The sequence below is a fragment of the Lepisma saccharinum genome, chromosome 18, assembly GCF_977018435.1.
Source record: "Lepisma saccharinum chromosome 18, izLepSacc3.1, whole genome shotgun sequence".
Taxonomy (NCBI): Eukaryota; Metazoa; Arthropoda; class Insecta; order Zygentoma; family Lepismatidae; genus Lepisma; species Lepisma saccharinum.
The window spans coordinates 2700313-2844491 of record NC_139246.1 but is presented as its reverse complement, the minus strand read 5'-3'; the positions used below and the strand labels follow the sequence as shown (position 1 = coordinate 2844491).

Below are 144179 nucleotides of genomic sequence, written 5' to 3'. Positions count from 1 at the left end.
GATAAATATATAGGGGGTTGAAGAATAATAAATATAGAGATTCGTTGGATTTGTCAATAATCTTTATTCAGGTGCAATCCAAAGCACTGTACTGCAATAGTGCAGAGGTAGTGTAATTACGTTGGATGTGGTACTAACATTCTTGCTTCTTAGAATTTGCTCTCATTCATTTTTATTTTCATCTTCATCTCCATACCAATCTATGTCTATGCATTTAGATCTGCAGTTATCGAAAATGTCACCATGATTCTCTGCGGAACACCAGCCTGGGTTCGTTAACTCGCAGCACTTTTCGCAGTTACCTTGGGTGATGTTCTGGCATGGAATTATAGCCTGAGGAAGAAGTATCAGATATCAAAGGAACCATAAGACTTGTAGCGCTACAGAGGCAACTGGCGCTACTTTGAGTTATTATCTTAAACATATGTTACAAGGTAGAACATAAAATGCACTCTTTCAATATATGACATTATTGTTATTTAGGGCTTGGAAGTTGAAGACCTATAAATTGCCAAAAAAAAAAGACTTATAAGAAGACCTAAAAATATAAAAAGAACCTAAAAACGGAAAAGAGGACGTATAAATGTGATCCAAATTTTATTAATAACTTCAGTTGTAATTACATATTTAATAAATAAAAAATTCAAAATTCTGGTGGTTTGGAACACACAGTGCGAGAAAACTATATGAATGAAATGCATCTTGTTTCAGACATTATATATTTTTTAGATTAACATAATTTGAAAAATCATGTATGAAGAATCATATTTGACCTGGGCAGTAAATGGGAATGGGCTGTAAAACGTAGTCGAAAGAAGGTGAAGTTGCAAAAAACATCCGTTAAGACCTAAAAAAAGAACATTACTTACTTACTTATTCCGATCCTCTTCTACCGATTGGTGTCGAGGTTTTGCAGAGAGCTCGCCATCTGTCAGGATCTTCTGCCAACTTCCTTCCTTCACTCCACAAGATGTTCCTCCTGCTCAGGATATCCTTCATTCATTAATTCCATGTCCTGCGTAGTCTTCCCTTCGGTCTCCTTGCATCCTATCCTCCCATTCTTGCTTCCCATACCTGTTTAGGAATTCGATGTTCAAGCATTCTGCTGAGGTGTCTAAACCATCTGAGTTGTGCTTGCTCAACATCCTGATATATTGGTTTTGTGTTTAATGTTATTCTGATTGTTTGATTTCTGATTCTGGTCTTTCCCACTGTTCTCCTCAAATATTACATTTCTACTGTTTGTAAGTTTTGTTTTTGTTTTTCATTAATTATATCAATGTTGGTACGTAAGTTGATTTGTACACAATCATTTTTTTTGTTTTTTGGCTTATTTCCTTTTTCCCTAAAAATCCTTTGTTTATGGCATAATAAGATCTGTTTGTATTCCTTATTCGAGTGTTTAATTCTTCATCTATTTTTCCATTACTATTGATTGTAACACCTATAGATACTTAAAATTTTGTACTTGTTTTAGCTCTGAATCTTAAAGGCTTATTATGCAGGGTTTTTCTATTCTCCCCATCCTTAACACAGTTGTTTTATCTTTGTTTATTTTCATATATTTCTTTGACATATTACCATTTATTATTTCTAAATTTCTTTGTAGGTTTGCTTGTGAATTTGCAAACAATACAATAATATCATCTGCATATAAAAGTTCAGATACAGTTACAGTTTTCAGTTTCCAATTTCCTACTTTGAATTTTCTCATCTTTGGTTTTATTTCTTTCAGAACATCATCCATCAGAATGATGAACAAGTACGGGGATAAAATATCATCTTGTCTTACTCCTGTTGTTGTTATGAATTCCTCTGATCTCTAATTGTCAGTTCTGACATAACATCCATTTGTTTTGTAGAAACTTTGTATTGCTTCTACTGATTTTTTGTTTACATTGTTTTTCTTTAGGGTTTTCCATAGTTCTTGCCATGGCACCCTATCGAAAGCCGAAAGAACCAAAAGCAAAAAAAAAACGCCGAAAAAGGCAAAAAAGGACAAATAAAACCCACCTTTTTCTGTCCTACAATGACCCAAACTGAACATATATTATGTTGGGCCTAGTCTTCGGACACTGGGGGAAAAAAGGATTTTTCCTCAACTTCCGAGCGCTAGTTATAAGGAAGTCCTTTTTTAACAAGAATATTACTTAACAACTAACCCTAAGTATCTATCTATCTGTTACTTGATCTTCTGGTACTGTAGCAGGAAGAATTCCCATTTAACTTGTACTTAGGGAATTGAGGGCTTACACTCTAAGACAGGAACATCGATGAACAGCAGGGCGGCCTCTCAGTGTCTCAGGATGCACTAGAACTAAAGACTCAAGAATTCTGTTCTCAGCAGTATTTATTCTAGCATTGACCTTGAGAGAGCTATTTTTATGAACTGTACATTCTGGGGGAGAAAAGTCTTTGCTGACCATGTCGAAAGTTTTGTAGTCAGTAGACCTCGATGCTTATCGCCAGGGTTTATCCCAGAATATTCAAGGCCAAGACTCAGAATTTGTTGACACTAAGCCACCACAACTTCCTGTAAGTTACTTTGGCTGTAACCTTGCCCTTGATAGCATAGGGGGAGGTAAGGGCCTTAACTGAATAACTCGTGCCAGGGATGAAACAAGTGTGTGACGTATGTTCCCACTTCCTGAGTCTTTTATATTCCTATTTGAGTATGTAAATTGCAGAAAGCTGAGCGGTACAGAATAATCGATTGTAGCAAGCATCTTAACAGAGAGTGTATTTAGAAAAGGTAAAAACAAGTTGACGATCTCCGGGTACAGACATAGAACCGAAATTTGTCAGGTGACACAAATATGTTGGCTTCAGTAACACGTTAACGATGAACTTTGTTTAAGAAACATTCCATTGTCACAATTGGGACACACCGACTGCATTTTTTTACATTAAAGTTACTATGATAGTTAAGCACAATGAATTACCAAAACAAAAAGCTGTTTATCACACATAACTATCCTTAAAATACTTTCGCAAATTAATAGCTATAAGTGAACAATTTTGTGTCAAGGATTTTACAGATCAAACACAACCTATTCTTAATAAGGAATTTACTATAATTTCTGTGACTTGTTAAATCATGAAAAATAAGTTAAGACAAGGAGAGAAGGTAATTGACCTTTGAATATTCTAGTTGAGTTGAGGGGGAAATGCAACAGTTACAGTTACCGGTTTAACAAAAGTCCGTGTTAACTGAAATAAATTAAAGGAACAGTAGAAATTGCATTAAAACTCCGTTTATAGCTTTGACTTGTTGTTTTTAAGTCCACTTTATGCACAGTAAGGCTAATCGGGACTGGACCTACAGTTTAAAGTGGGATCCGAACCACTTGTGTCTCCACCAGGTATCGAACCCGGGACGCCTTGCTTACAAGGCGAAGACGCTACCACTGCGCCATCGGGGAGGACCCCGTTTATAGCAACAAAACACGTTTATTATGGCGTATTCTAACAATTTTCCCCATATGCAATGCACAGAGGACATTTTCTTTGGGATGTGTTTTTTTACAAAGTTTTTGCTGAATGTTGTTCGACTTCAAAAATTTGTGTCTTGGCTTAAAGCAAGTGGAGTCCGTTACGGTGCAATATGACGAATGCAATTGTTGACTTCTACCCACATTTAAAACTTTACATTCTGCTTCGTTTTCTTTTCTTTTTTGCCTTTTACCTGTCCGGATTAAGCGAAGCCCGGTTTATAGGAGTACGGGTTAACGAGGTTTTACAGTATGTATAATTCTTGAATTTTTATTATAATCACAATAATAAATTCTTCACTCTCAAGATAGGATAAAGTTATATCATTGCAATTAATTTAAAAAATGAGATTCAGGGGAGAGGTACTTTGACATGGAATGCCTCTTAATCAAGATACACACTGAAATGCATCAGATGTTGTTCCCTGGAATGCGCGAAAATGCATCAATTAACACAATCACACACGACCATATGAAACAAACCAAGACTACACAATTAGCTGTGTCAGTGATGAACCAAAAGTACATAAACTTGAGTGTGATACATTCTGAATTCTGTATGTACGGAACGTCTAGAATTAATAAAGTGCGGCACCGTAGTTTTTGTATTTACTGAATAATTTATGGACACCCTGTTTTTACTGCTCAAATAAATTAGATCGAAGAAATTGGTCTTACCGAATTCATTTCCTTTCTGAAATCACACTTCTCATCGTCTTGACCCGTTGTCAACTGAAATGAAAAACAATTATTATTACTTGCAGCAAACATTGGTGATGTGTAATTTAATTTGTAACCCAACGTGTCAGGACAACAGTGTTTCTTCCTTATTATGATATGTCATTAACAAGCCAATTAATTAGATAATTACATGTATAAAAATTATGAATGTGCGGGTATGGATCGACTAATATTCAATACTTAGTTTAAATCAATTTATTATGAATTTTAAGGTTCATATGAGGCGTTGCGGATACGAAGGGCGAACTCAACAAACTTACATTGTGAGGGAAATGCGTTTCAAGTTCTCAGGCACTGTTCGAGCTCCACAAAAACTTATTAACAGTAGATTGGAATGCTTCATGCGTGATTTACAACGTTTTTGTGGAGTTCACACTGTATCTGACAACTTGAAACGCATTTCTCTCACAATGCACGTTTGTTGAGTTCGCCCTTCGTATCCGCAACGCCTCGTATATTCACTTTACACTCACAGGACAATTGGTAATGAACTAACTGAACGTCTTGATTGCAAGCCCTAGAACGTTCATGACTTTAGATGTTTCATATGAATACTTAGCAAAGGGCGCTGTGGAATTAGAACAAAATTGTACTGCGTATCAGTTAGTAATGTGTAAGAGGAACATTTCATACTCTTCCCTGTAAATTTCAACAATTTCTCATCTACGAAAAAAACTAACATAGGGAATGTTGTAGTGTTTTGTGGGGAAAAGACTACTTTTGCCTCACGACTGCCATCTGTTGTTCTTTTTGCATACTATTTATCTTCTTTCATGGTTGATGATTCGAAGAGAAGAAAAATTTTGTTGTAAATTGGATTCTTGTTAGCAACCAATATGGTTGAAAATGTTACTTTCCTTTCATGAAAGCCTTGAAAATTGTTTTTAGCCTAATGCACTTTAGATTGTTTGCGTAATTTATGTAAACTACAACACAATGTAATCTAAGCGTAGATTACGTGTAGACAACGCATGTAGACGTAAACTTATAGTGTACGGCACATCAGTGTCTAGGGGTAAAAGGTACAGTGGGATCCACTAGTATTGCTCGGCAAATTGTCCATGACTATTTCCATTAATTTTTATTTTATTTTTATATATGCTGGTGCAGAAGTTGTCAACAGTTTGTTTTGAGTTTTCTTTTAATTCTTGAACCTCTTGTTGGGTCAAATAAAGTGCACGAACATGGCGATGGACAATTCTCACGGTAATACTCATGGATCCCACTGCACTATGTAACATAGTTGATTGATTGATTTGCTTTATTTTACTTCGCTTCTTGTGCAACGTTTGGCTAATATACATCCTGCCCAGGCCAGGATTCGAACCCGGGTCCCTTGGCGTCGTAGCGCGATGTGCTAACCACTCTGCCATTGAAGACGGCGTAACATATAGAGACACTCTGTACATTATAGTTTGTGAAGAATTTAGTAAAAGAATTATCTTCTCACACAGAATGTCGTTAACACTGCACTTAATAGTAATTTTTAAATGCAGCTTTAATCTTAAAATAAGTCCACCAAATTTGTACTGTACAAGGGTGGAGGGGAAACAACCCACCTGTACCACAGTGAGTACCGCAAGGACACTCACTAGGACACTCTGGACAATCTTCATCTTCCTCTGAAACATTTTTTCAGTCTCTTTCCTTCTTCGAGCAACAGTCATCTGGAAAGTTGAAACATGCTATAGCAAAATGAAAGGAAACTTAGAACATATTCGTTTCTAAATTACCAATTCTTACCACGTACGTTCAACAAATGACCATATTTGATTTGATTTTTGTTATTTAGTGTCGCTTCTCTTCCACTTTGTGACGGTCCTGTGAATCCGCACAATATAATTATATGTTTATTGAAATTATTAATTTCATATTATAAAAAAACACTTTATATTAACGTTTAAAAAAAATGTATAATTATTACTTTGTACAACGTTAATTATGTTTTATGTTATTTATTGCACTATACGCTGTATAAACGAGATATTTGGAATTCTAACGTTCCTATAGCAACAAGAATCAATAGTCATTATGTGGTAGTGTGTCTGACAAAAATGGAAATATAGGTAATAGTGAACTGCATATTGCTTAGTTATTTCACTAATATATAGACCTATAGAAGTTGTATCTTCACCTTCGCGTTTTATTTCAAATATTTATGAACTAAATGTGATCGTGCAAATTATTGACTTGTGAACGTCACAGTATAATTGGTGGTCCAGTATTGTGGAACGTTATCAGCACGATCTTGAGTGATGTATTTTGCGTAAGTGTTAACTTACACCATTGTTCTCGTGAGTCTAGTTTGTACATAAATTTATATTATGTACGCATCAAGTAATCCTTATAATCTGAGATCCAAAACAAGTCTTACAGCTAGATCTATCAATTGTGGTGATGAAACTGATGAATCACAAAATAAGAATGGTGCCATGAATATGGTGAAGTGCTGCAAAGACCCCGATAAGGAAAGGTTGGTAGCTTGTGAAAATTGTGGCCATTGGTATCATTTACAATGTTTGGGTTTGTCCGATAAGCATTGGGAATTATACCAGTTAAATGAAAATTATTTCTGTACAGATTGTGATCCTTCTTATGATCCGTTCAGTATTGAAGCTTTCGTGGAATGGAAAAGAAGTCAAGAAAATGTTCAAGAAATTGACATTCGTCCTTCTGTGTTGGCAGAGACGTCAACGGGGCAAAGTAATGTTCCTTTTCAAATGTTTGATCTACTTGCAGAGTTAAGGAAAATCAGCGAGTCACAACAGGTGGAATTTACAAAAATTAGGGAAACTCAAGATTCTATGAGGCAAACTCAAGAGTCTCAACAGCTTGAGTTTACAAAAATGAGGGAAACTCAAGATTCTATGAGGCAAACTCAAGAGTCTCAACAGCTTGAGTTTACAAAAATGAGGCAAACTCAAGATTCTATGAGGCAAACTCAAGAGTCTCAACAGCTTGAGTTTACAAAAATGAGGCAAACTCAAGAGTCTCAACAGCTTGAGTTTACAAAAATCAGGGAATTTCAACAGGAAATTCAAACTTCACAGCAACTACTCAAGCTTGACTTCCACGAATTGAGTACATCATTACGAAAGGAATTAGCTGAAGTTGCCGAGTCCTGCAAATTAGCAACACGTTCATTACATCAGGAAATGGAAAGAGAAGTGCAAGGACTAACAGAGAAAATCGAGGAAGTCAACACTACTTGTACAGAGAATTCTGATAAACTTTCTGGATTGAATGATCAGATTACAGAATGCCAGAACAATGTTTCAGGGTTGTCTCGGCAAGTTCAAAGACTTGAAGCCGTTGTGAGCAAGGACGAAATAACTAAGCGCGTGGAAGCATGTGAGGAAAATATTTCTAAGTTAACATCTAATATGTCGACTAATGTTGAATCAAGTAATCCTGTACAAGTTTACAGTTCTCATGTGAATAGTAACTGTCAACCTGGGATTCCTGCACGGAACCTAACCTCTCCTAAATCATCTGATTCTTCAGCGTGTGATGTTTCTGATGATGAACACAATCGCATTGCTTCACAAAGACACAAACGTTCTAGAAATAATCGAATGAGAACTAGTAATACTAACAAGTTATGTCCATCAACCCGTTCTTTATATTCTGATGGTTCTGGTCAGGAAAGAAAGAGGCAAGTAAACCAAAAGTCAGCAAATCCGCAGAATCATCGACGTGACTATCCTGACAATTGTATGCGTTTGCTTACTCAAGAACCTCGACGGTTGGTAAGATTGAATGAACTTACTGTTCTTCCTAAATATTCTGGAGATCCTGAAAAATCAAGCCCACGTAAGTTTATTAAAACTTTAACGTCTTACTTAGACTTACTGCAAGTTCCTGACATGCAAAGACTTGAATGTATTACTAATTGTTTTCAAGGACCTGCAGAAGGTTGGTATAATACTCATGTCGATTCGTTTACATCATACAAACAGTTTGTTGACGAATTTCTGAATCACTACACGTCTTATTCGTTAACTCAGGCTCAATTATCTGAACTTAGAAGTCGTAAATATGATCCTAAATCGACAAGTAGTATGGAAGTTTTTGCTATTCGTACGCATTCAGCATATTATAATTTAGTTGATCGTCCGAATGATGCAGAAGTTATTGATATTTTAATCAATCAGTTGCCCACATCTATTGCACAAACAATATTAGCTGCTAGATTAGTTAAAATGGATGATGTAATTGCGTTACTAAAGAGGTTGGATTTAGTGAATTCAAGATCAAACAAGAGTTTTAATGTTCATGATAATGTACGTGAAAAAAATTTCCGACATGATGGGAATAATTCTAAAAGTTTTACCGACAATAATAGTGCAAGGACAAAACTGAGAGTTCAAAGTGTTGCTAAAAGTTCATCGTTTGTGAACGATGATGAACCTAATGGAAATCAAGGTTCAAGACGTAACGTAAGACCTAATGATACTGTTCATTTTGTTTCTTCTAGCGATGAAAATAAAAGAAATAAGATTCCACGTACAGATGTTCCGTTTGTTGCTGAAAACCAACAATCAAACTCCAGCCAGAAGACGATGATATTTAATAGAAATAATAATTTTGGGAAACCTAACCTAACTAACAGACCATATAATCGTTACAGACGTAATGGTGCAGGAACTCAAAATTTCCGGCAAAATAGAAGTCGACAAAGCTCACGATACTTCAACAATAATTGTAGATTTATGAGCAACAGTTTCAATGCCAGAAACGAGCAAGAACAACAGCAATTTACACTGCGTCCTAACTCTCAGTTCTCTAACAATAATTTCCACTCATTCCAACCATGCAGTGTATGTGCCAATTGCGGATATTCGTCTTCTCAGTTGTCAACGGGAAACAGTTGCAATGCAACTGCAGTGGCGAATACTCCATTAAATGAAAATGCTCCATCTTTCGATCCAAGAGAAACTTCTTGTAAACAGTTCATTTCTTCTGTCCCTGAAGCAACATTAAACGAACGTCGCGGGTGAACGTGGACCAGTTTGCTCGCACTAACATAATGGAGGGTCCGTCTAAATCATATCGTAGTGATAATATAGGCACAACTTGTCAGTATGCTGTATTAAGTAATTCCGTTTTATCTGAAGTTGATCATTGTTATCCACTTTCAATATTTTTTCAATTAGATTGGTACGAAGATGAACCTACTTGGATTTTAAATGATACTGGTATACCTACTCCTATTACTGATCAACCTCTGATCACAGGAACAGTTTGCGGTATTACCATACAGTGTGTCATCGACAGTGGAAGCCAGTGTAATTTAGTCAGTTATGAATTATGGTGCAGTATAAAATCAATTATTCCGAGTTCCAAACTGGATACAGTGGATCATCTTAAGTTATTGCCGTTTGCAGGACATCAGAAGTTTCGTGTTGCTGGTCGGAAGATTATAAGTATTTCAATTAACTCGGAAGTTTTTTCTTTGGAGATGTTTGTATTGAAGCAACTGCATGCTGAATTAATTCTCGGAATACCATTTTTAAGGCAATACAACGCTGTACTCGATTTTAGAAGAAATGAAATTAGTTTGATGGCGTCTACTGGTTCCGAATTGGTTCAACCATTAAATTCTAGCAAAAGTACAACTGATAGGGATTGCTGGCAGATGCAGGAAGTTACTATAGTGAAAGAAGTAGAAAATTTACTTGTCGTTTCTCTAGATCAGATCACAACGAAGGTGCAGTCGTGTGAATCACTCAACACGGAACAGCAGTCTCAGCTTGAGAATATAATAATAGAATATCATAGTTTGTTTTCTGATCGACCCCGATCTGCATTCGTAGAACCTTATCAAATTGAACTAGACACAAAGGAACCAATTAAGGCACCTATATACCCAGTACCGTTCGCCAAAAGAGCAGCGTTAGAAAAGGAACTAGAAAAATGGAAAGCCTGGGGAATAATTAGAGAGATGTCTTCGCCTTATTTAAACCCAGTACTTATCGTCCCAAAATCTAATGGTGAGTGGCGTCCAGTGGTGGATTTTCGTCGCCTAAACCAACATGTAATTTCACCACTTACCCATGTTGAACCGATAAACGAGCTACTTCAACATTTTAAGGGTGCAAGATATTTTTCTTCGATTGATCTCTCCTGTGGATATTTTCAAATACCACTTACGCCCGACTCATATAAGTACACAGCTTTTTCGTATCGAGGACGACAGCACGTGTTTTGTTACTTGCCATTTGGTATCAAATCAGCTGTTTCTGTTTTTGTTGAAAGAATGAATAAGGTGTTTGGACCAGAGACTCATTCATTTCTGATGATATATGTGGATGACATTTTAATATTTAGCCCAACAATAGAGAAACATTTTGAACATCTTGATTATGTTCTACAGACATTGCAGAAGACGAACATGTCCATAAAATTTGCCAAATGCAAATTTTTCCAAACGGAAATTAAGTTTTTGGGTCATGTGGTGTCTGGTTCCGAGATTAAGGTCGATCATGATAAGGACTCAGCTATTCTACAGTTTCCTGTTCCTCAAAACAAAAGGTCACTTCGCAAATTTTTAGGACTGGCAAATTGGAGGAATCGTTTTATACAGGGATTTTCAGATATCGCTAGTCCGTTATATCATCTTTTACGCAAGAATGTGCCATTTTATTGGACACCTCAGTGTCAAGAAGCTTTCTTGTTATTAAAGAATGCTCTAATTTCAGCACCAGCATTGAGTCAACCCGACTTTGAGTTGAGGTTTTGTGTTTCTGTTGATGCAAGCCAGAAAGGATTGGGTTGTGTACTTTGGCAAGTTGATAATGATGAAATTCGTGTCATACAATATGGCAGTCGTGCTCTTAGAGGAGCAGAGATTACATATAGTACACACGAATTGGAATGTTTAGCTATATTATTTGCTCTGGAGAAATTTGCTATATATCTTAAAGGAACAGATTTCAACTTATATTCAGATCATAAGTCGTTGTCTTGGCTTAAAACTGCACAATCACTTAATTCTCGTCTTACGAGATGGGCTCTCAAATTGCAGTGTTTTGATTTCACGTTATATCATGTCCCAGGAGTTTCGAATAATATTGCTGATACGTTGAGCAGATTTCCGCCTTGTACTACTTATTCTGCACTTGATGATAAATTATATATCAATCAAGTAATTGTGGAAGATTCACAAGATGATACTTCGTCTATTTGGTTAAAAGCTCAACGAGCAGATGAAAAATGCAATAATGTAATTTCTCACCTGGAAGATAGTACAACTGATAAAAACTTTTCAAAGTATCTTCTTCACAACAAAATGCTTTTTTATAAACCCAATTCAGATGAAATTTGTAAACTTGTAGTGCCACGTGAGCTTATACCTTTGGTATTGCACAAAATGCATGATTTAAATGGACATTTTGGTTATCAGAAGGTTTTAGCAGCTTGTAGAAGGGCATATTTTTGGCCGTACATGAGAAAATCAATTAGAAATTACCTGAAAGATTGCTTAGAATGTGCACGAACAAAGATTGTAGGTCGGCCGTTGCGTAGAGATGAATATCACGTCGTTTCTCACCAACCTCACGATTTCCTCTCTATTGATTTAATCGGAAAATTACCAAGATCACGTACATATGAATATCTCCTCACAATTGTAGACGTTATGTCAAAGTTTGTTATGATTTACCCGTTAAGAAAAGCGACTGCCAGGGAAATTATCAATCGTTTTGAAGAACAATATTTTAAACATTACCCTGTATGTAATGTATTATTATCAGATTGTGGAAGCCAATTTACATCAAATGAGTGGAAAGCCTACATGGATTCAAGGAAAATTAAGCATATTACTACCACTACATACAATCCGAAATCTAATCCTATTGAGAGGTACAATAAGGAGATTGTTAGATTACTGCGATTATTCTGCAATGATAATCACACCAGTTGGTATCCAAGAATAAATTCTATTATTCAGTTATTAAATCATTCATGCTCTGCAGTTACCGGATTATCTCCTAGTGAACTTTTCTTACATGAAGATATGAAGGACTCAATATTTGAAGAAATCAGCTGGCCAGAACAAATTAAATCTTTGCCATGGAAACGCAAATTGTTTTTAGCAGAAATCAGGACTAGACAATCTAGAAGAAGTAGGAAGATTAAGAATGCATTGAACTCGATCAAACTTCAAACAGGAGATTTGGTTATGATAAAAAATAGGCAAGTTAGTTCCAAAATTAACAGCCAGATTCATAAATTGTTCAACTTGTATATTGGGCCATTTCTTGTCAAGGAAATTAAGGACAATAATGCAATTCTTTACACAATGAACCAGCAATATTATGACAAGGTGAACTTTTCAAATCTTCGCGTGTTTAACTGTTCGGAAGAAAAGAGGAATCAACTCTTGTCTGAGAATTAAATTTATGAGAGTAGATACTTGAAAAATGAAACCATTCTGTTCATTATTTTGTACAATTGAATGTTGTATTATGTTTTGATTTGTTATTACCAGTTAGGCACAAATCTGTTTATGTGCACGTTGTTGTCGAATGTCAGATAATATTGTCCATTTGTAACTTTGTTGTAGTTATGTTGATACACATCTGACTGATTTATAAATGAAAACTCCTCCTCCTTGTTTCGTAGTTTTCATTTTCCCGGAGGAGGGGAATGTTGTGACGGTCCTGTGAATCCGCACAATATAATTATATGTTTATTGAAATTATTAATTTCATATTATAAAAAAACACTTTATATTAACGTTTAAAAAAAATGTATAATTATTACTTTGTACAACGTTAATTATGTTTTATGTTATTTATTGCACTATACGCTGTATAAACGAGATATTTGGAATTCTAACGTTCCTATAGCAACAAGAATCAATAGTCATTATGTGGTAGTGTGTCTGACAAAAATGGAAATATAGGTAATAGTGAACTGCATATTGCTTAGTTATTTCACTAATATATAGACCTATAGAAGTTGTATCTTCACCTTCGCGTTTTATTTCAAATATTTATGAACTAAATGTGATCGTGCAAATTATTGACTTGTGAACGTCACAACTTTTGGCTAAATGCAAAGATGAGTGATGATATGAGACGTTGCCGATACGAAGGTCGAACTCAACAAAAGTACATTTAGTGGAAAATGTGTTTCAAGTTGTGAGGAACGGGGCAAACTCAAAAAAAAAAAAAAAAAAAATGGACATCACGCAGGAAACTTTCCGATCTACCCTTACCACGTTTTTGTGGAGTTCGCACTGTGCCCGACAACTTGAAACGCATTTCCCTCACAATGTACGTTTGTTAAGTTCGCCTTTCGTATCCGCAACGCCTCATATGATGATATTGATGAAAGGACAGTCATCCATGTCAAGGTTGGGATTCGAACCAGGACACCTCTCGTCCTAGCTCGCTGTGATAACCACTTTGGCAATTTCCCGGATCCTTTGGATGCAGATGTAAGGGATAATACTAATATTTTCCAAGGCAATGTTGATCTTCTACCAACAGTTTCGTTTCTGAAAAGACTTTTCCAGGTTGAAATGAAGCTTATATTAATTATAAACATTGAAATACTTCAATCACAACAGTAAAAGAAATAATAATAATAAAAATTACTACGGTTAAAATTATTGTTATACACTAATAACATATACCTAATTAAATAAATGTTATTCGAATTTTATTATTATTTTTCTTGTTCATTATTATTATGCTATTCGGTCCACAAGCCGAGTGAATATCCAGCACAACTATTTTCCATTAATAATTTACATTTTTACATTTCATAGTTAATATACTGAAATGCACAGTTTCTTGTATTTTGTTATTAAGTTTTGTAAGTGTCGTTAGACAAAGGACTTTAGAAGTTAGAAAAAATAGTCACAAAGTTTATATTGTGTGACCTTATCTAAAATTTTAATTTGTCGAATTCTGAAAACTGTGGAACAATTTATTATTTGAATTAAATTGTAGAATATGAAAAAAAAATCCTGGTTCCTGTATTTTTCACCCATTTTTTAAATCTAATGCATATTTTGCATTGATTACTCTGTTCGAATACTAAAAAAGTGAACTTTATTTCTGTTATTAACAGTAAAAATAACAAACTCTCTGCTTTTTTACAACTTGAAATGAAGGATGCCAAATTCCAGAAGGGGGGAGGAGGGGCGACTGACCTACCAACGCCCATAGACGCACAATTTGTAAAGAGATGGATTGGCAGCAGAGGACCCACATCTTGGCGCACAAGGTCTGCAGACCTTATGCATTGCAATGACTGGCTGTGGGAACATGTCTAGACCCAGGTGTATGCACACAAACCGACAGATCTTGACGACTTGAGGTTCAAGATACATGATGTGGTTCACAACATTCCGGACAAGCACCGTCAGAACAAAATTCTCGGATTCAAACTTAGATTGCAGGAGTTTTTGGACGTGAATCGTGACCAGCTGAAGGTCTAGCGATCAAGCAAACCACTTCAAACATTAATTTTGAAGTTTCCTCTGTGTAACAAACAATATTTCATTGTAGTAAAGCTATTACTTAAAAAGTTACAGGCTTTTAGAATCCTGAAGACTTTAAAAACCCAGTGTTTTATTGACGCATAATCCAAAGTTGATGGAGAGATGGTATCCCCTTAAATTTTGGTACTGCGGTACTGTATATAATCTTCTCTATCGGCTTCTCTTGTTATGCAATGAAAGAATAGTTATTTCTTGCTCAAGACTCAAATTCAAGACATTAAAAAAGTTGTGGAATCTTACCTCAGAGAACAATTCAGGAATGCAACAAACTGAACTTTCAGCGTGTTTTATATTATCTACGTTGCATGCAGAAGCCAGCTTAAAAATAACACGAAGGACAATTTCTTCAAAGATAGTGGATCGAAATTGGATCAAGGCTAAAAAATATAACTTGATGCACGTTTATGTGGATCGCATGAAACAAAGAAGAGATAGCAATGGCTTCACCTGATTCGTTAATATGGTTTTTAACGTGCGTGCATAAAATTGGCCTTCATTATCTGACTTGCGATAGAAAATAAATATAAAGCTATTCAGGTGTAACTATATCGGTGCTATCATCCTACGTGGCCGTGCGGTCTAAGGCACTGTGCTTTAGACTACGACTGCGGGACGGCATGGGTTCGAGTCCGCCTGGGTTCAGTCTATGGGTTTTCGACCTGTGTATTGGACCTGTGGCAACCCACCATCGTGAGAAAATTGGGGAGCTACAAGTGAGTAGCGTAAACTGGTCTCGGAAATCTCCTAACACGGCTGAGGGTTCGACGTGCTGACCCTATTACCGGTTGAAGATCTCCACACCTCTAGGACGGATTCTGGCAGTCGGGAGAAGGGCCAAGGCCCTTCGAGGGCTGTGAGCCAAACGTTATTAGTATTATTATATCGGTGTTAGCATGCATTGTGAAATTAATGAGCTATACCCTTCATGGTTCATTCCCAGGTGTTTTATGGTACCAGGCAAAAGGACATTAAAGCGCCATTGTTACGACATATTGGATGGGTTATATATTTTAAATATTTAAATTTTCACTACTGCTAGAGGCAGTGGTGGTGTTTAGGAGTGAGTGGGGGGAGTTGCTACCCACTTTTTGGTAGCCAATAGCTGCTACTTGTAAAGGCGAAGAGGGACAATTACGCACCAGTTGTGCATTTATTTTAATATCGTCGGATTGGGCACTGCTATTTAAAGAAGGGATTAGTATGCAAGAGAGTATGAATTTCTCTCCATGTTGCAAGTAGAAACTGTTTTTCAACTTGATCAGTAAGCTAGACACGATGTTTGAAAAATATGATTAATAAGTATTTACAGAATCCCATGTATTCCTTATGGGAAATCAACTTCAACTTCAAGTTACGGCTAATCAAATGGAAGTTTCCACTTTTCCTACTAGTATGACATAGTTCAACGTGTCCTTTTTCCGTCCATGTACTTTTCTACGTCATTGGATATTTGATATTCCCGAGAGAACGAATAAAATGATGGTTCCATGAACGTAATGCATTTCTCCTTGCCTCCTACTGCCATTCTGGCAGTGTTGCCAAACCTGATGTGCATGAAAAAGCTAAATTTCACCTTAGATAGAGCTAAAGATGACTTTCGAGGAGCTAGATTAATGAAGGCTGGATAAAATGCCTCCTAGGGTAATTTTAAGTGTCAGAGAGGTGGGGGCACTGCAATCACAGTTAAGTTTAAAGTGATAACAAGTTTTCTTAATTTTCACCGCCTAGATCAGGCGGCATCTCCCATCTCAATAATCCACTGATCCTCATATGAAAACGAAAATAAAGGATAACAATAGTGTCATCTTCACCTCAGCCACGGCGCTATATAAAAGTAGCTCAGGAGGTAAGAGGGGGTGGGTGACGCAGCCAATATAACAATATCACGTCACATGCAAAATGTACACTCATGGCAAAAGTTGGTCTTGTTGGGCCGGAGCCAGTGGTGACATCATAGTGGGACAGGGGGTGGGTGCCACAGTTGACAGCCAAACGAGTGCACGAAAGAGCCAGATCTGGACCCAAAATAGCTAAGTTTGCAACAGTGCTCCCAGCTGCCTCAGAGAGAAGGACCTAGGGGAAATTGTCCCTCTCCCCCTTGTGGTAAGCAGGGTTGTTAAAGATCCAGGAACACATACATTCTAATCAGTGGCGGCGATTAGGAGGGGCGAAGAGGGGCAGTTGCCCCGCACACTTTTCACCACTCATGCCCCTACACTATGCTAAATGTTACTGTCTTTGCCCACCGGTTTTGGAACCCAATCGCCGCCACTGATTCTAATGGGTTCCGAAACAGAACCGTAACCTTTTTCTTCCACAATTTAAATTCGCACCAAGTTGTGTATTGTTTCATTTCAATACGGAACTTCGACATGATTTAAATTGATCCGGAATAAAGGTTCCTGAATCTTAATTAAATTCATCATGAGAAAAGGTTCCTGACCGTATTTACACTGTAAATTGACCCGGAAAATAGGTTCCTGAAACGTATTTAAATTGATCCCGAAAAATATATATAATATTTAGCAGTACTCTTACCGTCCAGTTCATACTATGTACTACAAGGAACAATTTCCGAGTGGTGGTGTGTTTTTGTACAAAACACACACATTTACAATAATAACCTTGCAAGCAAATACATACCTAATAGCATGGGCGTATATATAGTTCACGTAACCCCTCTGAAATGTGCGCGTATCTTTACCTCCGAATAATTGATTTGCATTAATTTTACTTCGCTTTCTTATGCCACTTTTGGCTAATTTGCAAAGATGGGGATGAGTGATGATATGTCACCCAAAAATAGGTACGATGGAGGAATGCCTCCATGTTTGTAATCTATGAGAGTCTAACTCTCCGCTGATACTGGTTGCATGTGGATATATTTTGCTCTTACCCTTGCATTTATTATTCAGAACACAGCTTTTTCTTTTCATTTATGGAAAATAATTTCAAACATCTATTGCATTATGCCACACACCACAAACGTCCTATTCAATGATTAAACTGCAGTTAATATATTGTTAAGAAACACAGTTTGCAAAAATTCGAAATATTACATTAGGAAGACGATAAAAATTACCTCATGGTTTCAACCAGTAGCGGCGATTAGGGAGAGCGAGTGGGGCTTATGCCCCCGCACTATTCTAAATCTTATCTACAAAGTGAAATATAGTGTCTTTGCCCCCCCCCCCCCCAGAGTTTTATCACCTTGCCCTCCACCAGTTTTGGAACCCAATCTCCGCCACTGGTTTCAAAGTTCTCTCTTTCAGATGTCTGTCACTACATCTGACATCATTCCGACATGACACCTTTCAGGCTGACTCATTGACATTATTTGTAATAGTAATTAATTTAAAATTAAGTAGAAATGTACATGGAATAGTGACATTCTTAAAATGTCAATAAATATACATACACGATACATATATACGAGATTCGAAGATGAGGTTTTGCACAGTTCTTTTCGCGAACTTTTGTGCCACTGTGGTATGAGAACTATTATAACTAACGTTCAATAGAACATGAATACTTACTCTGCGAACTTTTACCCGATGCCCCTCTTACCCCCACTCTCCATTCGGAGCCTCCGAAATACTTATACTTATTACACCAGCTTCCGTGACGTCACAGGATAAGACAAGTATGGTCCATTTACATTTCACAAAGTGCATTGTAAGAGTATAATATTTAGTTTTCTGAGTGAATAGCGTTCTGTTATTCGTTCAGAACGTTGCTTTCACCTGAAGAACGTTTCAAATGTTATATGAAATTGGAAAATACGTAAATAATATTGATAAAAGTAAAATCCAATCTTTACCGTTCTGCATAAAGTACCTTTATTTTTCAAATTACCAATGGAAAAGGGCGATATAGATAAAATTTCATCCAACATTTGGAACTTACTGTAAGTTCGTAAAGAATTATCGTCGTTACTATATAATTGCTATTAAATTGCTGTGGAATGAGAACTTACTGTAGAAGTTATTTGTGCAAGATAATTTTGTAAAAGACGTTGTACAGATGGTTGAGGAAAGAGCTTGTAAGATTAAAATTTTAATATTAGAATTTCGTATTTAATAAGCTTTCCAACATTCGAAACTCAATTATCGTGTCTAATTTGATAAATGTTTAATTTTCCAGAAATCTGGTAAATATTTGGATGCACAAGTTTGGATTGGTTGTAAGTTACATTTTTTAAAAAATCATTGTTCGCATCGAAATCTTACGTGCAAGCAAAGAGAGAAAGTGTACAAATACTAATGCAACAAACGTACTAGCCTGACCTAGATGCTAAGAACACGAATCTTAAATGACCTAACAGTAATTCAAGCTTATGAAAAGGGATTTGCGATCACACGGAAAATGAAACTCGTTGAGAATATTATTGCAACTTGCAAACAACTTAATTTAATTAAGAAGTCCAAAGCAAAAAACAACAGGACACAATAAACCTCATGCTCTATCAGGAGATTATTGTTAAAAGAATATCGTATTCTAAAGGCCTTTTAATTATATCCCTTTTCGGTAAACAAGCTAGATAATGGTAAAAATCAAGTGACAAGTTATTTTTCAGGATAAGGCGTAAGGTTTCCCTAACAACGACAATTTACTTCTAACTGTACCTGAACATGAACTGAAATCGTGTCATGCAATATTCGCTGGCATGTAAGTTGATAATTATATTTTCAATTTGTACTTGTGATATTTAGAACAGGTTGAGATAATATCTCGCTCTCCTACTTTTCCACAGAGCATAAATGTAAATAAAGCAAATGTGTTACGTGAAATCATGACTGACTATGCAAATGTACTAATCGTTATTCTTTAGGATAGTAAATTTTCACTTTAGCAACTTCTCTACATTTCCAAAAACCTTAAATGTTGGTGACACAAGTGCACCTTTTTATATAGTTCGCTAACTACATCGCAATAATCAAAACGATCTTCCCGTTTTTGGCAGAAATAATCGACAAAGGGAAAATATAACATCGATTGCTGAGTGAAAAGGTTCAAAATTATCCACGTTGTATTTGTGAAATACTCTAATAAAATTGAAGTAATCGTAAAATTCTATTCATGTATTTATATATTATATTTCTTTCACCTCATGTATATCGTGAAGCACATAATTCTTGTAAATTGGAACATAGCATTAAGAAGTAAGTGAATATCTTCTATTGTGACTAGAAAGTAAAATCTGTTAAAGACGTGACTCTTGCACTTTGAACTGCACAATTTCAGACAACTTATGAGCAATAATACGGACATATAAATAACAATCAACATTTTTTCGTGTTAAATAAAGGAATATTATAGTTACAAGGTCGGCATACATGTAAATAATATTACCATTCAGCTATGTTCACACATTCTTAAATGTCGTATACTTCGCACTGATTGAACACAGACTTTTTTTTTGATAACATCTAATTAAATGTTGTACTACATACAAACGCATAAATTTACTTGTAACTGATCAGGAGACAATTATGTTTAGTTTGCGATAACAATTATTGATCTTAGTCTGAAATGGATAGATTTACAGGAACTCTTTATCGTACAAATCGCTTTTTCAAATACATGTATTTCGCCAAAAGACTAATCTTTTCACGACATCAGTCCTTTGATGTCATCAGGCTGCGGCCCGTATACGAAGTATACACGAAGTATACGCATCTCGGAGGCCCGGCTCCACTCTGTATCGAAACGTATCACATGTGCACTGGTGCATCTGTGGAGAATCTCGAAACTATTTTCACCTAGAGCCCAGTAGGCTTCGTATTGATTACTCTTTTCAAAATGCGTCTAAGGACTGTTATAATCAATGACATTGCACATGGGATACGGAGATGTGTTTCCTTTCTTTAGTGAGAGAATTTTCTTTCATCAGGAGGCGATGTCTTTGTTGGGTGAGCTTGTCGAAGGAAAATACAGCATACCCTTGGGAAAATGTCACATACATACAAAACTGTCATATGTCCACAACTTGCTCTACATGTAGTCACTTCGAGAGAGAGAGAGAGAGAGAAGCAACTCCCCCTTTCCAGTCCCCCTCCCGGGTAATTAGGGGGCTCTTTTTTTCCTTTTCGAGGGGAGGAATTCCCGAGAGAGAAGGAGAGAACGAAAGAGAAACGGAAGGAGATAAGAAATCTCACTTTCTCTCTCTCTCTCTCTCTCTCCCTCTCTCTCTCCCTCTCTCCCTCCCTCTCTCTCTCTCTGTCTGTCTGTCTGTCTGTCTCTCTCTCTCTGTCTGTCTGTCTCTCGCTCTCTCTCTCTCTCTCTGTTTCTCTCTCTCTCTCTCTCTCTCTCTCTCTGTCTCCCTCTCTCTCTGACAACAGGATTCTTTACGTATTGCTTGAACCACGTACTATTGCATTACTCCATATCTATTGCACGGACTAATGCACTACAGAATGCCAATGCTTTGAATTTGAGTAAACAACGACAGTAAGAGATAAGAAAAGTGGAGACGACTTTTCCCCAAACCCTACCAGAACTCAGGGAGGAAATTCGACGTGTCATCGGCAAAATGGCGTAACAAGTCTGCGTAAAGGTTGTCAGTAATTGCATAAAAGCACTATTTGCCCCGTTTTATGAAAGTATAGAAGTTACCTCGAAAACCAAGTCTAAATGTCAGAACCAATTCATGCCTCTCTACACTACAAACACATTCATTTATGCAAAATTGAAATTGAAATTGAAAAATCGTCGATGTTATTTTTGTGGCTTTTTATAGGTTCACATTTAAATATTTCATGGTTCGAGGGGGGAGGGGCATGGCCCTTCTCCTGGGTATGGGCCGCCTGCAACAACTACAAGACAATGGCGCAATTAAAATCCGGCGTTCTTGTTGGGACACCCTATATACGCTCTTCCTTTGTGGAGACGCTTGTTAGTTATGTTATGTGGTTTCTTTAGTTAATTAATTTATTTCCTTGTATTTTACTTATTCCTCAGGTTGCAAATTATTGTTGCGAGAATAATAGCAGCGTCTATATGTGCAAGAGATGCTGCGAGTACAGGAATCCTGATTGGTGCCTCACAGATAATCACGGACCAATCAGAGAAGTTTGCGACACTAAATGTACCGCAGAAATGTTTTATGAAGACGATAAATGAATTTAAAGAAGAAGCAACGACAATCCCGTTGTCACTTCTGACAATAGGACACTTTAGGTTTTGCGTCACCCACACACTATTGCATTACTACATATCTATTGCACGCACTATTCCACTACAGAATGCCAATGCTTTGAATAAGAATAAACTTTCCTCGCAAGATTAAATGAATGTGTACGTAATTATTTCTTAACCCATTTATCTTGATTGTAAGTCTCATGGACGTTCCGAATACAGGATAAAGGGGGTCATGTCCCCCTGGAAAATGAATTTCAACCTAAAATATATACTTCAAACATATAATTACATTTTATTAACGGTAATTTATGGCAGTTATTGTATCGGTGTTGGGTCTAAGGTGTAAGGACTCGCTGGTATCAGTCTCCTGGGGGAAGCGTAACCGGTGGCCACTCACAATCGTGAGGAAATTGGGGAGCTACGAACGAGTAGCGTAAAACCCGGCCATGGGAACCTACAACAAAGACTGGGGGTTCGTCGTTCTGACCACACGTCACTCCGTAACTGGTTAGTAGTGTATATTAAGCGTTTCAAAACCACCATTTGTACGAATCTCACCATAAGTACGAAGGGCCCTCAGAGTAATCTTCTATGATGTATTTTTTTATTTTTCACGAAGGGCCCTCGGCGTAGCCTTTCACGGGTTAATCTAACCTAAACATAATTGTGCAAACACAATTCCACGGGGTTATGATAAAGGAAAACAACGTGTGTTAATCTTTTTTTATTTTTTTTTAAGAAAATCCCTGGTCCCCAAAGAAAAGGGATGCGTGGTTCCCCACACAGTTCTATTGGCCGCGACCATATAAGCCACGCCTCTGTACGGCTTCACGGGTTCTTTATTCTCTTTTGTTAAACCCCCATGACTCTCTACAGAGGACCTCCGTGTGTTTCTTGCATGCAACGTGTGTGTATGTAGCTATTTACTCTGTGTGATTGATGTTGTTGTTTTTGTTACAGGTAATGACAATATGGGAAAAATAGAACCTATCGAAAAGAAGCATGTTCTTGGTTAAGTAACGTGGATGAATGGAATGTGTAATAACTAAAGTTACATGTTTATTTTCTTAGTGTGATAGGAGGGGAAACATAAGTTGATTTCGGTACCAGAAAAAAGAAAGAAAGAAAATGATATATATATTCACAATCAGTATTGGTGCGAATGACATTTTGTTTTGGTGGTGCTAAAAAATTATGTGAATAATTGCTACTTTTTTAAAAAAAATTGTCAATTTGTGCAAATATGGTGCAATAAATGATATGGAGAGATTGCACCTATTTGTTGTCACCAGTTTTCTGTGTTGATACTTTTAGGTGTCATCTATCACTCACCGTTACGGCACTTCTAAGCCTACTTGACATTTCTCCCACTCCTCTTATACCTATTTTCTAACTCGTGATAATGAAGATTTTACATTTTACAACAGTTATGAAACGAAATTATGATGCGTATCGTACATCAATGTAAAGATGAGATTTCGGAGAATACGTCTATATATAACATATACCTTACAGATGAGAATGTAAAGAATAAATGGAGTAGGAAATCGAGTGAAGCGAATGCTCCAAAAGAAATCTCAGCCAAGTGGCGCCGTCCGTTCAATCGCCTGAGGCTACTGGTTTCCCATCATCCATAGCGGCAGCGTGGTCGACTTGAGATCGGGTGAGTTCGGGTCGGCTTCGGCTGTACTCGGAACTGGAATGTTATGAAAATGCATGATTTTCTTACTCCGGTTATTCTTTACCTTATTCTCTGTAAGGTATGTGTGATATATAGTGGTATTCTACGAAATCTCATCTTTTCATTGATGTACGATACGCAACATAATTTTGTTTCATAACTGCTGTCGCAATAATTAAAGCTACCCCTTCCGAAGGAAAATAACATTGAATTGAATAGGAAGAAACCACGTTCTCTCGTTTTGAAGACTTAGGCTGTGTCCAAAAGGTACAAAGTACATACTTGAAGTACAGTCTTGACGGAAGTGACGTCACCTAGTGCAGTTCGAAAGCGCCAAGCAAACGAGTGTACAAGACCAGAGCACGCAGCACGCGAGCAGTGCACACTTGTGATCTGTTCTTCCTTTTCTTTTGTTAGAAAAATGGACGTCGGAAGTCAATCAGCTGGTAGTTGTAGTTCTTCCATTGTGTGGAAATGTAAGTAAACAAATTTTTAAAATACTATGTAATTTTATTTATTGGTTTTATTCATATATGCGTGGTTTCTTTCTTCTATAGTGAGAAGTGTTTAAAAGTGAGAAAACAATTTTTTTTTCCGCGATCGTAAACCATGTTGCGGAATGTGTGAAAATTAATTTGAAAGAGCAAATTTCTTTCATATTTCTATAATTAATAACGTGCTGTGTTATATAAACAGCACGCCGAGTCATGTGTGTGTTGTGGCACATACAGTCAATGTTTGATAATTTTAGTTTCAAAGCAACTTTTGTTGCAATCCTCACTTGTGCTGGCGCTGCAGTCGAAGTGCAGTTCGAAAGCTTTCCGCTTCCAGGCTTCAAGACCGCACTGCGGGTATGCTCTCGAAGTATGCTCGCTTCAAGTATGGTCTTGCAGCTTTCGGACACAGCCTCAGTTCAACTCGTCGTCTGCTTGTGACGTCACCGCTAATGGACTCCATTCGGACAACGGAGGGAGGCTGAGTCCCCGGATGGAACGGTGCTCTAGGTGACATCTGCTGCCGATTCGGACGCGGCCCAACATACAAGTGTATCAACATACGCTGTATAAAACGCAACTTAATTCTAACTTCGTTGACCCTGTACACAAAATAAAAATTGGAAAAGTTCACGCTTGACCAAAACGTTGGATGGAAAGAAAGCAACAGATTAGCGATTAGCCGTAACAGAGAATATTTTACTTCCAAAGGAAGAAGTAGGATTACAATGTACTATAATACATACAGCACGAAAGACACATCGAGTTACACCATCTATGGTGAGTGCACGGTGTTTACAATTGAAAAAAAACTAAAATATTCTTCCATACTCGTACAGTAAACGCTATGAAGTATGTATTTAAGCAGAGCCATTCTTTTCTACCTAAAACCATTTAATACGAAACGTTGAGTAGTTATCGTCTTTCAAAAATGAGAAGCGATACATTGTTTACATCTCACGCGGCCGCGATTACCAGTGGCGTAGCATGGACATTTCGGGTGGGAACGCCAAGTCCGAAGGAAGGGTCGGCCCTTTCTTGCTTAATAACTTACTTATGGTATTAGTCGCCACAGGTATTGTTTATTTGCCTGAAGTCAGCTGGGTTTTCAATAAAAGATCATCCATGCATGTTTTAGCTAGACAATTAGATGCCTCACTATGCCACAAATGTTTTGAACTCTGGTGTTTTATACCTTTCTGCATGACGCAAGTCATTAGAAAACCTACCTGAATCACAAGCGCCTTTGAACAACAGCAGACGTCATTGTTGTGGTTGATCCATCTACTCATTGATTTGGTTTATTTTACTTCGCTTTTCTACCACTTTTGGTTAATCGCGAATATGAATATGAGTGATGATATTGATGAAGGGACACTGACAAAGAACACCCGTGCTCACGCTGGGATTTGAACCAGGGACCTCTGTCGTCTTGGCGCACTGTGCAAAGCAGAGTGGATGATCCAAATATCGTACACTCTACTGACGTAACAGTGCCGATTAGTAATTCAGACCACTGTTTATTACATCTTGAGAATGCTGATAAACATTTTAAAATAATTTTGTCCAGAGACCATTCGATGTTAAGAGTTTTCAAATGAATGCTAAACATTTCCATTGACACAATATTAAGCAGTTAGATAATAACGAAAAAATACAATAAAAAAAATTAATAGTTTTGCGGGTTAAGTGGTAGAGCAGCAACACGCTGAATTTCTACCACGAGGACTTCACCAACTTACTTCACAAAAACTGTGTTGATCTTTTAGTTTCTAATGCACATCGCTGTTCGTGCGATAAACCATACAATGCAGTGACCATTAAGAAGCAGTATATTTGAGATTGGTAAAGTTATGTCAGTCAATATTGCATATTGTAGCATCACATAGCACGAGTTGCATGAGAGCGAAGAACCGGGTAGGAATTCTACCGCTGTCGTCTGCTTCAGAAGGCAGGATGGGTCACATGAACCAATCACGGTAGACCTCTCGTACGCCAGCGTAAGAGAGCCCATTTACGCGCGTGCTGTAGAAATGGAAGCTTTCCCTCCATAAAGGCAGCAAGGAATATAGGAGTCCTGTACGCCGAACCTGCTCGGCGTCCGGCCGGGAAAGGCATTGAAAAGATATGCTAGAACGAGTGTTGAGAGTAGAGCGTTGCAAGCGGATCGCGAAAAATAGCTATTATAATGCCATGAAGGTCAAACATATTTGAAATTAGTCACGTTTTACTTTATAATCACGGCATTTTTGAAATTTTAAATCTGGGAACGCCGGGCGTACGGGCGTACTATAACGCTACGCCACTGGCCATTACACCTGCATTCGTGACCTATAGGTCGCGCTCCGATAGGGACCATGATTTTTGCCCCCGTGAAAGTAATGACTGTTTCTAATGTGTTTTATAGTGTAGTAAGCGAAACTAATCCTCAATATTCTCCTACACGTAAAAATTTTTCATAATGTCAATTTTTAATAAAATAAAATTTAAGGTATAAGGTATACGAACATTGGAAAATAAGGCTAGATGTTTAGCTGGAAAAGAAAAGGAAAGAATTACTTCATTCGAAAAGTTATGTAAATTTATATATAAGAGCATGAAACTTTATTGTTGTATTTCCAATGTTTACTAACAAAGATATTTCATATCATTTTTCAATGACAAAATTGTTGTTTTCTTATAGGTCTAAGCGTTCAATGTACTGTTGAAGGTTCGCTCTCTTGCGTGCTAATGTTTTCCGATAATGGCAACACTGGTGCTTATCAGCTATTGTCATTGTTGCTTCGCGCTGTGTATGTAGTGCTTGGTGTGACAGAAAATGGAGAAGCAAAGACGTAGGAAGTGTCTCAATGATCCAGATAGTTTTTGTTACATTTGTGGGCAGTTTACTCCACATTCTCAACGGAAGAAGATCACGAATATTACAAAAACAGCGTACAGGACATATTTCGGGTGTGCTATTGGAGATGCAGACAAAGGTGGGGCATCTCATTTCTGTTTCATAACCTGTGTGTCAAACTTAAGACAGTGGTGAGTTACATGGGAAACGCAAATCAATTAATTTTGCTGTTCCGATTGTATGACAGGAGCGATCAAACCATTACAATGATTGCTACTTTTGTATGACGAAAACAGTTGGTGTGTCAAGGAAACTGAAGAATCGTGTAATGTATCCAAATGTGGCTTCAGCAATTAGACCGGTACACCACAGCGAGGAACTACCAGTTCCAAAACCCCCACGCACATGGGTTGTGCAAGCACCAGATGAAGATACCGCAGACGAGCCGTCAACATCAATCACCGTAGAATACCATTGTGACGAACAAGATGATGGTGTGCACCTCATTATGCATGATGAGCTAGGTGATCTTATACGCTATTTAAATTTGGGAAGAAAAGAAGCAGAGATTCTTGGTTCAAGGTTTCAGCAGTGGAAACTCCTTGCCAAAGACACAAAAATTTCCATTTATCGAAACCGTCACGAACAGTTTTCCAAGTATTTCACAATGAAAGAAAATATGTGCTTCTGTGTAGATATCGTTTCCTTAATGAATGAGTTCGGTGTTCGACATTCAGTACCCGATTGGAGACTGTTCATCGACTCCTCAAAATTAAGTATGAAAGCTGTATTGCTGCATAATGGCAATGTTTTACCATCAATTCCTTTATTCCATGCTGTAAATATGAAGGATACATACGAAACAATGTCTGCTTTGTTAACAGCTGTAAATTATAATAAATATGAGTGGGAAATCTGTGCTGATCTCAAGGTTATTGCCTTGCTCACAGGATTACAGGGAGGTTTTACGAAACATTGCTGCTTTTTGTGCCTGTGAGACAGTTGCGACACAAGTCGTCATTTTGTAGTTAAAGATTGGGGAATGAGGGATGAATACCAAATTGGAGAAAAAACTGTGAAATATGTGCCGCTTGTTGATCCAAGGAAGATTCATCTCCCACCACTACATATTAAATTAGGATTGATGAAGAACTTCGTGAAAGCCTTGAATAAAGATGGCAGTGGATTTCGTTACCTCCAAGACCTTTTCTCGAACCTGACAACAGCAAAATTGAAAGAAGGTATTTTTGTGGGACCACAAATTACAAAACTCCTGAAAGACAAAATTTTTGAATCAAAGCTCCAAGACGTCGAACTGGCAGCGTGGCGTTCCTTCAAAGCTGTGGTGAATTGATTCCTGGGAAACAAAAAAGAAGAGAACTATGAATTTCTAGTTTCAGAGGTACTGAGGTGTTACAAAGAAATGGGTTGCCGAATGTCTTTAAAAATTCATCTTTTACATTCTCGTCGTGAATATCTTGAATATTTTCCACAGAATTTAGGTGATGTAAGTGATGAACAGGGGGAAGGTTCCATCAGAACATTTCTGACATGGAACGTCGTTACCAGGAACGATGGGACCAGCCACGTTAGGGGATTACTGTTGGAATATGAATCGAGAAAGTAGCACTGAATATAAGAGACGTTCATTGAAAGGTAGACATTTGTTTACCTATTCTCAAGTAAACGTATGCTTTTGTATTGTTCAAATTTCCTTATCTGTAGCAAGCTAATTACTTTTGACTAGTGGTTGATTACTAATTTCCTCATAAAATGATACTTTATATTATTTACATGTACTTACATGATGTGCAATTCATGGCTCTGTACAATTGTACGCATATTTCCATGTATACTGAAATCTACCTGTAAAAATAAAATCTTGCGTGTTAGAGCATTTTTTTTTGTTATTTTTGAATTCAGCACACTTGTTTCCATAAGAGGCAACTTATTTTGCTCTGGAGGCAAAAGAAATATATTTGATTTGTTCCCTAGTGAATCGATTTCAATAGCATGTGCTCTGATTGGTTGACAGTCAGGCTTGGATCGCGTTAATTAGAACCATTTCTAAATATACATTCTTTGACCGAACCTTGGATCCAATGAGAAAAATGGCCTTGCTGACGTTATTTCCTTTTCAGTGTTCAATTTAAGGGTTTGTTAATGATTCATTTGACCGTGAGAGCAAAAGGTAAAGAAGAACTGGAATAAGAAAATCCTGTATTTTTAAAGAAAATCCAGCCATTCTTCTTCCGAACACAGCCGAAGTTCAACCGAACTCAACTCGCAGTCAACGAGTGTGCTGACGCTGCCGACAGGGATGATGGGAGTTCAGGAGCCTCACGTGACTGCAGCGTCGCCACCTATTGGCTGTGGTTCCGAATCGGACGCCTGCTAGGAGCATATGCTTTATTCGATTTCTTACTCCTTCTTTATCTCATCCTCTGTATGTAATATGTATGTATATATGTATATGTAATATAGACGTATTCTCCGATGTATCATCTTTGCATTGATGTACGATACACATCACGATGCTGTTTTCTAACAGAACTATTGTCACAATCCTTAAAGCTACCTCTTCTTGTTCAATGCTATCGACTACGGAAAAGCCACGTGGCAACTTTGTTTGGACTAAACCTTGCTCAGTGACATCATACTAAGATGGTCCATAGCAAGTTCTGGTTTCACCGTGGAGTTAGACAACCCGCATTACCCATACCTTGTACGGCACTGAGAGCAATTTTCAAATTCAAATAACAATGATCATGTGTTTGAAATTAAGAAGGAGATACCATACTGCATTTGTCATTCCTTGCAAATCGGGATGATGAGGATGACTGGTGATAAGGTGAAATGGATGACGGGACAATCTCACACATAGGCTATATGGACGACATGACACAATATCCACTGATGATTATTTGGGTCCAGGCACCAGAGCCTCGTTGGCCTGCCACAATGCAGTTGTCAGGGTGTACTATTGTGTACTTTAGCGAAGGTTATTCCTTAAAAAATTAACTAACTCCCTAGCCTTCTTAAACCCGAAGGTTCATGGCTGCAGCAACACAGGCCTTCCATCTGTCCCTATCTTGAGCAAGATCTATATACTCTTTTCCATCCCTACCGATTTCCTTTAGGTCCATCTCAACACTATCCCTCCATCTTCGTCTTGGCCTTCCTACAGGTCTCTTACCATCAGGTTTCCCAACAAGAATCCTGTAAACTCCTCTTTCCTCTCCCATTCGTGCCACATGGCCTGCCCACCTAAGTCTTCTTGATAATAATATCTGGACATGAATACAAATTATGTAGTTCTAAATTATGTAACCTTCTCCACTCACCTGTCTCCTCATCCCTTTTAGGTCCAAAGATTTTCCTAAGGATCTTATTTTCAAATACTCTCAATTTATGTTCCTCTTTCAATTTAAGGGACCAAGTTTCACATCCATATAATACTACAGGCAAAATTACTGTTTTGTATATTTTAACTTTTAGTTTCTTAGATATTAAACGAGAAGACAAAAGTTTATGAAGAGAGAAGTAACATGCATTTCCTGAATTAAGACTACTTTTTATTTCCTCTTTAATATAATTTTCATTTGTTAATATTACTCCTAAGTATTTGAATTTGGAAACTGGTTCAAACGAGTTGTTATCAATAATTAGATTTTGATTATTACCTAACACTTGGTTTCGGCCTGTAAGCATATATTTAGTTTTCTCTTTGTTAACTTCCAAACCTATCTCTTTAGCAGTTTTGAAAAATATTTTAGCATTATTCTTAATTGTATTCACATCATCCCCCAGTAAGTCTACATCATCTGCATATGCTAACAACTGAGTCACACCATTTAATTTTAGTCCTTCTTTAGTTTATTTTACCTTCCTAACAGCAATTTGATCTGTAGTTGATCTGTTACGTTTAAATCCACATTGATAATCACCTATAATTTCATTAGCATATGGGGTTAGTCTTGTTAAAAGAATGTTAGATAATATGTTATATGTTGTTGAGAGTAGAGAAATTCCACGGTAAATATTGCAGTTCATTTTATCACCTTTTTTAAACACAGGAACAATTATGGATTCTTTCCACTGTTGAGGGATTTCTTCTTTATTCCATATTTAAAAAATAATTTATTTTTTATAAAATTTTTATAAAATATTATACATATTAATGAATTTCCACCATATTTAATTAACTCAGCTGGTATTAAATCAATGCCAGGTGCTTTGTTATTCTTTAGCCTCTTAATAGCATCTTTAACTTCAGTCAAGTTAGGTTCTGGAACTAAAGGTTCTGCTGTGTGTACTTCATTCACTTCTGATTTATCTCCTATATGGACATTTAAAAGGTCATTAAAGTAGTTCTTCCATCTATTTAGAATATCGCTTGGGTCAGCTAGAAAATCACCGTCTTTATCTTTTATTTTGCCACCCCTTTCTAAACTCATAACATTAAAAGGTTATTCCTTATACGCTAGAATGTTTTGTGAATATGGATAAATATATAGGGGGTTGAAGAATAATTAATATATAGAGATTCGTTGTATTTGTCAATAATCTTTATTCAGGTGCAATCCAAAGTAGTGTACTGCAATAGTGGAGAGGTAGTGTAATTGGAAGACCGCACTTACGTCGGGTGTGGTGCTAAAATTCTTGCTTCTTAGAATTTCCTCTTATTCATCATCATCTTTATATTCACCATCATCTTCATCATGAACTTCTTCATCTGGAAGTTGACGTTCATAATCATCCCAATCTTTACTATCGCATTCAAGAGAGCAGTAACGCATAACGTAACCATTATCCTCTGCGGAACACCAGGGTGGGGTCGTTAACTCGCAGCACCTGACGCACGTATTTTGGTTGACCTTGTGGCATAAAACTTTAACCTGAGGAAGAAGTAACATATAATTAATGAAATCAAAGGAACCATAACAATTGTAGCGCTACAGGGGCAACTGGCGCTGCTTTGGGTTCTTACCTTAAACAATATGTTAGAAGGTAGAACATAAAATGCACTCTTTCAATATATGACATGATTGTTATAACTAAGTTTATTTAACAAGAATACACTTAGAACCTAACCCTAACTATCTATCTATCTATCTCTTACCTGATCTTCTGGTACTCTAAGAGGAAAAATTCCCATTTAACTTGTACTTAGGGAATTGAGGGCTTACCCTCTAAGACAGGAACATCGATGAACAGCAGGGCGGCCTCTCAGTGTCTCAGGATGCACCAGAACTAAAGACTCCAGAATCCTGTTCTCAACAGTATTTATTCTAGCATTGACCTTGAGAGAGCTTCCAACATTGTGGCTATTTTCCTGAACTGTCCATTCTGGGGGAGAAATGGCTTTGCTGACCATGGCGAAAGTTTTGTGGTCATTAGACCTCGATGCTTATCGCCAGGGTTTATACCAGAATATTCAAGGCCAAGACTCAGACCTTGTTGACACTAAGCCACCACAACTTCCTGTAAGTTACTTTGGCTGTAACCTTGCCCTTGATAGCATAGGGGGAGGTAAGGGCCTTGACTGAATCACTAGTGCCTGAGATGAAACAAGTGTGTGTGTGTGTGTGTGTGTGTGTGTGTGTGTGTGTGTGTGTGTGTGTGTGTGTGTGTGTGTGTGTGTGTGAGGTATGTTCCCACTTCCTGAGTATTTTATCTTTTTTTTTAGTTTGTAACTTGTAGAGAACTGATCGTTACACAATAATCGATTGCAGCAAACATCTTAACAAACAGTGTATTTAGAAAAAGGCAAATGGAAGTTGACGATATCCGGGTACACACGTAGAACCAAAATTTGTCACCTGACACAAATATGCTGGCTCCAGTAAGACGTTAACGTGCATAAACTGATAACAATGAACTTTTATTAAGTGGGATTCCATTGTCACAATTGCTACACACCGACTACATTTTTTACATTAAAGTTATTATGATAGTTAAGCAACATTTTTCTTACATTTTCTGTGCAATGAATTACGAAAGTAAACGCTGCTTATCAAACATATCTACCCTTAAATACTTTCCCAGATTAATAGCTATAAGTGAACAATTTTGTGTCAAGAGTTATACAGATAAAACACTACCTATTCTTAATAAGGAATTTACTTTAATTTCTGTGAATTGTCAAATCATGAAAAATAAGTTAAGACAAGGAGAGAAGGTATTGAAGACTCCGGTGAAAGAACCAGACAGCTCCAAATTATAAAAGTTTTCAGGAGGCACGAAAAACAACAAAAAAATGAAATGCCGAAGAAGTAAGGGGTATTCACGTGCAATACCTAGAAGCAACAGTAACATACATATTGAAGTGTGCGGTCTCGATAGCAACTGCTGCACGCCGCCGAGTGGCCGAACACTGAATTATAGCCACTTCAAGAATCAGACTGCTTCAGGAGCTGTCTGCGATGATGCGCCGGCAGAAACACGCCAGACAACTCCTTTTCCATTCCTACTATACAACAAATCTGTGGAGCTGTCTGATTCTTGCACCAGCAGACACCAGCAGATGGAGCATTTGTTTCCTGATAGATTACAGCAAATAAACAACTTTCACCAAAAAGGTGGACCTGTCTGGTACTTGCACCGGTATCTCCAATTGACCTTTGATTATTCTAGTTGAGTTGAGGGGGAAATGTAACAATTAAAGGTGAAATTAATTGTCTTTTGGTGTCATGGTTTGGACACAATACAAAACGCAACAAAATCAAAAAGTTAAAATAAACCTACAATATGTAAAATACCTTCTACTTTCGAACTTAGTTATGTATAATTCTTGAATTTTTATCCTAATCACAATTTTGAATTGTTCACTCAAAAGATAGGATAAAGTTACATCATTGCATTTATTTAAACAATTTAGATTCAGGAGAGGGGTACTTTGATATAGAATGCCTCTTAATCAAGATACACGCTGAAATGCATCAGAGAATACTTGTATCAGATGCTGTTCCCTGTGATGCGCGAAAATGCATCAATTGAAGGGCTCGGTAAGGGACATTTTGATCAATTCAGAGTTCATTAAGAAAAACGTTATTACATGCTATAATGTAGATAAATTGTTTTCGTGTTGTGTTTACCAATTTCAGAAGACTTCACTGAGTCCAATGCAAATTGTATGACATGGCAATTTCACTCGAAAATTGAAGGATGACACATTTTACTTTGAACTTAAAAACACCAAAATACCACTTACCATGTTTTACACCAGAGCCCTTCAATTCACACAATCACACACGACCATATGAAACAAACCAAGACTACATATGAGGCGTTGCGGATACGAAGGGCGAACTCAACAAACATACATTGTGAGGGAAATGCTCAAAAAAAGTTTTGCATATTCAGGGTTTGTGATCATTTTATTGTACTAGATACATGGAATCATATTCAAGAGTACAGGGGAGACATACAAACAGAAAGAAAACAGTGCAGACATTCAGTTGAAACAAAATCATACCAGAATCACACCACAAGAACAAGATTGAAAATGTGGGATGCGAAACACAAAGAAAGGCAGTGCAATACCGTGTACCTACGGCTCGCAGGCATGCTTGGGATCAACAGATGGGAGTTCAGTACCGTGTATAGCCACTTCGAGCAAGACCATCTTGAGGTTCAGGCCACAGCGCTCAGTCAAGACGTCATCATCTGGAGGCGATCGTCTTAATCCTGTAAACTCCTTGACGTAATTTTACCGTAGATAATTAAGGTATATTTATTTCTCTTATGAAGTTAAATTTTGACATTTACCCTCCCGACGAATATTGTTAGAAGAAAAATGTATAATATTGAATATTTACACCAAAATTTTCATTCAGGAAGTCACTATGGCCACCACAAAAGTTCCTACCATAGCACAAAGAAAGAGTTGAAAATCGTTAGAAACTTCCTGTCGGAAATATTTAAACATTGTATATCTTTGAAAAATATTATCGGGAATATTGGTCAGCTACAGTAAAACTCGTAACCGCTTTTGTATGAACTTTTGTATGTAAAATCAATTGATTAAATAAAAACATGTTAGGTTGATCGTAAACTTTCCAAGTTACCTAATCAATTAAATTGTCTTTAAGTTTACCCAAAATTAATCAACCAGATAATGCAGATATTCTGTGTAGCTATACAATCTCAATACAAAACCTTAATTTCTATATTCTTGCAGCAAAAGCGAAAGAAATTGGTACAAGGGCAATGTTACATTTTTGTGTATAAAGACTAAACGTAAATAATTTGTCACATTGTAATTTCGATCCTATTGACTTTATTGAACGAAAGATAATAAACAAATTGAATCTTTTCATTGTCGTTAGTAAGATTTGTGACAATAACTTAAGAGTTTCATTGAGAAAAAAAGCAGATTAATATTTCCATTTTAACGTTCACTTGGGAAATAAACAATTGGAATATTTCCTTACACTGTTTTTTACATTCCGTTAGAAAAATCGTGAAAAATGTTAATAAATTATGAAACAATAAACATTATCACTGATTTAATAATCAAAGTTACGAACATTGAAGCTTCACAAAGACAAAAAATAAAAAGCAGTTTATATGAAACAGTTTTAAAAATTTAATATTGTACATGTGTAGTTCATATTAACATAGCTAGGTAACAAAATGCTTTCTGTGTGAATTTGTATTCGAAACATAAGTAATATATATATTCTTGGATAGTTTTACACACGAATATTTCATCGACGTTCTTGTTACACATCGCACCTTTGTATTTAAATGTACAACATATCTTCCATTAGCCTCCGATTAGCATAAAGAAGCATAAAGCGGGATAAAATAAGAATAAATGTATACATGCATCAACTTTGCCCCGTTGTATAGCTTTCTTTCATTAAGCACATTTTGAAACTGAAAATTAGTGTAAATAATATGAATAATTTATCGAATGCTTGCATAAAATTTACACTAACAAATTGCTTTGGTAGACGTAATATTAACCAACGTTTGTAATTCAGGGTAAATTATTTGATAATTCTAAAAAAAATGTTGACATGTTGTCCACATTTACGAGTATATTTGATGCCTATTTCTGACACATGAAATGTTTACATCATGAACTATTACTATTATTTATTTTTTAGTATAATACATTTGTTACTTGTATATTTCCGTAGTGACTGAATCACATGGAATTGCCCTAAAAATTTCTCATTTTTAACAACATCTTGAAGAAATGTGAATGTTACTCTTACCTTTTTCATTGTAATTGCCTCTGCAATTGAGTACACAAGACTTATACACCATACCTCTTCCACATTTAAGCATATTTACACGTCATGTAAACTCGATTACAGTTCTTAAATTTGCATTACAATTCCATATTCACTAAAAAGGTCCAACATTGATTCCGAAGAAGCAAATCAAACATGGCAGCTATCTCGCCTCCAGTTGATGACGTTTAGTCACGTGACCGGAGCAAGCCATCAGGCTTTCAGATTGAGAAGGTAATGCTTCGAGCCCGTAGGCATTCTTGAACACGACGGGGCATGCTAAGGATAAGAGCATTCAACTTCTCCTGAGGAAGACTGTCCCACTCTTGAATGGCAACCTCCATGTTCACAGGAGGATTTTCGCGGCTGACAATTGCTGGCTTCAGGTGTCCCCATGCATGTTCCACACAGTTCATGTCTGGTGAATGCGCCGGCCACACCATGTGTCGAATGCCATGCACATCAAGGAACTCTTGAACCACTCTGGCTCGATGTGGTCGAGCGTTATCATCCACCAGCGTGAAGCCATCCCCCACAGTTGTAGAGAAACCTGCTACCACGGGTTCGAGAATAGCGTTTCTGTACATCAGACCGGTCAGGTGACCCTGGAGAGGAATTTGGGGCGTACGTCGACCAAACATGATTCCACCCCCAAAACATGATGGAGCCCCCCTGCTGTTGGTGACGTACCTGGATGAAGGGCTCGTTCAATCTCTCATCTGATCGTCTCCAAACCCTTATGCTTTTGCTTAACGGGTGGAAACTGATAGTGACCTCGTCTGTAAAGAGCGTGTGCTCCCACTGTTCCTGACTCCATTCACTGTGCATTGTTGCCTACCTTACACAGTCTTTCTTATGGTGTGGATTAAGAGGAACCTTGGGTATGGGTCTTCTTGACGTCAATCCTTGCTCATGAAGTCGATTCCGCACTCTCTGATTGGAAACATTCGCTCCTGAGGCTATCCGCTAGCAGTTGCAATGGGCCGAAATCACCACGTACCGATCTTCCCTGCGTGTTGTTTTGCGTGGCCGCCCTGTCCTTGGTCAATTAGCAACTGATTGTGTCTCCCTGAACTTCTTCCACACTCGAGAGACATCACCTTGGCTCACCCCAACATGGGCATCAACGTCTACTTGGCCATATCCCTCTTGCAGCAGCGTTACAATTCGAATCCGGTCAGTAGCAGAAACGGTTGTTCGAGGCATGTTGCCCTTCGTTTTCCACTTGCTCTCTCTGCAGTTTCCAACTCACAAGTGCGGATAAGACACGGACAATGCCTTCCATCGGGCTGCTTTCAAATCTGCTCAGGGATCATGTGGCAAATACTGCCCTCTATCTGCTGAATATCGAACTCACTTGGGGCATTATGTCGGTTTCTGTCTCGGGCATTGCTCACATAATGAACATTGTATACCTTTTGGGAATATCGCGACTCAAACCGCGTGCAATCATAATATGCAAAACTTTTTTTGAGCACTGTATGTACACCCTGTCCTTACTTCTCAAATAAATTAGATCGAAGAAATTGGTCTTACCAAAGTCAAACCATTTTTGGGATCACACTTCTTATTGTCTTGACCCGTTGTCAACTGAAATGAAAAACAATTATTATTACCTGCAGCAAACACTGGTGATGTGTAACTGAATTTATAACACAACGTGTCAGGACAACAGTGTTTTCCTTATTATAATATTTTATTAACATGCTAATTAATTAGATAATTATGTATATGTAAAAATATGAATGTGTGGTTACGGCCGGATTAATATTCATTACTTAGTGTAAATCAATTTATTATGAATTTTAAGATTCATATATTCTCCAGGGCACAGGAGGTGTCAAATTAGGAGGAAGAAGAATAAACTGCATAAGATTTGCTGATGACATGGCATTATTCGCTGAGGATGAAATAACCATAAATAGTATGTTAGAAGAGTTAAACAGCAGCTGTGAGCAGTATGGGATGAAGATTAATGTAAAGAAGACAAAGGCAATGGTTATAGGACGGAAACCAAGGAATATTAATGTGAGAGCAAACAGTGAAAGAATCCAGCAAGTGGATAGCTTCAAGTACCTCGGATGCACTATAAGCAGTGACATGAGCTGCAACCAAGAAGTGAAAATGAGAATCGCAATAGCAAAAAAAGCTTTCAATAGAAGAAAAAATGTTTTTTGTGGACCCATGGACATAGGTCTAAGGAAGAGATTAGTGAAATGTTTTGTGTGGAGTGTAGCACTATATGGTGCAGAAACCTGGACGTTGATAAGAAATGAAGAGAAACGACTCGAAGCTTTTGAAATGTGGACATGGCGAAAAATGGAGCGTGTAAAATGGACGGACAAGGTAAGAAACGAAGCCGTACTGAAAAGAGTTGGTGAAAAAAGATCTATACTGGAGACCATCAAGAAGAGGAAAAGAAACTGGTTAGGACACTGTCTAAGAAGAAACTGCCTGCTAAGAGATGCCTTGGAGGGAATGGTTGAAGGAAGAAAAGTCCGTGGAAGAAAGAGATATCAGCTTATGGATGATATTAAATTAACTGGGTCGTATGCTATTACGAAGCGTAAGGCAGAGAACAGGGAAAGCTGGAGATTGCAGTGAAAAACCTGCCAATTAGGCAGAAAACAATGAATGAATGAATGAATATTCTCTCTGTGTAGAAACTTTATATTCGCTTTACACTCACAGGACAATTGGTAGTGAACTAATTCAACCTCTTGATTACAACGTTCATGACTTTAGATGTTTAATATGCTCTACTAGAAAGTTTCAGTATGCAGACACACCATATTTAATTTTTTAATTTTCTATATTGTTGTTTTCATGGTAACTTTTTATTGTTGATTTTGTTCGCTCCCAAGTATGTTATAATGTAAATATATATGTTATAGTTAATATATATATGTATATATGTCTTATTTTTATTGATACATATCGTAGTTATCTAGGGGCAGTGATGTTCGTCTACGCGTAAACAACGATAGTCTACATTCTACACGTAGACTATTTTATACACGTAGGCGACGTAATATATGTAAACAACATGGCGAAAGGTGATAACGTAGCAAAGGGCGCTGTGGTAATAAAACAAAATAGTACTTCGTATCAGTTAGTAATGTGTGAGAGGAACATTTCATACTCTTCCTTGCAAATTCGAACAATTTCTCACCTAGAAAAAGACCTAACATAGGAAATATTGTAGTGTTTTGTGGGAAAAAACTACTTTTGCCTCACGACTGCCATCTGTTGTTTCTTGCATACTATTTATCTTATTTTATGGTTAATGATCGAAGAGAAGAGAAATTTCGTTGTAAATAGGATTCTCGTTAGAAACTAATATGGTTGAAAATGTCACTTTCCCTTCATGAAACCCTTGAAAATTAATTTTAATACACCTTAGATTGTCTACGTAGTCTATGTAAACTACAACCCGATGTAATCTACGCGTAGACAACGCATGTACGTAGACGTAAACTTATAGTTTCATTTTATGTTTGCTGGTGCAGAAGTTGTCAACAGTTTGTTATGAGTTTTCTTTTAATTCTTGAAGCTCTAATTGGGTCAAATAAAGTGAACACGGCAATACTCATGGATCCCACTGTACTATGTAAGATATGAAGACTTGATTGATTGATTGATTTGCTTTATTTTACTTCGCTTCTTGTGCATCTTTTGGCTAATATACATCCATGCCCGGGCCAGAATTCGAACCCGGGTCCCTTGGCCTCGTAGGTCGATGTGCTAACCATTCTGCCACTGAGGCCGGCGTAACATATGGAGACTTATATTATAGTTTGTGAACAATTTAATAAATTAATTATCTTCTCACACAGAACGTCGTTAACACAGCACTGACTAGTAATTTTTAAATGGATCATTAATCTTAAAATAAGTCTACCAAATTTGTACTGTACAAGGGTGGAGAGGAAACAACCCACCTGTACCACAGTGAGTACCGCAAGGACACTCACTAGGACACCCTGGACACTCTTCATCTGCCTCTGAAACATTTCAGTCTCTTTCCTTCTTGCAGATATAGTCATCTGGAAAGTTGAAACATTTTATAGCAAAATGAAAGGAAACTTAGGACATATTCGTATCTAATTTACCAATTCTTACAAGGTACGTTCAACATATCACCATATTTGATTTGATTTTTGTTATTTAGTTTCGCGTCTCTTCCACTTTTGGCTAGTTCCAAAGATGAGTGATGATTTGATGAAAGAACACTCATCCATGCAAAAGCTGAGATTCGACCCAGGACACCTTTCGTCGTAGCACGCTGTGATAACCACTCTGGCACAAAGGACGGCAATATGCAACCAGGCTATTGATAAAAGTTGTACACTAGAAATAGACTATTATCATAATTATATTAAATTATTATTATGGTGCTTTAAACTTAAAATAAGTCCACCGAACTTGCACTGTAAGCATTGGCGGCGATTGGGTTCCAAAACCGGGGGGAGGCAAACACAATTTACTTCCCTTTGTAGATAGGTTATAGCATAGCATAGTACAGTCAACGGCAAAGTTAATGGTAGGCAAATTGTCCACCGCTATTTTCATTACTTTTTTGTTCTACATCCTGTGTTGTTTTAAGGAAAGAAACTATGTTGGTTCGAAACAGGCATTGTTCTTTGCTTATTGAAGTCATTATTTCAATTCGTTGTTATCATATTGTGTAATTCAGACCGAACGAAAATGTTGGTGGACAATTCGCCTACCGTTTCTTTCGCCTTTGGATGTACGGGGGCAAAAGTGACGAGAAGTGGGGGCAACTGGCCCCTCGCCTCCTCCCCTAATCACCGTCACTGACTGTAAGTGTAGTAAGTAAGTGTAAATTACTTGTATACTCACCTCACTTGGTACTCCGGCAGTTTGTTTCTTTATACAGCATATTTGCAGATGATATAATTCAACCTACGAGTATATCAATATACGCTGTATAAAACACACTTCGTTGACCCTGTACCCACCCATAAATAATATGTTGGTACTCGGGATTCGATTCCCCTGGTGGGTGATTTAAGGTCGTAATTTTTCCGGCCTTGTCCCTGCAAAAAGCGGTTCTGCACCTCACCCATCCTCAAATCAATGGGTACCTGAGGGCAATCTGGGGGTAAAGGCAGCAGAAGCGTGGTGCTGATCACATCACCTCGAAAATTGACGAGATCGAGAAGATGTGGGGCCCTACCCTCACATTTCCTAAATGTGCTTTCATGGCACGATGAACTTTGATTTTTACCTTAAAGTATACAAACTGAATATCGCAAACGCAATATCAACTGTACCGTAGCTTATAAAATACTATTATAGTAACCTTTTATGTTTAAATACAATCATCAAAATAAGGCTTTCATATTAAAATATGCCTCGTCTATTGTAATATGCCTCATTTATGCCAATTCTGGGCATATCATCATCAATATCCTAACATCCATGACCTTCTTTTGTGCAGAAGTTACAATGATTTCGCCCATGTTTGTTTAAAAAGTCCTGATGGATTCTAAAAAGCTATAAGTTAGAGTAATAGGTATATTACAACGAAATATTGTTGTTTTTTTTTACACAAAGGAAAATTTTAAATTGTGTTCTGCCCACACTGCTGAATGACGTGTGTGCAGATGATCACGTGATCCCAAGATGGCGTCGATTCAGGAAGAAGCTCAGTCCGTGTTATGGCTTGCCGAATTAAAATCTTGTGTTCTGGTCCGGAGAAGGTTCCAAAGAACGTTGGAAAAAACACCTCCTGCGGAGGCAAGTACTCCAGAGATGGTATAGAAAGTTTAAGACTGCGGAAAGCGGGATGATTTGCCACGGAGTGGGAGGCCAAGAACGAGTGACGGTGTGGTGGATGCAGTGCAGGAGAGCATGCAACGGAGTCCAATGAAATCTCTTAAACGAAGATCCTTGGAACTGGGAGTGGCGAGGTCTACGTTACACAGTATCTTACGCAAGAAAGTGAAAGTCGGCCCCTACAAGTTGAGATTTGTGAGGAGATGGTCTCTCTTAACAACTTAAAAAGAGATGGATTGGCAGCAGAGGAACCACATCTTGGCCCACAAGGTCTCCAGACCTTATGCATTGCAATGACAGGCTAGGGGAACATGTCAAGACCCAGGTGTATGCACACAAACCGAAAGATCTTGACGACCTGAAGTTCAAGATAAATGGATACATGATGTGATTCACAATATCAGAACGCAATTCTCGGATTCAAACGAAGATTTCAAAAGTGTTTGGACGTAAATGCTGCCAAGCTGGAGATCTGGCGATCGAGCAAGCCACTTCAAACATTAATTTTAATGTTTCTTCAGTGTAACAAACAATATTTCGTTGTAAAAAAGCTATTACTTAAAAAGTTATAGGTTTTTGGAATTCTGCAGGACTTTTAAAACACACTGTGTTTAAGTGATGAATAATCCAAAATTGATGGAAACATGGCCTCCCCTTAAATTTTGGTACTGCAGTACTGTATATAATCTTCTTTATCGGCTTCTCTTGTTATGCAATGAAACGATAGTTATTTCTTGCTCAAGACTCAAATTCAAGAAATTAAAAAAGTTGTGGAATCTTACCTCACAGAACAATTCAGGATGCAACAAACTGAACTTGCAGCGTTTTATATTGTCTACGTTGCATGCAGAAGGAAGCCTAAAAAGAACACGAAGGACAATTTCTTCAAAGATAATGGTTCGATATTTTCAAGGCTAAGAAATTTAACGTAATGCAAGTTTATGTGGATAGCATGCAACAAAGAAGAGATACCAATGGCTTCACCTGATTCGTTAATATGGATTTTAACGTTTCTATGGGTCCATAAAATTGGCCTTCATTATCTGACTATCGATAGAAAATAAATATAAAGCTATTCAGGTGTAACTATATCGGTGCTATCATCCTACGTGGCCGTGCGGTCTAAGGCGCTGTGCTTTAGACTACGACTGCGGGACGGCATGGATTCGAGTCCGCCTGAGTTCAGTCACTGTATTCTCGGCCTGTGTATAGGAGAAGATTGGGGAGCCACGAGTGAGTACTGTAAAACGGTCTTGGCTGAGGGTTCGACGTGCTGACGTTCGACGGATTCTGAGAGGGAAACTGGAACGTAACTTCTGACTTACCAAATTTAGTCTTTTTAAGCTTAACGGTCATCCCAGCTTCTCTCAGACGCTCTAATATGAAGCATGCATGGCCCACACGTTCATCAAAATTTGAATCAGATGTCAAAATATCATCTACGTACACTATATAGAAATCGGACACATCTCCTAGCACGTGATTCATTTCGGTGGTGAATGCTGACACTCCAGTGGTGATCCCAAACGGTAACTTGCGAAATTTATACATCTTCCCATCAAATATAAATGCTGTACAGTTCATACTATGAACAGTGAGAGGTATTTGAAAATACCCTGCACAGAGATCCAAGTATTTCTTGCCATGGAAGCTTGCCAATATCTCATCTTGTTTCTTCACACGGTTGTGCTCTAACCTAATCTTCATGTTAGTCGCTCGAAAATCTACTACAATTCTCTTTTCGTCTGATCTTGGCTTAGGTACCACTAGGAGAGGATTAAGGTAAGTGGAATGTCCTAATTCCACAACACCATCTTCTTCCCACCGCATTATCTGTCTCCTTGCTTCGTCTCTTAATGCGAAAGGAACAGGGTAATAAATACTTAGGGTAGGTACATTATCTATCAAATTTATTTGATAAGTAAACTTGTTGCAAGTTCCGGGTTTATCTGAGAACACTGAGCCAAAAGGTGTTAATCTTCTTAACAATTCCTTCTTTTGAACAACGGTTAAAGTACTGGACAACTCCACTCTCTCTTTCACATCTTCGAAAGTGGCTTCTCCATTATCCTTTGCATCTGTTTTCATAATTAAGGCTAACTTATCATTTTCTTTTTCTCCACAATGGATTCGAGGTAAGAGTTCAACTATCACGTGACCTACAGTAAATTCAAAAGCAACTTTTTCCACTGAAATTTAGGGTAGCTTCTATTGTAAACAAGAAATCACTTCCCAAAATAGCTGGTACAGTCAAATCTTTCACCACTATAAACTCTCACAACACACTGGCTCCTTCCAGGAAAGTTAAAATTACCGCTTTCCCGAGCACTCTATTTTTAGCTTTACCGCTATAGTCAATCAATATAATATTGTCTACTCTCTCTAAAGATGGTCTCGTTACATATGCAGTGATCTATTTCCAAGTGCGTTCTGATAAAATTGACACAGTGCTCCCCGAATCCAATAAACACTTGATTGGCTTACTATTCATTTTTATCTCTATACAAGCTGAGTGCTTAATCATTCTTCTACTTGTCTGGTTATTAAAACTGTTTTCATGAAATATTTCTTCCTCTTCTGCAAACTCATCGTACCTTCTAACATCTATCTCGCAAATGTACGAAGGTTGCACTTCCAATAAATCCAAATTTTCACTCACGGTTTCAGAATTCCAGTGTATAAGGTCGTTTTTCTTATTAGCATAAAAGTCTTGCCGCCTTGATTCTTCCAGTCGTGCGTTATTCACACTTTTACTTTCTTCACACTTTGGTTCGACGTCTGTGTTCTCTTCATGGATGTGTTTGAGAAGTTTTAAAATTTCCTTTTTCATTTCTTCTAAATATCCAGAAGAATGTACATCTAAATTCTTGAAATGTTCTAAATTATTCATTCTTGAGTTATAAATCTTGTCGAGTTGAGCAGTTTTTAACACTTTCATTGCCATCTTCGTCATTTGTTCTATTCATCCGCTCACTATCTAGTGGCGGAGAGCTAACTCGTTTTTTGGATCAGTACCGTGATGAACTTCTGCTAGGGTAATTTCATTATGTCCATTTCGTCCAACGGGAGATTTATTTTGCTCGTAACTTGGATGCTGTGGTTCTCTAATAGCAGACTGCTGGTGAATGTCAGTGGTCCGGGCTTCACTTCTTGACTTCCACTAAATTCTCGAATTTCTTCCATAATTTCGTTCTCTTCCATACTGAATTTGGTTTCTATTTGATCTCCGGCCCCTATCTCCGTTGCCAATTCCATTTCTGTTTCCACTCTGTTCAATTGTAAAATCATCTCTACGATGAGAATTTCAACCGCTACATTTACATTTCTAACGTTGTAGCTCTGTTCTTCCCTCCCTCTGTTGCTTCTTTCATAATTCTTCCTACTCCGATAGGAAGACTGATTCTTCTGCTCCAAACAGAGCAATTCATGTCTGCGTACCAAGTCAGCAGCAGGAGATAAAGATTTGCATCTAACTGTTAAGAGTATTTCTCTCAATCTGAATGGGAGTTGGTTAGCAATCAAGCTTATACATTTATCCTCGGATAAAGATGGTTGTAGCAGTCTGAGCTGTCTGGCATTGTCCCAGAAAAATTCCGCTAAGCTGTTTCCTTTACCTGGCACAAATGTTTGTACAAGAATTTGCGTCAGTCTAGAAGATTTAACATCTTCGGATTCAAAGGTCTTTATAAATTTTCTCTTGAAAGTACCATAGTTGTTCAATTTGTGTTTATTTTCCATAAACCACAGTTTAGCTGTCTTCACAAGAATAAAGAGGATTACATTCAAATACCGTTGTTCACTCAAGGCCATTAAAGTTAAACTTTCCTCTAGGTCCTGCAGAAATTCTGATGGAAGTTGCTCATTCATTTCTCCAGTAATTTCACTATACTTAATGCCGACCTCTTGTCTACTGCTTGTGTCCTGGAGATATTTCAAGTATTTTTCTCTTTCACAAATTTTCTTCTCGCTGCCTGCAGAACTTTCAGAATCTAAATTTGCCTAAATACTTTCGGTACAGATTCTTTTTCTTAAGACCCTTCAGTGAAAACTCTCTTTCGGAACTGCTTGATGAAGTTTCAGTTTCCTTGTCTCCGCCTATCAATTTTGTCTTCCTTTCCTCTTTTTCTTTCAATTTCTTATTTTGTAGTCTTGTGCTTTCCCTTTCGTTACTCAAACAATTATCATTAAAATGCAATTTGAAGATGAGTTCGTCCCTAACATTAAGTATTGCCTCTTCTAATTCATTTTTCATTCTAGCCTGATTATCTGTCATCTTTCTTTCTAGCGCAACTTATTTGTTTACAAACTTTTCAGCATTTTTTTGATTTTCACAAGAACTCGATTTTGTTTGAGTTTATTCGTCATTGACAACGACCACATTACGCCGCGGACTGACAGACCGTCACAAAGCACTGCCTTTCTGCTGATCATTCTCTTGTGTCCTAACGTCTAATTTCACTACTTTTTCTCCTAATCGGTCGCTTATTTCCGGAAAAGTGCGTTTAATCTGCTATATATTCTGATATAGGAAATCAAATCTTCTATCCTGTTCTAACTTGTTTTGCTCTATAATTTTAAGTAGTTCCTGTTTATCTCTACTCCGCTCTAGCTTATCTTCTTCCCTAAATCTAAGCTTATCCTTTCTCATGCTTAACAAAATAGATTTCAATTCACAGATCTCATCAAGAACTTCATCTTCCTTTTCTTTAAATTTGTTCACTTTTTTCGAGGCACCCTGTAAAATTTCAGTGTCTTTTCCCTCTCTAAACGTTTCATTCTCCAGCTGATCTCGACAACGCTTACAAGAAAAAAAGTCCTCTGGCTTATCTTGAAATTTTTTAAACTCCTCTTCACTCATATCTTCGCATTTTCTGTGCGACCAATTCTTACACGACGTAACTTACATTCAACAGCAGCAATCTAACACGGTATCCCTTGATACATCCTGATCCTTCTCATAAGGTGACACTGATATACAATTCATGTTGTCGTTTCTGCTGACCTACTTCTCCCCTTTCCGATAACACAAAACAAAAATGTGTAAGTTTTCCTTTAAGCCTAACAGCTGACGCACTATCATTTTTCCCCGTGGTCGTTGTTTGAGAGTGAAGCATCAGTCACATTTGATAGTCGATTATTTTCTGTATTTAATCTGGGCTTCGGCGATAGCCTAGAATATACGCGCCTGCCTTTTTGTGTTTCGCGGTGACGAAGTCTAAAAAATGTCAACAACTCGAACGACTGCAAACTTTTCGCGTTTTTTCACCAACGGGCACGCGGACATCAACCGCAAAGACGAGACGCTGGAACACTCTTTCGCCGACTGCGCTACTGCGTGCCAAAAACTAAACCAGTCTACTTTTTAGAGGGGGACTGAAGTCTTTCTCATCCTCATTCGTTTCGGAGAGAATCATACGTCCTACAACAATCGGTTATAGTCTGCGATTCCTCTTTATTCTCTGCCTCTTTCTACCCTTACGGAAATTCTCTATCTTTCTATCACCCCCCTCACTTTCCTTAATCATTCTCTTTCTCTCTGTTTTCAATTTGTTCAAATCTTTCTTTCTCTCTGCTTGTTTGATTATTTATTTATTTATTTCTCCCTCTCTCTCTCTTCCCTGCTTCTTTCTATCTTTCTCTCTCCATGCTTGTTTATTTTTCTCTCTCCCTCCCTGCTTCTTTATTTATTTATTTACTTCATCCTGTATGCTTCTTTTTCGTTTTCTTGCGACTATTTTCTCTCCCTCGTTTATCTATTTCTTCTCCCTCTCTCTCTCTCTCTTTCTCATCGGCGTCTTGTATTGTTCTACCGCCAATCTTATTTATCTGCGGCTCTCTCACTGTGTTGTGTGCATTTGTCTTGCATATTAATTTTTCCTTCGTTATCTCTCACTTTTATTTATTTTCATTCCTTTTCTCTCAATGTCTAGATCTTTCTCTCCCTTTCTCTCTCATTTTTTCTATCTTTCTTATGACGTCATGGCGTATTTTACTTCCGATTCTGCGTCCCTTTGAAATGCTTCCTTCGAATCGGAGAAAAGTCTTTCTTCTGCTTTCAGAAAGGGTCGTCCGAGGGCAGCACTGAACAGTCCATAGAATGGTCTTCCCTCGCATGGCCGATTTTCATACTTCGTGGCAACGGCGATGTGTACTATATGGTCTAAATTGATTTGTTGTTGATTTAGTTTATTTTACTTCGCATTTTGTGCCTCTTGGCTAATTTGCGAAGATGGGGATGAGTGATGAAATGATGAAATGGATGAAAATGGACAATCACAAACAACCATACCCGACCGGGATTCGAACCCGGGACCCTTGGCGTCGCAGCGCGATGTGCTAACCACTCGGCCACAGGGTCGGGCAATGTCTAAATTGAGAACCAGGCGAACAAAACTTTTGTATATTTTTGGGGGTGACATCGTCGCAAGTAAGTCAGTTTACCCCAACCTGAAGAATCGGCAATCATAAAACTATTTTTATTATTTTAGGCATGGATCACATAAATGATACATTGTAAACAACAAATGAAATTTGATCTCCCGTGACGGCGCCAGGGAAAAATGAATTGGGGGCGGGGGCGGAAGGGGAGAGAGAAAATATTGTAAGGGGTCAGTTATATTTCTCGAACGCAATGTACACGCACGCCTGTACGATCTCTCTTCGAGCTAATAGAGCCTGCACACAAGCACGTATCTAGAAATATGTTTTCCGAACCAATTGTCTCAAAATAATAATAATAATAACGTTTAAACTAAAGTATTTATAATTATATTAAATTAATTACATTGTATTAATTAATATTATATTTTTATTACATTAATAGCTAAAAGGACGGTATAAGAATTGTGATGTAACAGCACGTATTCATTATGTAGCTAACGTGTAGTTAAAAATAAAAAAAGCCCTAGCAAGGAAATTTATGAAAAATATATGATATAACACCTGAAGACACAAACAAGCCAATATTTATTCATTTACGTCCCATGTGTTTTTCCATACGTGGTTATCAACAGACGATTCATTTAAATAAAGACATTAGCTATTTTCATTCGTGAGAACTGGCGTAAGTTACAAGGGCGTGCTGAAAAGTAATGCCCCCTATTATTTTGTGACGGTGTAAAGACATTTTGGATTTTGAGCAACCATGCATTGTACTCTTCAGAATTTCCCCCTTCTACATTACAAGTTTCAAACTTCTATCACCAGGGGTTGCTGAACTAGAGCGAGGAAAATGGCAGCATGTAACCATACTATGTCGGTGCATCTGAAACTGCGTGTGGTGACAGAGTTTCTAACTGCAGAACATGTGTCCCCAATTGACATTCATCAGAGAATGAAGGCTTTTTATGGCAATGAATGTGTAACGGCAGTACTGTATGATGTTGGACTGTTCATGCTCACAATGAAAACCCCTGCCGAGGAACTCTCAACGTGTCTGACAAAGAAATTCTTGAAAGTCATATATTTACATCAATTCTCCTATTTATCCACACAAAATAATATAAAATATTAACATTATTTTAGCTCTTGTACATTGCTTAGTGTGAAAAAATAAATTGCACCAGAAGGTCAACTTCACAAGTTAATTACTCTTCGGTTAGATGTTTCAGATTTGAAATAAATTTTTCATGAGAATCATATGGAAGGCGGAGGAAGCGATTACCCCCCCCCCCCCACACACACACACACACACACACCATCAATTGAGATGTTAAAGAAGGAGATCATGCCCAAAATCACCCTCTCGAAGTAAAATTAAATGACCCGTGAACATAAGAATAAATGTCTATACTTCTAAAACTAAGCGATCAGTCAGTCACGTTTAGACACGAAGTTCAAGACTAACAGTAAAGCATAAACGAACGTAGCAGGCGAGAAATAAAAAAAAAAGTTCATCCGCTCTTCCCTTTCCACATCACAAGTGCTTGATATGTTGTCTTATGTATAAAAAACAACAACTGAATGACAAGATTTTTTTCATATCCGAATTTTCTAGGGTTGGGATATTCACTTTCTCATTGCTGTATGTTTCAAAATAGACTAACCCCTTCCCTCTGAAGCTAGCTGAAGAGGCGTCGTGAGCGTCTCCCGCCGAGAGCCTAATTTTATCTTTCTCATATTTTGAAATATATTTTGCACAATTGGAATGAAATGCCAACTTCCCGGAGCCGCGGTGGTCTAGTCTGACTACCACGTAGGAGACCCGACTTCGATTCCTAGGGTGGGAATTTTTCCGGACTTGTTTCCGCATTAAGAGGCTCTGGGGCTCGCCCAACCTCAAATCAACGGGTACCTAGGGACAACCGTGGGGGTGGGGTAAAACCGTCCGGAACGTGGTGCTGATCACATCAGCTCCAAAATGTAAGATCACCTAGACACAATAACCGAGAACGAAACACTACTCCTGTTCCAGCATGTCACTTCTCCCACGCTTGCGATCGCTCGACAGTTTCTGTGCCAATCAGAAACGAGGAAAATGTTGTCTGCTGGGAAGCGAGGTGCGAATAGGAAGCAGAGAAGCGGTGCTTACGCATGTCGTGTTGCCACTTGTAACTTATTCCTCATTTTAGTGTTCTGTATGGACATTTGTACATTCCCGTGTAGCTTATTTCTAGCGTAACTCCTCCCAACAGTGTGGATGACAATACACGGCGTCAACGTTGCGTGGTTTCTGTTTTGGATAGGTAAACGTTCGGCGAGCACGGGTACAGTGACAACTTATGGCAAACACAGTTTAGAGTAGCGAGCACAGCATACGTAACGTATGTACATAGCATGCGTAGCGCTCTGTTTTGTCCATTGACTAGTCTATGTTTTGTCGCAGCTTTAGTGCTTTGCAATACCATATTGTACGTACAGTACCCTATATCCACAGATTACTATATCCTTGGCAAATGCGTTGTATAAAGTAACAAACAAATGCAGTAATAGGTGCGAGTGCGAGGAGTGTACTTCTGACGTCACATTCAATCAATTGTTTACATTCAGCGCATACAAAAACAAATAAAACTATAATATCCTAACTGCATCAATAGTTGCCTCTTAAATTGCTCACGTATATAAAAAAAATAGTTACTGTAACTATGAAGGCTTAATTTTTCATAAAAAAGTCTTTCTAGCGTCACTTCCGTTTTCTTCTTCTTCCTGTTCCTTGATCAGTCGTCAGTCCGCAGAATGTAATGATGGAGGAAGCTGGAACAAATGGTATGTATGCATGTTTAAATTATTGATAATTGTGTTAATTTTTGCGATTTCAGGAAACATGAGCTTGTTAATATAGGAAACTTACGTTCAGTAAATAAAAATTAACCGCAGAAGTTTCCAAATGTAAGAAATTTGTAACATTATTGTGGGCGTCTTCGCATCTCAAGTCTTTCCGACGCTGTCATTGATCTTACAACAACTAGCAGAAAGCTCCGTGAATAACTTCGAAAGCACTTAATTTTTGACATGAACATTACATTAGAAGAAGTAGTTGTTAATCTATTCACAACCAAATGTTCGTCATTTTATTATAACAGAGTTCGGGTGTTACTTTGTTTACTCTTGGCAGGGCTTGTTACCAGACACCTCGAATGGCCGCCGATACCTTTGTACTATAATTTATAAGATAATTTATTTTTTGAATTCACACAAAGTTATCGACAAATAGAATCGTATTGCATGCACATGAGTTTTACTTCCTGAAATATGTCTTTATTGGATTGATCATGTCTAAATGACGTCTTTCAACTTCAGATTGTTCGTAACGAGTGGGAAAATGAGATGTTAAGACGCAAAAGTATTTTCTTGATTTTGTTTGAGTTTTAGGCTATGATTTTGTATGCAGACACCTTTAATTTATGTACAATATAAGAACCGAAGTTTAGTATACCGTTCTTTTTATTTTGACCGATGTAATGCAGTTTGGCAGCAGAATGTGTGAATTGTCAAATCCCTTTCCCCAGCTCATAATTTACGGAAAGAGAGAGAAAGGAAGAAAAGTATGAAGTGGACATGGAAATGATTGAAATCGAAGTAAATATCGGTAATACGAGAGAAACGAAGTGAGAAAATAAATCCCAAGGTTAGCACTTTACAATATAAAGTAAGAACCATTTCTGAAATATCTCATGATAAGAATAATGAGCAGTTTCATGTACGTTCATCATGTTGTTTATCAGTTGTAATGCAAGCTATTACTCCACAAATATACATTAATGATTTTGCTAGAATCACATGAAATGAAAGATAAAATGTACAGAAGATGTAAAATGTGTAACAGTTCCGTTTCTTTTATGATTTATTTCATGTTTTATGATTTATTTCAAATTCTCCTAGCAAAAATACTAATTATTGAAGAATTTTGGATATCATTGTCACACGAAATTTGAACCTTCCTTAAAGTAATGAGCACTGTTTGGATTCAAAAAAAAAGTTATTGAAAAAGGAAACTTAAAAATTACCTTACGCAAGCATGCACGCTTCCCATGGACAAGGTATTCTCGGTTGACAAGCGACAGTAAGTATTGTAGACTAGTGGGAATGAATGTAGAAGTAAATTGGAACCTTAGTAGAATGCATTTAGGGACTTTATTTTAATGCTAAAAGAACCAAACTTGACCTGCCTAACCTAACCACGAAAGCATATATTGAACAAAATCTTAAGTAATCGCTAAAACTCTGCAGTATGTGTTAACAGACGTAAATTGAACCATATAAAAATTGCATTTGTAGCATGATGAAATCGCAATAAAACAAAAGGAACTTGGGCCAAACTTTTTGTGTGCTTTATGAAAATTATGTTGTTTAAAATAAAGGTGTAATTTAACAATACAGGGAATTTATCAAATTTGTTTGAAATTTGGGATACTTACTAATTTGGGCCTCATAATCACGAATCTGCACTTAAAATTTGGTGCTTATTCGGGGGCAGGTGAATCTGGCCAATTTCTAACATGCCTTTAACAGGGATTCTATAGAGGGAGCCGGAGCGGAGTAGAGCCGGGGCCACGTTAGCAGTTGGGGAGCGGTAGGTCAATTACCCCAGGGGCAGAGCTCGGAATCGGTGGGAAATTTGGAAATTCAGGGTGTAGAAATGAGAACTTAATTTAGATTATTTTACTATTTCCACGTGTGAGCACCAAATTTTAACTGCAGATTCGTGATTAGGGGGCCAAAATTAGTGAGTATGCCGAATTTCAAACAAAATGGAGAAATTCCCGGTATTGTAAAATCGCTCCAAAATACATATACACTTCAGTGAGCTAGAGACAACAGGTGACATTCATCCGTACGTTGTAAGGTTAGGTGTGCTAAGTTTGGTGGGGTTATAATTAGAGCTGAGCCGATGCCGATACTTGTATAATTTCAGTACAAAATAGCAAAGGCTAGCTACCGAGTCATACTAACTCGTCACATCACTAGGCACGTACTTAGAAATATATAATTTGGGGAGCCAGTATGAGCCAAGTGTCGCAGATATATAATAATAAAATTGTTTCTATTTAATATATTAATATAATTATTTGTAACAATATGACAATTAATTAATTTTAAAAAAAGGTAAAGTGCTCCCCTGTGCATAGCACCACACCATGAAGGCATATAGGGGGTGTGGGGGTAACGCCCCACACTTTCTTGATCCGGTCGTGAGTGGGGGTGATGTGATCAGCATCACGCCCCTGACCGCCTTTACCCCCCAGGTACCCATGTTATTTGATGCTGGGTGGGCGCCGGGGTCGCTTCAAACGTTAGAAAAGTTCCCGGATTTGAACCAGCCGAGGATCGAACCCTGGACCTTTAATTAATTAATTAATTAGTGCTTAATTTCTCCGATGTGTATGGAATATTGTCGTATGTAACCACAGACTAAGAAACGGAGGAAAGACAACGTTAATACTTATTTTGTTCTTTCTATCTTGACTAAAAAATATTATTAGATAAATAGTAAAAGACGTTATAAAATCAGAGATAAAGCAGCAAGTATTTATCATCTAGCTTACTTGTAGTTAAGACTGCTAAAAGCAACAGCCTTGGCAAGGAAATTTGTCAAAGAAATTAAAAAATTGAATATTTCTTGAATAACAAAGAGAATGATGGTACGTCCATTTGATGAAAAGTAAAGTTCCTGATAAATATTTTATGTACATTATTGTAAGTAGTGGTGTACATAAATCTTTAGAGGGGCCTCTCCGATGGTGTCACCTTGTAATCTATAGATCACGGGTTCGATACTCAGTGGAGGCACGTAGTGGTTCGGGCCATGCTTTAATAGGTCCAGTCCCTATTAGCTTATCTTTCTTAGTACTGTCATTCAAAGCCATATGTTCTGAATCTAATCTCTGTGGAAATTATAGATAGATTGATTGATTGATTTGCTTTACTTTACTTCACTTTTTGTGCCACTTTTGGCTAATTTGCGAAGATGGGGATGAGTGATGATGTGGTGAAATTGATGAATGGACACTCACAAACATCCATGCCCAGACCAGTTCGAACCCTGGTGTCGTAGCACGATGTGCTAACCACTCTGCCATGGGGGCTGGCTTTTAGCGGAAATAAATAGCCATCATTGGCCGATACCGGCAGTCACAGTGCTTGAACGTAGATGAAACAAAGCTAATTTCACAGCGACCTTCATCCCTCTTTTCCAAGAACTCCGCAACTACCTGACCCGGCATTAGTGCGGCCGGTGGTTAAAAACATTCACCTATCTTGCCACCACGAGCTTCAAGCAAGAATTGGCAATGAATGGTTTATTCCCCACAACGTTAACTAAGCAGTTACATGCCTTCACAGTCACGTTTCGGTTCAGCTTTCACTTACTCATGCCTTTGATCTTGCCATCTGTTTACCAGGAGGGTGGGTTTTTCCAGTTTTTCTAGGAAAATGCAAGGAACTTCCTGTGCTGGTCTGACAATCTGTCACAAGAAAGGGTGAACAAGATTTTAGAAAGGTCAAATGTTGAGACGAGCTGTTGCCTTTCCCTGCTCTCTAGCTACTGAAAATCTTTGGTATCGGTAAAAGAAAATCAACTGATACTCACCTATGCCTATACTGCCGGTATCGGCTCAGCCCTGGCTATAAGTTACACATGTTATTTTTTCTTTATGTGATTGTACATATGAACGGTGAATAGGCTAGATAGGAGTTTTTTGTACTTATGTGGGCCATGCTTTGGGATGAAATATCTTTGTTGTTTGTGGTTTCTATGTCTTGAAACACAATTTATATTACATAAAGCATCAAATTCTATCAATGAATAAGATTCAGCATAATTCTCAAGGGAATACAGTCAGAAAGGACCCCGGTTTTTTATAAAAATAAATTATGAGACCAGATATGTAAGCTATAAGTTTATCGTCTATATAAAAATGGATGTGTGTATATATGTTTGTTCCAGCATAACTCTCGAATGCCTGGAGTAATTTCAACCAAACTTTGTACACGTATCACTTGCAATCTGGAAATAATAGTTTTGGGGGTAAGACACCCCTGGCACCCCTAGGGGTGGGGTGGGAAGGAGTGATACGTAAAAATAATATAGATCGACCGATATTAAATTAAATTCCACACAAACAGACATCCGTGACTCTATGCAATCTGCACAACGATAGTGTTTCTCGGGATGTCTAACATTCAGGCTGTGTTGCGAATGGAATCCATAGTTTTCGTGACACTCCCAATGTGGTTCAACTCCAAGTTCATTCATTACCTGTCGGCATGGGAGGGGTGAGGGCGGGTGGAAAATAAAATGTCACAAATGACCTAGATTAGAGTCGAATCCATAGTTTTTAGTGTCTCGAAGCTAATTGGTGATATCTCACGATGAAATCAAATTAGTTACATTTTACACTATAGTTAGAATTCATTATTTTCCTGTCTAATAGAAGATTGGGATAAATAAATGCTCGGGCAATGCCGGGTAATCAGCTCGAATTGAATAAAGCTAACCAAATGGTAGACTTTTGCACTAAATTGTAAGTACTTTTACTGACACACCATGATGACTGATATCGAGCGGTGTTGATAGAGCAACGATTAATCTGTGTCAACCATGATTTTTAGTACTGCTGCTGTGTTGAATATATATGTATTTATTATTGTTTTTCTTTATTTCAGAAGAATCAAGTGAGACATCGGACACAGCAGTCTGCGCTGGGTGTCTCAACCTTATTGATGAAGAGTTCTTTCAAGCTTTGAACCAATTTTGGCATGTGGAGTGTTTCAGGTAAAAATTCTACTTCTTAAATAAAAAAAAAGGTTTAATCATGATTTTGGTAATGGTTCCGATTATTTTATGATTTTTTTTCAAATTCTCCTAGCAGGAAGACTAATTATCGTAGAATTTTGGCAATCATTGTTACATGAAATTTGAACCTTTGTTTGGATTTTTAAAAAAAAGTTAAAAATTACCTTACGCAAGCATGCGAGCTTCCCATGGACAATGCATTTTCCATTAACAACCGACTGTAAGTATCGTAGACTAGTGGGAATGAATGTAGAAGTAAATAGAAACATTAGTAGAATTCATTTAGGGACTTTATTTTAATGCTGAGAGACCCAAACCTGGCTGCCTAACCTAACTATGATTACTTATGTAATCGCTAAAACTCTGCAGTATGTGCTAACGGAAGTAAATTGAAATGAAACATGTTAAGATTGCAATAAAACAAAAGGAACTTGGGGCCCTGATTGTCCAAAAGCTATTGTTTGTCTGAGGGGATTTATTTGTTAATAGATGTAGGCTACGCAGATGGTTAAGTGTAAGTAAAGGCATTAATATAAGATTTACCTTCACCATGTAATCAAGTTCACTTGTGGAAATTTCCATTATTACAGTATATGTTTGTGTGTTGTCTGTGTATTTTAATCTGAATAATAAACATGCCATTATAAATTTTTTCGCTGTTGCTATCCAAATTTTAGAACTTTGAATGAAATGGTAGAGTCAATCATACATTGGAATGTACGAGAGCAAATCGAAAAGTCTTTGCACCTAATTTTTTTCTAGCTTGTTATAAGTGTTATTACAAAAGCGAGGTATACAGGCAATGCAGTAGGCTGTTCTTGAAATGGCTCTATTGTAACTCCAGATTTCTTCCACGGCATGGTGCTGTTATCAGTTGGCAAAGATGGCTGAAGTGCTCAGGAAGTCCACGCCATATGAGCAGGGAAGTGTTATTCGTTTTTTATTGTGCAAATGACAAACAGCCAAAGATATCCACAGGGAAATTGGGTCAAGTGTACAGAAGTTATTAACCGACAACCATTGACCATAGGAATACCAAGTTCAGTGGTAGTGTCCTTCAGATGAACACGTCGATCAGCTTTCACCATTTCATCAACACGGGTAATGTTGTCTGGTGTCAGCGAGGAACGAGGTTGGCCCGATCACTCACTGTCTTCCACATTTCCCCGTCCCATTTTCAAATTCCTTGCACCACCAGTGCACACTTCGCATTGATAAACACTGGCTCCATTTTCCTGTGGATATCTGTGGCTGTTTGTCCTTTTCACCATAAAATTAGAATAACGCTTCGTTGCTCATATGGCGTGGACTTCCTGAGCACTCCGGCCATCTTTGCCAACTGATAACAGCATCGTGCCATTGGAAGTTACAATAGGACCGTTCCAAGAAATGCCTACTGCATCGCTCGTATATCTCACTTTTGTAATAACACTTATAACAAGGTAGAAAAAAATTAGGTGCAAAGACTTTTTGATTTGCCCTTGTAATACATAGGTATTAATCCTATCTTCTATAATTTAACAAATTAAATTTTTTAAGGTCACATTGGAAAATGTATAGCTTTATCTTAGTTGGATTCGTGGTTTTCTTAGACCATATCCCCCCCTCCCCCCAAAAAAAAGAAATTCTGGTGCCTTAATTATTTTTAGTTTAGTCTACCCTTGTCTGTGCTTACTGTTGCATCCCGGATTTAACTTTATTTAGATACATCGGGAACTTTTCTAACGATGGAAGCAGCCCCGGCACCCACCCAGCGTCGAATAACATGGGTACCTGGGGGATACCCTGGGGGGTAAAGGCGGTCAGGGGCGTGATGCTGATCACATCACCCCCACTCACGACCGAATCAAGAAAGTGTGGGGCGTTACCCCCACACCCCGTATATGCCTTCATGGCGTTGTGCTAAGCACAGGGGAGCACTTTACCTTTTTAGATACACACACATGCAAATGTATCTTGGATATCACCTTGTGCATCGTAGACTGTGAATAAATACATGGCAGACTTTAGTAATATTAGTATACTGTAGTAAAGTTAAACCTGTTCACTGCCATGGAGCTCTGGTAGCAATGTATTAATTTCATTTTACTTTCCTCGTGTAGATGTTCAGCTTGTGATATTCCGTTATCAAGTTGGTACTTTGAGAAAGATGGGATGCTGTTTTGCAAGGATGACTACTGCGCCAAGTTTGGAGAGGCCTGCCAGGATTGCGGACAGGTATGGGCAAATTGTGGAATGTAGATACGTAGATACATATAGTAGTTTACGGGTATTCCAAGCATAAAAACACACTTTTTCGTTGTGACGTTTCAGGAGAACACACACTCCCTGCATCAGACTTTTATCTTTAATTTCATTAACAATGGTTTAAAAATTTTAACAAAAAAGAATCAGTTATACAATGAATGTTGTCAATGTTACATTGTTGTAATGTAGCAACTTAAGTGTGGAATAAGCAGTTTCATTATTATTTCAGATAAAAAATTGGGATCCTTTTTTTTAAAAAATAAAAGTTATGCATCTGAAATATCATTGCTTTCACAGTTTCTTGATGTTTTCTGTTACATTAAATTTTAAAGATGGTGGCTTACTCCACTTGTGAAAAAGAAAGCCCCAAAGTGGTTCCATGTTACCATTTTTAATATTTATTTTTTAGATATTTAGATATACATACATTTATTTATGGATAAAAGCAAGGAGGGCCAAAAGGGCTAAGTAAAAATCAAAGAAGGTAAAAGGAAACACTCACCGGACAGTAGAAAGATTCAAAATTTTCGCTAATTTATAGCATCATCGGTGTGAGGAGAAATAGACGGAACCGGAAGTTGGGGCACTGCAGAGTTGCCAGGTCCCCATCGAAGAAGAAGCGGTGCGTAGAACGAAAAAAACACTGTTTCGTCACCAGGCTCGTCGTAAACTGTGAGTGTGTAGGAAGAGTTGGGAGGGCAGGAGGGATGGGATGGTTTGAGGGGGGAAGGTGGGTGAGGGATGGGTATTACTGGGTGGCCTTGTTCAGGCCAGGTGGAGTGGTTGCACTCATGGCTGATATATAGGCCCTTTCCCATCTTTTGCGAACAGAGGTGTTGGCTGGTTTGGGTAGGAGATGGATGATCGCTACCCGGAAGCAGTCGTTGAAACTGATGTTGTGGTGGTTGGTGTGGACGGCGACAGTGAAGTCCAGGTTGTGGGTGGAGGAGCGGTGGTTATTGATGCGGAGGTTGAGGGCCGTTGATGTTTCCCCCAGGTAAAAATCACCACAGATGTTGCAGGTGAGGATGTAGATAAGGTTTGAGGCATGGCAGGTCCCTTTGGGATGAAGGGTAAATTTGCCAGTGGCCGTGTACACCTGGAGGGTGTGAGAAGTGATGAGGATGGGGCAGGTCTTGCACCTGGGGCGGTTGCATTTATGGGCAGGGGGGTGTTGGATGTGTGGTGAAGGAGTGTTGTGGACCAGGATGTTTTGGAGGTTGGGGGGGCGTTTGAAAACCACCCTGGGTTTGTCGGGAAATATGCTTTTGGTTTCAGGATCACTGTGGAGAATTGGGAGAAGAGAGTGCAGTGTGTGCCTGATTTTGTTGAGGTGGGGATGGTATTGGGTGATGAGTGCAGGTGGGTTGGTGGCAGCAGGTTTCTTGGTGGTAGTGGTGTGTGAGGCAGCTCGGGATATTTGCTTGGTGACAAGGATGGAGGGATATCCACGGTTAACCAGGGCCTGGTGTAGGCGGAGGTTATAATTCTGGCGGGAGGTGGGTGAAGTGTTCAGGCGCTGTCCCCTGAGGGCCAGAGAGAATGGAATGGCTTTTTTGGTGTGGAACGGGTGGGAGCTGGAGAAGTGTAGGTACTGCATGTGAATGGAGGTAGTCAGGTGTCCTCCCTCGATGTGCACGTCCACATGTAGGAAGGTTTTCTGGTTGGGGGAGTGCATCCAGTTGAATTTTAGGGAACGGAAGTGGTTAAGTTCGTCCAGGAAAGCTGACAAGGATGGTTCTCCATGTGTCCAGAACATGAAGATGTTGTCGATGAAGCGGAGCCATAGGAGGGGTTGGAGGGGTTGGGTAGCCAAAAACTCTTGCTCAAGTTGGCCCATGAAGAGGTTTGCATAGGATGGGGCCATTCTGGTACCCATGGCTGTACCTCGGATCTGTAGGAAATTTCGGTTTTCAAAGGTGAAGTTGTTACAAGTGAGGACAAGGTGGGCTAGGTGGGTCAGGAAGTTGGTGCTGGGGTTGTGAGGTTTGGGTCTGCTATTGAGATAGAATTCTATGGAGCGGAGGCCATGGGAGTGAGGTATGTTGGTGTAGAGGGAAGTAACATCGATGGTGGCAAGGATGGTATCTGGGGGCAATGGTGGAAGGGTGCTGATTTTCTGGAGGAAGTGGTTGGTGTCACGGAGGTAAGAGGGCAGAGCTTTCACAAGAGGCTGGAGATGGGAGTCAAAGGGACCTGCCATGCCTCAAACCTTATCTACATCCTCACCTGCAACATCTGTGGTGATTTTTACCTGGGGGAAACATCAACGGCCCTCAACCTCCGCATCAATAACCACCGCTCCTCCACCCACAACCTGGACTTCACTGTCGCCGTCCACACCAACCACCACAACATCAGTTTCAACGACTGCTTCCGGGTAGCGATCATCCATCTCCTACCCAAACCAGCCAACACCTCTGTTCGCAAAAGATGGGAAAGGGCCTATATATCAGCCATGAGTGCAACCACTCCACCTGGCCTGAACAAGGCCACCCAGTAATACCCATCCCTCACCCACCTTCCCCCCCAAACCATCCCGTCCCTCCCGCCCTCCCAACTCTTCCTGCACACTCACAGTTTACGACGAGCCTGGTGACGAAACAGTGTTTTTTTCGTTCTACGCACCGCTTCTTCTTCGATGGGGACCTGGCAACTCTGCAGTGCCCCAACTTCCGGTTCCGTCTATTTCTCCTCACACCGATGATGCTATAAATTAGCGAAAATTTTGAATCTTTCTACTGTCCGGTGAGTGTTTCCTTTTACCTTCTTTGATTCATACATGTATTTAGATGTATATGTATATCTAAACACAGTAAAAATATGTAATCTCATATTATATGTTTGTTAGATACAAAATATGCTTGTACTTAATAATTTACCTAATATGTTAATCTTGTATACAGGGTGTTGAAAATTTTGGAAACTTTTTTAAATTCTTGAAAAGCACAAAACGGATCTATAAATATATAAATCTAAATCACTAACTTTCAAAAAAAATTATTAGACTAGTAATAACATCAAAAATAAATGAAAGAAATTCAATAAGTGCTCAAAGTTGCTTCCTTTTGCATCAATACATGTGTGAAGTCATCTCGGAAAATTATTTAGTGCACAAGTGTGCATCTCAAATTATGTATAAATATTAAACTGATACGTACGGAGATTTTTTAAAAAGTATAACTCTTCATATGTTTAACATTGATGATAAATGTGTACATTTATTTCCAGATAATCACTGGACCTGTGATGGTTGCTGGTGACCACAAATTCCATCCAGAATGTTTCTGCTGCAGTTCCTGTGGTGGGTTTATTGGAGATGGGGAAGCATACGCCCTGGTGGAGCGATCAAAGCTCTATTGGTGAGTTTTGGAAAGTTATTTTACTTAAGGGCATGCTCTTTCCAAGCTCTTTCGTGCACTTGTTCGGCTGTGAACTGGGATGCCCATCCTCATGCCCCCCTATGATGCCACCACTGGTTCCGGCCCACATAGACCAACTTTTGCCATGATTATACATTTTGCATGTGACATGATATTGTTATATTTGCTGCATTGCCCCACCCCCTCTTATATCCCTAGCTACTTTTTTATAGCACTGTGTTGACGTGAATTGACATATTGTTATCAGGGAATCCTTTATTTTCAATTTCAACAACCATCGGTGGATTATTGAGATGGGTGGTGCCGTCGGATGTAGATGGTGAAAACTAAGAAGAAATTGTCATCAATTTAGAGTTAATGGTAATAGCAGCACCCCACCCCTTTCACAACTAACACTTTATCATGACTTTGTAAATCTAGCTCCTTGAAAGTCAGTTTGAAATCCATTTAAGGTGAAATTTAGCTCTTTTATGCCCATCAAGTTTGGCAACACTGCCAGGATGGCCGTAGGAGGCAAAGAGAACTGAATTGGGCTTATGGGAGTATGATTTGATTTGTTCTCTTGGGAATATCAAACTTCCTATGGAATAGAAAAATATATCAACGCAAAGAAGACAGTTTGAAGATGCATTTCACCAGCGGAAAAGCGAAACTTCAATTTGATTAGCCCGTAACTTGATGTTGAAGTTGATTCCCCATAAGGAATACATGAGATTTCGAAAATTCTTATTCATCATATTTTTCAAACGTTTCCAGCTTAATAATCAACATAAAAAAAAACACTTCCACTTGTAACATGTTGAGAAATTCATACTCTTGGATACACCCAGGTTTTTTTTAGTAGTGGTGCCCATTCGGGCGATATTGAAATAAATGCACAATTGCATTTTATTGCAAGGCATAACTGTAACTCCTCCCCTTAATAGTGTCTTATTTGATGACAATATGTGCTATACTTGACCTTTAGAGGTCATCTAAGCACAGCCGATGTACCAAACAGGTATTTGCATGGCTAGGTCCGGAGTTAAACATATGTAGAATCCCAGGATGAACATTATCATGAGTAGAGCTCGGAAGTTGATGGCCTAAAAAATGTCTTAAAATTATTAAAACATAAGCTTTTTTTTAATTGACATAAAAATTATGTTCAGTTCTTAGTCATAGCTAGTAGCATGCATATTTAGTTTTCGACGGACACACAAAATGTGAAATAACATGCTGTAATGTTCATTCTCCAAGTTTCTGAAACACGTGAGGTGCATTTCCATACCATGTTTTGTCATGAAATGATATGAAATGCATTGCAAAATGTGCCCTTCCAGATGGTGTAGTGGTAACATCCTCACCATGTAATCAAGGTAGTATATTGCACAGTGGTTCAGATCCCATTTGAAATTAGGCCTAGTCCCGATTAGATAAGGCATAACTTGCACCCCATGCCATCAGTCAATTAAGTAAATGGAGACCAGCTTTGGCATGCACTTACTTCATTCTCAAGCTTCCACCACATCATGTGACTTCCTCGGGAGATAGGACAAGTATAGTAAAGATTTAAGACATGGGAAGGTAAGTTGAAAGTTAAAAAGATAAAAAGACGATAAAACTCCAACTCTGGCTGGTAACTAGTTCCGATTAGGCTACCTGTGCATAAAAGTGGACTTTAAGCAATGTTTCAAGAACTGATAATGCGAAATAAACTCTTAAAAACACAATTTATTGCTTATTTACCAACTTGGCCCTTTCTAAAGTCTGATTTACCCTGCAAGTTATGCAAATCATGGAAAATTGAATAATTCTGCTGTAAATATTTGAGAAGCTAAAATTGACTTCCTTACACAGGATTAAATTTAATAAATTTAAAACGGATATATTTATTTTATGTACTGCTTTCGATTCTGATATGTGCCCAGTTTTTGTACACTTCGCAACATCTTATTTGACCGCCCTGAAAAATTTCAAAGTCCGGAATTCGTAAATTTGGCAGCATAGCGCTTCAGAGCCAACTAAGAGTAGCCAACTTTGCAACATTTCTTCTTCCTGAATGAAAACGCTCGTGATTTTTTTTTTTCATTCTTTCACATTCCATTAGGTAAAGATGCCCTAAAGCAGTAATAAAGTATATGAGTAGACCAAAAAATGTTAAGTAGAAATACATATGTTGAAAATATTTCAAGATTCTTCGTTCTGGATTTGAAAATAGGAAAATGTATGTGCATTGTGTAACACTGAACAGGTTCTCATCAACCTGTTTAGCATAGTGGTGGGTCATCTGCCCCTCCACACTCCATATTCGTCGCCACTGTGCATGCCTCAAGTAATGCTTCTACTAATGTTTTTAATCTTTCAGTGATTGGCAGGATTTTAGGAAATACTTTTCCTTTCATTCAGCTGTTATAAGTTAACACATATTAAGAACTTACATCTCAACTTTCTGCATCCGGAAATGCTGGACATAAATCGCATAAATATCAACGGAAATATCCAAGAAACGTAGATAAGCATTCTCATCCAAAGCCGTTTACTTCCCGAAAAAGATTTTGCAGAGAAGTAGGTTTGAACCCATGACCTTCCATTCCATAAGCAAACCATCCCCCTACACCACACGGTTCACGTTATTTTATGCACTCGGTTCGGATCCCACTTTAAACTGTAGGTTCAGTCCCGATTAGCCTTACTATGCATAAAGTTGACTTAAAACACCAAATCAACCAATTCATCTTCTTTTAGAGTGGGCCTTCTATGATACTGTAGTCGGCCAGCATCCGAAAATACAGTTCTGCTTCGCGTATACCAGAATGTAATTGCATTTAATATTGTGACTAATTTTACTTTAAAACTACAGATTAGAGCGATAATAGTGTCCAGAAAAAGAACCTCAAAGTAGATCTTCACACGAAGTATTTTAATCCATTGCCAAACATTTCAGTTAAGAATAATATTATGCTTTTCCATTGACCGTATTTTCGAATCATGGTGAATTTGCTAAATGGACCATGTCAAGAAATCTAAATATGTAAGTTTTACTAGTAAATGCATTTAGAATGCACGAAACAACAGGGGAGGAGAAAAATAAACCTCAAATATAAGTAAAAATGCAACAAAAACTGTTAAAAATACTGACAAATAAACTAAAAGCCAAAAAAAAGCCGAAAAATGGAAAAAAATGTAAAATAGAAAGTGTTTTCCGGCTCTAACTGAAGGGAAACAGACATGATATCAGGTTTAGCATTGTTTTTAAGGGTCAGAAAAAAAGTTGATTTTTCATCAACTTCCGAACCCTAATCAGTAATTATGACCATTGAAAAAGTTGGAGGTAGCTTACTTAAAATTTTCTTGCTGAGGGATTGTATCGTCCCATATCTCCACTTCATAATAAACAAAAACATCAAGTTCATATTTCGAAAATGACTAAGTCTGTAATGGTGGTTTTGAATATTGCAAAGTTAGTGCGGAAAGTTTGTCATATCTGATACTCGTACTTTCTGTTCAAAGAAGACAAACATTTTAGATACAAAGCGGTGAGGAATTAACGATCATTATGAGGTTTTGAATTTTTTGTTTGGCACTCACTATATATACTTATTAGTAGTTTCGAATTGGCCTTCGTCACAATAACAATTTATTTATGTTAATTAGCGATTTACTATTAGTTTTAGACGCATGGCAAGATTGTGGTGAGTGGATTGACAACAGTCATTAGATTACGAAGGAACTAACATAAAATTACCAATCTTAGCAATTCGAACTCATTAAACGCTCTCCTTCGTTACAGTATTGCACTACATCACTACTTAACTGTATATCTTTTTTTAATATATCGAAATCAAATAATCAATATTTTAGGTGTCAGTGAATAACAAACAATACATAACTTAAATAACATTACATTTTGCATCCTGAATACATATATGTGATTTGTGAATTAATCATGATGTGTGTGTTAACACAACATATGAACAATATCTAAAAAGAAAAGTTTTGACTTTAAATCCTGGAAATCTCCAACTTCTAAGGGGAAATATGCGCAGAAGGGACGTCCCTCAAGTGTGCATCAGATTCATTTTTTAATTATTCTAATATCAACGGTATCTGTTCAGCAAACAAAAAAAAGAAAAAAAGAGGAGAGGGTGGGATTTGAACCCGCGACCTTTCACGCTTGACGAAAAATAAGGATAGCAGCACCTAAGCAACTGCTCTACGTTAACTTAATGACATTATATCCTTAAAAACATGTTGATGTTTATGAAGACTCCCACCTTCCTGTGTTTCAAGCACATTTTCTCGACAAGTCGTGTAAAATATATGTTTTTGAGAACTGTTCGATATTATGCAAGGTATTGTAAATAAAATGTCGCATAAACTCCTCACAAGTTTGCTTCTTTCTGCACAAACTTAATGGCAATTTCCTCCAGGTGAACAAAAACTCTATTCAGTGTTTCAAACCCCCCAAATTTCAAGTCGGGCAAGCAGAATCGTAAATATTCTTCAAGGTTCTTTTTCCAATTTATTATTTCTGTTTGATTGCATATTATAATACCGGTTTATAGTTTCTAAGTTCATGGAAAGTGTTAAATTGAAAACCAATCACCGCAGCGTTTTTCGTCTAGTGGAAGGACCTACTCAAAGTTGGCTACTCTCACCTGGAGCTGAAGTGCAATGTTGCTAAGTTAACGATTTCGGGACTTAAAATTCTTTCGGGGCGGTCAAATAAGATGTTGCGAAGTGTACCAAATCTCTATTATTCACCATAAATACGTGGCTCTGTTTATAGCTGATATTTTTTTTATGTTGTGACTAATTTTACTTTAAAACTACAGATTTAAGTTATAAGAGTGGCCAGCAAGGGAACCTCGAAATAACTTTCACCCAAAGAATTTTAAGTTTCCTGGAGGAAAAATAAATTTACCACGATTATTTATCCTATTGCCAAAGATTTCAGTTGAAAATAATCTTGTGCTTTTGTATTGACCAGGTTTTTGATTAATGGTGTACGGTGCCTTCTGCCTTTATAGCTTTAGGTTAGTCTGTATGCAACCCTTTATTGGACTTGAAGGGCGTCAGAGGGTTAGTAGGACCAAGACCTGTGTGGTCTGTGGTGTAGGATTTGGAGAGGCTTGACTTCTATGCCGACCCAGCCAGAGGCAGGAAACTGCGAAGGATGATGACTTAGAAATTTATTCAGGCTTCTGAGCCACGGTGGCTCAAGTCGGTAACACGACTGACTATCATGCTAAAGGTTCCAGGTTTGATCCCCGGCCTATTCAAATTGGGAACTTTTCTAATGTTGGAAGCGGCTCTGCCGCCCACCCAGCGTCGACTGACATGGGTACCTGGGAAACTCTGGGGGGGGATAAAGGTAGTCAGGGGCATGATGCTGATCACGTCACTCCCAATCACGACCGGATCAAGAAAGTGTGGGGCATTACCCCCACACCCCCTATACACCTTCATTGCATGGTGCTAAGCACAGGGGAGCACTTTACTTTTTTTTATGACGATATATATGAACTTTTTAAACAGACAATTCACCCCATATGACTTGTAGGCTAAAATCTATTACAGTTATACCTCAGTTTAAAACCCTGGTCTTTTGGTGATGCAGAAGAACCACTTTTCAGTGTTGGGTTTAGAAATATCCATCTTGGAATACAAGTACCCCAAAGCCGCCCCTAAGAGTGCGGCAAGATATTTCCCCAACTGTCCCTGAATGACCAGCCTTTCAGCAACCAGGAGTGTGTCCCACAGGCTTACAGAGCTATCACCCTTTTATACACAAAATTTGTTTACATTTTCCCAAGACAACACTATAGTTGTTTATACATTCATAGTTACAGAACGTTTTACAATTTTCTTGTATTTTAACAAAATACCAAAATCTTTAAAATTATTTTTCAGTAAGAATTCAGTTTAAAAACCCTTTACATATGTGATATTAACAATAAAGTATTTTTATAGAAAGAAATATATAACATCTTTTAAAGAAAACAGTTGAACACAGATTAATCTTGCACAGATGCAACGGTTAGCACTTGAAAAAGCTTCAGTCGACTGGGGCGACACAACTGGTTAGGAAATTTAAATTTGTAAGTTATGCTAGCAAATGCATTTAAAATTCACGAAACAGCATGGTAGGAGCAGAAGAGACCTTAAAAATGTCCATTGGGAACAAGTTCTCTATGAATGATATACATGGAGTCAAAGAACGTGATCAGTATCGTCTTGATATCTATGGGACTTCTGCAGGAGAACTTTCTTGGCTTATGGGGACCCTTGACTCTTCCACACCAAACTCTGGAGCTTTGGAAACGCCACGTTTCGTCACCAGTTTTCAGGAAATTCGAATCCCTATCTGCAGCCCTAATCATGTCTCGGCAATCTTGAACCTTTTGGTTTTTCTGGTCATTTTTGACATGACGACTAGACCTCGCATTTTAGGTTTTTAATCTATTTGTTCCTTTACAGGTATGTAAGAAATAATAAGTTATGTCAGCGTTTCATTAAAAAATGCAAAAAAAAAAACTATTTTGCTTGTTAGAACCTACTTTAGGTTTATGCGCCTAAATGAAGCATGGTTTCAAAGGTTTTACAGGATTTTTAAGTCACACAGAGGCATTTGCTTTGTTTGGTCACAAAAAATCCAATAACGAACTTGTTTGAAACGTGCTCTCTGTCGATTTCCCTTCCTCCAAGTCCATGGTGATTTTTCAAAGTTCTAAATAAAGCAATATGTCTGGTGCCATTGTTACCTGTACAACCCCAAGTGGTCTGATCTGTGTTGTCTTACTCGCATCACTTGCACACATGTCTTACAAACTAACATTTCAGCGTTGAAGTTTGCACCACTGACTATGTTTTTGTTGAAAGATTATTTTTATAGCCTGACAAGTTAAGTCCCGATATGCGCAGATCGCTGCGGAGCACTTCCTATTACGTCATCCTCCGCACCACTCTTCTACGTACTGGTCTGGTCTTGAGACTACGAGTGGTGCCAACTCAGCAAAATTAAGCTAAAACAAATATGACAAACTATTTTTACTCTGTAGATTGTCGGTGCCGGCTCATATCAGTTTATCAGTGGTTCATTTGATTTGATCCGGGCGGTGCGCGGATCGTAAACTGTAGTATTACGCATGCACGTTAACAACGAAGAGAAACTACTGGGCGAATGACTTCATTTTCTGAATGCGACATCGAGCAGTGGCCTGGTTCTTTTTAAAAGCCGAGTGGGGTGGGGGTTCTTTTGTTTATCGTACAACAATCACTACAAGAAGGCAAGCTGATAATACGCTTGCCTGTGTTCTTTTTTAAAGCATTGAAATGTTCTTGCTCTTTACTCTTGGCTGCATATTTTTGAAATGCAAAAATCAAATCATGCCGGGTCCAACGAAATCCACAATCTTCTCTGGAAAGCCCCTTAGAGGACAGGCTAGAGAAATTGTTTACAATGTTGCAACGTACAATATTAGCGAAATCAGGAGGAGTTACATAAACTTAAGTATAATGTTGTAGAGTCCACAAGCTCCGCCACAGCAGTATCTAAATGGATGGTTTCTCAAGTTTTAAAAGAATTGGATTCGATTGATTTGTTGTTGTAAGTACACTTAATGCACAGTAAGGCTAATCGGGACTGGACCTACAGTTTAAAGTGGGATCCGAACCACTATGTGCCTCCACCGGGAATCGAACCCGGGATCCCTTGATTACAAGGCAACGACGCAACCACTGCACCATCGGGAAGTTCTAGTTTCAAAAGAAGGAAAAGAGTCATTGGCGAAAGGTGAGCTGAAGTTCTGTACTCCGACAGGTAGACAGATAAAAGCGAATACAAATTTCATTGAAAATCATCAGAACATTCTGCTCCCTCCAGGTTGCAGCACTGCGAACCAACGTCGCTACAGAGAATGGAGTGGGGAAATATGGTGTGAGCTGCGCAACAGCTATTTGCAGCATCTTGTTTTTAAACTTGTCAAGTTATAGCATATATGATGATCCCCACAGACAGAATTGCGGAGTTTGCCTGTGGATAACATGAAAAAAGATTGTTGCCTAACTATACGGTGAAGAGTGGATTTTAATAGAAAATTTCCAATGGTATGTTCTGCCATCGCCATAGGGGTAGGCAACACACACAACGTTATGCAAGATATAGGTGTCCCATTTTCATTGCTGGTGACTATACCTAATCAGCATTTTTCAGGAATTTTTAACTATTTTAAGTTTTTTTGAACGTACTTCAGAATTTTCGATTGAGGACCTATTTTAGGATTTTTAGACCCTATTTTAGGAACCTTAAGGCACACTTTTTAGAATCGAAATATCCGAGGTCTAATGATGATATAGGGTGCTTTCGTTTGTGTTACTGTAACTTTTAAGAGGATTCTTCCCAAAATGTTCAAATTTTCCAGCAAGAGAGAGAGAGAGAAGATATCAGTGTAATTCGGGAAGGGATGTTTTTCCAAATCATGCTGTATGTAAATGCATTACATCAGTCCAGAAAATCATGGGGGTCATTGTGCATTTAGTATTCATTTTATATGATAAAGAGTGAAAACTCTAGTTATCGATTCAATGAGACCAATAAGCTGACATAGTTAAGTCCGAATGAGTAGAATGTCCATATTTGTCTTGAATATCAAATCTGTAATCTTTATACCCCAAGGAATCAAGAAGTTGCTGTTTTCCCCCAAGCATAGAATCAATTTTCTCTTCTCATCGAACATTGAAAGTTGTCTTGCAAATTTGTCAGTTGTTAGTTTGTACATCTAAGGAATCTCTTTCTTTTGTCAAGCCATGGGAGAATTAGGAACTACGATATGAGTACAAATACTAATTAAGTTTGTCACAGTTAATTAAAGTATGGACGTTGGCATCTTTTTGTTCTTTGCTTTCTTTTAAGACTAAATATGCAATCAAATCAACATCCTTCAAAATTCATTGAAGGTTATGTCAGTAACAATTATGGATAAGGTATTGATAACTTCATGTTAACAATCATTGTCAATAATACAGGATGATCCATAAGTATGGAAACATCCATTTCAAACAATTCTTGATGGTGAAACACAAATATAACATACCAATACATGATATGTGGGAGGGGGAAACCCAGATAGGGTATGTCATCAACGTGGTGTTGGTTTCAATTTCATTTTTTTTTTTTAAATGGAGATGTGGTCATGTAACATGTGAAAATGATCAAGAATTTCATGAGAAACGTGATGGTATGCTTCACTTTTGTCTAACGTTAATCCTTAAGGTGGTGTTTACAAGATGAAGTTTACAATGTTCATTCAACACGTGCATTCAATGTGCCATTCATCTACTTCCCGTGCTAGAACAAAGTGGTACTCCCAGTCCCTCTGAAGCTTACTTAAATGGGAGAACAATTGCCGATCAAAAGCGTGGGGACGCAACAGTGCTGCTGCCACCTACAATAGTTTGCTTTGACCAGGCCCATTCACCTAGAAAAGCATTCAAACTCAAAAACTGTTGATCCAGTCATATCTCAAAATCAAATTTCAATTTTAATGAGGCATAAGTCGTACATTAACTTAATTTTAGGGCTGACCATTGGTATGATCCGATTCCAATATTGCTATTGGAAAGTGGCAGTTGGAATTTATTTACTGGCCAAAACTTTTCCAGCATTTTCATCATATGTGAGAGGTTCACAACAATGCCATGTTACACTTTGGCGGAGTTTAATTATTCTGCAAATTATGCACATATCGAAGTTTCTATTTATTTTACATTTATTATTGTCTGAAATACTGGTGTTTGTGGTTACATAATAAGTGTTTTAATATTCTGATGTACTGCTTGAATATTTTAAACAAAGCTATGGTGTGGAATATTGATGCATGGAATTGTATTGGAATACACACTAATATTAATCAATATTTTGAACAAATTAAAGGTATCAATGGAAATCAGCAAAAGTATCGGCATCTATTCAAAGAGATACCAGCTCAGCTGTACTTAATATGCCAGTGAATTCTAATGTTGAATTTGAATGATAATGTCATCAAAAACTTACTTGAAGGCATTGACTATGACTGAACATTCTTCTTCTCTTTTCGCCGGCCCCCGTGGTGGAGTGGTTAGCACATCGCACTACGATGCCAGGGGTCCCCGGTTCGAATCCTGGCCTGGGCATGGATGTTTGTGAGTGTCCATTCCTCAATTTCATCACATCATCACTCATCCCCATCTTCGCAAATTAGCCAGAAAGTGGCACAAAAGGCGAAGTAAAATAAAACCAATCAATCAATCAATCTTATTCTCTTTTCCAGTGGAGTATGCTACAAACGCCAAATGCAACCGTTAAGCAAGACGTCCCCATTCATTCGCAAACCTCACTCCATTCGTCTTGTGGAGCTTCCTCCAACTCCTGACAGTCAAAGAGGCATCAAGCTCAGCATGGAGAATGCGAGAGGGATGCCCATCACTGACTCCTACGGGTGCCGTGGATTAAGGATCTCAGAGTAAGTTTTGCTTGTAAATTATTTATACATAAATCAGTAACTTATTAATAGAATGTGTTTACCTTAGTCGCTTGTGATTCAATGTGCTTTTACCCAATAAGTAAAATTGGAATTAATGCTGTGTAACTTTTTCCCAAGTAACATTATGAGTGGTAAGTGCTTTCCGTACACATTACTTTCCAGAAACTAGTTCCAAAATTCAGATTTTTAATTATTTTTTTCTTGGTACTGTAAGCTACTCTCGTTGTGAATAATATTCATGCAAAATAATTGTCATAATGTATGCACACAATTTGATGATACATAAACGCACGTGTTTTTATGAGAATGATCTATTAAAAGTTAGATATGCAGCGATACAGTCAGTAGGACATCCGACTTCCATGCAGAAGACGTAGGTTTGTTTTGTGGGACGAGTTATTTCAGATAGGAATTTTTGCAGCAATGTTTGTGCATGGGGTGCCTCTGGGGTTCACCCAATCTCTATCAAATGTGTTTGCGTGGGTACACTGTGGTGCTCATCACATTGCCTCCACAAATAGCCATGGTTGTGCTTTGTGGAACCATGCTTCCATAACCTCCCTCCCCCCCACCCCCCCTCACATGCCTTCATAGGATGTTGCAGTGTGTAATATATCCATAAAAAAAATATTCCCAGTTCAGTATTGTCCGCCTTCTTTTAATTATTTTTTTTTGTTGTTGTTGAACTAAATGTCCAATGTATATTTTCTTCCCATAATCTGGGCGTCGGTGTTCTTTGTGAGTCTCCCCTCATCAATTTCATCACTCATTCTCATCTTCGCGATTAGCCAAAAGTGGTGTAACTGTGATGTAAAATTAACTAAATCAGTTGGTTGAATCGTGAGAAGTAATCTAACACAACAATCGGAACCAGTCTCAGGGCTGGAAAGCAACTAACAGACTAGCCACCTTCGCTTTCAAGCTTCCCCACTACATGTACATAATTTTCTTTCCTGTTAATAAAAACATGAGATCATCAAAGAACTGGAAACATCTAAAGTCAAAACTAAGTGCAAAGAAAGTAGCAAGTAAAATAAATGCAAATAGCAAATTTGTTTCTAACAGTTCGACAGTTGCCTAGAGTACCGCCACCATAACTGCCAGTGAGGGGACCGCCTTTATAACAGTCACCTGCAATTGCTGCATTTACCTACAAAGGAACTTGGAGTCAAACAGCCAATTAGGCCTACCGCTGCCCCCTGTTTGGGCAACAAGCAGCAACTATAGAATCCCTCCTCACCGAAGAAGCCAGCAGGGAAACAGGATTTTGTCAAAATAGCTGTTCTTCACTGTGAATGTAGACCGATTCTTACAGTGACTGAGGAATAGTTAAGGAAACTAGCTGAGAGGCAACATTCCAGAAATTTGTCTACCCCTTCGAGTCAGTTGATGAATATCATTTTTATTTGGCTTTGTCTATGCAACATCTTAGACATTTAGGAAGGACCATTATGAAATTAACCCATAATCTAAAAATTATATCCATGTTCCATATGTAGTCCAGTTCATGTTATTTCATTGGCTTTAATAATTGTATTTAATTTCTCAGTGTGCAGAGATGTCAAACGTGAATAAGTCTATATATTTAACACCATGCATTAATATAGTAAAATGGTTATAAAAAATATATGCAAGTACTTCATGAAGTTTGATATCCAGTAATTTCACCAAGTTCACTTTCCCATATCAGGAAAAATTTTAAGGAACAGGCATATTTACATGTTGATAAAATGTTTGGAATATAAAAATGAGATCTTGAAGTTTTTTATTGCTCCTTGTTTTTTACATTATTCTGCATCAGTTTTAACCTTCCTGTGGATACTTATTTTTATATCTTTAACGTGAACCAGCAGTGAAAGAAAGTGAAGAAAAAGTAAAGAAATTAACAAGTAGGTCAAGAAGTCAATAAAATGTCAAGAAATTATACTAATGTTCAAGAATTTTTGTTATCACAATAACTAATTGATTGAAGTTTATTTTGCTTCACTTTTCTGCCCCTTTTGGCTAAGGATGAAGATGTGTATGAATGGTGGTAATCTAATTTGGATGGAAGGACAACCACAAATATATAGGGACGACAACACACTCCACATAAGATTATCGAGGTTGTGAGTCCAGATGCCGCCGCTAGTCTGCCAAGTGCAGACCAGAATGTTTTACCAGGTGTGCCGGTTAATAATTCTTAATTGGTCCGAAAGAAAACAAGTGTGTCTGGGGAGAAAGGTAACAAATGCTTTACTCAAAGTATGCACCTTCGCTAGCTATACATTTTGCCCATCCATCCAAATTGTGGATGCCCTACCAGAAAAGTCGTTCACATTTTTAGGTGATCCAGTCAGCAAGCCATTGTTCGACATCTTCGTAATTAATGAAGTGTTGCTGGGAAAGCGAGTGAGACATCGATGAAAACAAGTGGTAGTCCGAAGGGGCTAGTCTGTTTGTGACGAGGCGTTGTCGTGCTGCAAAATCACTTTTCCGTGTCTTGTCACCCAATCTGGATCTTTCCCATGGCATGAATACGATCAGATATGGTTTGGCGACCAACATTTAACTTCTCTGCCAGTTGTTGTTGCGTTTGTGTATCGTCTTCATCCAACAGTGCTTGCAATTCGGCATCTTGGAATTTTTTCGGCTGGCCCGGAAATCTTTGTCTTTCAAGTCGAAATCACCACTTTTGAATCGTCGAAACCAACGCACGCACGCGTCTTGTGTTAGGACATTGTCACCATACATTTCCACAAGGTTACAATGGCTTTCACTCGTGTTTTTCTTTTGATTGAACAAGAAAAGCAGGACGTGCCGCACATGCTCCTTATTTGCTTTGAAGGTCGACATGTTTACCACACAAACCCAATATCACAATCACTCACACTAGGTTGCTCATCCACGGCATTTTGACAGGTACTGTCCTGGCAACACACTGACGTAACAGTTGAGACTGTGCACCAACCCTTGCTTCCAGCGCCATCCAGCAACGAAGTTAAGAATTATTAACCGGCACACCTGGTAATAGATATAGCAAGTCTAATTCTCATGTTAAATACCGGTTCAGTTTTATCTTCACTGTTGGTAGGTTTTTTCATTAATTAAAAATTAATTTCCTTAATTGCTAATTTCTTAAGTATAAATAAAGGTCAGGAGAAAGTAGAATTTTGGATTTATTTTGGTAGACACCCTGGTGAAGACAAATGAACTTGGTGAAATACTAAACAAACTTATATGTCCAGAAAAATTTTTACCTTTCACTATACAAATCTATAGATGTTGTTTAACCATGTTAAAAACCGTTGGAAAAAATATGCATATCTGAGAGAACACACAATTTCTTCCACAAAATGAACATTATGTGAAGGTGACTTAATTTTTCAGTGTTGTCATTTTTCTTGCTTTCTGATATTAGTGTGTCCAAAATCCACATCTTCAAACAAGCTGCACTCAACATTAAAATATTAACGAGTTTTCAAGTCATATTTATTGTCATCCTCTTGTACTCAGGACACAAGCAAGTGACAGAAGTCTCAAATAAAATCAACATATAATTACTTGGGACTACAAAGAGCCACATTAACCACAAAATTAGATCATCAAAAGAACTTTTGTTCTAAATCCTGATTACATTACATAACATTCAACAAGAAGTAGGTGACATTTTATACACTCGTATGATTACTGACTGGAAAGGGACAGTTATATGACTGGAAAGTTGAAAATGAAATTTACTCTGTTTTTCTTGTCAGTTATTTGAATTAACTTTCATATGTAAGATGATCTTGAACAAGTTTAGACTTTTTCAGGTACATTAAACAACTTGTGCAAGAGAAACCCAAAATAGCAATTTCAAAACAGTGCTAACGTAGCAAAATTTGGCAAATGTAAACTGACACCAAATAACAAGACTTGAAGAATGTACAGCTGCAAATTCCTGATTTGTGTGGTATTTTTGGTACATGTGCGTTTAAAAGGTGGTAACGTTTGCAAGAAACACTGAAAATCACACGAAAGACCTTATCTTATAACATTTTATTATCATTGCAAAAAACTTTAGGTCCCTGTGTTTTAATCAAATTATGGTGTTGTAATGAGGACATTTGGAATGAATTTCACCAGTGAGATAACACCGGCGTGCATGAGTTTGGATGTCTCTCGCAGATGACTGTTGTCTCTTAATAATTTCAGTGCTGATTCCAAAAAAAAAGGAAATCCATTTTTACCCATCACGTCTAGCTTTTTCATAAAACAGCAATATGTTAACTGCCTTAATTTGACAATAGAATTTGTAGTTCCATCATTTTCCCCATAGGTAGCTCTGTTTAGATGGTCAGGGTGGCGACAGACCTGGAAAACCGGGAAAAGTCAGGGAATTTGAGGTGTCAAAAAAAGTCAGGGAAATGTCAGGGAATTTCGTTTATTATTTTTTCTTTTTAATATCGTTATGGAACTCTGCATGGGAACAGGAAATCTCGTTCGTAAGTTTCAGCCTCAACTTTTAGGCCCCTTTTATGCACACCACGGCGCCAGAAACCAGTGATGGCAGGAGGATAGAGTAGAGAGAGAGAGAGAGAGAGAGAGAGAGAGAGAGAGATTTCTCTCGCCCGGGCATCTCGGCGGGAATTTTAAATTCGAACACTCTTTGGAGGGAAATTGTTATAACTCGGGCACTATGGGACCAATCTACTTCGGATAACTTTTGTTTTGCAGCTAAAACATCAGCGCATGCAACCGTGTACAATTCAGAACGCCGAACCGAGGAAGGGGGTTTGGGGGGCCCGACCCCCGAATTTCAATGGAAAAAAAAACATAAATGTCTAGAGTTTCCCCCTCTTCTCCCACTATTTTGGGGAGAAGGGGCCAACTTTAGTATTCTTTTCAAAGAATGGAAATTTATCAAGAGAGTGAAACATATTTCATGTTCTTGGGTGCCATACAAGTTGAATAATAAGCCAAAATGCGATTTATTTATTTTTTTTACGAAAAATAGGTAATTTGCATTTTTGGAGGAAAATTGTTATGGAAGCAATCTACTTCGGATAAGTTTTGTTTTGCATCTAAGACATCATAGCATGCAACGGTGTACAATTCAGAACGCCGGACCGAGGAAGCGGGTTTGGGGGCACGACCCCCGAATTTCAATGGCTAAAACATAAAAATTTGGAGTTTGCCCCTTCTTCCTTCGCTATTTTGGGGAGAGGGCGCGAACTTTAGTATTCTTTTCAAAGAATGGACAATTATCAAGAGAACGTAACATGTTTCATGTTCTTGGGTGCCATACAAGTTGAATAATAAGCCAAAATATGATTTTTTTAAACGAGAAATAGGTAATTTGCATTCTTGGAGGTAAATTGTTAAAAATCGGGCACTATGGGAGCAATCTACTTCGGATAAGTTTTGTTTTTCAGCTAAAACATCAGAGCATGCAACAGTGTACAATTCAGAACGCCGAACCGAGGAAGGGGGTTTGGGGGCGCGACCCCCGAATTTCAATGAAAAAACTATAAAAATCTGGAGTTTGCCCCTTCTTCTCCCGCTATTTGGGGGAGAAGGCGCAAACCTTAGTATTCCCTTCAAAGAATGGACGTTTCCAAAAAGATTGAAACATTTCATGTTCCTGGGTGCCATAAAAGTTGAATAATGAGCCAAAATGTGAAACTCTGTTCGGAAATGTGGCATGGATATGTTGCTGGGAGAGAGGGAAGGTTGGTCATCAGTATGAATTTCCCAGGCTTGCTCCAGACCTGTGTCAGAGTTTCCACCCAAACATAAGAGTATTAAGTTCCGAAAAGCATATTTATTTCGTAATCAGCACCATGATACCATATGGTATCATCGGGCCAGTACGACCTTATTCTGATGATACCATATGGTTTCGTCGGGGGAGTAAAGGTTAAGCCTCTAAATATTACATGGAAAATGCATTGAATTATCATTTTTTTCTTGTCCGTATAGGAGTAGTAAGGGAACTTGTCTACAGATGGAGGGGTAAGAGCCGGTGGCGCCGTCCGATAGTTGTCGGACGTCGTAGTAAGGCATTTTCTTGGGCAAACTGAAGGAACATGGAAACAAATAGGTTCCATTGATACATACGATTTTTGTCGAATATCGCCACCCGACAAAGTATGTCACTACAACATGCGACAGAAATTGCATGGACTGCAACATCCAACAAAAATCGCATGCATAAACAAGAAGAGCTTTAGACTGCAAATATGCTGCTGGAATTTATTACTCTTCTGGCTCACTTCACCTTCTTTAATGTAGCAGTGCTTACGAAGGTCTTCTTTCATCATCCTGACGTATTACTGGTTTCGCAAGAGTTAACATACGTTTACAATGACATTGCACTATTCTTAGATATCAAGAAGGATCCAACCAAACGGGATATATATTGAATACTATCACGAAAAAGTGAAACGTAAATCTGCATTGGTGAACATTATAAAAATTGGCAAGTGCATGCTCCCAACCTCAAATTTACTGCAACACAAGTATTGCAATGAAATTAACGCCACTCTCTGTCCTGTCTGTTAGTAGGGACATTGATTTCTCGCAAACGCCAAAACCGTGAAAAATGGTAATTGCTGTGAAGTTATGTTTAGGAATATGCAGTGATGTCTGGACACATTTTTCGCCCGTTAGAAATATCGAAATAATGCGTATTTGGCATAAAATGCGAATTGTTGGGGTTTTTAGCGATTTTTTTTTAAAGAAATGTCCTAAAACGATGAAAAATTCCATGAAATCCAACATGCTTGTCTTTTCTAGGCCATGTTTGTGTACATAGAACATGCAAGTTTTCCAACATTTTATTCAAGAGTAAACTATAGAGTTATACGTACATGGAATAATTCCGACAGCCACATTAAATCATGTAAAATTGGCAGGGTTCTAACAGAAGATCGAGTGCGTATCTACCGTCACACGGGAGAAGCATCTTCAGTATTTGTCGCACGAGATATGTTTTGAATTACCAAGCTAAGTGTGCACCATCGGCATTTGTCGAGCGAGTAATAATGGAGCTCAGTCGTTAGGGCGTCTGACTACTATGCGAGAGACCCGGGGTCGATGCCCTGCGGGTGAGAACCGGGATGTTTTCCACCTGTTCAAACTTCTCCGGCACCACCCAGCATCATATGAAGCTGGTACCTTGAGGAAACTTTGAGGGATAAAGGTAGTCAGGAGCGTGGTGCTGATCACATCACCCCCACCTTCAGCCGTGATCAAGAAAGTGTGGGGCCCTAACTCCAAACCCCTATACACCTTCATGGAAAAGTGCAGGGGAGCTATTTACTTTTACTTCCTCAAAAATCTGTTCCAACATACCAAACTGTCTCGAAAATACGTAGACCATGTGACCTACAATTTAAAATAATAGTTTAAAAGCACAATGGAGTATTATGTTTCAGTATATTTGGCAGATAAATGTTCTAAAACAAAAACGCAAATTTTGGGAAACGTAACGCTAACAAGTCAAAAAAATACAATGCCAATTTTTGGTGCCGTAATATATCGATATTGGTCACATGAGATTCATTGATTTTATTTTTTTGGTGCGTCGCCACTTATGGTCATTATGCACCCTTCAGTATATACAGGGAAATTTCCATTATCTAAAATCCATACCTTAAAATTAAAAAAAGGGGTATGGAAAATAACTTTCCCAAAATAACTTACAAGATATCAAAGTCTCACGAAGAGGCGTAAGCCATGTGACTTACAATTTGAAACAGTAGTTTTAAAACACCATGAAGGTACAATTTGAGATATTTGCCAGAAAATGCGCTAAAATGAAAATGTGAATTTTGGGAAAAACAACACGTTATAGTAAAAAAAAAAAAAAAATACACCAATTTGAAAAAAGTAACAAAATATCAAGGTCTCTACCGATGGTTCTTGCAAGCAGAGGGTTCCCAACCCCACTGGAAATATCAACATATAATCCCGAGAATGTATAAGGAGACTGATAAATTACAAATTGTATTTCTTAATCAATCAGTCTTCACTCTTATCTCATTTAGTCGTAACTTTAAAAATAATCAAGTATTTTATTTTAAACTTACTGCGTATGACAACATTCCGTAATCCTTCCCTAGCTTGTGAATTGTAATAATTTTCCAAATTCACTATTTTGCTGTTTGAATTCAAATCATAGAGAATAGAGAAATTAAGTCAATTTCATAGAAGATAATATTGGCACTTAACAAAACCATACGTGGATCTGTATGAATTTATTATTTCCATTTGCAAAAACATTGATTTAGTTTAGTTTGTAATTGTCAGGGAAAAATGTAAATTTTGTCCTGGAAAACCTGGAAAAGTCAGGGTATTTCATTTCTGCTTGTTTGTAGCCACCCTGATGGTGGTAGAATAATGTATAATATAAAAAAAGACGTTAAAATATTAACGTTAAAAACTGTACTTACGTATGCGAGTATGTTGTTCCTAATTTCCTTTCCTTTAGAACTACGTTTTCGGGGGACTATCTATCCCCTTCTTCAGGTTCGTATGAAGAACTAGGTACTTAACATGGTACCATGTCGAAATGTAATAAAAGGATAATAGACAAGGGTTGGTGTGGATACATTTAAAATGATATATACCCCCTCTAGACGTATTTAAAAAACTTGTCGTTCTCTAAAAACTTGCACAATTACCTATTTCCATGTTAAGAACGTTAGAAGATTAAAAACCTGTATGTATCACTATGTACAACTTGCAGGTTCGGCTTTTCCTGCTCAACTGTGTTTCCTAATCTACGTGAAGGTCACTCTTCCACGAAAGTTAAGTACCTAGTTTTACATACGAACCTGAAGAAGGGGATAGTTAGTCCCCGAAACGTAGTTCTAAAGGAAAGGAAATTAGGAACAACATACTCGCATACATAAGTACAGTTTTTAACGTTAATATTTTAACGTCTTGTTTTTATATTCTGGAATTGTGAGTAATACACACCAAACCTACAAATATGGTAAAATATTGGTTTTCTACAATACAAATCCTCCAATTCTGAACTGTAAATGCATATAGAATAGTAAGCATTTACTCCACCTTCACAAGACACATTGAAATGAAAATTGTGTGGACTTTGATTAGGTAAGTTTTATTTTCGAAATCCTCATAAAAATTTCCTTCACAAAATGTCCAAAGCTCAATGTTGTAATGTAGTGGGTTGATTGAACTTAATGACGTGGAGAAAACTCCTGACGTGATGGGAAGAAATTTATGTGATTTCCGTGATCAGCATTCAAAATACTTACAGAATCTCCTATTGATTTGAAAACATCCAAAAAAAACTTTCATGGCGGGGCCATGTGATTAATTAAATGGCTTCACAAAAATACATGCGCCACAAAGTTTTGCTTTAACATTCATCAAGAATTGTGTATTTTGTATAATTTTCAAGCTATTAGTGCTGTGCATAACTGTAGGTTGGTATGTTTTGTATTGCACAGGATGCCAAAATTCACAGATAATTTTGACTGGTATCATTTGGCTAAATTCAAACCAACACCGGCAACAGGGCAGCCCTAGTAAGTTAGTTTGTTTAGTGGTATGTTGAATTTGTGTTGTTATAAATGTTATTGTAAGTTATTGCGCAAGTTGTTAGTTTTTTTTTTAAAAAAAAAAAAGGTCACATTCCTATCTCCCAGTATCTGTATTCACGTCTAGAATGTTCCCTCAAGTGAGCAACACTTAGTCTTCTCTTCCTATGTCAAGCCACTGTTTTTCTTTCTCTAAAACTAATGGAAAGATTGCAGCAGTCTGTTCCCATCCGCAGAACTGCAGAGAAACACAATTTAATAATTACTCTTCCAGGTTCCTCAGTAATGTTCATGGGAAAGTGGGCAAATTCGCAGTTTCGCTTCTAGAAGCAGCGTTTAGGCTTTGCTGCCATCTGAAACGTTATAGGTAAATGCAGGAATGCCCTTTTTCTGTGATTTGTGTTTTCTGCTTGCTTCAGTACATAGATCCTTGTTTTTACTCCCCCACTGCTTGCGTCATGAAATTGCATTTGAGTTTTTTTGTTTTTTCCTAGCTTGGCATTCTTTCTCCCCTTTCGTTAGAGAGAGAGTTTTTGGCTTGGAGAAAGTAGTGTGTAGTAATAGTGTAGGTGACAAAACAAGGTGATTTCAAGTTTAAATCATTGCATGAAGGGGCAGCGTGTCAGAGTGGTTTCTTTTGTGCATAAATGTTCATTCCTGGTAGTTTTTATAGCTCTAGAAGTAGTTATTGTATTTTATACATAGGTTTAGTGTATATTTTGTTTTGTTGTAGCATTATTAGTTTCAATAGTGCCAAGGAATACTTACTTTAGAAATAGAAAACTGTTGTAATTATATTTGCTACGGTCAATAAATAACCGGATTAATGCCGTGAAAAAGTGAAATAAAGTGACAGAACGAGGAGACGTACGGGATATATAGGTCAGGCTGGGGTATGCCACATGTCTGCAAGACCAGTTCCAGATCACGTCGCTAGGTGGCAGCACTGGCAGGGATGGGAAGTTGTGTATGTGCAATTTGCCTCCAAGGTGCCTTTCAGTGAGATCATCAATGGCAGAAATGGACTCAACCGTAATGGCACATTTAGGGCACCCACTACGTGTCGCCAGACACCGTTGTGTGTCCTGCTCGAAACCGACCCGCTCACTCATACACTTGTGTTTGGGACATGCACTCACCACCATACACAGGAGTCATACGCTCCTAAATGTTCCCTGGTGTGTTGCCCTCTGCCGTCAAAAACTGCACGGATCACTGAGCCTCCTTTGTGGCACCTGACACTGTGAACGCCATGACTCTCCTCACTGAATGACTGACTGGCACCTTGGAGGCAAATTGCACATACACAGCCTCCCTTCCCTGCCAGTGCAGCCACCTACCAATGTGGTCTGGAACTCATCTCGCAGACATGTGGCGTGCCCATGCTTGACCTACATATCTCGTAAGTTTCATCACTCTGTCACTTTATTTTGCTTTTTCGCTGCATTAATCTGGTTATTTATTGACAGTACCAAATGTAATTGAGACTCTGCTGGACGTTTGGCGGATGCCAGTGAACCCATTTTTAAAATTTCCTCTCTTTTCGAGAAACTACTATGATATTCCAAATTTGAAAAATTACATCTGCTTAAGAATTCCTTCTAGAGCATTCATGTGCCTCTTCGTGTGGATTGCTTTAGCTGTTGTCTAGATATTCTCAATAGTTTCATGGCTACATAAACCTATTATACTATTGTGAATTTCTAGACAGCAGCAAACGTGAACCACACGAAGATTCCTGAATGCTCTAGAAGGAATTCTAAGCAGATTTAATTCTTCCTATTTTGAAATGAAGTAGTACTTCATGAGGAGAGGAAATTTCGAAAACACTTTCACTGGCATCTGCCAAACGTCCAGCCAAACCTTAATATACAGCTGGTGGCAGAGATAAGAGTCTGCAAATTATTTATCACAATGTTTGTTCACTGTTTCCACAATGAGATATTCTATACCAATAAGTAAATGACAACCTCTTGACCAGTATAACTATGATTCACTGCTTAAAGACACACAGCAAGTTAACAAAAATAGCATTGGATAATTTGCTTACGGTTATCTTTGCTGCTGACTGTACTTTGTAAGCTTTTAGGTGTTCATTTCAAAATGATTTTTCTTTTCTTTAATTTTGGGTTGTTACGAACAAGTTAACGCATTTCTTGGCGTAATTTTTTGGGAGAAAACACGTTTGTTTAACAAGTAATTTATTGTAATATTTCTGTAATATTGATTAATGATTGATGAAGGGAGCATGTGTTCTCCTGATACATTATGTCAAGAAATGCATTAACTTGCATGCAACAGCCTTAAATTGAAACAAAGAAACTACAGTACAAGCAATACATACAAGAAGAGGCATTTCAGGATGACTTTACAAACCAAATACAGTGCAGGGTGATTCTCATAGAACCGGCCTGACAAATTGAGCTGTAATATAAAATACACCATGTGAATATTTGCATAATTTATACATGACATACCTTGGATAGTGTGCCGTTGATTGTGATCCGAGCATGTGTTGAAAGTGTCCGCTGTTTTCAAGAAGGCATGCCCCTACCTGCATTTCCATACTCACCATGACTCGTCGCAGTGTTTCTCTGGTGATGTTCCTGATTTCAGCCGAAATTTTGTCCTTTGAAGCTTGTAACGTACGTGGTTTGTTTTCATACATCCTGTCCTTCAGTAAACCCCACAAGGAAAAATTCCGGCTGGTAGGACACTGCAAACACGTTCATACATACACCACTATGTGTCTCTTAACCTTCCAGCATAAGTGCTGCCACCTGTCAGATCATCTACACACTATTCGACTCAGCATAGCCCACAGATTATTATGTCGTAATTGTGAGTGGTTGTATGCATCACCTGCCGCATTATTAGCAAATTCATCAGGCCGGTTCTATAAGAATCGCCCTGTCCTTTTTTTTGCCTGGAAAACATCAAAAACCTTCAACCATTCCTCCCCCACATGTTTCAAGAGGGTGACCGGGTGAAATAGCTTTACGGGTGTTTTCAGCATTGCCACATGTTTGTGCCTCTGTGCCACAACTCACTGCAGAAGACAGTTGGAGAATTTTTTACCGAATCAAAGGCAACAAGACTGGCTGCTTTCGTGGGGGTGACATTCTTACAGGAATCAGCAACATTTGTGTCTCAAGTGGCGGACATGTGCATGACAAGTTTGGGAGGGATATAAAGATTGAGTTTCTTTGTTGATGTCCAGAACTATTGTCTTCCCTGATAACATGGCTACATTTGTTATCACTACATTGTGAAAATGTCCTTAATTTTAATGAATAATGGCCTAGAATTCACTGGAAGTTTACTTTTGAGGCCTCAAAATCCAGTGGTATCTGTCAGTCAAGAATTATTTCTTTAAACAACACCTGCTTAATCATGGTGGTTACTGACCAGGAATGAATTCTGCATGAATTTTTCTCCGTAGACGTAGAAAATTGCAACTTTTATTAATCAAATCTCATTGAATTTATACATAAAAATGCCCTGAGGCAAGTTTTTAACAGTTTAACTTTTATCTTTATCGAAGAAGGAAAAGAAAGCTGCGTGGAAAATAACACACTTTCAATCCGTTTACTTTGTTAGTGGCATTTTCAGAACACACTTATCTGACAAACGTAAGATTATTGCAAGATAAGATATAGTGAAGTTGATTGGGTAAATTTGAGTTTGAAATTCTTGTACAATTAACAACTTTTAGTGGATTAGTATATCCCGTGACATTTGCGACTTGTGTTTGTAGATGTATTTAGAGTCTGAGTATGCGAAATGGCAAATGCAAACTCTGCACTCATATTTTAAATATGTGTACCATTTAATTGAATTAGGTTAGAATTTTTGGATTCATTGGAATCACACTGGCCCTTTGTGTTGTTTATACAGAGTGGTCCATATTGATGGGACACATTTCTAGGAATGGAAGAACCACATTTATTAAGCACTGTTCATCGTTTGAATATAACATTCCATAGATGGGCATCGCCTTGAGGAGAACATTCTTGGGCTCTCGAAGTCATACTGTCCATACTGTGATGCAGCAAATTGTTCGGAAGGACTCTGTCTCCCTCCATAACCTTGGGATCTTTTGATGTACGCCCTTTCTTTTAGGTAACTTTACAGGAAGCGGTCCTGTGGGGCTTCATCTAGTGATCTGTTGTTGATTTGTTGTTCTAAGTTCACTTTGTGCACAGTTAGGCTAATCAGGACTGGACCTACAGTTTTAAATTGGGATCCAAACCACTTGTGCCACCACCGGGTATCGAACCCAGGATCCCTTGATTACAAATCTAGTGATCTGGAAAGCCAATTGACATCACCGAAGCTGGAAATGAGGCGACTAGGGAAATGGTCTCATTGGCATTAATCCTGTATGACTAGTGGCACCATCTTGTTGTATCCACATTTTGTAAGACGGAGTTGCCTCATTAGTGAACAAAGAATGTGATTAACATGTCATTGTAGCATGCGGTGACTGTTACGGTTGGGATATTGCTCGACTGCGTTTGCCAGGAGTTACAGGTTCTCTGCACTACCAGATGCTCGAAGTCAACCGTGAAGGTTTCTTGTCGACACTAGCTGTCTCACAGGTGTTTTTCACAGCAAGCAGGTTTACCTTCTGAGATGATGCTTCGTGCTTCTTGAAATGTTTTCTAAATTGCCTGATGAAGCTTCCACTAGTGAGGAATGCTTCCAAATCATAAGCAATTTCAACTGCGAGTCCACAGCACCATTATTCATTAGAACAGTAAAATGAAAATGGAATTAATATAAACTTCCCAGCTCAGGCTTCGAAATACAGTGCATTTGAAAAATGTTAGATTATTCCTACTGTCCAAAAATGCAAAATAAAATGTGTCCCATCAATATAGATCACCCTGTATATTTGCCTTTGTATGTATGTGTGTGGGTGGTGAGAGGCGATAATATGAAAGGCTTAAATAGAGAAAGCATCTGCTTGTAGCCTGGAAATTTCGCCTTGGAAACAGGGAATTATACTTGAATTTTATCATGGTCCTTGAGTGGCCACCTGGTTAATGCATATTATTATTATTGATATTTTTATGGTCCACGAGAAGTTGTAAAACAAGGACTTCTTATAGCAAACTTTTTTACCTCCATAAATTTGCTTTCTACCTGTTCTTAGCAAGGGAGGTAATATGAATTGTATTAGAGGTGATTGTTTTGCATGAGCATTATGAACAAATTCAGTATGTGTTTGGTTATTGATACAGAAAGCAAGGAACTACTGTACATTCAGACAGTAATTTTATGCAAAGAAAGCATGTTGGATGGGCAACATTCGTAATTCCATTTCCGATTCATGTGTAAATGAAAAAATATGCATGATGTATTAAGGAGAATGGCATGACAGTTTTCTTGGAAACTATATTTCCGTAATTTATTACTTGAATCGACATACATTATTCGGTTGTGATTGCTTTTGTGTTGAAAAATGCATGGACTTAAGGAATAATCAAGCAGTCTAATATATTATGCAACTTCGCATCTAAATGTTAGTCATTTATGCAGATTATGCTATATTGTTATAATGGCACAACTTTAATGTGAGGCAAATGTTCAAAATATTTCCACACTCTTTATCGTTCGCAAGAATGCTGAAAGAGGAGGTTGGATGAGGTGTGGGGGTGGATATTACAGGGTGTCATAAAGTGTGTGTGTAAAAGTAACCGTGAAGCGGTTTATAAGGCTTGGATATGTTTGTTTTTTTTTGTTTTTTTTTTTGTTTTTTTTGTGGTCTAGCAGTTTGACAGATCCATCATTTCCTTCAGTATGAGGCCTCTCATAGAACTGGTAGGACATGGCTTGAAAGAAGTTATTTTTGAACTGCTGAAACATTACCAAATGAGAAGATATACAGGGAGTTTCACTCACTCTCGGCCCCTGATTTTGGCATATAAAAATCAAACCATTAGTTATAACGTAATGAAATTTGCTACGGACATATCTTCATGTTTGAGAAGCATGGTGACATCACAGCGAGTGTTGGAAGTGGTCGCCATTAATATCAGTTCATGCCTGCACACACATCAGGAGTTGCAGTGTCAATTTCCTGCGAAATCCTGTCTTGCAGTTCCATGATAGTCCATGGTTTGTTGCGATAGACCTTTCCTTTCAGAATGCCCCATAGGAAAAAAATTGATGGGGTGAGGTCAGGCAATCTGGGTGGCCAAAGTCCTTTGGAAATGACACGATCTTCAAAGGACACAATTTCTTGAATGCTGGTGTTGGAAGTGTGGCATGTGGCTCCATCCTGCTGAAAATATCCATTACGGAGTTCCTCATCATCCAACTGATTTACAAACTCGTAGAAGATTCCCACATAGACCTCTGTATTCACTGTTGTGCCAAAAAAGATGGGGCCAATAATGCAGCTCCAATGACATCACCATGCTTCTCACACTAAGGTGTGTGTGTAGCAAATTTCATTGCATTATGACCAATAGTTGGATTTTTATAAGCGAAAATCAGGAGCAGAGAGCAAGTGAAACACCCTGTAGAACTTGTAAACTCTTATTGCTATGCTTGTATGACCATCCAATCACGTTTCCTGCGGAAACTACAGTGCGTCCCACAATTGACAATTGAAATCATTGTCACATCTTCTCATATCTGGGCAATGTCACTGCAACTCTCAGCGGAAGGGATGAAGACACCAAGAGTGAAAAAGAACAAGCACAGAATATCCTCCCATCCCTCCCCCTGCGCTGTTTAGTGGGGGACAGTGGCAAAAGGTTTGGCGACTCTGAACTAGCTGTGATTTTCTCATGAATGTGGGAAAGAAAGGACATCGTAAGAAGTCCAGTATTCTAAATGCATGGCCACGAGAATAGGCAGCTGGACAGAATTGCGCTGGTGCCACATATGGGAAAAGCAAAACGAGAGCGTGACAAAAGTCGCTGGTTCCTGTGCACTGTGTGGCAACGTCAACCGGGCTGCATTGCCTACGTCGAGCGTCAGACCGACCTCTCTCCGAGCCACTTATGTGTCATCCCTGACCTTTCGAACACATGCTGTCAGTTTGTATCACGTGGATTACAAAGACCAAATCTACAACGAGATCTTTCTTTCTCTTAAACCTCCCGACATACGGGGTAGTGCTCCGACATGGCAACAGTGCGAAATTCTACCACCCACCTAATTTCATGGCCGTGCATTTAGTTCGATTTACATTATTTTATTCTTTTTTTAAGTGTAACAAGCGATGCAAACAGTTAGAGTAATTATTCTTTCAATATGGTGCATAGAATACTGGTTTCCAGTTTTGCTGTTCAGCACTGCAAAAATCAATAACAACGAACAAAAAAAGAAGAACTTTAGATACAGAGAATCAGCAATACCAATCACATCTTCACTTCCTGTTTATCCTTCGTAATAGTTTAGAAATTCAGATGATGGATATTCTGAGAAGAATAAATGAATATTGGATGCCGGGATTTGACCACCACTAGAGTTCCCACACTAAAGAATTGAATGTATTATTTTCATTTTTTTCCCCCTGCAATGCATGAATTAGTTTTGTTCAGGCTTGGTTTTTGCACATGTTACTTTAGAAATAATTTTAAAGTGCAAATCCTCTGATTTAGGTAGTACTCTGTTAGTATGCATTCAATTGAACCTTTGTTTATTATTATTAATTGTATGTAGTTTTAAAGAAGTCTCATGCCACATGTCTTTACTGGTATAACAATGTACAAGGATTGTTATAATATTTAGACACGTACCTTGTAAATATTTCCACATTTTCTAACCCACCCAGAAAAGGAGGTAGAATTACATGTCATGGCTTAAAACAAGGCAACTAACTAATACTTGAGGACACGAGATTGTGTCGAGCCATGTTGCTGTGTGTTTGTAACATTGTTTAACCCATGTGCATTTAATCCTCACCCCTTCCCTGATGAAGAACCAGCATGGGTTTCAAAATTTGGAAATATTTAAAAGATGTGTGTCCACATTTTTGTATGTATTTTAACATGAAATAACTTGTTTTCTGTTCAGTGTTTTTCTGTGAATATTTATCTAATTTTGTTCTAATTTCTTTGTACAGGTTAGACATGAGTAGTGATCTTATGTCCCTCCATATTGGAGATAGAATATTGGAAGTTAATGGAACACCAGTGAAAGATCAATCAATTGACCACATAGAGAATTTAATACGGTATTCAGATACTGTATTACAGGTATGTACATTTCTAATCCTTTTATGCTTTAGTGTGTTCCTGAATTTCTCATCACATATTTCATTGTAACAGTGAATTTCAGCATTGAACTTTCAGACCACAAGAAAGAAGCTATGTGCGAAAGGCAACAAGTGGCACATAATATGTTATGACTAGAGCCCGGAAATTCAGGCATTTATTTTCGTTAAAATAGGCAGGCAAAATGGCATTTATAATGTGGAAAATAGGCACTAAAAATGAAAAAAGGCAAAATAAACAAAAAAAAAGGCACATTTGCAAGTCGCTTACTTTTATCTATAATTTCTGGCAAAATGTTAAAATCTACATTGGGAAGAGCATTTCAATTTTCACCAAATTCACGCACGTAACCATGTAACTTACCACTTAATGGCACACTAAATTTCGGCATGATGACAAATACACGATCGTTTCCCTCCAAAGTGCAGAACTAAACTAAAGATAGAGAATTTGATTTTGGAATGCATGCAAAGGCCCTTGGGCGTTAGTGCTGTTTCTTTTCAATAACGTCCTGACACGGACGCTGGACGTGATGACGTAATTGTGCACATGTTCTGCAACAGGTTTTCAGCAGTCAATCATGCACAAGGAAATGTTAACCGAAAGCCAATATCCTAACTCAGCATGAAATACTTTTCTCTCACACTTTCCTCCTTCAGCAATGTTGAAACATGCGTGAGTTCAATATTACTTAAATAAAGCGAAAATTTCACATAATAAACGGAAGAAAAATAAATGCCAGCAACGTTTTTTGGTAGAAAAATAATTTATATACACATTTTTTTAAAAAAATGGTCCAATCTCATTGAAGAAGGCAAAAAAAGGCATTATAATTAAAAATAGGCAGTGGGGTCCAAAATAGGCAAACTGAAAAGGCTTCTAAAACATTCGAAACAACATAAAAAACGTATATCCGGAAAATTTTTATTAATATATCCAGTAGATAAAAAGAGGCATTTTGCCAAACTTCCGGGCTCTAGTTATGACATATGTGTAATATGTTTTAGGCTGAACTGAGATTGATGCCAATATATGAATATCGGATAATTCCAGTAGAATTGGAAAGTGTTGGTTCAAATTTAATAATGTGTACTTAATAGTGTCTAGTTATCCTATTAATTATGCAAAATGTGTAATTTTCCTTAGAATGACACTAGCATAATGTGGAAAAGTGAATTTTATAATGAAATAATAGTGTTAATGGTTTCATGTTACGATTATCTGTTATGTATTTCTTCAAATATTTTCAAGTAAAATTCTGGTAATTTCATCATCATCATCATCATCCTTCGCCATTTCATGCCTCTGGCTGGGTCGCCATAGAAGTCAAGCCTTTCCAGTTTCTTCTAGTTTTCCACCACTCCTTTCTTTCCATGGTGTTCCAATCTTGTCCTCTTCTCCTAACACTCTCCGCTATCTGCTCTTTCCACAGACATCTTGGTCTCCCCCTTGGCCGTATTCCCTCTCCTTGTGCATGGTAAGCTCTTACTGGTAGTCTTTCTGCATCCAACCTCTTCATGTGTCCGAACCATCTCATCTGGGCCTGATCTATTCTGTCCTGAAGCTTTACCACACCCACTGTCTGTCGGATATCCTCATTCCTTATTCTATCCCTTCTAGTCTTCCCCAATATACTCCTTAAAAATTTCATCTCTACTGCCTGCATCTTTTTTTGTCTCTCTCTGCCATTGTCCAAGTCTCTGCTCCATACATAATTATTGGTACATAGTATGCATTATATACCTTCTTGCATTTCGTAGGTACATAATCCCTGTTCCATATTAATCTTTGAATGCTTTGATATAGTCCACCACCCATTTGTCCTCTTCTGTTTACCTCCTCATGTATTCTTCCATTTCTCTCAATTATGTTTCCTAGATATTTGAAGCTCTCCACTACCCTCAATTCTTCCGTGTCCACCTTTATTCGTGGTTCATTTCTGGCTCCTGTTTCTTGTTATTAACACCTCACTCTTTTCTGCACTGAATTTCATTCCTGTTCTTCTAATTTACTCATTCCAACTATCAAGCTGTCTCTGTACTTCTTCCCTGTTTCCCCATATTACCAAGTCATCAGCGAACAACAGGGCCTTCATATCTTCCTCTCATATTTGCTTCCCCAAGCCTTCATTAAAAACCGGTAGTTTATGTGGTATAATTTCGGTGGAGTACATAAAACTTCTACTTGTTGCAATGTTCAAACATCAATATTGATATTTTTACAAGTTGGTAAGAGTGTCAGAATGGTACCATTGTTTTTGATTGTTATTGCAATAATTTCCTTTCTTAAATTGTATCTTCAATTTCAGTTAACAATTGAACATGATCCTGATGCCCTACCCAGAAGGCCAAGTTTCCCATACCCTGCCGTGCCTTTGATCACAACTCCAAAGCCTCAGGATCGAGAAAGGCTCTTCAAACGTAGGGACGAGGGATACGTAAGTGGGTCACGCAGTCGGCAACTCAGGCGAGGAAAAGGCAGCAAGGAACGCTCATCCTCGACATCTCGTCTTCTTGAAGGGTAAGTTCTGGGTAAATTACTCATTCACCTTCCATTGAAGGAGGCTACAAGTTATCTTGGTAGCATAGGGGTAAAGCATTGTAAGGGAATGCTGAAGGTTCCAAGTTCAATCTTTGGTTGAGCCACAGTTGTTAAATGGCGTACACTTGCAGGTAAATCTCATTAATTGGAAAATCATGGGACCAAAAATTTAATTATTTGCTAACACTTTCACATGAGGTAACAAATTGCATAATCAGGCATGGGAATGGTCAGTAAAGGTCCCTTTTTACCTTTGTCTTTAATTTGTGAGTTTTTTTTTAAAAGTCTGTATTGTTTGATTGTTTTACAAGATGTTTACCAGTAAACCTACATGTTAACGTGCGATCCGAACCACTGTGCTGTGTGTCTGCACCAGGTATCGAACCCGGGGCTCCTTGATTACAAGGCGACGATGTTACCACTATGCCATCGAGGAGACACTACACATACTCTTAAATTATGTTGAAATTATTTATAATTACTTTTTTATGTGGTAGACAGGAGAAATGTTGAATTTTATGGGAATGTTATTTTGTTGTTGGGAATTTGTACTGTTTTTTTTTCCTTTATTGGCATATTAGTTAGTGTGGTATAAGTCACACAAATTTTCCTGCAGCACAAAATGTCATACTGTACATAAAACTATTTGTCCAACTTGTTTTCCAGCTCTCCGCCTAGTAACAAGGATGCTTGTGATTTGTCTCGCACGAGGTCCTTCCGCGTGGAACCCAAAAGTCAACGCATCTTCCGAGCTTCTGATCTAGTGAAGGGGGAACTGTTGGGCAAAGGGTTTTTCGGACAGGTGTATAAAGTGACTCATCGGGACACTAGTGAAGTGATGGTGCTTAAAGAATTGTATAGAGTCGATGAAGAGGCTCAGAAGAATTTTTTGAAAGAGGTGAGTTCTTGCATGACGATAATTAGAAATTTCTGAACTCTCTGTGGCAATTGTTCATATTAATAAAAGAGAATAAGAACATAACCCTACTAATTAAAATGTAGATTAATATCCAATGGTTGAACCTTACAAACAAAGATAGTTTTTTTTTTCATGTCGAACCATTGAATTTTTATCTAGTTTTTAACCACCGCACTAACTAACTAACTAACTAACTCTCTAGCCTTCTTAAACCCGAAGGTTCATGGCTGCAGCAACACAGGCCTTCCATCTGTCCCTATCTTGTGTAAGATCTATATACTCTTTTCCATCCCTACCGATTTCCCTTAGGTCCATCTCGACGTTGTCCCTCCATCTTCGTCTTGGCCTTCCTACTGGTCTCTTACCATCAGGTTTCCCAACAAGAATCCTGTAAACTCCTCTTTCGTCTCCCATTCGTGCCACATGGCCTGCCCACCTAAGTCTTCTTGATTTAATTATTCTAATAATGTCTGGACATGAATATAAATTATGTAGTTCTAAATTATGTAACCTTCTCCACTCACCTGTCTCCTCATCCCTTTTAGGTCCAAATATTTTCCTAAGGATCCTATTTTCAAATACTCTCAATTTATGTTCCTCTTTCAATGTAAGGGACCAAGTTTCACACCCAAATAATACTACAGGCAAAATTACTGTTTTGTATATTTTAACTTTTAGTTTCTTAGATATTAAACGAGAAGACAAAAGTTTATGAAGAGAGAAGTAACATGCATTTCCTGAATTAAGCCTACTTTTTATTTCCTCTTTAATATAATTTTCATTTGTTAATATTACTCCTAAGTATTTGAATTTGGAAACTGGTTCAAACGAGTTGTTATCAATAATTAGATTTTGATTATTACCTAACACTTGGTTTCGGCCTGTAAGCATATATTTAGTTTTCTCTTTGTTAACTTCCAAACCTATCTCTTTAGCAGTTTTGAAAAATATTTTAGCATTATTCTTAATTGTATTCACATCATCCCCCAGTAAGTCTACATCATCTGCATATGCTAACAACTGAGTCACAGCATTTAATTTTAGTCCTTCTTTAGTTTCGTTTACCTTCCTAACAGCATATTCTAAGGCAAAATTAAAGAGCAATGGAGATAATGCATCTCCTTGTTTTAACCCATCATGAATTGTAAATTTGTCAGACATATTAATACCCACACGAATTTTACTTTCTGTTTCACTGGTGCATATTTTTATCATACTAACAAGCTTCTTAGGTATTCCAAACTCTACTAATATATTATATAATTTATCTCTTTTGACCGAATCATATGCTTTTTTGAAATCAATGAATAGCTGATGGACATTTTGATTATATTCCCACTTTTTTTCAAGTGTCTGTCTGATGTTAAAAATTTGATCTGTAGTTGATCTGTTGCGTTTAAATCCACATTGATAATCACCTATAATTTCATTAGCATATGGGGTTAGTCTTGTTAAAAGAATGTTAGATAATATTTTATATGTTGTTGAGAGTAGAGAAATTCCACGGTAATTATTGCAGTTCATTTTATCACCTTTTTTAAACACAGGAACAATTATGGATTCTTTCCACTGTTGAGGGATTTCTTCTTTATTCCATATTAAACAAATTAATTTATGAATTTGACATATTAATGAATTTCCACCATATTTAATTAACTCAGCTGGTATTAAATCAATGCCAGGTGCTTTGTTATTCTTTAGCCTTTTAATAGCATCTTTAACTTCAGTCAAGTTAGGTTCTGGAACTAAAGGTTCTGCTGTGTGGACTTCATTTACTTCTGATTTATCTCCTACATGGACATTTAAAAGGTCATTAAAGTAGTTCTTCCATCTATTTAGAATATCGCTTGGGTCAGCTAGAAAATCACCGTCTTTATCTTTTATCAAGTTTACTTTAGGTTGCCACCCCTTTCTAAACTCATTTACACCTTTATATAAATCTCTGATATTTTTATTTTTGCTGTTTGTTTCAATTTCGTTAATTTTGCTTTTCAAGTAATCTCTTTTTTTACTTCTAAATGTGTGGTTAACTTCTCGCTTTATTCTATTATAATTGTTTAGATTTGTATCATCAGAGTTATTTAACCACCTAAGTCTAGCCTGATTTCTTATTTCTATTAGATTATGACATTAATTATCAAACCATGGCTTACTTTTTCTCGGTTTATGGTATCCTATACTTTCTATAGCAGCTGATTCTATTGCATTACGTATGTGCTCCCAATTCTTATTTACGTCTGTTTCATTTATATTTTCATCATCATTTAAATCCTGCAAAACATCAAATCTATTTGACAGTTTAATTTGGTAATCTTTCTTAATTCTTTCATCAGGAAACTTTCCTGTATCAAATTTTAGAACTTTTAGATTTTGTTGCTTATGATTTATCACTGAGAGTCTTTCTCTTAATTTAGCAATTACTAAATTATGGTCACTGGCACAGTCAGCACCTCTATGTGTACGAACGTCAATTATACTAGTATGCCTTCTCCTATCAATGAGAATATGATCTATCTGATTATGAGTTTTACCATCTGGAGAAGACCAGGTATATTTATGGATATCTTTATGTTTAAAAGTGGTACTTTTCACAATTAAATTCTTTGAGGTTGCAAAAGTAATCAATCTTATACCATTATCATTACTTAATTCATGAAGACTTTCTTTACCAATCGTGGGTTTAAATGTCTCTTCTTTGCCAATCTGTGCATTACAGTCACCTAACAGAATTTTCATATCATACTGAGAAAATGTATCAAAGACCTGTTCTAACTCTGTATAAAAATCATCTTTAGTATTATCATCTTTATCTTCCGTTGGTGCATGTATGTTTATTAAAATAAATTTACACCACCTACCCTGTAAAACTGCATATGATATCCTATCATTAATAAATTCTACTGTTTTAAGAGCAGAGATAATTCTATTATTTATGAAAAAGCCTGTTCCAAAATTATGATTTTCAGTACCACCATAGAAAAAAGTATAATTTTTAGTTTTACAATTCCCTTCTCCTGGCCACCTAACTTCCTAGACAGCTACTACATCTAATTTATACTTAACTATCTCATTAACTGTACACTGAAATGCCCCAGGCCGGTAAAGGCTCAGAACATTCCAGGTGCCTAATTTAATATCCTTATTCCTAACGTAGATCTTATCCTTAGTCCAGGGACTTCCCAAAGTAGTCCCCACCCGGAGATCCGAACGGGGGACTATTTTACCTCCGAAATATTTTACCTTGGGAACATCCATGGCCTTATATTGCTGATTCTTGACATGGCTTTTTACAGTGCAGAGTTGTCAGCTCTACGCCTAACCCCCAATATGAATGGAGGAACTACTACAGAAGACAAACACAAACACATTAGAGAGCACAACTACTACACAAGACATACACAAACACATCACAGCTATAACACAATATAAACACAAACACACCACAACTACTACACAAGACAAACACAAACAAATTACTACTACGCAAAACAAACATACTAGACAGCACAACTACTACACAAACATACTAGACAGCACAACTGCAACACAAGACACATACATACCCACCACCGATACTACAGAAGACAAATAGAAACACATTAGACAGCATAACTACTACACAAGATAAACACAACCACACTAGACAGCGCAGCTACTACACAAGACAAACCCACATACAAGCACATCACAACTACTACACAAGATAAACACAAACACACTAGACACCACAACTACTACACAAGACAAACCCACATACAAGCACATCATAACTACTACACAAGATAAACACAAACACACTAGACACCACAACTACTACACAAGACAAACCCACATACAAGCACATCACAACTACTACACAAGATAAACACAAACACACTAGACACCACAACTACTACACAAGACAAACCCACATACAAGCACATCACAACTACTACACAAGATAAACACAAACACACTAGACACCACAACTACTACACAAGACAAACCCACATACAAGCACATCACAACTGCTACACAAGATAAACACAAACACACTAGACACCACAACTACTACACCAGACAAACCCACATACAAGCACATCACAACTACTACACAAGATAAACACAAACACACTAGACACCACAACTACTACACAAGACAAACCCACATACAAGCACATCACAACTACTACACAAGATAAACACAAACACACTAGACACCACAACTACTACACAAGACAAACCCACATACAAGCACATCACAACTACTACACAAGATAAACACAAACACACTAGACACCACAACTACTACACAAGACAAACCCACATACAAGCACATCACAACTACTACACAAGATAAACACAAACACACTAGACACCACAACTACTACACAAGACAAACCCACATACAAGCACATCACAACTACTACAAAAGATAAACACAAACACACTAGACACCACAACTACTACACAAGACAAACCCACATACAAGCACATCACAACTACTACACAAGATAAACACAAACACACTAGACACCACAACTACTACACAAGACAAACCCACATACAAGCACATCACAACTACTACACAAGATAAACACAAACACACTAGACACCACAACTACTACACAAGACAAACCCACATACAAGCACATCACAACTGCTACACAAGATAAACACAAACACACTAGACACCACAACTACTACACAAGACAAACCCACATACAAGCACATCACAACTGCTACACAAGATAAACACAAACACACTAGACACCACAACTACTACACAAGACAAACCCACATACAAGCACATCACAACTACTACACAAGATAAACACAAACACACTAGACACCACAACTACTACACAAGACAAACCCACATACAAGCACATCACAACTACTACACAAGATAAACACAAACACACTAGACACCACAACTACTACACCAGACAAACCCACATACAAGCACATCACAACTACTACACAAGATAAACACAAACACACTAGACACCACAACTACTACACAAGACAAACCCACATACAAGCACATCACAACTACTACACAAGATAAACACAAACACACTAGACACCACAACTACTACACAAGACAAACCCACATACAAGCACATCACAACTACTACACAAGATAAACACAAACACACTAGACACCACAACTACTACACAAGACAAACCCACATACAAGCACATCACAACTACTACACAAGATAAACACAAACACACTAGACACCACAACTACTACACAAGACAAACCCACATACAAGCACATCACAACTACTACACAAGATAAACACAAACACACTAGACACCACAACTACTACACAAGACAAACCCACATACAAGCACATCACAACTACTACACAAGATAAACACAAACACACTAGACACCACAACTACTACACAAGACAAACCCACATACAAGCACATCACAACTACTACACAAGATAAACACAAACACACTAGACACCACAACTACTACACAAGACAAAGCCACATACAAGCACATCACAACTACTACACAAGATAAACACAAACACACTAGACACCACAACTACTACACAAGACAAACCCACATACAAGCACATCACAACTGCTACACAAGATAAACACAAACACACTAGACACCACAACTACTACACAAGACAAACCCACATACAAGCACATCACAACTGCTACACAAGATAAACACAAACACACTAGACACCACAACTACTACACAAGACAAACCCACATACAAGCACATCACAACTACTACACAAGATAAACACAAACACACTAGACACCACAACTACTACACAAGACAAACCCACATACAAGCACATCACAACTACTACACAAGATAAACACGAACACACTAGACACCACAACTACTACACAAGACAAACCCACATACAAGCACATCACAACTACTACACAAGATAAACACAAACACACTAGACACCACAACTACTACACAAGACAAACCCACATACAAGCACATCACAACTACTACACAAGATAAACACAAACACACTAGACACCACAACTACTACACAAGACAAACCCACATACAAGCACATCACAACTACACAAGATAAACACAAACACACTAGACACCACAACTACTACACAAGACAAACCCACATACAAGCACATCACAACTGCTACACAAGATAAACACAAACACACTAGACACCACAACTACTACACAAGACAAACCCACATACAAGCACATCACAACTACTACACAAGATAAACACAAACACACTAGACACCACAACTACTACACAAGACAAACCCACATACAAGCACATCACAACTACTACACAAGATAAACACAAACACACTAGACACCACAACTACTACACAAGACAAACCCACATACAAGCACATCACAACTACTACACAAGATAAACACAAACACACTAGACACCACAACTACTACACAAGACAAACCCACATACAAGCACATCACAACTACTACACAAGATAAACACAAACACACTAGACACCACAACTACTACACAAGACAAACCCACATACAAGCACATCACAACTACTACACAAGATAAACACAAACACACTAGACACCACAACTACTACACAAGACAAACCCACATACAAGCACATCACAACTACTACACAAGATAAACACAAACACACTAGACACCACAACTACTACACAAGACAAACCCACATACAAGCACATCACAACTACTACACAAGATAAACACAAACACACTAGACACCACAACTACTACACAAGACAAACCCACATACAAGCACATCACAACTACTACACAAGATAAACACAAACACACTAGACACCACAACTACTACACAAGACAAACCCACATACAAGCACATCACAACTACTACACAAGATAAACACAAACACACTAGACACCACAACTACTACACAAGACAAACCCACATACAAGCACATCACAACTACTACACAAGATAAACACAAACACACTAGACACCACAACTACTACACAAGACAAACCCACATACAAGCACATCACAACTACTACACAAGATAAACACAAACACACTAGACACCACAACTACTACACAAGACAAACCCACATACAAGCACATCACAACTACTACACAAGATAAACACAAACACACTAGACACCACAACTACTACACAAGACAAACCCACATACAAGCACATCACAACTACTACACAAGATAAACACAAACACACTAGACACCACAACTACTACACAAGACAAACCCACATACAAGCACATCACAACTACTACACAAGATAAACACAAACACACTAGACACCACAACTACTACACAAGACAAACCCACATACAAGCACATCACAACTACTACACAAGATAAACACAAACACACTAGACACCACAACTACTACACAAGACAAACCCACATACAAGCACATCACAACTACTACACAAGATAAACACAAACACACTAGACACCACAACTACTACACAAGACAAACCCACATACAAGCACATCACAACTACTACACAAGATAAACACAAACACACTAGACACCACAACTACTACACAAGACAAACCCACATACAAGCACATCACAACTACTACACAAGATAAACACAAACACACTAGACACCACAACTACTACACAAGACAAACCCACATACAAGCACATCACAACTACTACACAAGATAAACACAAACACACTAGACACCACAACTACTACACAAGACAAACCCACATACAAGCACATCACAACTACTACACAAGATAAACACAAACACACTAGACACCACAACTACTACACAAGACAAACCCACATACAAGCACATCACAACTACTACACAAGATAAACACAAACACACTAGACACCACAACTACTACACAAGACAAACCCACATACAAGCACATCACAACTACTACACAAGATAAACACAAACACACTAGACACCACAACTACTACACAAGACAAACCCACATACAAGCACATCACAACTACTACACAAGATAAACACAAACACACTAGACACCACAACTACTACACAAGACAAACCCACATACAAGCACATCACAACTACTACACAAGATAAACACAAACACACTAGACACCACAACTACTACACAAGACAAACCCACATACAAGCACATCACAACTACTACACAAGATAAACACAAACACACTAGACACCACAACTACTACACAAGACAAACCCACATACAAGCACATCACAACTACTACACAAGACAAACCCACATACAAGCACATCACAACTACTACACAAGATAAACACAAACACACTAGACACCACAACTACTACACAAGACAAACCCACATACAAGCACATCACAACTACTACACAAGATAAACACAAACACACTAGACACCACAACTACTACACAAGACAAACCCACATACAAGCACATCACAACTACTACACAAGATAAACACAAACACACTAGACACCACAACTACTACACAAGACAAACCCACATACAAGCACATCACAACTACTACACAAGATAAACACAAACACACTAGACACCACAACTACTACACAAGACAAACCCACATACAAGCACATCACAACTACTACACAAGATAAACACAAACACACTAGACACCACAACTACTACACAAGACAAACCCACATACAAGCACATCACAACTACTACACAAGATAAACACAAACACACTAGACACCACAACTACTACACAAGACAAACCCACATACAAGCACATCACAACTACTACACAAGATAAACACAAACACACTAGACACCACAACTACTACACAAGACAAACCCACATACAAGCACATCACAACTACTACACAAGATAAACACAAACACACTAGACACCACAACTACTACACAAGACAAACCCACATACAAGCACATCACAACTACTACACAAGACAAACCCACATACAAGCACATCACAACTACTACACAAGATAAACACAAACACACTAGACACCACAACTACTACACAAGACAAACCCACATACAAGCACATCACAACTACTACACAAGATAAACACAAACACACTAGACACCACAACTACTACACAAGACAAACCCACATACAAGCACATCACAACTACTACACAAGATAAACACAAACACACTAGACACCACAACTACTACACAAGACAAACCCACATACAAGCACATCACAACTACTACACAAGATAAACACAAACACACTAGACACCACAACTACTACACAAGACAAACCCACATACAAGCACATCACAACTACTACACAAGATAAACACAAACACACTAGACACCACAACTACTACACAAGACAAACCCACATACAAGCACATCACAACTACTACACAAGATAAACACAAACACACTAGACACCACAACTACTACACAAGACAAACCCACATACAAGCACATCACAACTACTACACAAGATAAACACAAACACACTAGACACCACAACTACTACACAAGACAAACCCACATACAAGCACATCACAACTACTACACAAGATAAACACAAACACACTAGACACCACAACTACTACACAAGACAAACCCAAACACACTACAGAGCACAGCTACTGCACAATACACCCAAACACATAACAACCTCTACACAAGAAAAAACAAACTATATATTTTTATTCAATGAAAAACCCCTACCGCAAAGCCAGTTAAGATGAAAATTGAAGCTCTACTTTAAAACGTTAATATATCACTTATCACAATAGCTTATAAAGTAAAACACGTTTTCACTAAACGCACATATGCAACGGGGCCCCCAAGATAGTATTGCGCCTTTTCAGGCTTTCAAGAGATTTATTAGAAAAATAACTTCAAAAGTGTGCCAATGACTTCTCAGTAAGACTCAAGTTTCTTTACGTCATATACTCACAAAACTGGAAATTATTCAAAGCATCACTATTTTGATTCTAAAAAAATGGCAATATCACTTCATTCCAATTTTTTACTGCTTATTTTATCTTACTCATTTTACTCCTGACCAACAGAATGCGAATCAGGCAAACAGAACATCTAATTGATTGATTGATTTGCTTTATTTTACTTCGCCTTTTGTACCACTTTTGGCTAATTTGCGAAGATGGGGATGAGTGATGATATGCTGAAATTGATTAATTGATACTCACAAAGATCCATGCCCAGGCCAGGATTTGAACCTGGGACCCCTAGTGTTGTAGCATGATGTGCTAACCACTCCACCACGGGGGCCGGCCAGAACATCTAATTGTCAAACACATTGTGAGGCAGTCTGATGCAAGCAAAAATTTTAGTTTTCTTTTGCAAATAATTATTTTGTTCTGAATTTACTATTGTTATTTATTCCTTGAATCTTGATTGATATGTGTCAAATGCACACTCATTGGTTATTTTGATGTAAAATTCATATATTTTTTCAATAAACATCAGCTGTGCAATGTGAATTATCCAAGTTTTAGTTTGCTTTCTTAACTTAAACAGGGACTTAAAAAAGAAAAAAAACTTTGTAAGAACCACTTTGTATTAAATTCATGATTGCAATACCATCCTCACAGCACAGAACATACTGTGACTGGAGCAATGGCATGAGGAAGGAAGGAGGATTAAAATTACGACACACGCACCTGAGTATTTTAAATGAACTTCTTATTATATTTTCAAAGGATTCAATACTTATGTATTATAAAAAAAACGTTATGTTTATATTTTTTTCCAGGAGAAGGGGATAGATTGAGACTGTCCGAATTCTCAAACTTTGTGTTCAATGTTAATGCTATTTATATTAATGTTGATTTAACTTATGCATGTTTGTTTTTATATATACATTGTTATAATCCTCTTATCACGCTGTATAAAACACAAGAAAACAAATTGCTGTAACCATAGTAACAGAAATAATAAGTACTAAAAAATGGTGATGGAAGTGGTGAGATTTCCTGTGCCTGTATTGTATTTTTTTTACCATAAATATAATGATTATCATTAATTACGCAAGTTTAAGCACAGAGGCAGGTTAGGGCAACATGGCAGGTGCACATGTATTGGACAGCGGATGTATTGGATGTTTGTGCCATGATTCGGTATGAATGGGCAAATGTCTGTGCACATGATCAGAGGGTGGTGCAACATGTTCATTGAAGGCGGAGTAGGGATTTTTGATTAAGTTCTATCCGGTTGTTCCTCAACTGGCTCCACATCGCGAAAGTGGATGAACTGATCTGGGGGAACAGAAGAATCTAGTTTCGTGAGGTGGTCAACACAATAAACATTTCCCTTGGGACCGCTCACAGCATCATCCATGAGAACTTGTGATACCACAAGGTTTGTGCATGTTGGGTTCCTCGACAATTCACTTCTGAACATCTTCAGGCGAGAGTGGGCTGTAGCTTTGATGCTCTAATGTGATACCAGGAAGAAGGAAATGCCTTCATCATGCACACTGTGATAGGTGAGAGCTTTGTTCATCACTTCACTCCCAAATTCAAGAGAACATCGTTGGAGTGTAAGCATCCGAGTTCTCCCGTACGAAAGAAATTCAAGAAGACTCCATCAGCAGGGAAGGTGCCTGTGACCGTTTTCTGGGATGCAAGGGGTATTCTGCTCACTGACTTTCTGGAACGAGGAGGCGTGATTACTGCTGCCCGATATTGTCAGACCTTGAAGCGGCTGAAATCGGCAATTCAACACAAGTGCCCTGGCCTGCTCGACGACAATGCACACATGTTTTTATTTGTCTGTATTTAAGGGATTCTTAAAATTGATCTTCATACACAATACATTGTGAGAATCATCACAATTAGCCAAAAGCGACAGAAATGCAATGTAAAATTACAAATACAATTAACCTTTAGACACTGGATGCTTGAAATTTCGACCATCACATGTATACTCGTTGAGGACGGATGGTTGATATTTTGACCAACAGCATGCAGCAACAATTAATGAACAATTTCTTGAAAACTGCACATGATATTTCAGATCTGTCTTTTTTTATTTAGTATACCTATGCAGGTATGGCATAGTTGAATTACAAAGCAATATATATGTTGCTACTACTATTTACAAGCTAAGTTTGAAAAAAGTCCTTATTTTGCCTTTGTAGCCCCTGTATTATTATTGTATAGATTTATGAAAGTGGCTATAACTACTAAACTACTGCATCTTTTTGATAAATTTAAATTATACAAGCAAGAATGAGTAAAAAGCAATCAACGTTCAACAATTAAGAAACTATAATTGAACATTGCCTGTTTATTACTCAAAGTACATCCCTCCTGCAATTGGCACGTTTGGCCAACGGTTGATACGACATCTGCAAGTCTTCATGAGGTATGACTTGAAGATTGGACGTCACAACCTGTTGGATGGTCCTGTGTTCATCAAAACTGCGTAGTTTCAGCATCAGCTTCACTTTCGGGAACGGCAAATAATCACAGGGGGATAAATCTGGGGAGTAGGAGACGATGATTCAACACTCTCGGTTGTTTTTGGACTAGGAATACATAGACAATCACTGCTCTCTGGGACTGTGCATTATCGTGGAGCAGGAACCAACTGCCCAGTTCAGGATACTGAGGTCTGATACGGTCAGTGCTCTTCCATAATCCTTCAGAGCACTACGATAGTAACAATGAATTACAGTTTCATCCTCTGGAACAATCACATGATGAATGATGCCTTTGCTGTCGTTAAAAATCACAACATTGTCTTCACCCTTGGCTTTTGGAGCTGCATTTTCTTGCCTCTTGGTAAATTTAGTGACTTCCATTAAACGATTTGTCGGTTCATAGAAGAATCATAGTGAAAATGCTCTGTTTTGTCATCCACAACAATAGAATTGAAGAAATGTTTATTCCCACAAGCAGTTTTCAGAATGTATTTCATGAAACTTGATGTTCACTCGCTGCTCCATAGCTATTACATGACGACACCCTTACACCTCCCTCACAACATGACAGCATAATTCCCAACATGCCGATCGCAAGCTCATGAGGTGTTGCCAGGTTGTGGATTATGGCCCACACTGCATCATGAACAGTGGCGTGCCCAAGGGGGGGTTGATGGGGGTTATAACCCCCCCCCCTTTGGCCCAGTATTCCTAAAAAAAGAACATCAAAGGTAGGAAAATATGACAAAATGAGTGGAAAAAGTATACATATCCCCTCCCTTTCGAAAATCCTAGGAACGCCACTGATCATGAATGCGTTACTTCACAGATAGAGTGCACTTGTGGGACAATATAAAATCAATCTCATTACTTAATTGTCGGACTGTGTATGACTAGCACTATACACTACCCTGAAACTAAAGACAGAACATGTCTCGGAAACAAGTGTATAAAAATGAAATACAGTGGTTAAAGGCCCAAGGCATTAATCATGAATCAGCTACCCATGGACAGTTATAAAGAATGGAGGTGCATATGCATAATTAATACCTCAATTTATGAAGATACATAATTTAGTTTTATTGCATACAACAGTGTTGGTTGAAAGTCAGTTTGTAATTTGCTTGAATTTTCATGTCTCCTCTTCCGTATAATTGAGTTACCTCTCTTCCTTACAGGTGGCTGTGCTAAGAAGCTTGCATCACAATAATGTTCTCCGTTTCATTGGTGTCCTTTATAAGGACAAGAAGCTTCACCTGGTGACTGAGTATATATCAGGAGGAACTCTTAAGGATCTCATCCATGACCTCACGGAGCCCTTGCCTTATGAACAAAGGGTCAATTTCGCCAAGGACATTGCATCCGGGATGTCCTACCTGCATTCAATGAATATTATACATCGGGATCTTAACTCGCACAACTGCCTAGTGAGAGAGGTGAGTATTTCTTTATTATTAACTAACTCTGGCATTCCTAAACCTGCTGTCCTTAGAGGGAGGAGAATTCTTGTCATTGATGTTTCCTGGATATGCATTTATTAAACCTCTGTAATACCTTTCTCATCCTCTTTGTTGTGTGGAATTTCCTTGTCATTATGCATTTATTCATTGTATATGCTTTTTTCAATGAAAACTTTAGATGTAACAATGGTCAAGTGGTTCTCTACCACAGCCTTAACCTTAACTAACTAATTAACGCTCTAGCCTTGTTAAACCTGAAGGTTTATGGCTGCAGGAACGTGAGCCTTCCATCTGTCATTATGCCGGACAAGATCAATCCAATCTTTTCCATCCTTACCGATTTCCTTTAGGTACATCTCAATGTTATCTCTTCATCTTGGCTTTCCTACAGGTCTCTTACCATCAGGTTTCCAACAAGAATTATTTCTGTTGTAGTCTACGGTTATTACAAGCATAAAAACACAATTTTTCGTTGTGATGTTTCAGGAGAACACACGCTCCCTTCATCAGACATTTGTTTAATTACAAGAGAAATAATTCTACAATGCAAGCAATGCGTGCATACAAGAAAAATTCCCAACAAGAATCCTGTAAACTCTTCTTTCCTCTTCCATCCATGCCAATTTGCCTGCCCACCTGTTTTTGTTTTTTTTATTTAATTATTCTAACTTAAACTTTGTTATGGAAAATAAAGTGAAATAAATACCGTATTTGCGCATGTATAATGCGCACCCTCGTTTTTGATGGGGAAAGTGTAGTTATAGGTCGTAAAGCTGTTGCTATGCTGATCAAGAGTAAATGATATCATACCTATTCAGTGAGGCACCGGTTGCTATGTGAACCAAGAGGAGGATATCCTCTTGTCTAAACAATAAGTCACCAACCCTCGCCAACTCTCCCCTCTCCCTCCACTGTGTTTAGCATTCCAGAGCTTTTACTCCTTAACCACCTTACTTATTCTGTAGAAGTAGAAAGCGAGATCAAAATTATGTTATGGATTTTCTAGTATTTCTCGCCCAACAAATACTGCTGATACGCATACAATGTGATGGCAGGTGCATGCTCTAATTCTACCAGAATGGCACTGCTTTTTTTGGTGTCACAGAACATTACATTACAAAGTGAAAGATCATGGGAAATGGCCTTCGAACTTTTATACATGGTTTTGCTAGTTCCTTCTTTACTTTTTCTAAAAAAAAAACTTCAGAAAACATATATACTTTTTCCGTGACCAAGATAACATTTGTACGAGGCACATTCAGGACCTTCAAACTTGGAGTTAGTAGCACAAAATTTCTTCCATTAAGGCATTTACACACTCCATATGTATAATATTATTTGATCAGTAATACAAAATAATTTTTATTTTATTTTTCCTTATCTTTTCTTTCATCCAAAGTACCATTACAATCAGAACGTTCCAGCTTATTTGAACCGCATTGCACTTTAGTATTGCCATCTTGAATGGAATACTGTTGCCATATTCAGAAAGTGCAGGATTTAACATGATAGGGCTCCGTAAACATGAAAAATCAATGGAAGTGTCACAAAATCATGGAATGACCCTGTATGGTTTCATGTTGGCGGTCCGAATTATTCCGTTGAATAATGGAGGAATCGCTTTTCGCGAAGTGTTAGCTGCTGGATGTGCCCCACACCAGTCTCTATTCAGAGGGGGAAATTATTTTAAAATTATTACTTTGAGGAAAGGGATATTGTGGCAAAATTTTATTTCATGATTAATGACATAACTGAAAACACGGTACTTTTAAAAGGGGGCCAAGTACAGTGCAAACGTATTGAGAAAATCCATGTTTCTGAAATTGTCTGGTCGGTGTGTTACACAGAAAGGTGTCCATGTTCTCATTTAGTTTCATCATTTTCTAAATTGTATTATAATTTTAAATAAAAGTTGCGTGTTGAAGAAGAATTATATGCATAATAGAGTTAAAAAGAAATAATTGATTGATAGATTTAGTTTATTTTAGTTGGGTTTCTGGCATTTTAGGCTAATTGGGAAGATGGGGATGTGTGATGATATGATGGCATTGACAAAGGGGCACTCACAAAGAACACCTATGCCCAGGCGGAGATTCGAACGTGAGGCCCTTGTCGTAACACCCTGTTATAACCAATCCACCGCGAAGGTCAGCATTAAAAAAAAATAAAGACTAAGTGACGATCAAGTGATCCATTTCTTTAATGCGAGAAACATTTACGAGACTGTTATTGAAGTAGCAAATAATTTTTACAAGCAGCTTTAATATAACAAATGTAAGAGGGCTAGGGCCTGACAGAACGGCTTTTTCATTGGGTGATGCGTTGTCAGAACATCGAGTCCCATCGTCACTGTTTTCTGACCATCAAGACGAAGCACCTTTATTCTCAAATATCTAATCGAGACTAGCTTAAAGTAGAATCTGGAAAAATACGTCCAGAGGGAATTGAGTTTCTACTTTTTGATTATAAGGTGAAAGCGTTAATCACTACGTTATCCTGTACAATCCCTACCCCAAATATTTCAAACAGCAGTAGATGAGATTCAGGCAATATGTCATATTTTATTTTCTAGGGGCTCTATTTTGATATACTACTTTTTTATAAAATTCACAGCTCCCCCCCTCCCAATCTCTAATCCATCCCGTGCCTACCCTTCCAGAGACAGCATGCTTCGCCACTGGTGGCACATGTGGATTTTCAGCCCCAAATTCGGCAATTGTGCCAATTTACATAATCACTCATGTGGAATATGGAGAAACTAGTACTCACTTTTATCCGCGAAGCTGTTTTTTTCTTTTTTGATTAATTTCAGTGGCCACTGCCACCATCCTCGTTGGAACTTGCTGTACTGTTGCTTGGCGTGCATCTTTTTTTCTGAGTTCTCTGGCTGCCACGCTGTTGTTAACTGTGTGTCTCTGTCTGTGTTGTCTGCTATTTCCGGGCGATAACTGTTGTAGTAGGGGAATCCAAGTGTGGTGCGCTTGCTCGCTATCGATGTTTAGCTCGTGCGAGAAGTGCAGCATGGCGTGCGTTTCCTTGATTTTGGTGTCTACGAGTGTGTGGGCAGTGTGTTTGACTTGAACCTTTTGAATTGTATGGTTATTGTATTTGATATGTTTAGCAAGACCAGTAGTGGGTTGGGCTTTTTTCGCATCTGCTAGGTGCTGTTGGATCGTTTCATTGACAGATCTGATGGACCTGCCGATATAATGTGCCTTGCATTCTCACTCTGCATCGTATACACCTGGGTTATCAAGGGGGGAGAGGAAGTGCCGTTTGTGTTTGTTCAGTTTATCAGTTATTTCGGAATTGTGTTTGTGCACTACTTTGATGCCTTATGGGAGAAGGGCTTTGGATATGCGGTTGGAAGTAGTGGGATGGTAGGGAAAGGCAAACCATTTATATTGGCTGCTAGAGGTTGATTGTGGCTGGGTTGCATGGGGATGGGTTGATTGATTATTATGATGACAACATGACAGGAAATGAAAACACATGAACACAATCTTTTTTGAGTGACTGAATTAAATAAAAGCACTTACATAATAAATACTTCACAGACATGAAACCCCACCATTCATTCTTGGAGACCCTGTATAACTTTGGAAGTATTGGTATATACATGTTCAAAATTTCTTCTGAATTTTCTCCTTTAATATTAATTAAAATTTTACAGGACAGGACAGTTGTGGTAGCAGACTTTGGGCTGGCACGCATCATATCACAAAACAACATAAACTCCGACAGGAGGCGCTATGGCAAACGGGGTACAAAGAAGTGTGAAAGGAAGAAGAGGTATACTGTGGTCGGAAATCCCTACTGGATGGCCCCAGAAATGATGAAGGGGAAGAAATACGATGAGAAGGTGGATATATTCTCATTTGGGATTGTGCTCTGTGAGGTAAGTTATTAAATAATGTCGTTACCAGAGTTAGGATTTTTAAGTGCGCACCTTTTTTTCGTAGTGAAAGTGAGACCTCTCTGGAAGGACTCAGTGTGTGAAATGTTGCCTCAACGTGAGAATGGAGCTAATTTTCCAGCACCTTTTTTCCCCTTTTCTGGGACATTTATCTATTTTCCCCCTTTTTCATGTTCTTAATCGCTTTTCCTCCCCTTTTTGTGTCCTTTTACTTGTGATGTTAAATATATTTCCACAGCAAATCATTGAATTTTTATTTTCTTTTTTTGGAACACTTTTCTCTTTAATTTTCCTGTAGTTTACGGTTATTACAAGCATAAGAAAACAGTTTTTTCTTTTGAGAACACACGCTCCTTTCATCAGACATTTATTTTCATTTTGACTAAAGATACAGTTATAACAATGGTTAGTAATTTTTAAACAAAAAGAAAAGAATTTTTGTTTAAAAATTACTAACCATTGTTATAACTGTATCTTTAGTCAAAATGAAAATAAATGTCTGATGAAAGGAGCGTGTGTTCTCAAAAGAAAAAACTGTTTTCTTATGCTTGTAATAACCGTAAACTACAGGAAAATAATTGTATCATGCAAGCAATGCGTACATACAAGAAAAACTATTTTCTCTTTAAGATGTTTTCACATTGTTAACTGAAATTGAATGTATTTAAACTGTGCTTGATTGGTGCCTATTTGAAATCAACAATGGAAAGACCACTACTGATATGCACCAGATCGCCGTTATTTTTTTTAAGATAGAAGGAAGAAGGAAACGCAGTTTGGTCTTGGAAGCAGTGAAGCAACAATGTGTTTCTGAAGTGGTGGGTTTCACGTTTCATGTGTGAGCAGTGGATAGATATTGTTTGTGGATGTAAGTTCCTTGCCTGCTTTTTCACTCTGTTAGTACATGTACTTTACCATGCCGAAAGTGCCCAGATCCCGATTCCTCAGTCTGGCTCAAGAATTTAAGCACGAGTTCATAGAAAGGGATGGAACTGTTGTTCGATGCACGGTTTGTGATACGGAAATCACATTAGATGAAAAACACCAGAGAGATCGCATCCAGCTCTAAGCATCAAAAGAACAAGAATCTTCAAGGAAGTAAATCTCGACAGTCTCTCTTACGCAATGCATTTGAGCAGTGTTCTTCCAAGAACCAAAATTTAAAGGAATTTAATGTTGACTTGTGTGCATCTTCTACTCAACAAGGTGAACCATCCGGCCTTGAAAGGGTTCCTTGAAAAGTACACGCGGTTGTCAGTGTGTGATGAGAGTACGTTAAGGAAAAATCTATATTGAACCTGTGTATGAAGAAACTGTTCGTAAAATTAAGGTGAAAGTGTCAGATTGTGATATAGGTGTCATTCTGGATGAGACAACAGACTCAATGCAACGATATGTTTTGAGCATTTTGGTTTTTCCTCTGACAGGTGAGGAAGTTAAACCCATGTTACTAAACATGTATGAGTTGCAGAAAACCAATGCCAGTACAGTGATGCAGCCATTTATGAATTTCGGTCAAAAACTGTGGCCTGGTGGAATTCGGTTCGAAAAAGTTGTTGTAGTTACTGACCAGGCTCCCTGCATGCTTTCGGCATTTAACCAATTGAAGCCATTGTTCCCTAAGTTAAAGCATGTAACCTGTTTGGCTCATGCCCTTCACAGGGTTTCTGAATCTATTAGGAAGGAATATAACGTTGTAAATGAGTTCATATTTGATCTGAAGAAAATACTCCTTAAGGTCCCGAGTCGCATTCTTGCCTACAGAGAAACTACCTGCCTGCCCCTGCCACATTTCCCCATCATTACTCGCTGGGGATCATGGATTGAGTGTGCTGCATTTCTGAGTGAAAAGTTTGAAAAAATTAAGGAGTTTGTGCTTTCCCTGGATTCAACCGAGGCATGTGCAATTTCCAAGGCACAGCAACTTCTCCTCCCAGACAAGATAGATGATTTGCAAAAAGAACTATTTTGTGTACATTCGTACAAGTACCTGTCGACAGCCATCAAAAGCTTAGAAGAATAAGGCATCGAAAAGGAATAACAATGGGATATCTTTACTACTGTGAGGGGGCAGTTAGATGGTTTTTCCGGAGACAAACTTGAGGCTAGTCTTGACAAGAATCCGGATGTTGTGGAATTTGCCACTTCCACAGAGTTGCCATTCCTAGTGTATACTAAGTTTACCGCACTTGTTTCTGTGGATGTAGAGAGAAGCTTCAGCTTATATAAACATATATTATCTCCGAAAAGACACAAACTCACTTTTAAAAATTTGGAAATGCTTAATGTTGTAAGATACAACAGCTTTGTGTTTTTCCCCGACTCTGGTGAATAACTGTAACACAACTTAAGTGTGTGATGTGTACACAGCTTTGAGAGAATAGCTTAGACTAACAAAATAAGAGGGAAAGTTTTTGATAAGTAGTATAATTATCAGCACCTTTTTTTTGCCCCTTTTTGGGTCTTATTTTAGCACCTTTTCCCTTCCTTTTTCCCAATGAAATTTGCCCCTAAAAATCCTAACTGGTCATTACACTGGTTAGAATCCGTGTAAGGACCTCTAATCAATGAATTTTAGGGCCATCCGTTGCTGACATTGCTCATTCAGGGTGGATAAAAATCATATTTGATGATTTTTATTTAAATTGATTTTTTAATTATGTTTTTTAAAAATACATGCTTAAGATTGCTTATCTGGTTTTTGGTACCATACATATACAGGGTGGCTCAATAAGTCACTTAACACCCCCGGTACAAGGCCACTGCAGCGCGCAACATGGAAATGGTGATGACCAATCTTTATCAGGCCAAGGGGGAACCACATTGAATTCAACTTCAGAATTTTAAATGGGAAGGGGGTCGTGCGACATATCAAAATGGGCTAGAATTTCACGAGAAATGCAATGGTGAAGGTTTTTTCGACGTATCTTTAACCAGTAAAAAGTTATGACTGAATTCTTGTTCCAGTTAGCTCCTTTTCGAGGTGTTAGAAAAATGCCTTAAAATTTGTTTAGCGCATCGGTAATGCATCGAGATCAAAGTGACGTCTAGGGAGAGACGTTCGCATGCCATTGCACATTATTTTAATCGGATACATCCATGAAGAGCTGCTCATTATGAATGGTTGTCGCGAACAATTACCAGTGTGACGCTTCCATTGAATTAAAAGTCCTTCACAGTGACAAGGCTTCCATGACCGGGTTATGCTACTCATTCATAGCTCCCCATGATGGTGGGCCCCATACACTGGCCGAAATCTCAGGGAAAGGTGTTACCCTTCCTCGAGGAGACTCGAACCTGTACACATCCCATAGCTGGAACCCAAGGTTTTGCACCTTAGACTGCACAGCCACAGTGCAGGACCTCCAAGATTAGATTGATTAATTAATAATTCTGTTTTAATTCTACCATGTATAACATCTCTTTTATTTGCATTAGAAAATTAGATATATATATATATATTCAAAACTTAAAACCTGGTTTAAGAGGCCTATCTGTTGTTACATGGTTAACTTTCATTTTCTTTTTCCAGATAATTGGCAGGGTGCATGCAGATCCAGACTACCTTCCAAGATCGTCTGATTTTGGGCTGAGTCAACATATCTTCAAGGAGAAGTTCTGTGCCAACTGCCCTGAGCCCTTCTACAAAGTAGCGTTCCTTTGCTGTGATTTAAATCCAGACAAAAGGTACTTCATATTTTTATTATTGCTTTACTCATTTATTAGGTGAATGATGCCACAGAATAAGATTCCATTATGGCAAACATACAGTATATGTGCATACATAGTTTTGTACATTACAGATTTTTACGTGTATATTTTGCTGTAGTGCAGTATGTCACTCCTTTTTTCATTGTGCATGTATAACTCTCTTGAATGCATATAAATTCAAGTCACGCGTGTGTAGCTGAAGATCTCTTACCAGTGTGGCGACGGCCACCGACCCAGCCTATCCTGTGGAACGCATCACTGCGGCGGAAGTTGCAACTGCGCTCACATCGTGCTGGATCTCTCGATTCGGTTCCCCCACCCGCTTCACCACAGATCAAGGGCGGAAATTTGAATCTGAACTCTTCCGCGAACTAGAACAGACCGTCAGCTCCGAGCGCTATCGTACCACAAGCTACCACCCATCCGCCAAAGGCATGGTCGAGCGCTTTCACCGCTACCATTGCTCCATCTGGATGAAGCCCTGCCCCTCGTGCTACTTTGGATTCGCACAGCTATCAAAGACGACCTTGCAGCATTGCCTGCCAAACTGGTGTACAGTGAACCTTTCTGACTCTCAGGAGAGCTCATTGTGCCACCAACAGCCACCCAGATGGAAGACCCTTCTGATCTGGTTTCCAGACTTCGGCAACACATGGCCCGCTTCGACCACAACCCGGTTTCCATCACAATCAACCCAGCACCTTTGTCTTCAAAGACCTGGCAACCTGCACCCACGCCTTTCTCCGTGATGACTCCGCACAAGGCAGTCTCCAACCGGACCACACCAAGTTCTCAGCAAGAACGGCAAGACCTTTACCCTGTGGCTCAACGGCCACAAGACCAGTGTCAGCATCAACCAGGTCAAACCAGCCTACACCTGGACGGCAGACGTCCCACCAAGCAAGGATCACTCCCAGACACCACCAAGCCCCTACCAACCAACCACCATCGGCGCAACCACATGAGCGTCCATCACCAACAGGTGACTACGTCACCCATTCCAGCCGGTGCATCACGTTTCACCTCCCATACAAGGCCTAACTCTTTCTATCCATGGGGGGGCTGGTGTGGCGACTGCCACCTAACAAGTGGAGAAGGAACTTCTTTCCACCAGACCAGACGTGAGGTAATTGACCAGAGGAAGGAGGGGAGAAAACACTGGACAAAAGAGAGGACAGTGAGTTTCGAGGCACGGTAGACATAGCAACGGAAACGGCTCCCTTCCCTGTGACTGAGTATTCGTTGTTTAATAGTGTGTTGTAATTAGTGATCGTCTAGAATAAATCAGAAGTATGACAGCATTCATTTACTTGGTGATTCTACCCAAACCAGTATTATATTGTAATGATCGCTGATTCTCCATATGGGAGATATCTTCCCAAAATTAGTTCAAGACCACAAGAGGGAGAGGTTGCCTGGTATACAGAACAGGCCTCTGGCAAATTTTGTAGATGTTTCCGTATTTTTGTCCATCCCCTGTAGATGATTTCTTTTTCGATGCACTTTCCTTCGTCGCCGCAGGGAAGGGAGTAATCAATAATTATTAATTATTTACAAATGCCTAAAAGTAATAAATACCTCTTTTGTAGTACCTAAAAATCCATTATGTAATTACAACAGGGAAATAGAAGTGTTCCCTCAATTCCAGGCTGGCCATTGACAATTTTCCAATATGCCTGCACCAGTTAATCTCTTTTATCAGGGCTCTTGTACAGTCCTGTTCAGATAGTGTCATATACTTCAACCATTCGACCCTATGAAATGTGCCACGTCATGTGAACAGCAGTGCATATTTTACATGTGTTGTGTGGCCTCTAAATAATAATTTTTATTCTTTATTTGCAGACCTCCATTTGAGGTAATGGAAGTATGGTTGGAAGGACTAGCAATGCACCTTGCTGTGGGAATACCGTTGCCATATGATCTGGAATATGACATATATAACTATTCAGGTAAGTGTGAAATGAGACGTACCCCCATTTGTGTGCTTTTAAGTCAATTTTGTGCGTAGTAAGTTAACTGGAGAATAAAATTTGCAAAATCCTCTGGGGAGGTTTGCCCCAAGTGTTCTGATTGTCCCATCATCCATCTTATATCACTAGATTTATGCCCAATAAAAGCTCAAAAGTTGGTGCAAAAACTGTACACATCTCAGGATCAAAGGGGTATGTAAAATGGCATATCAGTGTTAAAATGGTGGAACATAACCATCAATTTGATTTAAATACTATACTTATTACTATAAACTAAAGGCTACAAGATTAAAAATCAGCAACTTACGTGTGTGAGTATGAGATTTTTCGTACTACGTTTCGGAGGTTACACTACCTCCTTCTTCAGGTTGAAACGATGTTATTCAGACACCTGACATGGTGCCTCGTCGTGAAAGTGATGGTTAAGGATTTAGGTTAAAATGTTGCATGAAGGACACTTTCTAAAAAAGAATGTAAATTACACATCTAAAACCGCGCAATACTCATAAAAAACAAAAGAACGTCCAAGGCTGAAGTCGGTGAACTGCCGACCAGTGCTCGGGGTAGGCGAATGCAGAAGTTTTCTTTCTCCAGGTATGGGCTGACACCGTGCATTCGCCTACCCCGAGCACTGGTCGGCAGTTCACCGACTTCAGCCTTGGACGTTCTTTTGTTTTTTATGAGTATTGCGCGGTTTTAGATGTGTAATTTACATTCTTTTTTAGAAAGTGTCCTTCATGCAACATTTTAACCTAAATCCTTAACCATCACTTTCACGACGAGGCACCATGTCAGGTGTCTGAATAACATCGTTTCAACCTGAAGAAGGAGGTAGTGTAACCTCCGAAACGTAGTACGAAAAATCTCATACTCACACACGTAAGTTGCTGATTTTTAATCTTGTAGCCTTTAGTTTATATTTAATTGTGAGTAATTCGCACATTATCAGTATGTTACTTATTACTAAACACATAATAGCACGAGTGCGTATTACTCACTTGAGGTAAACTAAATGTTTTTATTAAAAAGAAAAAACTTTTTCTAAAAACATTAAAATTGCTCACTTACGATTAGCGAGTAGTCCAATGTTGATTAGAGCAACGTTTCGGTGTAACTACTTACCCCTTCTTCAGGCTTTTCTTGGCGTTGGTATCATGCTGCATCACGATAACCAGTTACGTCGGTGAGACTTTTTAACTGTTTAGGAGGAGGCATTTTTACATTGCACTTTCGGGGCTGTTTAATGGGAGGGATACATAATATGGAAGTTTTTATTAAGGCTTAGACAACATTCACAAATCACTTTTTAAACCAGATGCACCTTTTAACCTAATCCTTCTTTTAAAATAAGTGACGCAGCATAATACCAATGCCAAGAAAAGCCTGAAGAAGGGGAAAGTAGTTGCCCCGAGACATTGCTGTAATCAACATTTGACTACTTGCTAATCATAAGTAAGCAATTTTAGTGTTTTTAGAAAAAGGTTTTTTTTTTCTTTTTAATAAAAACATTATTGTGTTTACTTATTACTAGGAGCATGCATATTTAATTTTTGATGAAAACACAAAATGTGAAATAACACATTATAGTGTTAATTTTTCACGTTTTTTAAAAGGTGTGAAGTGCATTTTGCTACCATTTTTTGTCACAAAATGATGCGAAATGAACTCTTAAAAATGAAATTTATGGTTACGTAAATCACAGAAAATTGATTAATTCTGCTATAAATATTTCAGAAGCAAGAATGGACCCCTTTACACAGGAATAAACTTAATACTCTTGTTTCTATATAAATGTGCTGTTAGAAGGGAAATGTTAATTTTGTGTAACAAGTGTAGTTTTTAAATTAAATTTAGTTTTTTTATTCACGATTTTAACACTGAAATGCCATTTTATATACGGCTTTTGATCCTGAAATGTGCCAATTTTTTGTACCGAAATCTTTTATATTTTATTCACCATAAACATGTTACTCTACTTATTACACAAAATAAACTTTTCCTTTCTAATTGCACATTTATGTAGTTATCAGAGTATTAAGTTTATTCTTTTGTAAAGGTGTCAATTTTTGCTTGTCAAATATTTACAGCAAAATAAATCAGTTTTCCATGTTTCACATAACTCTGGGGATAATTCAGTAAATAAACTCTAAATTTTGGGCTTAAGAGTTTATTTCGCATTTTGCACTTCATTTCGCATCATTTCATGACAAAACATGGTAGGAAAATGCACCTTTCTGAAAATGTGAAACATGAACATTACAGTGTGTTATTTTTCACCCTGTGTTTCCATCAAAAACTAAATGGTCACTGTTCATCCCCATTGTCGCAATTAGCCAAAAGTAGTGCTATGCAGATACCACTATGAACTGATGCCAGTTCTGTTACTGGTCCCAATACCAATGCTTGAATTTAGTAATAAAATGTTTTCAAAAGGTTGATTCATACAAGTTTGGTAGTATTCCACTCCAATATATGCATCAATTTACCAAGAGTTTTGCTTTAAAGTATTCAAGAATTACATCAGAATATTGAAATAAGTAATACAGGGTGTAGCAGAAATATGGAGACTATTTAAATTTGCAAAATCTATATTACAATTCAGAATAACAATGAAAACACTTACATGACTGGAAAGTACATACAAAAGCATTTCATGTGATGCCTATGTCTTGAAAATAATGTCACTCAGGTGAGCACAATTCTCCCTCAAACAACCCTCTGCACTTCGATAACCTTGTGTAGAATCTTCAGCGGAATTTGCTATATTGCATCGCAAATGGACTCCCAAGTCATGCAACGTGTCAGGTCGGGTCATGTAGACCTTTTGCTTCAACAAACCCCCAAAAAGAAATCACACCCTGATGTGACATGATCATTCCTGGAAAAGAAAAGAACCCTGCTGTGTGAGCTGTGGCACCATCTTGCTGGAACCACGGCACCTATGAAGACCGAGCCTATGCAGTTCTGGCTATAGAAAGTCTGTCAGCATGATCACATATCAGTGAGACGACTTTCCAGTTACACCGCTAGAGATGCTGCACAAGGTTATGTTATGACTGCTGTACATCAACGTGCAGAGGTTTGTTTGAGGGAGAATTGTGCTCACTTTAGTGACTTTTTTTTTTTTTTCAAGACATAGGCATCACATGAAATGCTTTTGTATGTACTTTCCAGTCATGTAAGGGTTTTCATTGTTATTCTGAATTGCAATATACATTTTGCAAATTTAAATCATCTCAATATTTCTGCACACCCTGTATATAATGACCAAATGCAGTTTTCCACACAAAACTGATGCAAAATAAAAAGTAACTTTGAATTTTGCATAATTTCCAGGATAATTATGCTCCATTAAAGTGTAGCATGACATTTTTGCGGACCTCATGAAAGACCAAAATGCTGGAAATGTGTTGGTCGGTATCGGTAAATAAATTCCAACCTGTACTTTCTGATATTGATGCCACATACCTGATACATTTGTGTCGGTATTGGCTCATGCGTAGTCAAAAGTGACAGACAACATAAACAAGCTCGGCAAGAACACAAATTGAGTGGGCACTTTGCAATTTAACTACTCAAAAGAAGGATGTGTAACAACAAGGATTTCATTTGATTCCAAGTATTCTGCATGAATTTCCTTTGCAGATGTGAAAAATGATATTTTCTACTAGTTTTTATGTGATTTTGGTGAGGTTTTTGTGCAATTTTGGGTGGCAGAGGCCAGGCACGTATCTAGAAATATATTTCGGAGAGGACCAAACCAAGTGTCCCAGAAATAATAATAACAACATTCAAATTAAAACAATTCAATTAAATATTAATTTAAATATGTAAATTTATTAATATTGCATTTTTATTATTACATGGATACTTAAAAAGATGATATAAGAATATAAATATAACAGTACATATTTATTATCTAGTTTGCGACTACTTAATATCGCCAAATTTGTATAAATGCAAGGAAATTAATGTCAAATAGATGAAGAATTGAACATTTATTGAATAATAAACAAAGGATGTTCCTGATCAATATTTTGTGCATATCATCATAAGCAGTAGTGTGCATAAATCTCATTTGATAATGTTCTTCAAAGCAGTATGATCCCAATATATAATCCTTGTCTTCCAAGTTCATGGGAAAGAAATAACATCGATTACAGTACAACAAATGCTAAAAAGTACATTTTCATTATTTTTTTTTAGTTCTTGGTTGGTCTTTCGGGGGGGGGGGGTCCAAACCCCCTGGATCCCCCCTAAATACGTCCTTGGCAGAAGCCTAAAGCAGAAATTGTCTTTTTACTCTTACATTAATTGATGACTTATGATTTTTTTGTTACTAAATGTCTATAATCCCATTTAGGCATGTATTTTTTTAGTTAGTGAAGCTTTCGCCACATCATATGGCTTCCTCAAGAGTTCAGGCAAGAATCGTAAAAGTTTAAACTTGTAAAAGGTAACTTGCAATAAACATGTTTTCACTTCATGTACCCTTGGAGTTTGAATGAAAAAGTTTCCACTGTAATAGCGAAAAATCTCTAATTCATGAACTCAATTGTTGCAGGTCGAAGTCCAAGTTCCTCTGAATCAACAACTCCTGAAGCTTTAACTCCGGAGGTCCGGCCACCGCCACCCCTTCACCCCATCAAGGAAGGCTCTCAGGACGTTGGGGACAGCAGCCCCTTGAAGCCCAGTGAAGCCTCTCCCGTTCACTCGAGTACAGCGGTGGAGAGCACGGCGCTGTGATTGCCCATCGTATGTAACTAATTGTAACATCTGAATTTCTCTCCTGACAGAAGGATAGGTATGCTTGATGATATGTGTGGATGTTGAGAGAGTTTGTACGTGTGAATATTTAAGGTGTAGATTTTTAACGTTGTGTAGTATTAATAAATGAATAAGACTGCAATTTTATTGAAAAGTGCACAATGTCTTAGCAACAATTTTTTTCGTTCAGGTGCTTCAGAATGTGAAGTCCTGTAATGTTGTACAAATTTAAGAACAGTGTACTTAACTTAGATTTAAGATGTCAAATGTTATGTGCTTATAACAATGCATGTGTGTTCCTTTTATGGTGATACAGTAGAACTCAAATTATCTCTGTTATCAACTGATCCATCTTTTTTTAATTGTTAAGGAGAAGGTTTTGATTTTCAGCAATTGCATGAGACATGCAGTGCTTCCGTAGTAATCAGAAAATTAAATGCAACAGATTCAGGAAGTGGTTGTAAAATTACCTTGCATTTGCCTGTCTCACCAGTATAATGTGTGTTAATTCTGTTGATAATGCATACCTTAAACATTATGCAAACATAATTATGTAAACACTTTTCAAGTTTCAAATATCCCTCTTGTGTTGAACAGTCATCATGAGATAATGTCGCAGATGCCTCATGCAGTCACAGTATTATGAAAAAACCCAGTAAAGTATGCCATGAGGAGTTTCAATTATTGTAATCACTGTTGTGTAGACTGTTAGTACAGTGGCTAATGTTGTAATCAACAGGTACCAGGTTCGTTTCCTGGTGAAGGCATTTTTTCAGTGATCCAATGTGTTCTCATTTGCCAATTTATTTTCTCAATCCTGACTTATCATTTTCCCAGTAAAAATTTAAATTGGGGTGTTTTCCAGTGGAACACCCTGTATAATTATGAATTTCTAATAGCAGATTTGCTTTCTTAATGAATTATGGAACCACAGAAAAGTAACTGTGATAGCTGTGTTCCTCTTTAAGTTCTGAAATAACCGACTTGTTTTAATAATTAATCACCAATTTCATCAATTAGAACTTTTCTTTTTCTTCAGCTGTGTTCAGTATGAAAAAAATGCACATTACAGTATATTTGAGTCACATTGAATTATGGTAATAACTAATGTAAATAAAGTAAATAAACAGCTACTATAGTAAATGTTGTTATTCTCAGTTTTATGAATGATTTAATCTTATATATTGAAACAAAAGGAAATTCTTGTCAAAATATGCTAACTATACTAAACACTAGTATAAAAAGATGCATTATAGTAACTGATAATTTTTTATTTATAATTTAAAACCAATAGAGCATCAGCCATAAAAATACATTTTTACTTAGTATTTAGTACAATTATATATTTTAATACATATTAAATACTAATGTAAAAAGTACTTTTGTGTTGATACTTTATTCATTTCTATTTATAAATAAAACTAGCAACCTGCCTGTGGTTTCACCCACCAACTACACACACTGTTTAGACATTTGTTTATAATATAAGTATTTTCGTGTTCTTGGGCCAAGCATTTTAGTTGAAAATGTAATAAAATTTTCGAAAAAGGTTTACAGTGGTCCCCCCCCCCCTCTTTTAGGGGTTGAGAGGAAGACACGTTTTAAGTTTCTAGGCCCATGTGTTTGGACTGCGTGTTCATATATATATATATTAATATCAACAAAAATATCAACCGTAAAAATCACATGTTTTATGTTACTCCTTAACAGGCGATTTGGTACTATCCAAATCTTGATACTAATATATATGCATCGGGGCATATCCAGAATTAAAATTTGGAATGGGTCCAGGTAGGGGTGCCCATCCTCCAAGGCCTGTGGTGTGCCTCCCCCGTCTATAATAGTACAAGGATGGTTATCTCGTTTCTTTGTGTTTTGGTATTCTTGGAATTAAATGTCTGTTGACACTTTTCAGAAGCAGCTTGAAATATTTTGCTGAACTTGTAATCCCGCCACCCTTTCAGGTCAACAGTTTATTTTATTACAATGTTTTTCCAAGTGTGGGTTTCGAGCTGTGGTTTCAAACTGACAATAGCTTCATTTCACTGTCGGGTATATGATGCAATGTATTTGTTTTTAATATTTCACCTCTGCATGTATCTTTTCAAGAAAACAACACAAACTTCACTTACTGAACCAAAACAGTTTCTCAGTGATGTCAGATTATCAGCTGACATGTCACAACCAAGTTTGAAACTTGAAAACTATTAGTGGATGTTATTTTTAGAATCCACAAACTGTGCACACATACAGAATTGTTCTATACTTGCTTCATAAAAGTGTCTCATCGGGAAGTATGCTGAATCTACCGTAGTGTTTTCAAAAGAAGATATACATTTGGGTGGATCTGAACCCCATGGACCCACCCCCTGGATACACCCTTGGTATGCATGCAAAAGTAAAACTAAATTGCTTCCCTGTGTTTTGCACCATGCCATGAAGGCATGTAGGGGGTGTGGAGTTAGGGCCCCACTCTTTCTTGATAATAACCGAAGGTGGGGGTGATGTAATGAGCACCATGCCCCTGGCCGCCTTTATTCCCCAAAGTTTCCTCCATGTACCCACTTTATACATCGCTGGGAGGGTGCTGGAGCCGCTTGAACAGGTGGGAAAATTCCAGGTTCTCCCAAGCTGGGGATCGAACTCTGGACTCTTGCATGGTAGCATGGTAATTAGATGCCCTAACGACTGAGCTACCAAGGTTCATACACATGTTGAATATGTAATATCTAGCTGCCTTCAATGTATGAGTACAGTGATGAAGTTGAATATGTTAATTTTTGTCGTCAAACTTTACATTGAGATAATTTGAGATTTGCTGTACCACAAAAAAAGAAAAACACATGGAACACACCTTTCAACTGTCTCTAAAGACGGGTGTAAGTACTTAGATGATATTATATAATGGTGCTTCTCTATAAGTAAATAATCAAGTACGCCCATACATTGTGTAGAGCTATCGACGTATAGCTGCATTGCATTTGTGTACAGGTCAACTACTCTATAGATCCCTGACAACAGTTGAAAATGCATTGCAAATTTTTTTGTACCTGTAAAATGTAATATTAGTATGAATGAGTGCCATTACTCGTAACTGAATGCATTTAATGTGCGTGGAAGGTGTTTTTTGTTAATGTTGTATAATAAGGTGTGCAAAGTCTGGGTGCTTTTGGCCAAAAAAATGTACCTAATTGTAGGCCTGAGTTGATACCAAAATCGATCCTAAGTTCTTCAAAGTATTTATAAATTTGAACATGGAACTATACCGTACTGATCTAATAGTCTTGCTTTAATACTGCAGTGGTCATGCGGAAAGAATACTCGTCATTGTTCACATGGATCACCATTGTGGTCCATCAAATATTATAGTTTTTACCTATTATTCGTCAACATGTATCTGGTTTTATAGCGAGAATGTCCTCTTTAAAGTAACTATTCTGGTTCACTAAAAAATATATATATAAGTTGTTTCACTCAACAAGTTACAGGAGAAAGGAAATACTAAACTCTATTGAATTATATTTGAATGCGACGAGGCCTCCCCGATGGCGCAGTTGTAGCGTCGTTGCCTTGTAATCAAGGGGTCCCAGGTTCGATTCCCGGTGGAGGCACATAGTGGTTCGGATACCACTTTAAACTGTAGGTCCAGTCCCGATTAGCCTTACTGTGCATAAAGTGGACTTCAAACAACAAATCAAATCAGTCCAATTGAATGTGACGGAACCAAAACAAAAATACACACAGGGTGTGTTGGAATCTTACTTTTATTATTCTCTTTCCACACAAGATTCACAAACAGGTTTCTTGTGATCTGGACAGGCCCATTTTATATATTTATAACACTTTTAGAAACCTGTACTTATAAAGGGTTAATAAAACAATCAAATGCTGACGAAGGCAAAATTTATTGTAGAAAAAATGAACCTTAATCTGAAGAAGACCCTGTTAGAGGGTGGAAACATTACATTTTAGTGTATAATTTTTTCTACAAGAAATTTTGCCTTGTTCAGCGTTTGAAGGTTTTTATTAACATGGAAACAAGGCTTAACTGTGTTACCATTATAAAGGCTGTCCCAAAAGAAAAGCAGGATTTAATTTAAGAAAAACATATTTTATTTATTTATTAGTGCAAAGAAATCACATTATTTGAAAGGGTAAACATTGCCATTAAATGTTGAATAAGATATTCAACAAATATTCTCCGCTGCATTGTTCTTTTTGAAATGTTCAGTTGCAGTGACTGACAGTGCACAGAGGTTGAGACACTCCGCCACGCTATTGCTCACAGCTGCAATGTTTTCGGATTGAGATTGGTCTTTTTTGAATTTTAACAATCGGCAAACGATCGCCATTCGCTCCTCTACCGTGTTGTGCTCCATATTGATCAACCACAACATGTGACCTCGCAGAATACTGCCCCAAAAAAATGGCACACAATTTAAATCCTGCATTAATTTTGGGACACCCTTTATATATGAAAATGCATGTCCAAAAACGCTCCTGTCAATAGTTTTGTGTATCACTATTGTTCTCCACTGAAATGTGAGCTATATAGGAAGTCAACTGTGGATCTTTCTCAAATAACTGCCAAAAAACAGAGTTCCTTGACTGTTCCAGGAAGGTACACTGGGAGAAAAGGTCAACAGTGTTGCGAAACAGCAGTAGCATGCAAATATAAACGAGTGAATCGGTATTGTGATCCGCACGACCACTGCAGTGTTAAAATATTCATAATTTCACAAGAGATAATTATTTAATTGCAATGTTTTTGCAGAAAGAAAGAAAATTAATTTTCCATAATTTCCAGAATATTGGAAAGTATAATCCAGTGGATAAACCAGTGAATAACAACCCAACAGTTTTCTATACCAATGCAATAGTATACCATACTATACCAGTACGTTGGTATTAGTATCGACTCAGCTCTACCTAATAGTTTTCTTTGTTTTGTAAGGTTTAAGTTTTATAAAATTATACATTTTATCAGAAGGGCATAGTAACATTCCTCGCCTATCTGCTTGTCCATTAAATATATTCTTCTGGTATTGCTTCACGATATGTGCTGACAGTATGAAAAGTTGTATTTATTTCTTAATGGTGAAAACTCGCAACAGTTTTACACACATGTTAAAGTATTATCTTTTTATAAGTACTCTAGGAACATATTGAATACAACTGAACAAAACACATGAAGGGAGTGACATGTTCTGTGTTGCTACTCTCATATTAACACATTCACACCCAGCTCTGGGAGGGGTATTTTCACGACCATCTTAAATTTTCAAGTATTTCAAAATGGCACCTTGGGGGCTGCAAATGGCACTTTTTCGTTGACTTTTTCAGCCCGGTGAATAGGAACCTGACCTCTTCGAGGGTTTCTGCTGGAGTCCCCTAATCATGACACCTCCCCCCAACCCTGTTGTTCCTCCAAGGATCGGAATGTGTTGGGCCCCCTTGAACCCTTGGTAATTTGATGCCTCGGGTACCGTATCAAACCTCCCTCAAAGTCACGTGCTGCACACCTTTGGATATTGCATCTAAACGACCTTAGTCGTTTACGGGCAAATACAAGCACATACTTTTAGACCTCCCCCATGGCACATGGTAGTTTTTTATCCCACTTTAAACTGTAGGTCCAGTCCCAATTAGCCTATCTGCATAAAGTGGACTTAAAATTCCAACTCAATCAACAAGCACATACTTTAAAACGTCAATGTTAGTTTACGGGCGGGAATGTGTTAATGTGACAAAGCTGTTCTTGAAACTGAAATAAATTATCTTCCTATCGTTTCATTACCAGCAACTCTTGTCTCTCGAACAGCACAGAATATTTTCAGTTTCCTCACTCAAACTAATACAAAGTTTGCATCCTGTACAATACAAATCAGTGTCAAAGTGGAAAGATATTAATTACAAAACTGATAAGTGTAGGAGTGTAACATTGCCTTTCTGTGTCTGTCTGTCTGTGTGTGTGACAAAATAAGCAATTGTTTGTATGAACGTTGCTCTTCTCCATTTCTGCTATATAGTCTGTATTTTCTTTCACAAATTAATACTAAAAATATAAGTTCTACATATCAACCATTTTCAGTTTGTAAGTAATACTAGAAATGGTGAGGGTTTATAGGAAACAGTATTTTACTAATATTATACTTTGGTATTGGTGATCGTATACAAAAATAACTTCTTTTTTAACTGTATATTTTTGTACTCTTTATAGTATTTTTACTTTGCTTGTTTTTCCTTTGTCTTTCAAATTAACCATAAAATGGTTCTGTTTAAAAGACTCAACTATTGCATTTAATGTTAATTTGTTGTGTAGTTATTTTATAATTTTTGTGTCACTTTATTGTTTGCATTCCTTTCTGACGAAACTGCATTTATGCGAAGGTCTTTTCTTACACGTTGTAGTTTTGTTACGATTGTAAATCTATTATTAGGGCAGATTTGTTCCATGTCAATATTTGCACTGATATCAGGATATTTCAGAAATTTATTTTCATTGAAAGGGGCGAAGTGAATGGATTAATGACTATGTAATAATTATGTATATTAACGTATTGTCGTATGAGAAGTAGAGGAATGTAACTCCAAAAATGTGGTTTCCAGTTTTGTTCAAATCAACTCCTGTATTTGGAATCAGATCGACACATGCCCACTTCTAATTCTTAGCAGTAAGATGGAGTCACGTTTCTCCACTTTACCTGCTTTTTTTAAGAGTCAGACATATTCCTAAGAGTGCATTATTTCCTCTCTGCTGTAAATTTGAAAAATTGGAGTTACATCCATCTGTTACTTGCTCAACGATATGTATTAGGGTGGATTGAATGAAAACTGAACAGGGGCCACAGAATGAAATCAACAAGGTTTATTTCAAATGTAATCTCCAAAGTTAAACAAGCACTTGTCCCACTGTTTCACCAAGCAGTGAATACCCTGCTCGTAGAACTCCTTTGGCTGAGATTGGAACGAGTTTTGAACATTTTCCATGACTTCATTGTCCGAGTGCCGACCCTTCAATGCCTTTTTCAACGGACCAAAGATATGGAAGTCGCATGGTGATAGATCAGGGATATATACGGTGGGTGTTCCAACACAGTCCACCCAAACATCGCCAACTTGTTCTTTGTAACAGCTGACGTATGTGGCCGCATATTGTCATGCAGCAAAACCACTCCAGAGGCCGGTTCTTTTGGCCTTGATTGCTGCTCGGATGATACTGCTGCCCGACTGCCTATGTATATCACATGCTCTAGGGCAAGTCCATTATGCAGTACGGGTTTCCTTTCTTACCTCCCGCTCTGTCACCACACACAGAAATATAACCCAATACATCCACTGTTCAGTTTTCATTTGATCCACCCTCATAGCAGACAGTATTTGGTTATTCCTAAAATTGCTGATATTTTGTACGAAGCAGATTGTAAGTTACACAGCCGACATTTTTTTCTTGGAATAAAAATAAAAAAGTATTTGTAAAAATTATATAAACTGTACAAGGGTGAGAATAGTGGACTAAATTTCAGTAAATTTATCACATATTTACAGATATACCAATATCGGCTGACAAATGGTAGATTACTAATTTATCTATTCAATCCCTAAATTTATGTAGTACAGCTACTAGAGTGCACATTTAAGAACCACCTTATGCAGTTATATGAAAAGTGGACCTTTTTAATGTTCTGGCACTTTACTTCTCCACAGAATGTGTGGTTTTTAAGGAAGTGTCTGTCGTTTGAATTAATGTTCTTCATTATTGATATTCCAGCATTGTATCAGCCCTAATTAAGAATATATTTTCTGTATGCCATGAAGAGTTATTTTATTATATTTTTAATATAAATTTGTCGATATTCTCATGAGTAGCAAAGTAGTCCGTATAATGAATTACTTTTATCTTCACTAATTTTATTGTTATGTAGGTCATAATTTTGTCAGTAAAATGTGTCATACTGTTCATAAGGGATGTGACAAAGGGGTGTTTATCTGATATTGAAAGTGGTGATGAAAATGTATTTCCGAGCTTAACAGGGTGTGATGATGTAGTGTTAGGTGATTTAATCATGTGGTGTTGTGTGTTTGGATTCTGTGACAAAAAGAAATCTGTACAATAAATTACACGCTGTTTATGGGATCAGTAAAAATAATAGTAATCTTCCAAAAACACAGGTATATGTACATGAAAGGAAAGAGAATAAACATAAAAAATGTGAAGGAAATAGTAAATACTCACCAGGCATTAGAGATCTTTAAATTGTTTCAGCTGCACTTTCAGATACATGTAAGCACATTTTTTTTACGTCTAAATATTTTTCGAAGGGCTTTATTTTCAAATGCTCTTTGATTTATGTTAAAGTTCCGGAAAGACCCTAAATTGCTCCTTCCCCACTGACCTTTCCTGGCAGCAAGCTGGAGAACGACAGGTCTGTGCGCTGGATGGTTGTACGAGGGAAAGAAAACGTAGCCTTGCGCTTGTGGAGTATTATTTTACTTGTTCTGTTGGGGAAACATGACAGAAAAATACATGAATGGAAAGAGGATACGTTGAAGATTTGATTAGCCGTAACTTGAAATTGTTGCTTTTTTCTCCATAAGGAATGCATGTGATTCTGTAAATACTTATTCATCATACTTTTCGGATATCGTGTCTAGCTTAATAATCAACATGAAAAATTGCTTTCACTTGCAACGTGGAGAGAAATTCATACTCTTGTGTAGTCTGGTTTCTTTTAAGTAGCAGTGTCCATTCCGACAATATTGAAACAAATGCACAACTTGTGTGAACTGTCAGTCTTCGTCTTACTGCAAGTGTCCTAAAACAAATACAAAAAGAATTTAAGTATAGGAATATTTAAATAAATTTCCCACCTTGTCACATCTCTTATTTAAAACTAATAGCATCTTCAAATTAATGCAAATCAATAGTTACTAATGCCAATTTAGATGCTATTACTCTAACTCTGGCTCTAATTCATAATAACTGTACATAAACATACTAACAATTGCAAAGTTAGTGGTGCAAGAGTGTGAAAGTGTGCAAATGTTGTAAATAGCAAAGGAATCTGTGGGTGTATCAAGCAAGTAGCGATTCTTATATGTGTGATAGTGGATGAATGATGAATAGATTTTTCTATGTAGGATAATAGTAAAACAAAAGTGAGATAAACAAGGTACGTACTATGATGACAAGTACTTCAATCATTGAAGATTTTTTACTAGTTTTTATTAGATTTTTCACACTCTTGTGTTTTGTTACTTTTTGTACAGGTTCCTGTGTTGCGATGAATGTCTGTGATGTAGCGATTCACTGTATAGGCCTTGCTAGTACCAAGTGCCAATTGCGTAGAAGTCAGGGATCTGTTATTTTTCACGTAGGTAGTGTACAGGAAACATACAAATTTTTAAAAGAAGATGATGTGTGTATATATTGTGAATACTGTATCTTGTACATATATGTAAACGAAAAATCCTGTTTTTTTCAGCAGAAATAGAGAGTCCTGTCTTATTTCATAGTTCCCTTGCCACAGCTGTTCTCTCTAGGATATGCTATTGTATAGAATGTAGATCGTAATGGCTGTGGAGAATGGCAATTCTTTTTTCATAGTTAGATGCTTGATTTATCCACTTAGGTGCATTATCTACTCCCTTTATTGTAAAAATGCATTCTTATTTTTCTTCAAACATACAGAAAAGCACTAGGAGTGTTGTACAATCATGCATTTCTGTGTAGTTGTGGGGACATTGCGTAGTAATGCAAAACTTCTTATAGTAATTCCATAACACGTTACGTTCGAAAAGCAATGACAATCTTAGTTTACTTTTGTTACGAAATAACACTCTTAGCGTTCGTAAACCTGAAGGTTTATGGCTGCAGCAACACAAGCCTTCCATCTGTCCCTATCCTGCTCAAGATCAATCCAATCTTTTCCATTCCTACTGATTTCCTTTAGGTCCTTCTCAACGTCATCCCTCCATCTTTGTCTTGGCCTTCCTACAGGTCTCTTACCATCAGGTTTCCCAACAAGAATCCTGTAAACTCTTCTTTCCTCTCCCATTCGCCCATCTAAGTCTTCTTGATTTAATTATTCTAATAATATCTCAAATTATGGAGTTCTAAATTATGTAACCTCCATTCACCTGTCTCCTCATCCCTTTTAGGCCCAAATATTTTTCTAATGATTTTATTTTCAAATACTCTTTTTTTTTTTTTTTCCTTGTACTTTCATTACCATGTGTAACTAGGCCAACAATTTATGATACTTGATCACGATGCCTGTGGTTACTGAGAAAAGAAAAAATGACAGTTTTCATTTGTGTGATACCAAAACTGCTTAATTTGGAACTGACCAATTTATTTCACAGACCAAAAGTTGGTTTGATACAAATTAATCCTTTCCGGACAGGACTTAGAATATTGAGTTTTCCCAGGAGACCATTTTTTTGGGGGCCGTTTTTCAAAAGATCATAGAAAATGTGTTACGTAACATTTTTTCTAAAATCTATATTTTATATAAATTTTCTCAATAAATTTCTGTAAATTCTATTTTATTTATTTTTATTTGTGCCTCTTGACTTCCAACTTTTTGAATGTTTTGCAGCCAGTTTATTGGCTGAGCACGTTAAGTGGTCAACTTTGTCTCACCAGTAAAGCTCCAGGGTTTCAGTCCTTACCTGGGCACTCTTTATGATTGTCCCTTCATCAATCTATCTAATTAGCACTCATGCTTATCGTCGCAATTAGCTAAAACTGTCAGCAAAGCATCGCTAAATAACAAAAAATTCCATCAAGTATGATTGTTTACCGAATGCCATATGAGTTTTCATAAATTAGTTCATTGAAATGGAAATTTGCACAGATAAAGAATCTAGCAACAGAGATAAAATGTGCAGCATGAAAGTGATGCTCTTTTTAAATGTATTTTATGTCTTTTCATGTTGGTTGTAATTACTATGGTTATGGGAACATACAAGATAGGATTTGGCGGAAGATCTATAACGCAAAGGGATTTGCAACACTAGTTTCTACAATGTGTTTGCAATGCTGTACTTTCGTATGTTTGAAGAAAAATAAAGATTTCATTTCGCATAGTTTTTCAGCCAATGGGTCATGTGAATAAAAAGGGCTGAGAAAGAACGTACTCCATTAGCAAGCTTGTTCTCAGATATGTGCACATACAGACACGTATGGCAGAGGCGTCCGGTCATCAGGAGATGCGGCGATGACCAAGAAAAATATTAAAAATATTGAATTTTAAATATTTTAGAGAACTAAAAAAATAAGAAGTCAGAACATTTGCATATTTGTGCGAAATAAGCCAAGTGACAGCATGAAACAGCTTGAAATACGCAAGAGATTCGCTAAAGTTTAGCTCATTGAAATTAGGGTCTGGTACTACCCCCTCGCACTGAACCCTCCCACGAAGTTTCCTATTGAAGGCAATGGTGTTGGACGGCTCAGCTCATCGCAGAATGCTGCAAATGTCTCTGGTCTGCTGGTGCCGAGAGCAGGCGAACGTTTCCAAACAGACAGACCCTATGACATGATCCAAGAACCTCTACTTCTCCGCCACTCTTGAAGGTCTAGGTCATAAGAGGCCTTTTTTCAGCCCCCATGTTTACAGCCACACAGCTAGGTTCCTTTGGAATTATCAATATTCTTCCGAGTGCCCAGTGGCATGCTCTAGGAGGGCCTGGTGAGGGTCATAATCTCTGCTTAGAATGTCAAAAGTAGAAAAATATGGCAAAAAGAGGAAATGATTACTAAAAAAAAGTACACAACAACCCCTTTCGAAAATCCTGGGCACGCCACTGCAAATGTCCGCTATTCCCACTTGTTAGAAGGAAAAAACATACTGAACAATATAATCATATTTAATAATACTATGGGATAGAATTATGCATTTTGCAGTCTAATATCTGTGGTATGAGCTATTACGTTGAATTGGCAATGACCTTTGCGTTTATCGTAGAGAAATATTGTACCCCACCGCGTTGAAAGATAGACCCTGACGTTTAGCAAATCTTGCAATGTCTACATGAATATGTCATGCTTCGCCACTGACGTATGGGTGTGTGTGTATACATTACTAGATCTTAAATAGGACGATATTTACAAGATGTCACCAAATTGTAAACTATGGAAGGAAGGCTTTTGTACCAAAATGCAGAACATTTGCCTATTTATTATGACCCGATGTTTCCCAAAGTTATAGTTCAACAAGATAACCTTTAGCATTTTTATCATGTCGCAGCATGCAAATATTTAATACATTGTTCATCTGTCATTTTCGTCTAAATATCTTTAATATTAACAAAATAATACTCTCTTAACTACGAATACTAATGCCTATTTCATGTTTCCATACTGTATACTTATAATAATAATAAGGGTAAATATGAAATAAATACACAGCATTTTCTAGGTAAGGAATTGAGTTTTATTAATAGACTGACCAATGAATTATAAAAAGTATATTTTTCAAATAAGCAAGGCTTTCTGTTTGTGTCTAGAAGAAATATAGATATATATGTATGTAATAGTGTTTTTCATTGTTGTTTAAGCAGCTGAAAATGATTGTTTTATTATTATTTTTTTCACAATTGCCTTGACCAAAGTCAGGTGGTTGATTCAACATGGATAATATTTTTTTGAAGTTGTGAACTTCATTTCAGATGTAAAATAATATTCATATATTTTGTGTAATTTTGCACATAAGTGTGTTTTTGTACACATTTTTTTTCTTTTACCTTTGTACCATAGGAACAAAAGGTGTTGTATAAAGAATTAATTTCTTTGTAGTCAAGACACATTCCATTGAGTTTTAATTTTTATACAAAAATGTTTGGTGTAATTTAATTAAATTGTAATAAAAACAGAAGATATGTTAGTTTTATTTTTGTGTATTGATATTGAAGAATGCTCATAAATATTTCCAAGAATTTTTCTTGCATGTACATACTACTTGCATTGTAGAATTATTTCTTCTGCTGTTTATGGCTATTACAACCATAACAGTTTGATCAATTAAACTAAAAATAAATAACTGATGAATGGGAGCATGTGTTCTCCTGAAATGTTACAACAAAAATTGTGTTTTTATGTGTGCAACAGGTGTAAACTGCAGGAGAAATGATACGTATTTACTAATCTATATTGCAAATAGACAACAATACTTATTTTCCTCGCTCCACTGATAAAACTATAGGCATTTCTATAAGAATGCCTCAAATGTATACTTATTATTCTCAACTGTTACTTTATATGAATTTATTGCTGGGCAAGATTAAGTTTATTATGTGATATGCAGGTACCGTATAGTGAATAATGGTACATGCAGGGGAGTTGTGAAAATTGGAAATAGATTTTTGCATTTTAATTAAATGAGTATGAATGATCTGTGTGTCTTGTAGTTTTGAATCAAACTAAAAATAAATGTCTGATGAAGGGAGCGTGTGTTAGGAAACGTCACAACAAAAAACTGTGTTTTTATGCTTGTAATAACCGTAGACGACAAGAGAAATAATTCTACAATGCAAGCAAGTACATACAAGTAAAAGAAAATTATTATGAATGTATACAGATTTATGAAACTTAATAATATTCTCAGTATTAATTCATGGTGTCAATTAAATATAATAATTTTGTCATGGAGTTACATATTTAAGTTAATGCATATTTCTTTTCAATATTGTTCTAGTAAAAGTATAATGGTTCCTCTACACCATAATGATTGTACTCTTATAATTATTAAATTATTCTACAAAACGGAGAGATACGTAAGGCCAAGTGTAGGACTTGAACAGACGTGCGTAGACAACACACATATTCACAGAATTATAGTTGAAACAGCTAGTACAGGGTGTCAAAAGTCTGGAATCATAGTGTTATTCACTTCAGCCTATGTTGTGTATATGATATGCTCAATATGTTGACCCTTTTCAGCAAGGCACATGTTCAGATGACAATCCCAGTTCTTCAGGACACTGAGGATTGTGGCAGGCGGTATTTGCGCAGCACATTCGATTATCCTCCCTTGCAGATGGTGTAGGTCGTGAATCTGGATAGAATAGACCACTGCCTTCTGGTGACCCCATGGGTAGTAGCAGTGGCGTACGCAAGGGGGGGTTACAGGGTTTAAACCCCCCCTTGAGCTTGTGAAATATTATGAAAAATGCTGTGGAAAAAATTATAAATGGCCAATTTACCGCAGTCAAAGATCTGGGACAATACTATTACTATTACTACATCTACTAGGCTACTACTACCACTAATAATAATAATAATAATTTGAATTATTATTTCCATGTAGCATGGAGAAAAGCACAGCATTCCAAGCACACGCGTCTTTCAGAGTGATGCCTTGAAAATAAGCACAAGTTCTTGAAAGTGAAATATGAGGGTAACTATGATTTAAAAGAGAAATAAAATGTTTTGTATTTCAGTTGCAACAATGTTCAATATTCTGGCGTACGCAGTTTTTTTGGGGGGGGAGGGGCCGGAATAGTAAATGTGGATAACACATGGCTTCGTTTTGGAGGGCAGGATGCATAATAAAATATTTCGTATTTTTGGAGCTTTTCAGTCTATTAAAATTGTATTCAAAGACAAAAATGGTAATCGGGACTCACTTTAAAAGAGGTTTCGTATTTACACTTTGATTTTTTAAAGTTCTTAACGGATTTTTATTTGAAAATTCTGATTTTTTCAAAATTTTGGTAGGGGCTGTAGCATCATCGGTAGAGGCATGCATATTTCGTTTTTGACAAAAAGAAAACGAAATTTGAAATAACACATTGCAATGTTAATTTTTAAGGTTTCTGAAAGGTGTGAGGTGCATTTTCCTACCCTGTTTTGTCACGAAATGATGCGAAATGAACTGCAAAATGCGAAATAGACTCTTAAACACGAAATTCACCGTTTATATACCGACGCGACACTTTCTGAAGTCTGAAGTATCCTGTGTGTTATGCAATTCACAGAAAATTGATTAATTTTGCTGTAAATATTTGAAAAGCAAAAATGGACTCCTCTATACAGGAATAAACTTAATATTCTGGTAATGATTTAATGTGCTATTAGAAGGGATATGTTTATTTTGTGTAATAGTGCAGTTTTTAAATCAATTGGGATTATATTCACATTTTTAAAACCAAAATGTAATTTTATATACCGCTTTTTCACCGCTATAACAGCGAAATTTCATTTTATTTACAGCTTTTGAACCCGAAATTGACTCTGTTTTTATACTGAAATTTTGCTTTTTTATTTACCAAAAGTATGTGCCTCTAACCATCGGCCATGCCTCTACGTACGCCAGTGTTCAACGAACATGTATTTTTTTTTGTGTGAACAATGAGAATTAACTAAAGAAAGTTCTTGGTTCGTTGTTAGAGGCTAATGTATAGACAAAGGCTAGGCGGACAAGAATACAGTCACCAGTCTGCCTTTCCATTGTATTATTTACCGCAGCACGTTTGAATGTCTCTCTTTAAAATGTCTCACCTTGTTGACTAGACAATTATTCAAACGACAATAAGCTTAACTATTGGAAAATGTTTTGTTGGTAAGAACAGTGAGACAATCCAGATGTGAATTATCGGGGACATTTATGCGGGGAAGAAGCCGGAAAAATTCCAACCAATTTCGGGAATCGAATCCGGATCTCCCGCGTGATTGTCAGATGCTCTACCGACCAGACCACCGCAGCTTCTTGGATGAGTTCCATACTTTGATTATTTTAATTTATTTTAATATATTTTCTTGTTTTATGGATTTTCTTCACCCTTAAAATGGCTCACCTCGTTGACCAGACAAAAAACAAAAACAAAAAAATGCTCCCAGGATTTGATAAAAAATTGAATGATTAGAAAGTAATTTCTTTCTATTGTTTTCATAAATGGTATATTTATGTAGATCTCTACTACATAATAGTAGTAGTGGTATTAGTAGTATTATTAGTAGTAATTCAGCTAATTAATTAATTATAAGTATTACTAATTAATTGTGGTTATTATTATTATTTAATTAAAGTATAATAAATCAAAGGTAATGTAAATTTGGAGAAAGTTTTAGAAATAACCCCCCCCTTGACTAAATCCTGCGTACGCTACTGGGTAGTAGTAATCCATTGGAGTGAGGCCAGGGTAACTCAACGGGGCCTCGCCAACCTATCCTCCTCCCCAGAAACTGGTCATCCAGCCACTGACGTACAATTAATCCATTAGTCCTATGGTTCCTCACTTTTGACTTTCCCTGCATTATTGTGTGGGACAAGGAGCAATATAGCAGCAATAATATCCAAATAGCTTGAGACACTGTGCTAGCATACAAATCAAACTTGAAATCAAAAATAAATACATGTATAGTGGGATCCATGAGTATTACCGTGCAAATTGTTTTGAGTTTTCTTTTAATTCTTGAAGCCCTTCTTGTGTCAAATAAAGTGCAGGAAGTAGTGTTATTTGTGATAGTATTGGCACAAAAATCATACAAATGAAGAGCTCATATGATTAAACGGACAGATTTGGCTACACTTAAAATTATGCCAAGATGCCCATATGCCCCAATTCTTCAAGTGTGATATGCTCTTAATCCCAAGAACCCTGAATTCTAGTGTATAAATGAAGAACCCTCAATAGACAGATTTGCCTACACTTAAAATTAAGCCAAGTACCCATATGATCTTATTGCTTACAGCGTGCTACTCCGTCAAAATCCCAAGAATCCTGAATTCTAGTGTACAAATGAAGAACCCCCCTCAGATTGATTCGGCCATGTGTGCAAAGGCTGAATCTGCCAGATTGTTGTCCATAAGCTTGTCAAAAATATGCCCCTCTTGATATTGTTTTTGCTACACTTAAAACTAAGCCAAAAATGCTTATAAGAGCTTTTGCTTACACAGTAGTATAATAAAATATATGCTTAAATACTTGTTGCTGTTATGTTAATATGTTACCTGGAATATGCTCAATATTTTAATTAGACACCAGGCTCACCTTGTTTATCTAGTACTAAGACAATGCATTGTGCAGAGGCTTTCTAGAATTGCTCTGTGACTCTCTCATTTCTTACATCATAAACATATGATTTTTCACCTATAAGAATAACACTACATATAGTGTCATCAGGGAGTGTATCGTGGAATTCACAGATAATTTTAATGTTTGTCCTGTCATTAACCACAACTTGTTTCCTTTTTGAAGTGTTGATGACAAACATGGATCTCTGTGCTTTGAATTCATCTGGTGCGTAATACATGTCAGTATTGCCAGTAGTGACCCTTTTGTATGCTGTAAATGCCTCATATAATTTGAGGAAATCATCCTTGGACATGTTTAAATTATAATTTTCTCTAGGAAACACCTCATTTCTGCCATTTTTAAGATATATGTTCTTGATGTTGCAGCTATCAAATTTACTTGAATTTTTTTCCTGATTATTGTGTCTTCCAGTCTGAAACAGTACCACCACAAAATCTGGCATGTCATATTGTATACTGGAGAATGAATTTGTAGCATCAAACTCATAATAAGTACCAGATGTGGGCTTCTGTACACATTGATATGTATAAAATTGTAAAGGCACCTGTGGATTTTTTATTATATCTGCTTTGTATTTAAGAGCATAACTGGCTTCATATTCAACAACCGGAATTCTTAGCTCCATAGTCTGAATAATGCATTTGCCTTCATCAGGTAGGGTATTAGGCAGAGCTTCCCCAGTAGAATTTAATGAATTGTACCTCATCAAAGTATTATTATCATTGGCAGCTCTTCTAAATGTGATTCTTAAACCACCCTTCCACATAATATCTTTGTAATCCGAGAAGAATCCTGGCAACAGGCGCATGGGGAACAATACTGTGTGGCTTTTGGATAATATTTTATCACCAGCCTCAAATCCACCTATTTTGTAGTAAGAAGCCTCGGTTTTGGATAATTTTAGTGTGGCCAAAGCTGTAGAGGTAATGCCGGGGTAATCTACTCTGTTTATAACAACACCATGTTTTCTGATCTCAATTTCAGAGAACAGATGTGGCACAAAATTGTCTACCAATCTTATATTTGAATTTGCCGGATAATCTGTACCATCGAGCTTTACAACATCAAATTTGATGTATAGATCTGCTCTGTGGGGGTGTATAAAGCCATCCCCTACATCAAGATCAACCTCAATCTCTGTGTTGGGTTGATTTAAATTTGCAAAGGTCCTCCTGTTTGGGGGGAATGATTGTAGCTCATAACTCTCAATATTTTCCATTTTTTTCTTGTATGTATTTTTATTTAAATATTAATTTCTATGATAGCAGTTGTTGTGGCTCCAGCAAAATCAACTAATTCTTCTTTTTCATTAGTGACCATCAACTCAATGTAATCTATTCTATTATGGCACACAGGAAAATATAATGTTGGTGATGGAGTGTAGATGATCGGCTCCATAAATTCAGAGTTAGGTTTGAATGTTGCAATGATGCCAGTTTGTTTGTGAGTGCCTATGCCATCTGATTTGGTGATCATACCCTCGGCCACATTACAGTGAATATTCAGAGTCTCTATGGCTAAGAATTTGGGTATATTCATAGCAGTGTGTTTGATGGCTGGTTCAAGTTTTGTGTTGTTCTCAAAGCCTAACAGCTCTCCTATAGTACCCAGATCCACTGTTTCTGTAGCAGACACAATCTCTACTCTGTGAGTGACAGAATTTTGAGTTAACACTATACCTCTAGGTAACTGAGCATTTAGAGTGGACAGATTATACTGCCCTGGAGTGATAACAATTTTTTGATCACCAACTGCAATTGTGTTGTGGTGTGTAATATTAGGGATCAAGTACATGCCATAAAATGCTCTGAGAGCTATTGTTTTGGGATACACTATATCATCATGTAATCTAAGTTTCAATATTGAATTTTGGCTGGTGAGATGGAATACCCCCATGATGTTTTAAATACCACAAGGCTTTTTGAAAATCTTCAATTGATGGTTTATTTATTTGAGACAGATATCTAAGAACAGATAAACACAGATGTCCACAATTAACATCTTTGAAATTTTGAACACGGGCATTATTGTAATAAAGATTAGTTGATTTTAGATATTTTACTAAATTTTCAGGTGGAATACCTCCAAATGAATCAAACACAAATGCCTCATCTTTTAAATATTTAAGATAACAGATCCAGTGAGTGCCCTGATTTTTGTACTTATCCAAATTAACTATGCCACACTCTTTGTTGAGTGGTTGTTGTGGTAAAGAATCAGACATGTACACACCTCTAAAATTTTTGATGCCCAGTGGTTTGATTAAAGCTTCAATATCTTGGTTTGTAAGCGGCTCTTGTTTTTTTTAAACTTATTCATGGCTCTCTTAACACCTTTGCCTTGTTTCTCTATGGCCAGTTTATGGCGCTTCATTTAATCTAATTCTGCGTTATTCTTCTTGGCATCTATTACTGTTTTTGCTATGGCAGCTGATCCCCCAGCCAAGCTCCCCACAGCCCCAAGTGGTGCTAAGATGGCCGGGATAGTAAATATGAAGCCACCCACATGTGATTTTTTTCTAGATTGCTGTAATTTTTTTAATTGAGGGGTACTAAGTAATAATTTCATACCATGGCCCTTGGCAAGACAAGAATTTTTTTTCTTGCGCTGCTTTTTGGTTAAAAGACTATCAATAGTTTTAAGAGATTTAAGACCTGCATAAGGTATCTGATACATAACACCCTTGGCCTTCATCCTAGGTTTATTATATATATAATCACAACCCCCACCCCAGTTTTTGTTTGGTGTTCATAGCTATGGTGGTCCCCAATGCTGCTATTCTCTCACTTAAAGAAGCATCTTTGCTTACAAATCTACCAAATGCAGCCTCTTCTAATTTTTTGTCTGCCACATGTCTCTTGTCAAGATCAGTATGTGTGTTGTATGCTATGTCATGGTCTCTACAAGCAGCATCTAGGGGATTAACACCAGGATCACCTCTGTTTAATCTATGGTCCAATTTTGTGCCTGGACCACAATACTGATAGCCTGGAATGTGTAGTTCAAATGGCAGCTTGTTTATAATGTCATTAACCAGCCCCCGACCCTCAGAGATATTCCAAAATTTGGGGGGTAGAGTATTAATAATTTTTATAATATATCCAATGCCCTTAGTGTCATTCACTATAAAATTAGACAATTTGGTGCTTATCATGTCCATAATTCCAACCTTTTCATTGTAAAAATTGTGGTTGCCAGCATTTTCTTCCCCAGCTATCACCAGCAACCTATCTACAAGTTTCCTGACATCATCAACCCACACAAATTCTTTAGGCAGGGTGTTGTATTGTTTGATTCCACTACCAGTCTTGATCTGTGACCATATGGGCTTGATTAAGTTGTTATATTTTGCTCCACTGCTAGACTTGACTCTTTTTTTGTGTGGGATCATTGTTCTGGTATAAAGCATCTGATTTTATTAATTTTTCTTTGTAATGCTCATAGTCTTGATCTGTATAGTTGCCAGGTCTTTTCCTAGTCATCAGTTCCCACAATCCAGGTGTGCCAGGGTACTTAACAAAAGCACCTCTTTCTCCAAGATGAGATTCTGAATATACAATCAGATCATCTCCCATAAATGTTACTCTGAAATTGCCAATTCTATGTATGATGCTACCATCACTCTCTGTGTCAGCATATAAGCCAAAGACCTCATCTTTGTTGTCTTTAGGTGTGCTTAAATATTTTTGAGCAAGAAGGCCCAATTCAATAGGATCCTGAGTAGCTTCAATTCTTCGAGGAGCAACAGGACTAGGTGTATGAATACTAGAAAGTGGGGTGATTGGATAATCTAATATGTTCCTAGCAGCTACAGGTACAAGCTCTGTGATCAAATTTTGATTTTGCTCTGTAACAGTTTTGATATTTTTACCTAATTCACTAATGGCATCAATAATAGGCTGTTCTGTTTGCTTGTGTTTTTCATAGATTCCTTGGTTCTCTGATTTCCATCCCTTAAATCTTTTTACAAGATAATCTCTTAATTTAAGATCATCAGTGATTGGCCTTTTCATGGTTATTTATATATGTTTCAATGTCTAGAAAATTGTTGATTTTATTTCTGTATTTGCCACTATTGGGTTTCCTTGTCATATCAATTGTGACAAACCCATAGCTGTCCTGGTTCCAGCACCTACTGCAAAACTTGGAAAAATCATTGTAGCTCAAGTCCCCACCTACATATTCATCATGTATGTGTTTGAGGTTGGTATGATCTTGATGAAACACACATATAAAATTGCTGTTGTCTCGGATCAGCTGCTTTGGAATTTTAGAAAAAGTCTGTGCCAGGTAGAAGCAATCTATGTTTTTGTGTCGGCCCTGTGTAAAAAAATTTCTAACCTTGTTTTGATTATCCAGTATAATGTCATCAAACACAACAACAGAATTATCGAGACATTCATGGAGTGGCTTAACATCTGGTTCAAAAGTGGCTATATCCAGTCCATCATATAGCTTCATCAGCTGCTGATATTTTAATTGTTCCAAGCTCTTGGAGAAAACATACAAGTGCCTGTTTTTCCAGTCTAACCAGTTGGGTGCCAATAAAAAATTATCAATCATTAGTGTAGTTTTACCACAAACCGATGGCCCAACAATAAGACATCTAATATTATCAGGCAGCAGCATTCCATTTCTCTTATTCTGCTGTTCAGGCTCTGGCAGCCTCTTTATAACATCCCAGGTGTTCATAGTATCACTTTGTTTGCCTCGATCCAGCTGTGTTCTGGGAGACCTAGCCATTTCACAAGTATCTTGTTGCCTTTTCGGCGGATGATTTTTTCTATGAGATATGTGTCAGGCTGCTTAGTTTTGCTGAGTTCTTCTTCATAAAACCTGCCTTTGAGAATTTCTCCTCGGTGATCTTTTATTATATATGTGTATCGGGTCCCAGGTTTAACTTGAACCACTGTAAATAATTCACTGCTCCAGTTTCTTGTAAAGCCTCTTTTGAATAAGTGCTTATATTTGCTGATTCTTACTTGATCACCTACCTTGTATTTGGCTTTTCTTGTTGTTAGCTGGTATCTAGGATAATAAACAGTACTGATCAATTTTTGCTCATCAGATGAAGTTACCTCAGAGGGTTTCATGTTGATTGTGGAATGGACCGAGTTATATTTATGTAGAAGTTCTGGAAGAATATTAAGCCATTTATAATTACCTTGGAGGGTAAATTGTTTATACATATGATTTTTTAGGGTTTTGTTGAATCTCTCTACAATAGAGGCCTTGAGATCACTGTAACTCGAGTAATGTTGTATTGACTGGCTTTTAATAAATTGTTGGAAAACAGAATTATAGAATTCTTTGCCATTATCTGTTTGCAAATAGCGCGGTGATCTTCCACTCTGATTGATGATTGTCCTGAAGGCTTCTGTAACACATTTTCCAGTCTTGTATTTGAGTGGCACAGCCCAG

The 144179-nt window shown here is 37.6% G+C and overlaps 1 protein-coding gene and 1 long non-coding RNA gene across 4 annotated transcripts; one reads left to right on the top strand and one right to left on the bottom strand.

The window, feature by feature from the left end:
- Nucleotides 1-52: 52 nt before the first annotated feature.
- On the bottom strand, nt 53-5895 carry LOC146002687 (uncharacterized). 2 transcript variants are annotated; one of them, XR_014443738.1, is made up of 3 exons: nt 5792-5895; nt 4170-4223; nt 53-333 (listed from the first exon to the last, which is right to left on the bottom strand). It is a non-coding gene; the product is annotated as an uncharacterized LOC146002687 (long non-coding RNA). The 2 variants fall into 2 exon arrangements; XR_014443739.1 differs by having other exon boundaries at nt 5825-5888.
- Nucleotides 5896-51113: 45218 nt separating this feature from the next.
- On the top strand, nt 51114-134589 carry LIMK1 (LIM domain kinase 1). 2 transcript variants are annotated; one of them, XM_083140059.1, is made up of 14 exons: nt 51114-51153; nt 56053-56161; nt 58285-58399; nt 61661-61791; nt 72105-72296; nt 82128-82220; nt 89937-90069; nt 92396-92607; nt 93295-93526; nt 107067-107324; nt 111022-111246; nt 114797-114951; nt 116821-116927; nt 121513-134589. In XM_083140059.1, exons 1-14 carry the CDS (start codon nt 51129-51131, stop codon nt 121692-121694), a joined length of 2169 nt encoding a protein of 722 aa, XP_082996185.1. In that variant the 5' UTR covers nt 51114-51128; the 3' UTR covers nt 121695-134589. The 2 variants fall into 2 exon arrangements, with proteins under 2 accessions (XP_082996185.1, XP_082996186.1); XM_083140060.1 differs by lacking the exon at nt 82128-82220.
- Nucleotides 134590-144179: the final 9590 nt, after the last annotated feature.

Excerpts from the sequence above, each read along its gene's own strand:
- LIMK1 (XM_083140059.1), top strand. The coding sequence starts at position 51,129 with ATGATGGAGGAAGCTGGAACAAATG. Across the intron at positions 72,297-82,127 it reads CGTGGATTAAGGATCTCAGA|GTTCCTCAGTAATGTTCATG; the intron begins GTAAGTTTTGCT and ends TTACTCTTCCAG. Across the intron at positions 93,527-107,066 it reads AGAAGAATTTTTTGAAAGAG|GTGGCTGTGCTAAGAAGCTT; the intron begins GTGAGTTCTTGC and ends TCTTCCTTACAG.